Source organism: Macrotis lagotis, chromosome 1 (assembly GCF_037893015.1).
Source record: "Macrotis lagotis isolate mMagLag1 chromosome 1, bilby.v1.9.chrom.fasta, whole genome shotgun sequence".
Lineage (NCBI taxonomy): Eukaryota > Metazoa > Chordata > Mammalia > Peramelemorphia > Peramelidae > Macrotis > Macrotis lagotis.
The window spans coordinates 391,184,992-391,329,170 of NC_133658.1; the positions used below are offsets into that span (position 1 = coordinate 391,184,992).

Below are 144,179 nucleotides of genomic sequence, written 5' to 3' on the forward strand. Positions count from 1 at the left end.
AGAAATAAATTTCTATGCCTATATCCGGGTAGAAAAGATTGTGTCATTAGTCTTTTAAGGGTTTTTGAATACATTGTGGGGGATTAACAAATTGGCTCAAAGACAATTTTGGACTTATTTTTATTCTGGGGGAATCTGTGTCGTATTTGAGGTTTTCTTAGAAGAGGTATTGTAGTGCTTCTTTTACAGATGAACAAACTGTGACAAACAGGATTAAATGACTTTTCCAGGACCACATAGCTAGAAAGTGTCCAAGGCAGGATTTGAACTCATGAGGATGAGCCTTCTGGATTACAAACCTGTGATCTATCTACTGTACCACCTAGCTCTCCACACTTTTTTCATTATTTCCTTTATAGAACTTCTCCTGCATAATTCCTTTACTACCTTAATGTGTCTGAATCCTCAGTTTTAATCTGAAAAGGGTATATTTTTGATTCTGAATGATCTACTTTATCTTCCTCAACCCTTTTGAGAAGGAAGAGAAGAAAAAATGAAGAGGAAGAATAAGACTTTAGATTACCACTCAGGCATCAGATTAAACTTTTTTAAATTTACAAATGAAAATAAAGGAAAGTAAATACTTAAAATAATTCTTTTTAAAATAGAATCTGTGACATTCCTTTGATGAACTAATAATTGTTTATTCTTCTTCAAAACTTATCATTTGGTTATTTTCTTGTTGATTCAGGTCTTCATCCAATTAGAAGAGCTAGTCCACTTCTTTATTTCTGATTGGGCAGCAGAACCTTCATTGAAGTTACATTTCAATCCAATAAGAGACAAGCAATTCTAAAGTGAAGATGCCCATGGAACCTAGACTAGGAAAAAATATAGCTTTTTCTCATCAAACAAGTCATCTCAATAGTAAAATGTTCTATTTATTTATTTTTTATTTTTAGGGGCTTTTTTTGCAAGGCAACAGGGTTAAGTGGCTTGCCCAAGGCCACATAGCTAGGTAATTATTAAGTGTATGAGGCCAGATTTGAACTCAGGTATTCCTGACTCCAAGGTCAGTGCTCTATCCACTGTGCCACCTAGCCACCCCTAAAATGTTCTATTTAATACAATGTTCCCACAGATATGAACCACTCAGATATTATATCTCCACATAGCAGTGCCCTTCTTTACATTATTCTGCAATAACACCATTAATATAAGAAAGACCAAATCCCACCATACCAACATGAAAATCTGGCAATACATAGGATGTAATGCCCATCACCTGAAACAAGTCAATCACAGGATCATTCACTTGGAACTTGAAGGGATCTTAGCAATTATCTAGAGTAAACCAACCTCCTTATTTTAGAGGAAAATGAGACCCAAGGTGACAAAGTATCTTGTTCAAGTTCACACAGATAGTGAATAATGGAGCCAGGATTTATTCTGACTGAAAATCAGCTGGTCATTAGTTTTCCAAGCCAGTTCTTGGGCACTAAGGACATTAATTTCCCAAAACATCTACTGCCTTCCCTTTGCCACAATGCTTGCCTCGTGTACATGAGCACTTCTATAGAATTAACAATCTGATGTAATATTGAATCATTTCACATCATTTTTTTTTTCAAAATCAACTAATGATGTGGTATCTTTGTTCTTTCTTTTTACATGGTCAGGTGTTACATTTTTGAGAGAAGGGAAAAGTTCTCTATGTTCTCTATGGAGTTTCATGGAAATTTTGTGGTACAGGGGAGGCAAGAATTCTACCCATGAGCATTTATTATATATTTACTATGGTCCAAGAACTGTGGTAAGTGATGATGATTATCCTTCATTATCAAAGAGGACCAGGATATCAGGGAGGTGATACTATAACAAGCACATGAATTGGATTTCAGTGAGGTGGTGCTGTGCTAAGTCACCAACCTCACTTTCTTCTCCAGAGTTATCTGGATCCAGTGACCAAATATGAATCAGGATGACTGGAGATGGTTATGAATGCAAGGCAGTCTGGGTTAAGGGACTTACCCAAATTCACACAGCTAATAATTATCATCCTCCTGACTCCAAGACCTCTATCCACTGTGCCACCTAGCTGGCCTACTATGCCAAGTGCTGGAGATATTAAAACAAAAATGAAATAGTCATTTTCATAAACCTTATATTCTATCAGACAGATAACCTGAATTTGAATTCTAGCTTACTACTTATGCAGTCTTGAACTGGTCGATTCATATAAGTCTCAGTTTCCTTATCTGTAGACTGAGAGGTTTAGCATAGATGATCTCCAAGCTTCCTTCCAAGTCCATCCTAGGATGCAGGCTTTCATTTCATTGGTAGCAGAATAGATTTAGTTGGTAATGGAGCAAAGGTTGGCAATATGGCATGTGTCCTAAGACAAGATAGTCATTACTGCCATCACCCTCTATTTGCACATCTTTTGAGAACTGGTGCTCTTAAACACTCTTGCCCACTTCCCAATATTTGAAGAATAGGAGTCAGGACAATGGCATTTTTGATATAGAGGATTTATGAATGCTTTCTAATGGCTTTGGTAGAATGCCCTGGTAGTAGCCTGGTGTTATGCCCAGAAATAGGTACTCATTCTGCTGAGAAGGTGCTGTGTTTTTTATCAGAATGAATTTCCTTTCTTTTAATCTATTGCTCTGCTTAATTGAGAGCAGTACCTAAAGATTTTTAGTGAGGGCAAAGAGTACCTTCTGTGCTCTCTCTCTCCTTGTTTCCAAGAAGCCCCAGTGGACTCAACCAAGATGTTTATGGTAAGTTGGGCAGGTTCCAGAAGACTCTCTCTGCTCCCTCCTTGGAGAATACTAATCAAACTAAACCAACAGGAAAAAATTGCTGTAAACACACAAAGAAAGAGTTGGAGGGGCAGTATCACTGTAGCCTTGATATACACCAAGGGGAGAAGGGGTTCATGACAAAGCAGAGGAGCTCCCAGTTCAGGTCACAGATTGCTGTCACACTGAGCTTTATCATTTGTTCAAATAACAGAGAACCAGTCATGTGGTTTATAGCATCTGACTATAGAAAGATATTTGGGGGTAGCCAGGGACATGTGGTACTTTCTGGGTATGTGACTTAACTTCAGAATTGAGAACAAGGGAGTAAAGCAATGGCAACTGCTACATTTTAGAAAATGTACAAAGACCTGGAAAGAGGAAACTAGAAAGTCAGAGGAGAGACAGTCTTTACTTTTGTCTTTGAATCACTAGGCATGGTAAGCACCTGAATTTCTAAATATTGGTAAAGTAGGAAGACTAGAGGGCCCCTAGTAAAACTCTTATCTTTCTCCATCATCTCCTGAGATTTAGTAACATCGTTGAACTAACTTTCTCAAAGTCAATAGTCAGAAGGGGAGCTAATATTCAATCCAATTTGGGAGGAGAAATAATTTTTGCAAGGTTTCTAATTAGCTATTTTTCATTGCAATGAGCACCATAGAGTCAAATACTAAGTGGAATTTACTCTCTGGTGGCTTCTCACCTTCTAATACAGAATCCTTCCTTGCTACCAGTCTACTTCTACTGCTGCCACCATAGAAATCACATGCAACAGTCTTTTTGGTGGGAATTACCTACAGTATTGTGATTTTTTTGAGTTGTCACAAGGTACTAAAGGAGGAAACACAAAAAAGAAAAAAGATCCATTAATATCTAGAACTCATGTTGGATCATGGTAACTGGCATTATGAATCTGTTCATTGCCAATACAATGTACCGCTATTTCACACAGTTCATATGTATATCACAATGCTCGCATTCATGACATGTTAAATAATAATGTAAATGAAGAAAAATAAAAGGAAGAGACAATATTCCAAGCAGAGGCTCACCTAGGCAGGACAGCTTGGGGGAAAAGAGAAGTTGAGGCACTCCACATACATAATCCTCCAGATAACTATCCTTATACTTTGAAGCCACAAAGATGAACTGATGAGAAGTGGGTGGCCCATTAGTTTATTCACGGAGTTCAGCAAGCTATTAGGGAACCTAAGTCATCATTTATTATCATGACCACAGGGGCATAAATATACATATGTATATATATATATATATATATGAATATATGGATATAATACATGACATAGTTGTTAGAAAGCTGCTCTTAAAGGAGTTGGGAACTGCTGATAGTGAGTCCTGTTTCTGACTATGTGACCCAGGTTAAGTCACTTAAGTGGCTTAAGTAAAAATCTCAGACTATAAGTTATAGAAAAGGTGCTGACTTGCATTTGTAGAAGGATTTTCTTCATTTAAGGTTTTCTTGAATCAATGAAATCACAAATCTACTTCCAGTTCCTATACTTATCTTCATAGTATATAACATATTTGCTTCTATTTTAGCTATATTTTCTATGTTACTTATATATTCTGCAACTATAATTAAGAAAAGAGGCATGGCATAATGGATGCAACACAAAGTGAGAGGATCCATGATTAAATTCTAGTATTGCTATTTGTTGCAAACATGATCTTGGGCTCCTTTTGCTGATCTGTAAAATGATGAGGGTTGTATTTTAATTACTTTTAAAGTCTTTTCCTATTCTAAATCTGTGATGTTATATTCTTTGTCTAGTAAATTGTAAGTTTCTTGAGGGCAGGAATCAGTTTATGTCATCTATTTGTATTTTCCAGAAACCATTACAATACATGTTGTTTATTAGATACTTCATGTTGTTGCTTGAATGGATAGATGTTGTATGGATAAGTAAATGAGAATATGAACCTAAGATAAAAGAAAACCAGATGACTAAGCTTTGAGGGAATGTTTATGAAATATATCACTGAAAAATGATAGAAATAGAGCAAAATAAAAAGTTGAGGATACCAAAGTTTCACTGCTTCATAATATTGCCTAGAAATAGCCTTAAACCATTGCAAACACTTAATTCAACAAAGTCCTATCCATAAGGGTCTAGGAGAGGTGTATGCAAACTTTAAGACAGGAATTCTTCATTCTATTTTGATTTTGTTTTTTATAATGAACTCTCTTAGTATTTTGATGAATTTTTTCTCAGAATATTTTTTTACATATTAAAAATAAAATATATAGGATTACAGAGGAAACCAAAGATACTAAAATAGCATCAAAATACTAAACAAAAATAAAAACTCAAGTTTATAAATCCCCAATTAAGGACTCCTAAACTAAGAGATTCTCCATGATATTCCAGGGAAAGAGAGATATATATATAGTAAGGAGAAGGGAGGGATTATCTCCAAGAACAGGCTTTTTCTCTCTCCACTGCCCAGATCTTTTGGACTTTTCTTTGGTGTCTTTTCTTTGTAACCATTCAGTTATCATGGCAAAAAGCAGCAGACAATTATTTGGTATGCAAATCAGTACTTTCCTACAGAATTCATACTTTCTAATCATAGTCCCTTTTATATTAATAATATTATCCTGTGAAATTCAAGAATTTTTAAAATTTGAGGATAAGAGGAGGGAGAGGGGAATGGAATTCCCTCCAAAATCTAGTCTTTTGTCGTGCTTAAAAAGCAGGACCTCTCTAGTTTCCTCTGAGAACTCTCAACTTCATGATTCATCTGGCTCAGACTCCCCAGTAATCAGAAGTGATCTTCATATATAAAGGAAGTCTGTGGACCATTCTCCTCAAACAATAGGTTTTCCCTACCACCATTCTCTATCAGATTCCATAAAGAAAAAGGAAGGATGGAAGGAAGGAAGGAAGGAAGGAAGGAAGGAAGGAAGGAAGGAAGGAAGGAAGGAAGGAAGGAAGGAAGGAAGGAAGGAAGGAAGGAAGGAGGGAGGGAGGGAGGGAGGGAGGGAAGGAAGGAAGGAAGGAAGAAGAAAGGAAGGAAGGAAGGAAGGAAGGAAGGAAGGAAGGAAGGAAGGAAGGAGGGAGGGAGGGAGGGAGGGAGGGAGGAAGGAAGAAAGAAAAGAGCACATATATTCTCATTCACATAACAGGACTAACCACTTGTCATTATTCTGGAGTATAGTTTTTCTCTGGGTTGCCTAGGCTATATTTTTGTTTATAAAATCCAGGAAAGTAAAAGGTGATGAGCCCAAGGGGAGCCTCTTCTCAGAAGGATTGAAAACAAAATGAAGAGAGCTTCAAAGAGAGAGAAAGATGCTATCAGCTGGGGTGAAGAAAGCCAGTTAGTCACACAGGTTCCAGAAGCTCCTGGACCATGAGATTTGTTTTTTGTATGGTAACCCTGGCCTGTTGAGACCCATGAATCTCACTCTGATTAAATATTGTTTGCTCTCTCTGGGTTTCTGGAGCCGCTTTGATATCTATGATCGATGCAGCTGCTGCTCTTGGACCTTTTTCAAGTCCCCACTCATTGTTGCAGTATCTCAGTGCCAGCAAAGAAAGGTTTGAGGGAATTGAGGAGAGAGTTTCACACTGTTTCCTCAATGGGTTTCAAGGAGAGTAGCTCTAGCCAAGGCATAAAAAGTGGGAAGTGAGGGCCAGGTATTCCATGATTCATTCAGCCTTTTCTTTCTATAATGTCTATACCAATTAATATTAGGGAGGAATAGAACTTCTGGAAAGATGGAAAGAAAACTGCAGAAATAAGGAGCAAAATATTTTGAAAAAATAATAATAATTTTAGAGAGCCCATGTGATGAAGCAGGACAAACCTGAGAGTTGAAGTTCAAGAATGGGTTCAAGGAGTGCTCTGCCTCTGGGGGAATATAGATGAGTTGCTTCAGCATTCATTTTCAAAGTCATGGATGTTCCCATTCTGGGAGGCAGTGTGATGTTATAGATAAAGGGGGGGGGGGGGCCTTAACATCAGGAAGATCTGGATTCAAGTCCTGCTTTTGAGTCAGTTCTTCAATACTCTAAGTTTTAGAACAAGTAGAATCAGTTCTGCAATAATTCTTGTTTTGAAACCAATAATTTATTCCAAATTAAATATTATAGTAGGGAACAGTTTAAGCATAACATGAATCTCCAGTTTCCTTAAGCACAATTTCTTTTGTTTGCTGTTTGTTTGTTTACAAGGCAATGTGGCTTTACAAGTTAAGTGACTTGCCCAAGGTCACATAACTAAGTAATTATATGAGAGTGGATTTGAACTCAGGTCTTTCGGATTCTAGGGCTGGTGCTCTGTCTACTGTACCACCTAGCTGCTCCATATGATTTCTTTCCTATTAAACAGCAAGAATGAAGAAAACTGCACACTTCACAAAAACTCACAACCTACAACCCTTCCAGGGCCTACTTTCACAAGCAAACAAGGTTTGTTTGTTTTTTTCAAGATAAGAACCATAATAATTGTATATCTTCTGGTGTAGTAAGAGCAGTGGAGAAGGAAGGACTGATCCAAACTCCTTCCTTCCCCCTTGCCCTTAACACTCCCAAGGCAAATGGCAGTAGTCTGCCCAATTTGTGGGAGACTTTGTAATCAGGTCTGGTGAAAACCAGGGTCAGTCCAAGGTCTCAGATGTTGATACTCTTTAGTGTAGTATTTATGTATTTATTAACCATTTAGATTGTTTGAAACTATCACTATTTTTATTATGTTCCTTTCTCTTTTTTAATGTAATACTGATGAAATCTTTGAACATTTTACCCCAATTCCATTTTTCCCCATGAGCCTTGTGGTTTTTATTATATGATTTTGCCTATCATGGTATTTTGTAGAAACCCATGTCAAATTATAGCAGAACTGTCTATACTAATCTGCACAGGTAGAATTTCATCATCATGAGCTCCCTCTATCAAAGAAGTAATATATTTGCTCCTTCCCCGCATTCCCCCTAAACTCCCAATACAAAACAAAGCTGCTATTTAAGTCATTGTGCTAGTATTGGGGCATTATCCCTAACTTCTTAAAGTCACCATTTTTTTCTATAAAATGGAGAGAATATCATTTGCCCTCTTGACAGTAGAGCTATCTCAGAGTTAGGAAGACCTGGATTCAAGTATCACCCCTCATACTTTCTGTATGATTCTGATCAAGTTTGATCACAAGTGCCATCAAAGACTAAATTACAAAGAATTCCCTAATCTGTATCTGTGAAAAGAATTCCTGTCACCAGGGAAGACACTACTCTACAGGTCAATAGATAATATGTGCAAAGCCTCCATAACCAGGGTTGTGGTGAGAATCAAATACAGCAATGTGTGCAACTGCTTTTGTATCAAAAAGATAGAATATAAAAAATAAATTAATAAATAAATTAAAAATTAAAAAAAAAGATATAATATACATATGAGATAATGTTATAGGAAGAAGTAGACAGAGAGTTGGACCTGGAGTAAGGAAATCTGACCTCAGAGACTTACAAACTAGGAGACTCTGGACAAGTTACTTAGTCTGTTTACCTTAATTTACTCATCTGTAAAACAAATTGGGGAAAGAAATGGCAAAACACTCCAGTGTTTTTGCCAAGAAAATCCCAAATAAGATCACAGAGTAGACATAACTGAAATAATGAGCAACAAATGCCACTGTTATTCTAGGTTGACTTGACTTTCCTCTCCTTCCTATCTATCAAATTGGTTGGGTAAAATAATAATTATGATGATCAAAGAACATGATGGATATTAAAATGCTTTGAAAAATGTAAGGCACCTAAACAAGAGTAAGGTAATTTTGTTGTCATGGTTATAATTGTTATTTGATCACAACTAATTCAGATTCTTCCTTATTGCTGTTTCTTATCAATACAAAATTTTTGGTGGAGAGGCAGGGTGAAAGGGAAGGGAAATAAATTTAAAAGACTCAGTAAGAGATCAATAAATTCATGGGAGACTCTAGGTGGGCCTATTTGACTCATGAGCTACTAATTCTTGAATCCACTTGAAAAATTCACAGGAAAAGTGAATACTTTGTTTAGAACTAAGTTGAAACCAAGTATTAAGCACCTTAATGAATTTTAGACACAGTAATAAAATTTGATTCCAATTCAACAAACATTTATAAAGCATCTACTCTGAGTCAAACACTCTGTTAGACTCAGAGAATACAAAGATGAAGACAAAGTAACCCTTGACCTCAAGGATCTTACAATTTAGCTGGAAGAGATAGCACATTCATATGCCCTTATGTGCAAAAGAAATACAAGGAGACTTCCAACAAATTTTATCTATATCTCCTTATGGACCTCACAACAGAGCTACTATGTCCTCAAAGAGTACAGGCTTAGGTGAGGTCTCTCCTTTCAGTCTAATTCAACATTAATTAAGCACCCAAGTATAGAGTGCTGTAGTAGGTACAGAGGGATATTAAAAATTTAGATAACATACAGTTTCTACCTCCAAAGGGGAGGTTTAATGGAGAAATAGCCCTCTTTCAAAAGAACACAACAAACAACTACAAAAGATTGTACAAGAGAAATATTAGTCTTTCACCCACCAGAAGCAGGCTGTCCGCCCCTCTAGTGGTGCCAAACTTCAGCCTGTGTCCATCAAAAACTCAAGGCTATGAGGCTCTCTGGAATCCCTGACTGCACTGTTTAGTTTCTTAATTCAATTAGATTGCTCCCCACTCCTCTATGGATTCTCTTTTTTCTTCATTTGCTTCCAATAAAGAGGCATAATTTGCTTGGGAGCTTTCCAGGGGAACAGGAATCCATCTTTTGGAAACTATTCCCTGCATCTGGAAAATTTAATGATGGCTGGTGTTTGTTTAGCAGGAGAGTTGGCCTGTGGAAACTGCATTGTTATTTTATTGTCTTTAATTCTTTTAAACCATATTAAGCAAATTTAATTTCCAAAGGCGTCTTTTGTCACCCTGGATCATCTCACCCTCACCCCTCTCTCTTTTCTTTTCTCTTTTCAGTGTTCAAGTCAGTGTGTTCTTTCACACACTGGATGGACACCTTCATCCATTCAGACCTTTGACCACTCCGTTGAATTAGTCACACAGTCCCTCTGTACTACTCTGCCCTTCCTGGGCAAAACAGGTGCTATCTCTAACACGATTACAGAGCTTCCCTTTATCCCAAAGCTCCTTAGCATACAATTAAACCAGCAAAGCAGCTTCCCCCTCAAAGGAAGAAAGAGACCCTATTTCTCCATCCATGCAGAGAGATGTTCTCCTTGCCTAAAGGAAAGAGTCTCCCATAGCCCCCAAAGACAGGAACCTGAGATGTTTTTGATCCAAGTTTGCCTCTCCTAGCAGTGCCTTTTATTCTGTGCATCAGTGAAGGTTCTGACTAGACGTGCTTAGTGTTCCTGGGTGGAGCATCTTTCATAAGATGGATAGTGTGCTGTTTCCTCATTCCCAGGTAAGATTCCAAATCTCAGGAAGGCTTGGAGCAGCTGGCTTCTTGTTATTCTACTGTTCTCTGTCCCTGAATAAAAGGAATGAAAACCCACAGGAAATACACTATTTTAAAAAGGAAGAAGAGAGAGGGGGGAAGAGAGATACAGATAGAAGCAGAAACAGAGACAGAGACGCTGTAGTTAGACACATAAAAAAATTAAAAATTAAGAAGAGAGAGATGTATTTATCTTTAGCTTCCCTGTATTTGCCAAGAGTATTCCCAGTGGTAAAAGAATATTAATGATAAACTTTCAAGGTATAGTAACAGTGTATATACCTGGTACCAGATACTTTGCTTGTAATATTAGTTCACCTTTATATAGTGATTTCTGAATGATTATTAAGCCTCCTGAGAGGGGATAAGGGAGATGCTAAGACATCTCATACATGGGCCCTGCCCTCAAGGATCCTCAGAGGTAAGTTATTTACCTAAAAAAAAAAAAGAAACACCAATGAAAAATAACTTGAGTTGTGACAAGGAAGATCAAGACAAATATATGGATACTAAGTGATGAAAATGAAGCTTCAGGAATATTGATTCAGTAGTCAGGCATAGTCTGAGTTAGGGACTGTGGCAGTTATAATTTAATGGAAGCCTGGACTTGAATGAAGGCTATTATGAATAGACTAATCAGTCCCTTGCATGCAGGATGCCATAATAAATGTTTCTTGAATTTAATAAATTTCATTTTCCAACATCACATGTAGATTGTGCACAAATAGGGAATATTTCAAACATTTACATATTGTAATCATTTATGACAAATAATAAATATCATGTATGTAATATCATATGTATTGTATGTTTCCATTTATTTTTCCTCCTACTCATAACCACCAAGGAGTCAAAGATCTAACATTCTTTGAAAGAGTGCTGAACATAAAGTCCACAGGTCTGAGTTAGAATTCTGCTTCTTTCACTTACTGTTTTTCTGATCTTGGGCAGACAAATGAACTCCTCTGAGACTCAGTTTCTTCATAAGAAAAAATTAGCATTCTGGGCTAGAGGACCTAGTCATTTCAAGCTCTAGATCCAAAATCTGTATTCTTGGAATTAAGCAGTAGTAATTGGATCTACTTAAACCCACCTTTCTTAGATATTGAGGGTAATTTCCAAAAAGATGCCTGTAGTATGGTGTATGAGCAGAAACAAAACTAAAGCAAGATAATTAGGGCTTTGACTCAGGGAACCAAAATTTAAAAGTGCTTATATCACTGACAATCTTTCAGCTACATAGAAACAACTGAGCTTAGCATTAGTGAAAATAATTAGCTAATACGAAAATTGCCACATTAGCCACATCTCAGGTAGACTACCTCCTAAGCCTCTGAATTTTCAGCAGTGGCTTAAAAATGTTCTGTGCTTTTACTCTTAACCCCAACTTAATTGAACTGCCCCTGTAGCAAAATTGCTAGTTACCATCCTATATGTTTCTCTGCCTAATAAAGTTGTGTTGAAATCCTTCCTATGAAACCCAAGTTTCTTTAAAAATCATGAATTTTCTAACCTAGAAATTAAATCTGAGCTCTTTAAAGAAGCATGAAACTAGTTGGCCCAGCCCTGACAGCTATTTAAAATAGCTCTTACAGCAGTAGCTATCCATAAGGCTTCTTGCTTTACCTTGATCCATTCCTGTTGGAGTAGGGAAGGAACCATGCTCACAGGACAGGCCAAAAGGCATCTCTCAGCACTCTTCCAAGCATCATTAACGAGAGGACTGGGCTCAACGCACCACAACCTGTAATCAGATCCTTTCCAATAAAGTCACCTCCATAAAAATGTTCTCAAGCCCCACAACAGAGCTTTTAAGAAGACCATAGGGCCCCAGTGGCAGCTTTGGTGAGGGGGCCTGGGTCTGGGTGCTGAGTCTGAGGGGTAGCAGGAGACATATATTAAAGTACCAGAAAAGCTTAACAAGAAAACTGAGGGATAAAGCTGCATTTTTCATGCAGGCTTAGAGAGACTTGTTTGCAAGGCTTCAGATCCCTGGTGAGCAGTTTTCTGTGGCTTCAGTTACAACACAATTTCAAAGTATTATTGCAATCAGACTTCCATGTAACTACATTATAGAAAGTAAAAAAATTAACTTTGTGGTTTCTCTGAAAGACATCCATAACTGCTAATAATAAATTTATCTCAATAAGGGAGTTATTGTCAATAAGTATCCCTTAAATCATATGCCATGTTATAGGTAGAGAAAATAGGAGGAATGAAAGCATCTGATTTCATGCTCTTTCTAGTTGAGACAATAGAAGCTCCCACTCAAATGGACTTTTCTTTTATGATTTAATATATGAAGAGACTTAAACTTCCCTGCATCTTTGTGAATATGATCTCTACATACTGTTATTCTTTGTTGTAAAGCAGCAAAACAAACAAGTCTGAATAACCAAGATGTAATATAACCCAAGTTATGTTAACTACTCAAAGCATATAAAACAGATTACACACACACACACACACAGAGTTTCTTATATGGACTTCCTTGATCTCCATTATAATATAGAGAAGGTATATCCACAGTATTCATTTAATTCATTTCTTTCTCCAGAGGTAGAACTAGAGGAGAAAGGTCAACATGACAGGGAAAGATAAGGGAAAGAGAGGAGAGCAATCACCTTGAGTTCCAGGGTATGTATGTATATATATATCAAGTATCCTGCTACATATCATGATCTTAGAAATCAACTGTTTTATTATAGAGCTATAGAACAATGAGGAAAAAATAACAGTGAATAGAATGATAGATTTGAACAAATCACCCCAATTTCTCTCAGCTACAATTTCCTTAATCTGTAAAATGAGGATAATACCTTCCTCAGAGGATTATTGTAAGGATTTGATAATCTACATAAAGTGTGATAAGTAATACACTTTGTAAACGCTAAAACATCATGTACATACAAGCTATCAGCCACAGAATTTCAGAGCTTTGCTACTATAAAGATAGCTTTCTTCAAAAGTATCATTTTACATTGAAGAAATAGTATCAGAAAGTGAAAATGACTTACCCAAGGTCACATAGCAATAAAGCATGGACTAGAGCCTAGATGCCTGTCTCCCAGTCTGATGTATTTTAATACAGCATGGTCATTCAGAATCTTGTCTTTTTATGCAGTTCATGAGAATGAACTTCCAAAACTGAAATAGTTTTAGAAAAAAATTTATTAGGTCATTTGGTAGAGAGAGAGAAAGAGCCAGAAAAACAATTTCTAGCCACATAAAGCTAGGTTCAACAATATTGATAAATGATAAATAATAATATACACATACCCTTGTACTAAGTTCTTCTGGGTTCGAAAATTTTTCTTTTTGTTTATTATTCCTGTTGTTCAATCCGCCTCCCCAAATGATACCAAAGAAGCATCTTTCCATACATCATTCTCCAGTGTCAGATTTCTACTTTATCACCTAAAATATTTCAGTTCATAAAAATTTCCACAATGTACTAAATTCTAAGGAATACAAAGATGAGTAAGACATTTTTACCACTGTGGACCTTACAGCTATGAAATTTCATATTATGATTTTGTATGAAAATCATAATATGAAATTTTGTGATGAACAGAGATATGAAGAGGGGTGGGAGTGAAGTTTGAGGATGGAAAGTCCACTTCCAACTGAGTCAATCGTAGAAAGCTCCAAGGAGAAAATAGCATTTGATCTATGTCTTAAAGGATTTTAAAAATTTCAATAGGGAGAAACAAAAGGAGATGGCATTTAAGTTATAGAGAATTACATGATCCAAGGTACAGAGGTGGGAATGTACAGGACATGAAATGGAAATGGGAAATATTATTTTATTTTTAGTTAGAGTTTGAATGAGAATAAAAGGGTAATTATATGAACTGAGACTGGAAAAGATGGAATAATAATAATTGCTGACATTTATACAGAGTTTTATGGCTTGCAATATGTTTTACATACTGTATATCATTTCATTCCTATAAAAATCCTGATCATTAAGTTCTATTAGTACCCACATTTAGAGATTTAAAAAAATTACATGTTGAAAAAAGTATATATTGAAATTATATATTAAAATATATATTATACATATAATTGAAAATTATATATTGAATTATATATATATATATTAAGGGACTTGACCAGGATCAATGACTAGTAGGTAACTGAATCAAAATTTGAACCCAAATTATCCTGTCTCTAAATCCAGCTCTCTATGACACACTGCTTCAGTAAACTAATAGAATAATAGCTTTATGATCCATAGTCATATGAAAAACTGCTTTAAATCATTACTGATTAGAGAAATGCAAATTAAGGCATATCTGAGGTACCACCTCACACCTCTCAGACTGGTCAATGTTGGAAGGGATGTGGAAAATCTGGAATACTAATATACTGTTAGGGGAGCTGTGAACTCATCCAACTTTTCTGGAGAGCAATTTGGAATTATGCCCAAAGGGCAATAAAAATCTGCATAACCTTTGATCCAGCAATACCACTACTGAGTCTGTACCCTGAAGAGATCATGAAAAAGGGTAAAAACATCACTTGTACAAAAATATTCATAGAAACCCTGTTTGTGGTGGCAAAGAATTAGAAATTGAATGAATGTCCATCAATTGGGGAATGGCTGAACAAATTGTGGTATATCTATGTTATGGAACACTATTGTTCTATTAGAAATTAGAAGGCATGGAAAGTCAGAGAATCCTGGAAAGATTTGCATGAACTGATGCTGAGTGAGATGAGTAGAACCAAAAGAACATTGTACAGCCTAACATCTACATGGGAGTGATAATCAACCTTAGTGGACTTGCTCATTTCATCAGTGCAACAATCAGGGACGATTTTAGGGTATCCATGATGGAGAATACCATCTATATCCAAAGAAAGAATTGTGGAGTTTAAATGAAGACCAAAGACTATTACCTTTAATTTAACTTTTTTAAAAAAAAAGGTATCAAGTAATTTAGCTATCTATTATATATATTTTTTCCTCAAGGATATGTTGTTTCTCTCAACACATTCAATTTTGATGAATATATAGCATGGAAACAATGCAAAGACTTTCAGACTGCCTTCTGTGGGGGGTGGGGGGGCAAGGGAGTGATATTGGGGGGAAAATATAAAATTCAAAAAACAATAAAAAATAAAAATAAAAATTTTTTAAAAAGTTAAAAAAAAAGAACAACAGTTTTAGAGTTGAAAGAGACATTAGAAATAACCTAATCCAAACTGATGTTTTAAAGATGAAGAACTGAAACCCAAGGTGGTTTAATGACTTGTCCAAGATCACACAAAATAAATGTCAAAACCAGTATTGCAATCCAGGTCCTTTGACTTAGAGCCAATAAGCTAGGTTGTAGAAGGTTGGGAATGCCAGGTCATAGAATGACTTCATCGTTCTATTCCATGATTTTAGGTCAAGTCCCCCTTTGACATTGTTACCTCAATATAAAATGATATTTTTGGACTAAATGATCTTTAAAGTACCTTAGAACCCTGAAATTCTGTGGCTAATATTAATATAAATCAATTAAAGAATCAAAGAGCAACTTTGAATGAATAAGTCATTTTGACTTATAGCCAAATTAACTCCAAAGGACATATGAAAACACTATCTTCATCCAGAGAAAGAACTGATAAATAGAAGTTAAGTAAAGAATGATTTTACATATTATATATATGTGTGTGTGTGTGTGTGTGTGTATGTGTGTGTGTGTGTGTGTATTTGTGTCTAATGGTAGGCAGGAGAAGAAAATAGAAAATAAAATAAAAATTTAGTGAAGAAGAAATTGCTGTAAGGTTCTAAGCAGGAGAGTGACATAATCCTATCTGCCACTGTAGACATGTTCCTATCCAAACCTTACATCTTTAAAGATAGCCATCTTCTTACTGTTGATGACCAGAAAGGCTCAGGTCTTTCTTTCCCTGTCACACTGAACCAAAGTTGTGCAGAATTACTAGGATCTGAGTTTATGATCACCTTCAAATTGCTGATTCACTACCTTAAAAATATGTAAATCACTCTGGCTATAGAGCAACAAGAGAATAGAAGGCAGTTCTGACCATGCTTGAGTTATTTTCCTGGGCAGGGGTGGGTACCAAGCTTTACTGTTTGCCAAAGTATTTCTCTTTTCCTTTGTTGATAGGTGTAATTTGATTTTAGAAGCCAAGGCTGGCCAGCCCCCCTGCTTTTCCCTTTTACTAGAACACCCTGGAGTAGCATAACTAAGTGAAGGTGAATTATGGGCATGGAAACCAGCCTTAATGACTAGAAAACTCATGGAATTCATTTGATGTTGGCACATTAACACGCTTTTGGTCAAATCCTCCAGGTTCCAGTCTTTTCCCACTACAAGAGTGGAAAAAATGTGCTCAACTTCAACCAGAAGCAATTTGATAATAAAAGAAAATACAATATGTTCAAGATTTGTCATATGACATCAATCTAGCCCAAGTCTAAACTTCAGATGACAGGGCAGGGGGTAGGGAGAGGAAATAATAGCTGTTGGAGCCCATCTTTTAAAAATGGATATTCTCTCATGGTCTCTAATTCCATTTTTAATCTTTCTTAAAATGTTTTAGGAAATTGTGTCCTTTAAAAATAAGACATACCCTCTCCCCACTTCCAACCCAAAACTTGACTGTCAGTGAGCATTTATTAAGCCCAGCACCATGCCAAATACTAAGGCTACAAAGAAAGGCAAAAAACCAATTGTTTCAGTCATCAAGGAACTTAATCTAATGGGAAAGATAAATTGCAAATAACTATGATATATTTATAATATATCCTATTGATCATCAATTAATCAATCAATGTGATGAATTGGAGATAATTTTAGAGGGAAGGCAATGAGATTAAGGAGAACTGGAAAAGCTTTCTTACAGACTCTAAAATTTCAAGACTCCCTAGTTATGCAAAGGAAGAGAAAAATTAGAGTAAAGGCAAGTATAAGGAGCTCATCCTTTATTCATTAGGCAACTATAACTCTTGAGAGGTGAAATTAAGATCACAAATTTATAGGAAGAAGGAAGGAACCTTGGAAGAACATTGAACCCCTTGCCACCTCCAATCATCATCATATAATGAGTAAACTGAGCCCCAGAGAGATTAAATAAATTGTCACTCAGATCACATAGATAAGGAATAGCAGAACTTAAAAAAGATCATAGATTTAGAACTTAAAGGGTTTTTAATAGGTCACCTTGTCCAATTTCCTCACTTTGCAGATAACAAAACTGAAATGTGAAAAGGTTAACTAATTTGAATCTAGATCCTCTGGCTTCAAATACAGTGTGTTTTTCATTGCCCCTCTTTCCCCCTTCCCTAACCCCTTCAAAAAAAGAGAGAGAGAAATCAAGAGTAATAAATATACAATTTTCAAGGCCCACTGTTCTGACTTTGGTAGTGAAAAGACCCCCTGTGATGTACTATATAGCCTCAAAAGATATTTTCACTACATCCTTAGGGTACACTTAAACCAGAATTCCCTTGGTTTCATGCTGATGAATAGAACCCATTTGCCTATTGAATAGAGATGATTAGGACTAAGGACCAAAAAGGAGCTCAGTGTGCATGTGCTTTAAAAGAAAGGAGGATGAATTATCCATATGTGAAAGAGATTTACTGTAAGAGCCCATGGGCATTTCCTAGAAAAATTCCAGTAGTATCATGCTGTTAAAACATGGCATTTGTGAAGCTTCTGCAGGGGAAAACCTTATTGCTCTATTCACTAATATCAACCTGTCATCTTGTTACTATTGATCAGCCCTAGATGTCTGATAGCACATTGGCAGAAAGCTGGTTCCTTTAAGGGTAGCCTTGATCCAAAAATATGACTTCTACATGCCAGGCAGTTTTTGATGGTCCCATCAAATCCTCTAGCCAATGATTTCTACCCTCATTTTCTCCATTGCTTTAGTTTCAGAGGACTGAGGACATGTGGATATATTGGGAAGAGTTATTTTAAACACTGCTGGGAACTGACTTATGACAGGATGCTGATACTCAATAAATGCATTCATTGTGCAGTGCTGGAAAGATGGCAGGGCAGGGGGTAGGGAGAGGAAACAATAGCTGTTGGAGCCCAAAGTCTTGCTTGGAGTCTCTTACCACCATGGCAATGTGCCAAACACAAGATTTCCAACCCCCACCCCTCTCATCTCAATCCTCCAACACACCCCTGTCTCCCTTCATAATAAGCAACCTAGAGTGCTGTCATTTAATACACACAAACACACACACACACACACACACACACACACACACACACACACACAGATACTACTCCCTAGAGCTTGGTAACTCTCTTACAACTGTCTCCTTGATAGGCATCTAGGAAACAAATGAGGAGAAAGGATGTCTAAAGGCTCCATTAACATTGTTAGGTTAGAAATGTTGACAATAAGTCGATTCTTTTTGACATGACTGTCCTGGTAATGAAGGGACATTTCTACATGACTCTTCTTAATGTAAGATAAGATATGGACGGTCTCTGCTTTTTTGACACATGTCCAGTAAATCAAAGAGGTGGGGGGTGTATGAGGGCGTAAGAAAATAAGTTGCTTCAATGACATATTATGAAAAGGACGAGTTGGAAGATTAACGGTGATGCTACCCATGGCTGGATGTTTTGGCAGATCACCTAAGTAGGAAATAGTTGGAATTCTCTGAAAATAAGAAAGCTGGACACTATATGGACAAGGCTCATACTAAAGGTTCCCCTAATTTGCCCAGAAATCCAGAAAATCAGAGGAATGAGAACAATCCAAGCACTTGAATATTACATTTCATCAGCTACTATATAGTTTTGGAGAGTCAGGGAAGGAGACTTTTTTAGCACTGAATGATCAAAAAAACAACCTAAAAAAAAAAAGTTCATACAGGTCAACAAAGTGTTAGTTTCTGAATCTTCTGTGGTGGGAGGAACAATTGGAAAAGGCAATATGGAAGGAGTTACTCCTTAATTTCTAAAAAGAAAGTCAATACTTCAACTGATCATGATTGGCATTTAAGATTCAGTTTTAGGGAAGAAGCTCAGAGCAGTGTGAATGCAGGTGAGTATTAAAATATTAGGGACTGAGTATAAAGGATGAAAGAAAGTCCAGGGCTGGTGTCTAAGTTCAGAATATGGAAGTGAATCTAGTATTGTAGGTAAAATGGGAGTAGGTTCAAGGAGAGAATGAAGTCCCTGCTTATGTAGCTGGTTGAAGAAATTATGTATCTCCATATCTTACTGCTGATTCCCCTGCAGAGCAAAAGTAATTTTTGAAATCTCTCATGATGGATTCCTGTTGACTACTAAAATGCTAAACCCCTAAGTCTCAGAGGCCACTGAGAGAGAGAGCTATCTCAACACAGGAAAAAAAAAGGGCACCTTGGGAGAAGCCAAAAAACTCAGGGTGTGGATCTGAGCGTAGTCTTTTGTCAGCAATGAAGTACTTGGGAGTGTGTGAAAAGAGGTATGCATCTTGTTAGGCTATGCATGAGAAATTACTGGCAGGGATGCCTTCTTAATGATGAAAGGAAAGATTTGTTGGATTTAATAGTAAAAACTTCCTTGTGTTACTAGAAAGTGGCTAGAGCTGGGCACCAGAGATCTAGGTTCAAGCTCCAACCCTTTTACAGACTAAACTAATCTCCTCAAGTGTGAATGCTGGCAATGACACCTTCCCTACCTACTTCAAGGAGACCTTATAAAGATCAAATCAGGTGGCAGGAAAAGAACTGTTAACAGCCAAGACCTTTCTTAACAAAAAAACAAAAGACCTAATAAGGAAGGATCAGAATAAACAAAGAGTGGTGAAAGTTCTTTGAAAAGTTTAAAGTTAAGAACACCATGTAAGTGTAAGGGCTTTATTTTATTGGAGGTAGTCTGGTGGTATAGAAACTGAATGAAGGCTTGGAATCCAGAAACCTAAGCTTAAATCCTAGCATTTACAATTTAATAGCCATGTGACAATGGGAAAATTCCTCCAACTAGTTGATGTTTAACCTTATTCATCTATAAAATTGGGTAAAGATTTCTCTAAAATACTTTCTAGTTCTACCTTTCTTATATAAACATTTCTCTTATTTCTTTATATCTTTTGGTTTTTTTATATTATCTTCATTTCTGAGTGTATCATTTTCTCATTCCATATCCAGTGAGTTATCCCTTACAAAGTTTTTTTTTTCTTTCACAAAGGGAGGGGAGAAAGGAGAAGCAGTTCAGCAAAAATGACCAATCCATCACCCATGTCTGATAACATATATATGATATTCCATATTCTGCAAAGAACAGCGAGAAGTACAACTCAACTTTTTAAATTTGCATCTAGTCTGAGAATGCTTGATTTAATGTGACTCTTCATTTTCTATGATCAGAATCCTATTTTGTTATTTTTATTATTCATTTATATTTATTATCCATGGGGGAGGAGGGGAGAAATAGCATGATGTAGTAGGGAAAACCCCATATTTTTAAAGACAAAAGACCATGGCTCAGATACTTAATATTTTAAGAAAATAGGTAAATTTTTTTGTAAAAAAATTTATTTTTTTTCATTCATGTGCACATATTTTTAAGTTACAAAATTTCCTTCCACCTTCCCTTCCCACCCCCATCCCTCAGTGGCCAACAATCAGGTTAGCATTGTACATACATATTTTTGATAAACATTTACAGACTGGTCATTTTTATATGAGGAATTAGGATTAAGAGAAAGAGATGCATGAGATAATTTCTATAAAGTGTTCGTAGAATTCTGAAGGGCTGTTGTTTTTTCATTTTGTTTGTTTTTCTTCCCCTGGATGGGGCTAACATTGTTCATAGACAGTCTAATATGGTTGTCCTAGCTCTCTGAACTGCAGAGATGAGATGCTTCCATCACAATGTTGTTAAAGTGTATATTGTTCTCTTGATTCTTCTCCCTCCACTCAGCATCAGATGCTGTACATCATCCATGCTCCTCTAGAGTCTAATCATTTATGGTTTCTTATAGAATAATAATATTCCATAGTATTCATGTACCAGGTAAACTTTAAACCCTAGGCAACATACTTTATCTTTTTCATACCTGTTTCCTCATCTGGAAGAAGCGTTCCCCAGTCCTTCTTAATGCTAAAATCTTCCCTCTGAAAATTATTTCTGATTTATGTAGTATTTGCCTTATTTTTATCAAAGTTTGTATATTGTCTTTCCCATCCAATTGTCAGCTCCTTGAGAACAGGGACTGTTTTTTCTTTTTTTTGGGGGGGGGTGTATCAGTGCCTGGCAAGTGTAGGAATTTTTAATGTTTTATCTTGATTTAACTTGTTTGAAAAATAAAGGACTTAGGAATATGGACAATGGTTCCTTTCCAACTCTAAATCTCCCATCATAGAATCACAGAATTTGAAAATTGCAAGGGACCTTGACAGCTACTCATAATCTTTAAAATTCTCCACTCTAAAATACCTAAGGAGTTATCCTGACTCTGCCTGATGTCAGGGGTGCTTTGCTTCCAACTAAATTTGGGGAGAGCATCAAAGCCCCTCCCAGTTCTAAGATTCTATTTTTCAAGGTCCCTTCAAGTCCTAATATTACATGTTCTAAGTGCTAAGGTCCTTTCAATCAGTTAATCAATAAGCATTTATCGCGATATATACTAAACCTTTTGTTAGGCACTGAAAATATAAAAACTAAAGGAAAAAGTTCTTATTCTCAGGGACTTTCTATTCTCAGAGGAACTAACATGTCCACATATAAATATATTCAAAATCAATGCAGTGTAATTGTGGGACTCTTCCCACTTGATCATTTCATGCTCTTTGTCCTTAGTCCATTCTGTCTCTGATATCCTCTTCTAAGATCTCTTCAAAGCATTACATTTTATATTCTATATCACCAAGTCACTTCCAGTCTTAAAATTCTATGACTAAATACCACTGAAGAAAATGTATGAGTATTTATTTGACTTTTTTGAGGGACAGATACCCTATAACCCCATTTTTCTTAGGGAAATGTATACAACGAAACCCCTAGAAGCATATCATTTCCAAAGGACTGTATTATCACTTCTCCTCAAATATGGTGCATTCTGAGGAACCTGTGCCAATCTGTTACATGAGAGTTCAGCAAATTGTGCCTCTGTCACTAATAAGAAGCAGCCACATGATCTCATAGTCATCTGACCAGTATCACCAAAGAGCCTCAGGAAAAAAAAAACAATTAATTAATCAATTTGTTTATTGAAGCAACTTAGCAATAGGGAGTCTAGGCAGAGGATTGGGTGAGTCTGCTAATAAGAGAATGAGATTGACTACTTACCTGCATCAACTAATTTCAACATTTAGCCTGTTGATTTTCATTAGGAAGATTCATTTCAAAAGCCTCACCTCCTGCAGAAGTCCTTTTCCCCTTTTATGACTGAATGGGAACATCTTGTGATTCAAAATTATCTAAGTTGTCTCCAAAAGCACTTTTCAACCAACATGTGGATATTTATGACCTGCTATCCAGCAGATCTATGTTATTCTGGATAAATAACTCACTTTGACATAGCCCTTTACAAGTATCTGAGGTGGCATCCTCACAATTGCATTTATGATATGGATGTCAATATTTAAATCATTGACCCCATTTTACAAAGAAGGAAACTGAGGTTCAAAAGATTGAGTTACATATATGAGGGGAAGGGATGGGAGAGGGGATATTTATTTATTAGGCACTCATTATAAATGTTTATCATTTAATCTTCACAAATTTATAAGGTATATCTTGGTTATCATCCCAATTTTGCAGATGAGAAAACTGAGATAAACAGAAGTTAAGTGACTTGCTCAGTATCACTTGACTATTAAGTGTCTGAGGCTAGACTGGAACTCATATTCTCCTAATTCTAGGCATAGTACTCTATTCCTTGCCCCACCTAGCTTGGTAAAGACAGAGTTGAGTCTTCTGACTCCCAATCCAATGGTCTTTCTACTCCAAAATATTGCCTCTCAAGCAGTGCAAAAAGGCTTCCAATCCCTAACTATCTTCACCCTACTATGGACATACCTAGACTGAGGGTCAAAGGATATCCCCTACATAAATAGTATTATATAGAGTTTAGATTTACCAACTGGAGAAGATAGAGCCAAGATAAAAGAGAACACACCTGAACTTTGCCAAATTCCCTACAACCTTAAAATAATGCCTCAAAATGAATTCTGGAGTAGCAGAACCAACAAAAGGATGGGGTGAGACAATTTTTCAGTCCAAGACTTAGAAGATCAGCAGGAAAAATCTATCTCACCAGGGTGAGAGTAGAGTTCAGTCCAGTCACATTCAAACCCCACCAAGCCAGCAGTAGGTTTTTGGGCACCTGAATCAGCAATGGTAACTTCCAGAGCTCTCAGCCTACAAATGGTAAGGGATCAGTCAACTTCAGAAGGATATTACAGAGGACTCTTTGAAAACACCAAATGCAGGACTTTGTTGCATTGCATATATGTGGTTCCCAGTCTTAGTCCCAGAGTGAGGAGGAACACTAGCAGGAATAGAGAGCCTGGTCACAATTCCAGGGCAGAATATAGTATTTAAGACCACTCACAAATCAGAGCACAGTCAAGGAGAGCAGCTATCATGTCTCTCTTTAGATCATACCATCTTGGAAGAACTGAAAACTTACAAAGCCCCAGAATATCCTTAGAATTAGTTGTGAAAACAGCAGCACAAAATATGTGAAGACTATGATGATGTTCCTTCCATCCTGGAAGTAAACCCAACTTTAATAGCAAATTAAAAGTCAAGAAATAGACCAGAAAAATAAGCAAACAACAACAGAAATCTGAACATAGTAACTTACAGTCATTATAGGGAATATGAAATTTAAGCAAGTTTCTCTGATAAAGTTCTCACTTCTCAAATAGAGAGAATTGAGTCAATTTTATAAGAATTTCCCAATTGATAAATTGTCAAAGGATATGAATAGGCAATTTTCAAATGAAGAAACCAAAGCTATCTTTAATCATATGAAAAAATTCTCTAAAACACTACTGATTAGAGAATGCAAATTAAAACAACTCTGAGGTACCATTAGATTGGCTAATATGACAGAAAAGGAAAATGACAAATGCTGGAGGTTTGTGGGAAAATAGGGATATGGATGTACTGTTGTTGGAACTGTAAACTGATCTACCACTCTGGAGAGCCATTTAGAACATTGCCCAAAGGGTTATAAAACTGTGCATATCCTTTGAGCCAGCCTTACTACTGCTTTCACTACTGCTGCTACTACTACTACTACTACTACTACTACTACTACTACTACTACTACTACTTTTATTATTATTACTGCTACTACTACTACTACTAAGTGCTACTACTATGTCTGTATCCCAAAGAGATTTTTTTTAAAAAAGGAAACTTTTATTTACAAAAATATTTATAACTATTCTTTTGGGGGAGGCAAAGAATTGGAAATTGAAAATAAGTCCATCTGTTAGGAAATGGCTAAACAAATTATGGTATTTTGATGGAATACCATTGTGCAGGATGTTCTCAGATAAACCTGTAGTTTATAAGCTCTGAAAACCACCCCACAAAATGTGTGAAGCTTGAGATAATGTTCCCTCCACCCTGGAAGTAGAACCCAATTTTAATTTCAAATTAAAAGTCAAGAAATAAGTCAGAAAAATGAGCAAGCAACAATAAAAACTTGACTATAGAAAGTTACTATGATGAGTCTTTTATATAAACCGACGTAGAAGCAGGAAAACACTATACATAGCAATAGCAATATTGTCTGACGATCAGCTATAAATGACTTAGTTGTTCTCAGCAAGAAAGTGATCCAAGATAACTCTGAAGGACTTAAGATGAAAAATACTATCTACCTCCTGAAAAAGAACTCATAAGGTCTGAATGCAGGTCAGAGCATACTTTTAAAATTTTTCTTTATTTTTCTTATTTTTGCCTGTTTTCTTTCACAATATGACTAATATGGAAATACATTTTGAATGATTGAACATATATTACCTATATCAAATTGATTGCCTTCTCAATGAAAGTGGGAAAAAGGAAGGAAATTTGGAACTCAAAAATTTTTTAAAAATAAATGTTAAAAATGTTTTTACCTGTAATTGGAATTTAAAAAAAACAAACAATTAAAAAGTAAACTCAGACTGTAGTTGCAATATCAGAGAATTCCCTATATTACTTATTTGTTGACAAGATAATGCCACTTTAGAATATGCCTCCATTTCAAGTGTAAATATAGTTACATCTAGCTCCCATATTTTGCCTTCTTTTACTCAGTCTTCTACAAGATAAATTAAAAAAAAATAAACAGGACCAACATGTTTTGTATTCATGAGGTTAGTTATAGACTAACAGATTAGAAAATCTTTTTTCCCATCTCTCGGAACAAATATAATTTTACTCCAAGGCAATAGATTACCGGTTGTGAAAAGAATATGACTGCAGCGCTCTGTATACTTGAAGTCCTTAAAGGAAATGGTTCATATTCAAAAACCTACTTACTCTATAGAGACACCTTCCTCTATGTGCGTACTGATACTTCTCCCTGACAAATATATAAATATTTAAAACAATACTTTTACTGGCTGTATCCTAAGTTGTAATAAAGTAAGGGATTTAAGCATTACAAGAGACCACCTCTTCATTTAACAGATGAAGAACTGAGGACCAGAGAAGCAAAATCCTATTCAGGGTCACATAGTAACTCATCTAAAAATCCAAGAAAAAAATTATCCGGACTTCTCATCTATTTTCGTTTGTATACATCACACTTTGAATCACATTCTAACACAGAGTGACACAGGTCTCCTGACCATTCCATAAGCATTTTCTCTGGCTATTCCTGAGTCTGGTAACTTTCTCCTGTATCAGTTCCAATTACTAATCTCCTTAGCTCCCTTTAAGTCCAAACTAAAATCTCACTTTCTATGGAAGCTTTCCCTAACTCCTATTAATTCCAGTGCTTTCCCTTTTTAAATTATTTTCTATTTATCCTGTACATAGTTTGCTTTCATTATTTTTGTTTATATGTTGTCTCTCTCATTAGATTGTAAATTTCTTGAAGACAAGGACTGTCTTTTGTTTTTTTTAATATCCCCAGAATTCAGCACAGTACCTAGATGGGGTTTTTTTTTGGGGGGGGGGTAGGTTTTTGCAAGGCAAACAGGGTTAAGTGTCTTGCCCAAGGCCACACAGCTAGGTAATTATTAAGTGTCTGAGATCAGATTTGAACCCAGGTACTCCTGACTCCAGGGCTGGTGCTTTATCCACTATGCCACCTAGCCACCCCAGTACCTAGATGTTTAATAAATGTTTTTATTGAATTGATACCATCCTTTTCCTCAAATTCTAAGATTATAATGAATATAGAACAGTATTAGAACTTTTTTCATTCTGCTACAGTCCATGTTTGTGAACATCTAAAATACACATGGTCACACATGTGACTTTTATATAAAAATGGTTGGCACTTACTTTGTTAAGAGAGGTGACTGTGGTTTGTTGAACAGAGAACCTACCTCAGACATATATGCACATTATATTAGACATGCTACTGGATCTCTCAGTGTGCTCAGACAATCCTCTAAAATTTTACTTAATAGAAAAGGTACTAAACTAGCTTCATAGAAGGAATTTTCTCAACTGGGAAGACCCTCTTCCCAAGCAATTAGAATCCTTGACCCTATCTTTATTCTGTTAAATGGAAAGAATGCCTGCTTCTTTTTTGATCCCTCTTTTATTTTCCAACAGAAAGGTAAACTCCAGAACAATGAACTGGGAGCCAGAAGATCTGGGTTCTAGCTTTCATTCTACCTTGTTAACTGAATAATCTTTACAAACCATTTTATTTCTTTAAAGTTCACTGTCACCTATTTTCAAACAAATGGAAATGAAGGTGTTTTCACTACCTATTGACTGATGTGAATAGCTCATCTTAGCATAGAGGTGACTGGGACATTCAAAGCCAACACCACAAGGTGACAGTATCATAAGATTTGAGAGTTGAAAGAAGCCATCATCTAGTTCAACCCACATCCCAAAGAAATTCCAACTTTAATATGTCTGACAAGACTTTTTTTTTATGTAATCAGGATTAAGTGACTTGCTCAGTCACTTAGTATATATCTAAGGCTAGATTTAAACTCAGGTCCTACTAATGTCAGGGCAGGTGTTTTATGCCCCTATGCCTATTAAGTCTTCATTCAATCTCTGCTTTTAGTCCTTATAGTGGAAAGAGTACTTGGTTTCAAATCCTTCCTCTGCCATTTATTACCTGTCTAATCTTGGGCGAGCACTTAACTTCCTTCAGCCTCAATTTCTTCATCTGTAAAATGAGATGATTGAATTATATTTCTTCTGAGGATCCTTCCTGCTTTAGAGTTATAATGATCTCCAAGAAGGGGAAAAGATAGTTGATGTCATATAGGGATGTCTCTAATTAAGTAGCAATTTTTTCCTCATATCAAACTTGTTTGCCTCTGCAATTTCTACTCATTGTTCCTGATTCTACTTTCCAGGAGAAAAATAAAACAAATCCACTCCCATATAAAAACCTTTTCAAAAGAATTCAAAGATTTTCAGCAGATCCTTTGTGGGTCTTCTTGTCTCCCAGCTAAACAAATATCCCCTGTTCCTGCAGCCAATCCTTCTATTATTTGCATTCAAGGCCTGTTACTGACAGGCAATATGTATGTATATATGTATTCCCTCCTCTGTACATACTCTAGCTTATTAGTGGCAGTCAGAACTACATACAATGCTCCATATGGAACCTGAAGCAGAGGATATGAGGGCCCAATAGTCACTTATTCTTGGAAACTATGAAAATTATGTCATTTTAAATGTAACTCAATTTGGCTATTTTTGTTTGTGATATCACACTGTTGATTCATCCTGAGCCTACTGTCCATTAAAACCCCCACCCACATCCTCTATAGACAAAATTATATTCAATCATGTTTCCAATATCCTGTACATATGAAGTTGACTTTGCAGACCCAATAGTAAGGCTACATTTCTCTCTTTAAATTTTATCTTATCATATTCAGTCTTATTTTCTAACCTGCCAATATCATCTTGGATCCCAACTTTCTCATCCAAGGACAACATTCAGTCTTCTTTAAAAATTTGATGAGATTCCAGCTAGATTTGTATCCAACTCATTGATAGAATTGCTAAGTAGCATAGAGTCACTAATAGATTCCTGTGGCATTCTAACAGAGATTTTTATTTTGGCTCAACTGTAATTGGAATTCTCTTATTCAACCAATTATGTCAGGTTCTATTAATAATGATATTGTTAGGTCAAAGAGTATGAGCAGCTTTGTTGCTCTTTGGGCATAGTTCCTTATTCCTCTTCAGGATGGTTAAATTACTTCACAACTCCATCAAAATTGCATCAATGTCCCAATCTTCCTATATCCTCTCCAGTGTTGATCATTTTCCCTTTTTATCATCTTTGAAAATCTGATAGGAGTAGGGTGGTACGTCATACTGATTTTAATTTTTATTTCTCTAATCAATAATGATTTGAATTATTTCTCTAGGATTATATATTACTTTAATTTCTTCATTTGAAAACTGCCTGCTCATATCCTTTGACCATTTATCAATTGGGGAATGACTTGTAACTTTATAAATTTGATTCAATTCTCTATATATTTTAGAAATGAGACTTTTATCCTAGCTGTGAAACCCCTAGCTGTGAAAAATTATTTCCCTGCTTTCTGTTTTCCTCCTAATCTTGACTGCATTGGTTTTATTAGTGTAAAATTAATTTAAATTTAATTTAAATAATCAGAATCACCCATTTTGCCACTTATAATCTACTTTATTTCTTGTTTGGTCTTAAATTTCTCACCTTTCCATAGATGTGACAGAGTATTTCTTGATCTGTTAATTAGTCTATGGAATTGCCCTTTACGTCTAAATCTTTTACCCATTTTGACTTTTGGTATAGGTTGTGAGATGTGGGTCTATGCCTAACTTTTTCCATATTGTTTTCCAGTTTTCTCAACAGTTTTTGTCGAATAGTGAGTTCTTGTCCCAGAAGTTAATATCTTTGGATTTGTCAAACAATAGATCACCATGGTAATTTGCTACTGCTTCTTTTATGCCTATGCTAAGCCACTGATCCATACTCTATCTCTTAACCAGTGCCTGGCAGATTTATACTATAAAGTCTGCTTTAGAGTGGTTTAGATCTGATACAGCTAGGCCACTTTCCTTTACACTTATTTTTATCTATTTCCCTTATATTCTTGATCTTTTACTTCTCCAGATGAATTTTGTTACTCATTTTTTCTAGCTCTGTAAAACAGGTTATTTTTGACAATTAATAAGTAATAAGTAATTTAATTTTGGCATAATTGTCATTATTGTTATATTAAACTTGACCTAACTATGAGCAATTGATGTTTTCCCAATTGCTTAGATCTGACTTTATGTGGTGTGAAAATTATTTCGTAATTGTGTTCATACAGTTTCCGGGTTTGTTTTGGGAGGAAGATTCCCAAGTATGTTGTCTACAGTTACTTTTTTTTTTTAGGTTTTTGTAAGGCAAATGGGGCTAAGTGGCTTGCCCAAGGCCACACAGCTAGGTAATTATTAAGTGTCTGAGACCGGATTTGAACCCAGGTACTCCTGACTCCAGGGCCGGTGCTTTATCCACTGCACCACCCAGCCGCGCTCTCTATAGTTACTTTTAATGGAATTTCTCTTTCTATCTCTCACCCTTGGACTTTGTTGTTCATATATAGAAATGTCAATGATTAAAGTTGGTTTATTTTATATCCTACTACTTTGCGGAAGTTGTTAATTGTTTCAAGTAGTTTTTTAATTGATTTTCTAGGGTTCTCTAAGTATCATCTGGAAAGAGTGAAAGTTTTACTGCCTTATTGCTAATTCTAATTCCTTCCAATTTCTTTTCCTTCTCTTATTTCTAAAGCTAACATTTCCAATTGATTCTTGTTCTTTGTTATTGAAAAGGACCAAAATGGCATCACTATGATTGAGACAAATTACAGTATATTCAATTGTAGTTGATAAGATCAATATGAGCTCAGAATGTTCTTCCACAGGAGGGGTACAAATAGTCTGTGTGAATCTCTGGGGTACTTATTCTAAACTTCCATATGCCACATTTTTTTTTGTTTCAATTCTACCTCCCTTAGAGAGCACAACACCCCTCTCTGGGTGGTCCTGTGCCAGTATCTCCCATGCTTACAATCAATTCCAAAGTTCTTAAGAGACCTTCAGGATGTCCTGGTATCACTTCTTCTGACCCCCTTGTGAGTGCTTGTTCTGTGTGACTTCTCCATAAAATAGTCTTTTTAGCAAGCATACTTTTCTGGCATTCTAACATCATGCCCAGACCAGCACAACAGCAACATTGTGTGATGATCAACTATGATGAATTTTGCACTTCTCAGCAGTTCAATAATAATGGATAATTTTTTTAAAAATTTTATTTATTTAAGGCAATAGGGTTAAGTGACTTGACCAATGTCACACAGCTAGGCAATTATTAAGTGACTAAGGACAGATTTGAATTCAGGTCCTCCTGACTCCAGAGCCAGTGCTCTATCCACTGTGTCACCTAGCTGCCCCTAATAATGGATAATTCTAAAATACTTGTGATAGAAAATACCATACATATCTAGAGAAAAATATGGAATTGTTATGCAGTACAAAGCATGCTATTTTCATTTTTAAAGCTTATGCTAGGGTATTTTTTCTTTTTTCCTATGTTTTTTCCTTTAGTTCTGATTCTTCTTTCACAATATGGCTAATATGGAAATATATTAATATGTTATATGTGTAACCTATATCAGATTATTCATTGTTAGGGGGAGGAGAGAGGGAAGGGATGGAGGTAGATAAATGTGTAACTCAAAAGTTTACAAAAGGATGAATTTTGAAAATTACCTTAGCATGTAACTGAAAAAGTAAAATAAAATAGCATTTTAAGACTCCTTAGTTCTTTGCGTTTCATTCCTGTTTCTGCAGAAGGATCAGAAAACATGTCAAAAGGTACTAAAAAAATCACAGCTTCCAGACCATTTAAAAACATTAATTTAACTCTCAGCTTTCTGAATGTGATTGGAGAAAAATAACTCAGAATGAAAATAGAGGGATGGATTGCTCTGTGGGTACCTAAGGTTGAAGATTTTAGGGTCATTAACATAGAGAAATATTTCTGCTTCACAGAGTTGTTGTGAGCATGTAATGAGATAATAGATAGGAAGCCCTTGGTCACCAGGAAGCACTCTTTCAATGTACATGAGAGATCTCACCCAGGAAATGTACAAATAGAAAAGGAAGTAAGCTGGTCATGTAGGAAAAGGAAGGATGGCAGGAGGCAGCAGGTGCTACTAATCACAATAACTGTTCTTTACAAAGCACTTTGCCTGTCTAACAGTGACTTCTCTGCCCCTGATAGCCAGAACTAGGTGAATTATATTTCCGCTCTTCCCTAAGGGTTCTTTGGTACCCTTCTAGAGTTGAAGAGTGTCTAGCCTCTGCCATTGACTCAAACTCCTACTAATTGTGTCCTCCAATTTTAGGGTCCCTGATACTCCAAGATCCTTAACAATTTAATGGACTGGCTGTTAAAAGGAATATTTACTTCAAAGGTATAACAAAAACAAGCATACCCACATCCCTCTACAATTCCCCCCAACTCTGCAGAGGAGAGGACAATTAGATTTACAGTTTAGCTTACTTCCTATTTAGTGTCAGTCCCACTATATCATATGTAAACCAAAGATTCACTGGGTTTGTGCACAATCATCCTGACTTCTCGGGATCTCCCTATTGGTCACATACAGCCTGAGATCCTTGCTCACTATGGCTCACATCCTAGGTCTGGAAACTCTACTCCGTGTGCCTAAAACTGAAATGGACAAATAAAACAAGATCAAAACTCTAAACATGTTTCTCAGGTGAAGGGAGACTTTCACCCCTGGACATTACCAAGAAAAGTATGCAGGTGCCTAAGATAGGTAGCTTTAGAGAGTTAGGCAGTTCTAGCCACCCAGTCAATGGAAAGAAGCTGCTCCCACAATTCATTTCTTAGGGGATTATGAAATGTCTTCTCCTGGAAGCATTTCCCTGGCATCTCCCACATAGGTGATTCCATCTTAGCTGATCTGGGCATAGCCCCAGGAATTTCAGTATCTGAACAAATGTATAGCCAAAGTCCTGCTATGCTCATCTTATTTCATTTGCTCTTCATTACAGTCTTATTGGTAGTTAGGAAAGGGGAAGGGAATAAATATTCATACAGCACCTTCTCTGTGCCAGGTTATTTGCAAATATTAACTCATTTGATTCTCATAACAGCTCTGCAAAATAGTCACTGTGATGTCCCTTATTTTACAATTGAGTAAACTAAGGCAGACAGAAGTTAAGTGTTTTGCCCAGGATCATACAGCTAAAAAGTGTTTGAAGTCAGATTTGAACCTAAGTCTCCCTGTTCTATTCATTGCACCATGTATAGGGATTATTATCCCATTAACTTAGAGATGAAAATAATAATAATAATAATAATAATAATAATAATGTTTGTCCTTCATTTTCAAAGAACACCACAACATCAGAAAGGTGATGCCATGACAAGCACATGAATCAGATTTGAGTAAGAGGGTGCTGTGCTAAGTCACCAGTCTCACTTTCTCCTCCAGAGCCAACTGGGTCCAGTGGCCAGATATAAATAGGATGACTGGAGACAGCCCTGGATGCAAAGCAGTCAGGGCTAAGTAACTTGTCTAAGATCACACAGCTAGCTAGTGGCAAGTGTCTGAGACTGGATTCAAACTCCCGTCCTTCCAAATCCAAGGCCAGTGTTCTGTCCACTGGACCACCTAGCTGCCCTACACATGAAAATACTAAGAATGAGAAAAGTCACCTGTCTTGCCCAATGTCACATAACTTGCAAGGATGTGATTTAACTTCATATCTCTCTTGAGTCTAGTTCCATGACACCATATTGTTTTTCATATTTAAAAAAGGTCCACAAGAAAAGCCTCCACCATTGAGTAGAACCTCTATGAAAGATTTATGGGACAATATGGACACAAGTCAGGCAGGCAGGTGGCACAATGGATAGAGTACTAGATAGAATTAGATTCATCTTCCTGACTTCAAATCTGGCCTCAGATACTTCCTAGTTGTATGATCCTGGGCAAGTCACATAACCTTGTATGCCTCAGTTCCCTCATCTGTAAAATGAGCCAGAAATGGAAATGGCACATCACTCCAGTATCTTTGAAGAAAACCTCAAATGGGGTCATAAAGAGTCAGACATGACTGAATAACAACAAAAAATGGATAAGCCATGAAGAATAAGAAGGTATAAATGGGTCACATTCTGTACTAATGGAAGGAATACCCACATTACATATTGAAATATGGTGATATTTTTCATTGAGTATAGTAGGTTTGTATTTTGCATATACATTGTACCTAGTATACAATAAATATTTTGTGAGTGAATGAATGGGTGTTGAATGAGAATGAGTAGGATAAGAGATTTAGAGCTAGAAGAGGGATCTTAGAGACATATAGTTCAACCTGCTGACTTTGAAAGGCAAAGGATCTGAGATATAGAGAAAAAAGAGAGGCCTACCTAAGGTCACATAAGTAACCTTTGTGTTCAGGACCTTCAAGATAGCATAAGATGAATTCTCTGGCAAGGAATCAAGCAAGGAACAGAGACCAGAGGCAGAGATCCAGGTTAAAAAGGCAAAAGCATCACTTCTAAACACTTTGTCTAGGTTGATCTCACATAGCTGCTTCAATTCTCCATTTTACTCAGCCAGGGGAGAAATGGTATATGTGAATATCGCCTGCTGCCTGGAAGTTTTTAGAAGAAGATGACTTCAGAAGTGTGATATTCAAGAAAGGGAGGAAGAATCAAGTCAGGATGAATGCTGCAGTCTCTATTTATTCATCTCCGTATGCCAGGCTCAGAGGTTTCTCAGCTGATTCTCATTAGTCTTTCTCCTGTGGAATATTACAGATTTACAGTGCCATCTGTTGAGGGGTGCAGACCCAGGACTTCATGATTCTATATGTGGCCCTTCTGGTTCTAGCAGCACTTTTTGCAAAGATGCGGAGATTGTGAACAAACCTTTGCTGCAAATGTTATGACTCTCTGGCCACTCAGGGCTTCATTTGCCTTACATCATTGAAAATGATCCCAAGGTCTACTGGGCCATAGATTTAGAATTGGAAGGGATCATAGAGGTCATTTAGTCCAGCTTTATCATTTTACAGGTGAGGAAACTGAAGTCCAGAGATAAATGATTGACTCAAGTTCACTACAAGAAATACACAGAGGAATAGCATTGAAATCTAGAGAGTTGATCTTCTAACTCCTATCTAGTTCTCCTTGGACTACTTCATGATCTTCAGACTTCTGTAATTTTTTCTCTAGACCTTTGTAGCAAAATGGACAGAGAGAAGGTCTTAGAGTAAGGGAGACCTGGGTTCAAATCCTTCCTTCGACCCATGCTGGTTTTATTACGCTGGGCAAATCATATGATTTATCAATGCTCTGGGCCATTCTCAAAAAACTATAAGACTGGGGTGGCTAGGAGGCACAGTGGATAAAGCACCAGCCCTGGAGTCAGGAGTACCTGGGTTCAAATCCGATATCAGACACTTAATAACTACCTAGCTGTGTGGCCTTGGGCAAGCTACTTTACCCCATTTGCCTTGCAAAAACCTAAAAAAGTAAATACTAAAAGACCATTAGCAGTTATATATTATGTTATTACATACAAATGCATAAGTAGAGGGAAGTCCCTCTTAAGCAGTTCCCTAAAACAAAGAGTGTACAGGTCAAATCATAATCAAACAATGATCGCAACTATTATTCTATATCACCCTTTCATTCATTCCCTTCCTGGAATATTTTTATCATTGATTATGTCAATGCTGAAGGATGATTATTAACTAAGAAACTTACAATAAAAAGTAATAGACCACTTTGATGTATGCAAAGTACTTTAAATCAATAATTGCATTTAAATCTCAAACAAAACAAAACCTTTGAGGGAGGTACTACAGGCATTTTTAAGCCTATTTTACAGACAGAGTATCAGGCTAAGGAGTTAAATGATTTAATCATAGCTAATCAGAGGCAGGATTTGAACCTAAGTATCACTCTGATATCAACATTCTATCCATGAAGTTAGGTCAATCCTGGAATAGCTAAGGTATCACTTGAATAATAAAGGAGTTGCTGTGTAGAGTACTTGGAAGTGACTGAAAAAGTATTTGTTGTTTTTATTTTCTACATCTATTGCTATTTGGGACACTAAGATGACTCTTGAGCCCCTACCCAGAGTAAGTCAAAAAAAAACTTTCTGAGGCAAAACCATCTATCTATCTACTTGTATCTGATCTTAATGCACCAGAACACCTGCCGTCATGGAAGTCATTGATACTCCTTTATATATCTGGAATAGAAACAAAGATAAGCTTCCTTAGCACATATGTAAAGCATGAGAGTTAAAAGAACAACTGGGGGGGGGCGGCTAGGTGGCACTGGGGGCGGCTAGGTGGTGCAGTGGATAGAGCACCAGCCTTGGAGTCAGGAGTACCTGGGTTCAAATCTGACCTCAGACACTTAATAATTACCTAGCTGTGTGGCCTTGGGCAAGCCACTTAACCCCATTGCCTTGAAAAATCTTAAAAAAAAAAAAAACAACTGACCTGGAGCTGAGCTTAAAATTGATAAACCTTTCCCCATTAGCTCAATTCAAAACTGACAAATTTACTACCTCAGTAACTACAGATACTTTTAATGCAGTATCGAATAGTTTGCTAAAACTTTTTCCTTAAAACAATTATGTAAATTAGGAAGTTTGAATATTATATTCTTGTACAACTAGATGGTGAAGTAGAGTGCTGGGATGGAGTAAGGAAGATTCATCTTCTTGAGTTCAAGTCTCCTCAGACATTGACTATCTATGTGACCTCGGGCAAATCACTTAATCCTGTTTGCCTCAGTTTTCTCATTGGTAAAATGAGCTGGAGAAGGAAATGACAAAACACTTTACCATCCATCTTTGCCAAAAAGAAAACCCTAAATGGGATCATGAAGAGTTGGACCTGATTGAATTTGACTGAACAAAAACTGAGATAGAAAATTCAATGTTTTATCCAAAAAAAATGCATAGGAAAGCTATAACTGATACCCAAATTTTCTAAATCTTCAGTCTAGTGATTGTGCTTAGTTTCCCACTGTACCATGGTGTTCTCTTTACTGTCAGGGGATGTTTGTAGAGACCACTGGAAAAGACTAAAGACCCAATTATGGAACTCATTTCAGAATTTCATAGGCCCTCTACCTTTTATATCTTTCTTTGGGTAAGCAGACAGAATAAAGATAACTACACCTATAGATAAGAAAGAAATAAGAGGGAGTCAAGTAGATATTTGTCACTTAGTACTGTTTTATGTGTGTGTGTGTGTATAGTTGATTATTAAAATTCTTAAATATCATTATTCATGTACTTTCTCCTTTAGGAAATTATGCAGTGTTTTTAATAACTCCCCATTCAATAAACTCCATTGGTTCCCTATTGCCTTCAGGAACAAATACAAGATATTCTGTTTGGCATTCAAAGCCTTTCCTGGGATGGCTAGATGGTGCAATGGATAGTGCACCGGCCCTGGAGTCAGGTCTTCAAATCTGCCTCAGACACTTAATAATTACCTAGCTGTGTGGCCTTGGGCAAGCCACTTAACCCCATTGCCTTGCAAAAACCTAAAGAAAAACAAAAGGCTTTTCCTAATCTAGTTCCTTTCTATCTTCCCAGTCTTCTTACAGCTTACTCCCCAACATGAACTCTTTAATCCAATGACATAAGCCTCCTAGCTTTTCCCACAAACAAGATAGGCCATCTTTGGATATGGGCATTTTCTCTATCTCCTACATCTGGAATGTTCTTCCTCTTCCATTCTACCTAATGGGCCTCTTTAGCCTCCTTTAAGATTCAATTATAATCCCCCTTTTTGCCTAGAAATCTTCCCCAATTCCTCATAATTCTAGTACCTTTTCTATTATTTCCTATTTATTGTTCACATTGTATATTGTATTTAATTGCATGTTGCTTTCCTCATTATATTGAAAGTTCTTTGAGGCAAGGATTATCTTTTACTTCTTTTTATAATCCTTAGCACATAGCACAGTGTCTGGAACAATATATTAATATGTTTAATAAATGTTTATTATTTGATTGTCACAGAAACAAAATCTTATATTTTTATCATCAATTTTCTTTCTTTCTTAAAATATTTTTGTCTTAGGTGTCAACCCACACTCATTTTCCAAGAATTTACTCCCCTCACTTCACATATCTTTACATTAGAGAATTCATGAATAAGTTATGTTATATGAATATGAGAAAATAGCACTGTGCTGTAAAAATGATGAAAGAGATGACTTCAAAAACAAACTGGAAGATTTGTATGAACTAATGCAAAATCAAATGGGCAGAACCAAGAGAATAATCTCAACAGTAACAGAAATAGTGATGCTGATCAATACAATGATCTACCACAATTCCAAAGGAATCATAATGCTACCCACCTCCTTTTTTTTAATTTTTCTTGATATTTTAGGAACATGGCTAATGTAGAAATATGCTATACATGAATGCATGTGTGTATATATATGCATATATGTGCATATATATGCATATATATATATATATATATATAATGAGTCTCAACTATCTAGTTTTATGAAAAAAAGTAGGGAAGGATTGTGGGAGGGAAGAATATGGAAATGAAAACAAAAATAAAATTAAGGATAAAAGAACAAACCCTACATTATCTCATCTTGTAAAACAAAGAAAAACAATAAAACAAAACCAATCAACCAAGTAACTGTGTCTGACATTAAATAAATTATCATGGTTCCATAGTCTCCTAGCATTCTACCAAGGTGTGGGAAATGAGTTTCATCATCTATTCTGGGAGACAAAGACTGGTGACTGCAATTGAGTCAAGGGAAGTTACCGTTTGATGTTTCTTTTGTTTACACTACTGCAGTGGATGTACATATTATTCTTTTGTTTCTGTTTTCTTCACCTAGTATCAATTCATGTATGTCTTCTGTATTTCTCTGAATGTATTGTATCTGTTATTTCTTGCAGTATAATTATATTATACTATGTTTATACACTATAATGTGCTCAGTCATTCCCCACTGCTTTGTTTCTAACATTTTTGCAAACATACACACACACACACACACACACACACACACACACACACAAATCTGCAAATATTTTTGAATATACCGGGTCTCTCTGTCTTTGACCTTCCCAGGGTTATATGCTCAGTCATGGGATTGTTGGGTGAAGGGCTTATAAACAGTTTAGTGACTTTTAACATCAACATTTCTTAATGATGCTCTATAGCTATGAGTCATGGAACACCATGGTCTCTGAGGAATTAAAGTCACTGAAAGGGCAGGGAAAAGGCATATGGTGAGTGTGAGCAGGCTACAATATATTAGCAATGAAGAATTGTGCAGGAAAAGTAGCCTAAAGAATATCATTAGAGAGATTCATGAAGAGAAAATGAGAAGGTGGGATGGTGATGTAGTGAAAACTAAGTATAAATGATGGAAAGCCAGTTTCAAGTAGTCAGTCAATGAATAATCATTTAATAAGTGTCTACTATATATCAACACTGAGCTAATCACTGGAGGTATAAAGCCAGGGAAAAAAAGATTCTCTCTTCTCAAAGAGCTAGTAGACCAATAGAGGAGATGACAATCAAACATCTATGTATAAACAAGCTTTATACAGGACTAGATGGAATTAACAGAGAGAAGGCATTCGAATTAGTACATAATTGTATTAAGAGAGAAATTGACAAACTTTATGTAGAAGGTAGAATTTTAGCTGGGACTTGAAGGAAGTCAAAGAACCCAGAAGATATTTATTGTAGTCATGTAACACAGAGAAATTTAGAGAGAGGTCCCTGGCACCCTGTGGAGATACTAGAGGAAGACATGGACCAGAGTCACATAGGATGGGAAGATTTGGATGGGTTTCATTTTGCATCGCTTGTGGGTGAGTGATGTGGGTACATCACTGAGATCAAACAGTCATCAAAGTACCAAAAAAAGCTTTTGGAATAGGGGTCATTCAATATTAATTGGACACAATGGGAAATTTTCAAATTCTGAAATAGGGCCATCTTCCTCTGAATGGCTGGGGCGGGGGGGTGGCAGGGGAAACCCAAGGACAGAGTTCTCAGAAACCTTGAAAATCTGAACTCTAAAAGTAGCAAAAAGCTCCGAGGTTTGTGGTTAAAAACATTGGGCAGGCCCAACTTCCTATTTGTAAAGGAAATTTAAAAGGCTTATGGAATCCCTTTCAAAAAAAACCTCATTTTGATAGGATAAGTGTAGATGGTCCAGCAATCTGTGAATTTAATTACCTTTAACATATACCTGGAATTTGAAATTCAAGAGGAAGAACTTCAAAATAAAGAGGGGAAGAAGAAGGAAAAGGTGAGGCTGGGGAAGAAAAAGAGAAAGAAAGAGAGAAAGTTTTGAATTTCCTAGTCCCCAAATCAAGAGAGGAAATATTTTGAGACATTTAAATGGCAAAAAAATGTAGTCAAAAACCTTATAGATCCTGTCTTGCCTAAACCTGAATGTTAAGTAGAGAGATTTAGGGAGGAGAAGAGAGAAAAAGTAAAGTTATAAGAAATCCTAAAAACCTACCATGAGTCTGGAAAGTCAGTGGCCCCCCCTTTCCTTAGTAATCAGTATGGTCTCCTGCTTCAAACTTAAGACCAGCACATTGTTTCCAATGACCAGCATTAGCAAGTCATGTGTACAAGGAGACATTGAAACTTTCCCCAAGTTAAATCTCTATTAGTTCAGTCATAAGGAACAATAATCATTTCCAAAGCTTGATTAATTTTCATGGTGTGGTTTCCTGCTTCACATCTGTTTAGTTCAGATGTAACTTTTACATTTTGTGTGTTTTCAGAAAAGTCCCCTATGAAATCAGTAAGATTCATTGTATGGATAGCTATATATGAGATCCTGCAGACATTTTCAAGATCTTCCTTTATGATCTAAAACTTAAAATGTTTTCCAAATCAGAAAAAAAAGGGAATGGAGATGGAGAGGAGGCATTGTTGAATATTGGATGTTTCAAGAAAATATGGCAAAAATGGAGAGATTTTTCTTCTTTTTAAAAAAAAGTCATAAAAGTTCTGGACAGAGTCCCTTTACAGATCATTATAGCACATAAAGTATTATCTTTCTCTTTACAGAGCCTGGCTCATTTTTATTCTCTCCCATAGATAGTTTGGCTTTTATGTTCCAGAAGTCAAGTCCAGTTTCACAGCTTCCTTGGCCTGGCAGGGCGGTTGGGCTATAATTCTTTGTTGCTTTCCCTATAGGCAGACCTGGGAGTGCTTTCTGCTTTCTCCAACAGATGGGAAGTTTGCCCCCCTCCAGATATGTAGCCCTGAATCTCTTAGGCATTGCCATTTCCACTAACTGCTATGTTCAGGCTGTCCTAGCCATCAGATGACACTCATCCCACTCTTTACTGGGGCCTGGCCTGGTGTGGTGGGAATTCCAGGTCAGAGGGAAAAGTGAATGTTTCTTGAGACAAGATGGAAAAGGAGGGGGTAATGGAGTGGGGGGGGGGAGTTCATCTCAGTCCTGTCTGATTTAGAGTCCAGGGGTAAATGGCACTATAATGAGGCTCCAACCAACAAGAGGATGACATAAGCTCTTCCATTTCTAACCCAGTTACCCACCACAACCCAAAGCATTCTGAAGCTCATGATATATAAATTTAATTTCTCTTTTATGGCTGGAACTGTGTTTTCCATGATTTATAAATCATTTGGTCGGTGATTTCTTTGAAATCTTTGCCTCATTTATGCTCTTGACCTCTTGACCCTCAGATACTTTTATTTATACCAGAGATCTTTCCCGTGGTGGTACAGTTTAATGTCATGAGCCTGAGACTGGGCTGGGTGACTGAGAGGCAAAGAAACAAAGGCAAATGTGAGAGAAGGATTTGATGCAAAAATATGTGTTTGAAAAGAAGAATAAACAAAGGAAAATGTGAACACTTAAAACATATTACTCTAGCAGTATTGATTTATTGCAGGAACTCTTTATTTATTGAATCCTTTATGAGTATCTGAATATATAGCACTTGATGAGGCAACTGGAGGATACTGATCCTCACAGCAAAAATATTTGCTGTAAATGTCATGACATGCCTTGTCCATAATATGATTCTTTCCAGATGGTTATTTTTTCCAACTTTCAGCATAGAAAAATATGCCTTAGAACAAGTACTCATAAAAATGATGCCTTTTCCCCATTTCCTCCCTCCAGTTTGTTAATACCTCTACTGTTTACTATGGAGTAATATGCCGAAAAGGAAGGAAAAAGCCAGCCATAATGACATCTGATTAATTGGGCAGGGCACTTCCAACATAGATCTTCACAGATAATCCAGCTGTCCAGCAACAATTTCATTGTAAAAAATGCAGAGGCAGGCAACAGCCACAAAACCATCGGAAAGTAGGGTCTGTTCTAACAGATTGGTGCAATTTGTAACTCCCATGAGGAGACCCTAAAGGGTGCCACCAGGGAGGGACAAAGGACAGCTTAGCCAGAGAACTTTGTAGTACTCTTTGTCACTCATATTACTCAAATGTTCCCCATGCATTCTTCCTTGCTCCCTGACCACTAACTGAATAATTGAGTAAGATAGCATCCTCCTGTCTTAATATGTGCCTTTCAAGACATTTAAATATAATTCCTACATGTTTTCTCAAAATAATCTGGGAGATAGGTAGGATGAGTATTTAAACTCAACCATTTACACTTACTAGCTATGTGACCTTGTACAAGTCATCACACCTCTCTAGCCTATTCCTCATCTGCAAAATGGAGGTGGAGGTGAGAGTGGATGAAAGAATGGGCAGGCAGATAAACTGATCCCTTCCAATTCTAAATCTATGATTTGATTACCCTATAATTCTATGACCTCCCATGTTCATGCAAGCTATTGCCCCAAATCTGAAACATTGGCTCTTTATTTCTCCCCCTTCAGAATTTTTCTCATTTCACATGGCTTAATTCAGATGTGAGCTCCTCCATGAAGCTTTCTGTGATCTTCTCAGTAGTCTGTCCCTCTTCAAATTACCTCAGATTTGCTGATCTGTTTACATGTAATAACCTCCTTCCATGAGTAGATCTTCCTTCCTTAAAAGAATGTAAGTTCTTTGAGGACAGAAACTAAGTTGGATTATTTTTTTATTACAAGTCTCTATTACATTATGTTGTACTATATAGATAATGCATGCTTGTTGAATTTAATTTAATTAACAGAATTAAAGCAGAGCTAAATAGTCATTTGATTTGTTGGACCACTTGCTTGGGTTTTAGTGCTCTGTGACACTATAGAAGAGACAGATAGTGGAAGAAGCGTCAAGGCTGCTGACACCACTGCAACTGTCATAGAAGGGCAGGCAGAGAAGGAAGCACAATCAGAGCAAGTCTGTCTTTGCCCCTTAAATTTCTCACTTTAGAGTAAACCCTAGTTGCTCAAACCCAATTATGACTCAAATGATTTGCCCAAAGTCATGTAACTCATTTAATAGAAGAGTTAAATCACCCTGGTGTGATTCTCCTTACATGATGTAAAATGGGATGCTAGATAAGCATTGCTCTAAAAATCAAAAATGGTCTTTCCCCAAAACACATGCATGCAAATACAAATATAAAACATATGAACACATCATAGTCATACACATACATGCACACATACATATTCACATGCAAATATCCACACACACAAGATACAATTACTATTACCAGAAGGCCTCCAAGCCTTCCTACTTCCATGAGGGATACACCAACCTAACAATTAATGCTTACTTATAAGTTCTAGTTGATAGAGACATCCTCTCAAATCAAATATGAAGGAAAAAAATCTGGGCTGACAAATATGCTATCAGTTTTGCATTGTAATTTAAATTATAGGTTAGATATCATGTTCTGTGTTTAACTATAGTTTAATAGAAGGTTAATTTAATGGTTATCAGGGAAGAGGCTTTGTCTCTTCCTTTTGAATAGTTAGATTGGGGTTAATTGCAGTCTGGGTTACAGTTAGAAATCTAGATTAGGCAGATTTAATTTGAAATACTAAACATGGATAGCTAGGTAGAACAGGTCAGATTAAGAACATAAAGGTGTAGATCAAGGTCTTAAAAATAAAGCAAGAGTTCAAATAGGAATCATGGACCAGTGATCTGGTTATTCTTGGCAAAGTCTTATAATTTTGGGATCACATATGTGTTACTGAGCCTTCCTGTATCACCATTATGGGCATTGGGAAGTCAGTGGATCAATCAGCAAATAAAAAATGCATTAGGCTGCTACTCTGGGTCAGGCATTGTGTGCTAAGTACTGGGGATCAAAAAGAGACAAAACAGTCCCTGCCCTCAAGGAGCTCTCTAATAGGGGAGAGACCAGCAAACATATATTTATTAAACAAGTGATAAATAGGAAATAATTAAGAGAGGGAAGGTACTAGAATTAAGAGGGACTGTGGAAGTCTTTCTTAAGAGGAATCTGGAGAAGCTATTATTTGGAAATCAGAAGAAAGAGCATTGCAGGCATGGGTGGTAGTCAGAGAAAATTCCCAGAGCTAAGAGATGTTCCCTGAACATCATGAGGTCACTGGCAGCAGATCAGAGAGGATACAAGGGTGGGGGAATAAGCTATAAGATTGCAAAGGTAAGCAGAACGGTGGGTTATGAAGGACTTCAAAAAGTAAATAGAGCATTTTGTATTTTATTATGCTGGGGAAAGATAGGGAGGCAGTGGAGTCTGTTGAGTAGGAAGATGACATGGTTGAAGCTGTGCTTTAGGAAAAACACTTTGGTGGCCAAGTGGAGAATGGAGAATGGAGTGGAATGAGGAGAGACTTGAGTCAGGCAAAGCCACTGACAAGCTACTCCAATAATCCAGTTGTGAGGTGATGAGAGGACTTAGCTCAGAGTGGTGACAGTGCCAGAGAAGAAAATTGCAAAGATTGGAGAGATATTGCAGCAAAGGTAAAGACCTGGCAACAGCTTGGATATAGGGATGAGAGATAATGAAAAAAATGAGGATGATACCTAGGTTTCTGAGTCTGAGGGATTGGCGGGGATAGCATTGCCCTCTATGGTCAATCATAAGTGGTCAGTCTTGTGGACCATTCAAGCTACCTATGCTAGTTAGTTGAATTGATTAGAAGAACTAATTTGTCCTACTTATATAGACAAGCAAATCCCCTGGAAGGAACCTGATTCCCTTCCAGCACATTGACAAGAAAACCATCCCATGCAGTGGTAACCTAAGGCTCTGGACTCAGAGCAGAAGGAGAGAAGCAGCAGCTAGATGCACAGTAGAAAGGGTACTGGACTTGGAATCAGGAAGACCTGAGTTCAGATCTAAACTAAAACACTTACTGTATGTCCCTAGACATGTCACAATCTCTGTTTGCCTCAATTTCCTCATCTACAAAATGGGAATAACAATGATACCTACCTTTCAAGGTTGAGGTGAGGCTCAAATGAGAGAATATCTGTAAAGTGCTTAGCACAGTGACCTGGTTCATAGTAGGTGCTTCATAAATGTTGGTTTCCTTCCTTTCTTTGAACTTATTACTAAGGTAGATAACACTCTAGAAGGAAATTTAGATGCCTGTGAAGTAAACTGGAAGATCAGTGTCATTGTTACTAAATCACTGGAGAAAGTGAGATTAACAATTCACATTGCCTCTGCTGTGGGAAAAGTGGGGGAAAAAATACAGGTATAACATGAAAATATTGCAGGTACAGTTCCAGACTACTGCAATAAAGTAAATAAAGTCAGTCACATGAAATTTTTTATTTTCCAGTTATGTTTTACTATATTGTAGTTTATTAAATGTACAATAGTATTATGTTTAGAAAAGCAAATTATATATATATATATATATATATATATATACTTTAATTAAAAATATTTTATAGTTTAAAAGATGCTAACAACCATTTGAACCTTCAGTCAGTCATGATGATTTTTTTGCTGGTGGAGGGTCTTGCCCTGATGTTTATAGCTACTGACTGATCAAGGAGGTGGCTACTGAAGGTTTGCAATTTCTTAGAATAAGATAATGAAGCTCGCATCATAGATAGAGATCTTTTCTCTTGAGTACTTACATACTTACAGACCATTGAAGGGTTAGTAGTTAGCCTAATTTCAATATTATTGTGACTCAGAGAATTGGGAGGTCCAAGGAAAGGAAGAGAAACAGGAACAGTTAGAACTTATAATATTTCTCAACTAATTTCACCATTTTATATGGAAGCAGTTCATGGCACTCTGAAACAATTACAATAGTAATATAAAAGATCATAATAACAAATATGAAAATATGAAAATAGTCCAAAATATTATAAGCTTAGAAAAATGGTGCCAATAGATTTGCTGACGGATGCAAGATTGTCACAAATCTTCAATTTGTAAAAAAAAAAATCAATAGCTGAGAAGTACAATAAAGCAAAGCAGCAATAAAATGAAGTATTGCCTATATGGGATTTCCAGCCAGGCATACTCTAATAAGTGCAGTTATTTCTGTAACATTATCAGCTGGGGGAGAAGAAACCTGGGTTTAAACTGGTCAACAGAGAAGACAAGAGAAATTAGGAGAGCAATAAATACTCAACAATCCTTGGCAGTACCTCCCATTACTCTGACCCTCATTCACCTAGATGAAGTTCTCTCTGGGAGAGCCCCTTTAACCTTTGTCTATAAAAATATAAGAATTACCATTCTCACTGATATAAAGTGAGAACAATTTACCTGGTCAAGGCAAATTACAAAATATCAAAGTTAGAAGGGACCTTGGAGACCATCTGGTCCAAGTTACACCAATAAAGTATAAGGAATCCCTTCTTCAACATACCTGACTTGTGGTCAAGGAGCTAGAGAAAACTACTAGCAGGGAGGAACTCATGATTTCCCTTTGGGCCAGTTGCTCCCTTGGAGTTTCCAGGTTTCCAACAGTCTCATTTTTCACACTGCCTCTTGTTTATTTGCTTATTTCTAAACATTCCTTCCCTTCTCTACTACACTATAAGTTGCCTATAATCATGGACCATTCCATATTTAGCATCTTATCTCCTCCTAGAACAATATTGTGTAAATAGTAGGCACTTATTCACAGAATCTCAGAATTGCAAGAGATCTCAAAGGTCATCTAATAGCCCTTTTTAAGATTAATGAGTTGCTAATCTGTCCTGGTTAACTGGCTACTTCTAGTTGTAGTTGGAATATGTCAATTCACCCCATTCAACCCTCAATTCTTTTATTTCTTTTTTTTCTCTTTCCTTTTCCCCATATGCTATATTCTGTAGTAGAAAGAAGGCTGGGTTTGCAGTCAAAGAAACTGAATTTAAATCAAATCTTGGCTCTACTACTTCTTTCTATGACATTGGCATTGTAAAACATGAGGGATAGACTATTAGATGACCTCTAAACATACTTCCAGATTTAAAGCTATGGTCCTGTTTGCTATGGTGATTGTTGTTAATTGACTTTCCAAACTGATGACTATATGTAATTTAAGTTGCAGGTATTCTGTCTGCAAAAACAATTTCAGAACAGAAATATGAGTTTAAGAGGCTTTGGAAGTTGATTCTGTGCCTTTGAAATACTTGAAAACCATATTTCACAAAAGAAGCTCACCTTTTGTCACAGTATTCAATGTCCAAGTGTGTGAGGAGAAAACTTCTATTTAAAGAAAAAGAGAAGAGCACATATTTGTAGTTAAGCTTACACTGGAAAGAGGGAAGATTTTTTTAATGTACAATATTTTATTTTTTCCCCAATTACATGTTAAAACAGTTGGGTTTTTAAAGTTTTGAGTTCCAAAGACTATCCCTTCCTTCCCTTTCTCCTCCCTGAGATAGTAAGCAATCAGATATAACAGACATGTGCAATCATATATAGCATTTCCCTGTTAGTTATTTTATACAAGAAGACATGAATTTTAAAAAATGAGTGAAAGAAATAAAAAATAGCAAGCTTCAAACTGTATTCAGACAGTATCAGTTCCTTCTCTGGAGGCTGATTGTATGCTTCATCATGATACTTTGGAATTTTCTTGAATCATATTGCTGAGAATAGCCAAATCATTTAAATTCTTCATCATATAATATTATTGCTACTGCATACAATGTTCTCTTGTTCTGCTCACTTCACTTTGCATCAATTCATTGAAATCATCCTAGTTGTCATTTCTTATAGAAGATATTTCATCACAATCATATATATCACAGCTTGTTTAGTCATTCCTCAATTGATGGTCATCCTTTCAATTTTCAATTCTTAGCCATCACAAAAAGAACTTCTATGAACATTTTTGTACAAATAGGTCCTTTTCCCATATACTGTATATGTACAAATATTATATATATGCATGTATGTGTACATGTTTACATATATACTCTGTGTATGCATGCATGTATATATGTAAATCTTTGGTATAAAAACCTAACAGTGGTCTTCTGGATCAAAAGGTATGGCCAGTTTTATAACCCTCTGGATGTGATTCCCAATTGCTCTCCAGAATGGTTGGATCAGTTTACAATTCCACTTTAGTTTTCCAGTTTTCCCACATACCCTAACAACATCTGTCATTTTCCTTTTTTTATATTAGTCAATCTGATATGTATGAGATGGCACTTAGAGTTGTTTTAATTTGCATTTAAAAGGGAAGATTTTTGAGTGTGATGAAATGACCCTGTTTGGTTATGGGGTGATTGGAGAGTAGAAAGGAAGAAAAGATTATATTTGTAATTTTGTACATCACTGAAATGGGGAGGGGGCTATTATAATTATTGTAGTACTATCTGGTGCTCAGGGTGAGAATGAAAGCAAGTAATATTGACTATGATCCAATCCCTATCTGAGAATAAGATAAATAAAGGTACCCAGTTATGTTTCCAGACTTAGAAGCCCTAGATACATAGCATCCATTGTGTCGTTGGTTTGTCAGTCACCTTAATTTGACTAATCGTGGGGAAGGAACTGAAGTTTGAGAATAACAAATTGGATGAAGGAGAACATGTTCAGAGGAAGAATGTAGAGGTCTGTGCTGCAACATGCCATAGATGAAAAAAATACCAAGATCTTTTAGATGAAATACCTGGCTTATGTCATTTGTTTCCGGGGACCAATCAAAATAACAGTAAGAGGGCAAGAAAAGGAACAGATTCTAATGGAATATAAAAACCTCTTAGAAGGATGTAAGAAGTTTAATCAAGTTAACAAGCATTAAAATCTTGTTATGTGCCAGTGTTAAGGAACCAAATACAAGTAAAAAGAAGGATAACCCTGCCTTCTAGGAGCCTGCATTCTAATGGTGGAAGATAATACAACAAAGAAGTTGAAAATGATGGGGAGGACATAGTTGGTCTGGGTTCTCCCCCAAAATGGAGATTCTGGTCGAAACTCAGTAAGGGGAGAACAGGGTTATAAGAATAAGGTAGAAAAATACTGGAACTTGAAGTAAGTAAATTTAGTGCTCTCTTGAAAAGTGTTGGATTTTGTTAGTTTTCACAGGTGCTGTAGAATTTTTCCAGGAGTTGAATAAAGAATCCAAGATAACATATCTAGGTGATCAAGATGACTTTTTTCTTTAAGGAAAATCTTTACCTAATCCTAAACAACCAGAAGCTGAAGAAACAGATTCTAGATGGTTGCTTAAGCAATCCTAGCTAGTCATTTCCACAGAAACTATGGAAAATCAAGACCAATATTAGCAAAAAAAAAAAATGTTAGGAAGGAGGGAATAAAGAATTGTCTTATACTAAGAGTGAAGGACCAGAATTAACTTTTGACAAATGTGAAACATTTTCTTCTGTTACATAAAGATAACACTCTTCCTTTATCTGAAAAGTCTATGTACAGTGAAGAGAGTATCAAAGTCAGGAATTCTTATCTTCCTGAATTCAAACCTGGCCTCAAATCCTTACTAGCTGCATAATCCTGGACAAGTGACTTGACTTGTCAAATTCAGTTCCCCAACAGTAAAATGGGTATTCAGTGGAGAAGGAAAAGGCAAATCACTTTAGTGTCTTTGCCAAGAAGGACTCACTAAGAGTCCCAAACAACAATAGCAGTAGTAGTAGTAGTAGTAGTAGTAGTAGTAGTAGTAGTAGTAGTAGTAGTAGTAGTAGTAGTAGTAGTGGTAGTATGTAGTCTATCTGCAATTTAATGTTTAAAATATATTCAGTTTCTTAAGCCTATAGATGGTTCAGTGGATTGAGTGCTGGGTCTGGAGTCAGGAAGTTCAACTCTGACCTCAGACACATAGACACTTTCTAGGTGTGTGACCCTGGGAAAGTCACTTAAATTCTTTTTGTTTCAGGTCTTCATCTGTAAAATGAACTGTAGAAGGAAATGGAAAACCACTCCAGCATCATTGCTAAAAAGAAAAAACAAAACAAAACAAAACAAAAAACAAATGAGAGTCAGACATGACCAAAACAACTCAACAACAACAAAAAACACACTTTCATAATTTTCATATAGAATTATGGAAATCTATATAGAAGAAGTCTCTCTCCTGAACTTATTCATGAAAAAGAGGATCCTGAAGAGAGTCAATTAAATGTTGATTAACTTAATTCTTTAAGATAAATAAAAGGTTTTATATTCATTCTTCCTCATAACAACCCTATATAAGTCAATTGGGACAATCTTTTTTTTCATTAAGAGGTGAGTAACTGGATAACAAAGAAGTCAAGAACTTTTTTCAAGGTCACTCAGCTCCTTTATGTCAGTGATAAGATTCAAGTCTAGCTCTTAACTTCAAGTTGTTCCATCATACCACTATGCCTGAGGGAGGAAGTACATGTCAGGCACCCAAAATGGAGTGGGAGTGGTGGGAGGGGGGGGGAGTTTTCTAGATATATAGTCCAAAAGCTGCAGTTCTAGATGGAGAAAGGGACAAAGCAATAGGACAAATGACAAGATTCGGAAGTGGCTGTATATGAAATATGGTCTGGGGAAGTTTAGGTGATTTTATATTTAATTACTCATAAATAAGCATAAATAGTAATGGCAAAGATATGGCTTGGTTTTTTATATATTTATTAAATATGTAAAACTAACATTTTGACATCATTGATAAAATTCAATGGATAGTGCTAGCTAGCTGGCACAGTAGATAGAGCATTGACCCTGGAGTCAGGAGGACCTGAGTTCAAATCCAACCTCAGACACTTAATAATTACCTAGTTGTGTGACCTTGGGCAAGTCACTTAATCCTACTGCCTTTCAAAAAAAATCAATGGATAAAATTTATAGGTAGGTTAGATAAAGGTTAATATTTCAATATTCAATATTCAATAATTATTGAAGTTTCTTAGATTGATGTTTTCAATATGTAACCAGGAGGTATGTGGAATGTTTATTCCTCCCATAACTGTTAGCACTTTACCCCATTCACAAGATAAGATTGTATAGATAATCTACTTACTTTTTGTACTGGATCATTCTCTCTGGCCTACCCTCATACAGGTGGCTCCAAAGAAAGATAACTATAAGGTTAATTAAATTCTCTGAGTTCTAGAGGTAATCCTATTGTAGAAGACTGCAAGGCTACTCACTACCTTAAATATTGAGTACCTACTAACAGATTTTCATTTATACAAGCCAACCACTTTCATTAATATTTTTAGATATTAAACATAGCCATTTAATTATAAACAAGGCAAAAGAAATAATATCACAGGAAATCAAGCAAGTACATGAATAATAAAATATATCACAATCCACATGTAAACCTGGGTCACACTCTTTCACCAAAGTAATCACTCATTCAGTGTTGATGGGGGAGAATGGGCATATAAACAAAAACCTGACAAGGAAGCACCTGAGCAAGAAAAATTCTTATGGTCAGGATAATTCACAATTTTGTACTGATGATTCTGATGGTATATTGCATCCAGGAACATCTACACCATAGGAAGCCATTGCTCTGCTAAAGATTTGTCAGCTGGTCCTCACCACTTACAAATTTTCATGCATTCAGTAAACATTTATTAAGCATCTATTATATGCCGACACTGTACTAAGTACTGGGGGATAAAAAAGTAAAAAACAGTTTCCTACCCTTAAGGAGCTTATAATAAGAACCTGATTAGTTAGCCAGAATCCCCTTCTATTCTTGAAATAGCATAACATGGAGAAGCTCTTTTAATTTATAATTACCTTTAAAAGAGAATCTACAAGTTGTTAGTTTTTAATTTGTATAGTAATTCCCTTTAAGCCAGAAAAGTGCAAAGCTCAACAAGCTGGCTGTTCCTGGATACTACAGCACAGTGAGCCTGGTATTTACTTACCAGGACTCTAAATCATCCAATCAGAGCAGGGCTCACAGTAAAATCTCAGATAGATTGACCCTGCAAGGCAAAACAAACTAGCCTGGTCTTTATTCTCCAGAATTATGTTGCAGTTAAATTTCAGCATCTCTTCCCAAACTGCAGCTGCAAAACCTGTCTTTCCCCTTTCTGCTTTTTCCTCTTAGAGAGGGCAGAAAAAGGCACTTCTCTTCAGCTCTACAGGGAATTAAAGAATAATATCCAGCTCTGAAACTCTTTTCTAATGATGTTAAGCCTCTCTCTAACTAGTGAGGAATCACACAGCTAGACCCTTCTGTTAGCAGGATGTTCCTGCTGATGGTTTCTTCACACATATAACTGCCACAGAGCTACTTTTCCAACCCCCTGCTGTTTTTTTTCCTCATCTGTCAAGTTCTTTAATCTCTTTACCACAGCAGCCTCAGTCTTTGCTTCCTCAAGGACTTAAATCAGAACTTCCTGGCACTCAAACTCACTTTTTATTTAAAGGTAACAACTCATCAAATTTCTCCAATGAAATTAACAGATTTTTAAGAAATCTTCCCTTAGTATCTAAATATATGGTTTCTCTTTTTTTAAAGTTTTACCCTCTTCAATCTTAAAGCAGTTGTATGCCAGTTGAGGTTTGGTAATGTTTTGAAAGTCTAAGTTTTCAACAGACTTCACTATCTAATCTGGTGTCCTTGACTGTTTCTTTATTTTCACAATTTTTTAACTTTTAATAAATAAAAGTTACTTTTCTGTTCTCTTGAACCATTAAATTTTTCATGTACAAATAAGGCATTATTCTACATCTCCTCCAAAGTGTCTTAAGCTTTAAATTTATTCTATAGTTCATCCTTTTGTCCCAAACTGCTGAAATCTCATAGGAAAACTCTTTATGTAAATATTTTAGCCATTTTTATTAAAGCAAAATTCTCTTCTCATTCCTTTTTGGCATCAAAATGTTACTATATGACAAAAGTAATATCTTACATCGTTCACCAAGAAATATAACTCCTTTTCTTTATGCAAAAATATTTTCTCTACTTTTTTTGGCAATAACTGCTCCATACGAAAAGGGCAGAATCTTAAAGGAACAATAGCTTAAACAAATATATCAAATGATTAGTATGATGTTTTGGTTAGACTCCTTTTTAATGTGGAAGTCACGTTTAGGAGAGATGATAATGGATTTAAAGCTACATATAAACATGATGGGCTTAAAATGTTTCCCTGAAAAATGCAACATTTCATATCAATTATTCTTGACATAATTGTGTTAGTGCCATATTTTAAACAGAGAACAGTTTTTCCATGTGGATATCATATACCCTAGTGTTCAATCAATCAACAAAGATTTATTAAGCACTACACTACTATGTATACTATGTATCAAATACTATATGATAGCAGCTGGGAACACAAACATAAAGAATGAAACGGTCCTTGCTTGGAAAAAATCATGCATTCTAGTGGGGGAGAGGAGCGGAATATGAAAACATATTAGGTATACTATAAAGTGATTAAATACACATCTATACAAAGTAGCTAAAAGACAAAATGACTTTGAAGGAAAAGTAGTAACAACTGGGGATCAGAAAGTTTCAAGCAGAATATAGTGCATGAATTCCATCTTAAAGGTAGGAAAGGACTCCATAAACAAAGATATGGAAGGACTGCATTCCAGATCTGCATAATGGACAATGCAAAGGTAAGGAGATAGGAAGGAAATGGAGTGCCAGAGGACAGAGATCCAGATTAACTGGACTGTAAAATGGGAAATAGGGAATAATGGCCACTAAGGCCAATCTAAGATAGATAGGTTGAGAGCAAAAGTGTTTAGGGTAAGAAATACTCTTAACCTGATGTTATATATAATTATGTATATATGTTATATATAATTATGTTAAGAATAATTTATGTGAAATGCTAGATTTTTCAGGGAAATATTTTAAGCCATCATTTTTATCAAATCCATTATCATCTCTTCTAAATGTGACTCCATATATTTATGTGTATATATGTGTTTTATGTGTGGGGATGTGCACATACGTATGTATGTATATATACATATATATATATGTACACACACATGCATGTATACACATATACAATAGGTTTTGTTTGTGGGTCCCATGATTGAATTGTATGAACATGTGTGTCATGTGCCTGTGAACAGCACATATATGTACACACTGATTGTGCATGTGTAAGTTGTGTAGCTGGTATGCACACATGTGTGTTCGTGATGTGTATGAATTCATAGGCATGTGTGTATATTCTGATAACTATATATCAGTATAATTCATTTTCTTTGTGCCCCAATGTATTTTATTAATTTAAAAACATTTTTTCTAGAAGTTCATAGATTATATACACATGTATATACATATATATTCATGTGCTTATGTATACATCTATATGTATATTCTAATAACTGTATTTCAATATAATTGGTTTTTTAATTCAATGTATTTGATTTTATGCATTAAAGTTTTTCTTTTCTGAATTACCAGCTGACCAATAGGATCCAGAAGACAAATTTATCATTAAGCTTCTTTTGAATAGGGCTTTAAAACTAAGAAGAGGAGTTTATATTTAATTCTATAGAAAACAGAAAATCAAGGGAGTTGGTCAAATAGGGGAGTCATGTGATCAAATCTATATTAAAGGAAAATTATTTTGTCCTGCCCCCAAAGTCAGGAGCACCTGAGTTCAATCCAGATACTTACTATCGGGGTGACCTTGGACAAGTCACTGAACCTGGATTTGCCCAGCATCCAAAGACAAATCCAGTCATACTGATTCATATCTGGCCACTGTATTCAGATGGAGAAAGTGAGGCTGGTGACTTAGCACAGCAACCCCTCACTCAAAACTAATTCATGTGCTTGTCATTGATCACCTCCCTGATGTCATGTTCTTCAAAAAACATCACATCCAGAATAGAATTGGAATGAAAAGAGATTTGAAATAAGGAGACCAATTAGGAGGTTATGTCCATTATAGGAAATATACAGTATAATATTGTAAGAGGGGATGAGGACCTATTTTAAGTAAGTTGGCTTCTGTGTGAATCAAAAGAAGGGGTGAGATGCAACACTTGCTAGTGTTCTCTCTATATTCAAATATTTTCATATTTACAGTCCATGAACAAGTATAAAGTTAGTCGAAGGCTGTAAGTCAAGAAAGGCAGTGCAAGTATTGCAACATTTTAAACATCTTATTTTGTAATTATCCAATCATTAATGTTATTGTTAATACCCTTGGGCCTTTCAAGCACACACTTTTTGTGACTCAATCTATTGCTCTCTTGAAAAACAAAGTGTTTATGTATTATGTGTACAAACACACACATTTATATGTTTTTGTGATACAAGCTGTGAGTGTTGGGTAAAAATACATAAATATGCAAATGGCATGTTAAAAGAAGTTGGTAGTGTTCTCATCTTTTGATAATAAATGTGTAATGCTTTCTGTTAAGTAAGAAGGGAACAGGTTTACATTTGAAAGAAAGTTGGTTAAATGCTTTGCTAGTAATTCATATGCCACTGTGAAAATTTGATTTGATTGAAATTATGTATTGTATACAGCTCTGCTACCTTTCAGGTCTTCAGAAAAGCAAGAATTTTAGTTGTCTCCTTTGACATAGATGTTCTATGACATTATAGTAACACCATACAATTTCTGTCTCTTCATTAAGTCAACTTGCATTTTTATTGTGCTGAACTTCTTACAACCAATGAGATGCTCCAAAAATTTCCATATCCTCTTTCTCCAAAGTTTCTCTTTAATTTCTTTACTTCTCAAATGTCTTTTGATTCATGTTGAATTATTTTTTGTTCTTTGGCCTGCTTTGACTCCTAATATTGCCTTAGCCTTTTAACATTCACTTTCTAATTAGAGGATTCTAATTAAGGAAAAAGAGACTTACAGAGAGTCTGCTTTTCCAGATTCCCTTCTTTAAGCTTTTCCCCTATGGTTTTTTATTAGACAATGGGATATTCAAATTCTCCTCCTAAATGTACCAGAAAAATGCTATTGATATCCCCTTTCAATGCCTTTCTGCAGGCCTTCAATACCACTCTTAAGTAAATTCTGTCATATTATTTGACACCTGTCCCTAGGAATATTCCAAGCTACTTTTATCTTTCTTCCTATGACTTTTACCATGACAGTTGCTTCCACATATATCATTGCATACAAGTCCTACAATATTTTTACATTTTCTGTCAAATATTGGGGGAGATTGTATCCATTCATTATGATTGCAGCAAATTGCAACTTTTTTGAATATTGGTATTATTTAGTGGTTTTCAAACTGTGGTGTGAGGGCCCCTTGTGTCATGACATTTTGGGATTCATCAGGTCAAAACTATTTTTATAATCATACAAAGATATTATTTGTCTATTAAAATATCCCTTCCTTTTCCAACTATTTATCTGTATGAAGCTGGATTTTTTCAAATACTTCAAATAAAACAATACATCCCACCAGACTGAATGCAGAAATAGATATGAGAATCTAGCTGTTCTCTCTTAAGTAAAACATTAAAAAGATGTGGAAAAAAATGTAAAACAATGCCAACCTTACTAATTTAAAAAATATAACATATTTTCCCATGTAAAAGATACACCTTAATTTTGGGATCCAAAATTTGAAAATAAAAATATTACATAAAGTTAGCAAACTCAAGTTTTATTCATCATGAAATTCAATGACTTTCTGCCCATAGTTTTCAGGCATCTTTTAGGCAAATCTGGTGCATGAATGCATGCTCAGTCCATTCTCTTTCATGAACCTGAAGCACATTTGTGCCCTCCTTGGAAATCAGTCACTTCTTTTTCAACAGCAATTCTTCTGGCCTGTTGAACCATCTTTGTGGACACAGAATTCCAATGGCCCTCTGCTCTTCAGTCCATCTCTTCAATTCCCTCTCTAAATCATTTGAGTGACTTGCCTCTCATGGCCTTCTTCTACTATGGTGTTTTCAGTAGGGTTTCTTCTTCCTGTAGCCAGTTTTGGATTGTTTTCTCATGGAGCAGGACCATACTGACGTTCAGTAGCATGATTTCCATTCACTTTCACAAACTGGATCACTGAACTTGAATTCAGCACTATATGAAAATCTTTTCAGAGCTGTTTCTAGGCAGAACATGGCAAAACATAATCTAATATACTGGTAACAGATGTAAAACAATGACCACAAAGATAACAAGTGCAAAAAAAAGCAGGAAATGCAAGTAAAAATATCTAAACCAGGGCAGCTAGGTGGTGCAGTGGATAGAGCACCAGCCCTGGAGTCAGGAGTACCTGAGTTCAAATCCAGCCTCAGACACTTAATACTTACCTAGCTATGTGGCCTTGGGCAAGCCACTTAACCCCATTGCCTTGCAAAAATGAACTAAATAAATAAATCTAAACCATTATATAAAATGCTCCCAGTTTTTAGAGCCCAAATTTTTTGAAAAAGGGTACATCTTATACAAGGGGAAATATGGTAGTTACTATTCATAAAAAAATGTTATTTATGTTGACATGCAATAGGCTTATTACTGATATTTGGAAATTAATAAAATTTTAATTGTATCATTGTTCATTTAAAATAATATATTGGTAGTTAGAATTTATATAAGCAAAAGTTCTTTGCAATTCTCAGTAATTTTTAAATTGTACAAGGTTCAGTCCTAATATTAAAAAGTCAGGCAACAACTGGTACAATTATCTGATTATTGGATTCATGTCTTTGAATTATTTTAAAACTTGCAAAAAATTCCAATATGCCCATATTCTTTCCAAAATCATGAGATGCTAGTTTGAATCTGTCATCCATTTCATTTTTACATATTATTTCTGGAGTTTACATTAAATGAAGATATTAAAGCATCTCTGATTGTTCAATGTCTCTGTCTTCAAATTTTAGCAACTCTTCCATCCCTCATCTCATCTAGACTTAGGGATGAAGTAACAACTGCACTAGCTGGCAGTATGTCATTTTGACTTGGAACTAAGGGTGTGTTTGGTAAAAAAAAAGTAGTATAAAGTCCTTGCCTATAACTAATTAATATCTGTTTCCAGTTGTGTTCTGGTGAAAATATTCATTTCTTCAGTTCATTCCATACATACTCATGGTTTGCCTGATTTAATGATCATCTAAACTGAAGCATTTCAAACATATAAGCTACTGGTATTTCCTGAAAAGAAGTCCATAACCATGTCTTGTCAGTTTTCTCTCTTGTCACATTCCTCTGTTCCTGGGCTTTTATTAAAGCAACATTTGGACTTTATGTCTCAAACTATGTGACTTCATTTGCAGCAACCATGAAGACTATGGATTGATGTTGCTTATGCCAAACTAGGGTCTAACTTTCTAACTTCCATCATTTCTTGAGTCAAACCTTAAGCAAAGTCTAAACCTTGCAATTTTTCCTTCTTTTGATCTTGTCCTATTTTTTCTTCAACCCCCATTTGGGGTTTTGGGGAGGGATATAAATAGAAGATAAGTATAAAGTTCTGGTTTCTGATTCTGAAAGTTAACAACTCTCCTTAAACCCTTGCATATTTCCTGAGAGGCAGGTGAAAGACATCTGGGCCTAAGAGGTTAGGTCGGGAACCACGTGCCTCTGGGTTAGAGATTTTGAATGTTCTGTTTCTTACAAGAGATAATATTTAAACATTTCCAGACAATGCTCCATTTAGTTTCCAGTATTCTAAGGTCAGTCCTAAATGAACCATGTAACAAGCATTCTGAATATGAAATTACAAGAAACTTTGCCTGCTTTGAGGAATGCAATCCTCTGCTTTCAGTAACATCAGTAACAGAATTTTTAATCCAAATTGGTCAAGAAATTCTGCTCTATCTCCCTCTTTATCCTTTGCACAGATCCTAGAAGACTACATGGCCATCAACTGAAAGGCAATGAATAATCCTCAGAGCCTGCTGGGAAGCAGGAAGGTAGACTAGTAATAGCAAAGGGGAAAGAAGAGTGTTTGCAGATCTGACTCTTTCAATTACAGAAACACTCGGCTGATGGTTACATGGGGCCTGCAGCACCAACTTCCCAAATTAAGCAGGGTTCACTACACTTTCCATCTGATAGGCCCCGAGGTCCTGCCAAAGGGTGTGTGTTTATTATAAAAGAAAATATGTGTCAGGGTACCAGGAGGTCAGCTTTCTACTTAGTATCTCTAGGGAATGGGGGAAAAATACTGAAACCTAACCTTTCAAACCACCTATACCACAGCTTAGGGCTGACCTCACTGAAGAGTAAAGCTCTATGCAAATCATAATTCCCTCCCCACTGCCCAGGTTCTACACATATATCTCTGAACATGGTGGTAGGGGTAAAGGGAGTTTTGATTATCATCTGTGTTTTGTAAAGAAAGTGAGAAGGTACTCTTCTGATGAGAAGGTTATTACAGAAAGACTGGGTAAAGAAATGCTATTCTATGCTGGGATGAATCAGGGAAATTAAACTCTGAGGTTCACTGGATTCATCTGGAAAATTCATTGCTGAGGCCAGTGTGTTATGGTGGAAAGAGCATCCCACTGGAGCATTCTAAGACCTTCATTCTTGTTAGTTTTGCTGCTAACTACCTATGTGACATTGACCGATTCACCTTACATCTCTGCTTTTGCTTCCTCATCTGTTGGATGAAGTTGTTGCACTCCATGGGATCTACAATCCCTCCCAGGTCTGATATTCTCTATTCTACCTTCAAGAGAGGAAATAGCAAAATGGAATGGAAGACTTAGGGCCAAAAATATCAACTTCAAGTGCTGGATCTGGTACTTCCTAACCTCTATGAACTTGTCTCCTCATCTACAAAATGGGAGAAATAATATCTGTATTGCCTACCTCATGGAGTTGTGGGTTAGGGACTTAAGAGTATAACAGAAATGAGAATTGGTGTTTACAATATTAATGATGACCCTTCCATATTTAACATTCTAGGATTCCAAAATAAGGGGTAAGGCCAACAGCAAAATTTTAGAATAATAAAACTGAGAACATAATATAGATATTCTTTGTGACACTATTCATTTTCATAGGACACTCCAAATCACAAGAAAGCAGCTTTCCTTTGAAAAACCAGACACAGCCAAGTGGAAAAGCTATACTGTAATCAAGACACATTACATCTGTCTTTGACTTCATAACTCAGGTAACCATCTTTAGTTCCATTATTATTAAAAAAAAAAAATACCAACTCCCACCCAGTCACACCCATCTTGCTAATACTTTGAACTATATTTCATCAGTTTTGGCTGACTTCTTTCTGTTTCCTACATGAATTGGGGTTATTAAATTCCTGTCAGTTATATCACTGTCAGTTATATCACTGGTTGTTAATCTGAATTCATTGTCTCTTTGGTTCCTTATATTTTTTTTCAAATAGCAAGTTTTTTTAAAAAATCAATCTGTCTCTCTTGCCTTATCCCTTTTCCCATTGAGAGCAAATTAAGAGAAAAAATAATAAAATCCTCTATAAATATCTATGTAATATAACAAAGCAATACCATATTACTCCAGTCCAAAAATGTGTCTTTTTTTGTGAATCTTAAATTCTTTACCTCTATGGCAGGAGATATGTCATATTCCTTTGCACCCCATTGTTTATCATTGCTCTAAGCATTGTCACTCAGTTCTAAAGTTTTCAAAGGTATTTTTCTCTATAATATTTTCATTGCTTAAATCTCATTCTGTTCATTTCACTTTGTATCAATTCAAAAGAGTATTTCCAGTTTTCTTTGGAAATTGTCCATTTTATTATTCCTATTATATCCATTTACCATGTTTTGTTTAGCAATTCCCTAGGTAGGGCACCTTTTTAGTTTCTAATTTTGGCTATTATGAAAAAAAGCTGATATAATTTTTGGACATAGAATTTTTCTCTTTTATTTTTTAAGAAATAAGCCTAGTGGTGGTGGGGATTGCATTGAAGGATGTATTCACTTTGGGAACTTTCTGGGCATAGTTCCAAATTGCTTTCCAAAATATCTGGACCAATTCACCAATCATGCACTACCTGTTTTCCCACAGTTTCTCCAACATCTGTCATTCTCTTCTTTTCTCTAAATACTTTCAAAACATCCCAGTTATTCACTCCCGTTTGGCAAAACTGCAAAGGAATTATATGGAATTAGAAGGACCAGATTCTTTTCAGTCCCATCATGTCCTTCAAAGGTCCAAGTCAAGCTGGCAACCTTAATCCTACCTTCATAATGCATTCTTGCATCAAATAAATCATAGCTCTTCTTATTTAATAAAGGGCCAGCCTCAGGGCCAGGAGATTCTATGGGGCCAGTAGCAGCTGATAATGGTCTGTATCAGGATGGGAACACATCTGAGCTTCATTTGTACCAGCATCTCTGCTGTAGAGGAAAGAGGTAAGTGTAACCTCAAGCTCGGAAATTTAGACAAGAGTAATCATGTCTGATGTCAATGTCTCATAACACTGGCTGCAATATAATGCTGTTTGGCAGAATTGGTGGTTTGTTGAATGAGTCAGACCCATATAAGACTCTAGGGCTCACGGAAAGCAGTGGGGGATGGGGGACTCAGCTGGACATTCTAGGAATACATCTCTAGTCATCTATATAATAAGCACCTACTATGTTCCAAGCACCATGAAAGAAACTCAGAGCATAAAACAAGTTCTACTTTCAATGAATTTAATGAGTACTTATAAAGCATCTAAATAGTTAATACAAATATATAATGTAGTTAAATACAAGGTCATTTTAAAGGGAGGGCATTAATTACTTGGGGGGAATCAAGAAAGGGTTCATTCAATGTTAAAAATTGTTTTTACATGTGACTGGGGGAAAATGAAATGCTAAATTATAAATTTAAAAACAAATAAGAAGAAATCATAAGCTGGCAGACTTCAGAAAAGCCTGGAAAGATTTCCATAAATTGGGACTGGGTGAAGTAAGCAGAACCAGGAGAACACTGTATATATTAACAACATTGTGTGATGATTAACTATGATGGACTTAGCTAATTCTAAAAGACTTGTGATGAAAAGTGTCATCCACATCCAGAGGAAAAGCTATAGAGCATAAATGCAAACCAAAGAATTTTCACTTTTTAGAACTTGTTTTCACTATTTTCATTTTTTAAAGTTTATTTTATTTTTTTCCTTCTCATGGTCCCCCCCCACTTTAGTTCTGATTCTTCTTTCACAATATGAATAATATGGAAATATGTTAAATATGATTGAGCATGTATAATCAGATTACTCACTGTCATGGAAAGGAGGGAGAGAAGGGAGGGAGCTAAAAAAAGATGAATGTTGAAAATTATCCTTGCATTTAATTAGAAAAAATAAAATCAAATAACATTTAAAGTTGTTTGGGGGAAAAAGAAAGTTTATTCAAATGTGATTGAGCTATATTTTAAAGGATGAGAGACTGAGGTAGAGCTAAGGAGGGAATATAGAATGGCAAGGGCAAAAGTACATGAAAGATAGAGTATCTGTATGAAAGAAGAGATAGCCATTTTGACTGGTTAACAGAATGTAGGACTGATGTAGAATTAAGGTTGTGGTCAGTTTGTATAGGGCATTTAAAGCTAAATGGTAGAACTTATATTTTATTCTAGAAATAATGAGAAGAAACTGGGGATCATTCACCAGAGGAGTCCCACGCTCAGATCTTCATTTAAGGAAAATCACTTTGGAAGCAGTTTGTGGGATGGACTGAAGTGGGGAGATAGAAGGCAGGAAAACCAATCAGGAAGCTGTTGCAATAATCTCCTGATGGGGTGCAGTGGATAAAGCACCCGCCCTGGAGTCAGGAGTACCTGGGTTCAAATCCGGTCTCAGACACTTAATAATTACCTAGCTGTGTGGCCTTGGGCAAACCACTTAACCCCATTTGCCTTGCAAAAAAAACCTAAAAAAAAAATAATCTCCTGATGGGAGATGATGAGGGTCTAACTATAGAGGTAATTGTAGTAGTTTGGCTCAACTCTCCCAGTACCATGACCCTTGGGAAAACAACCAGATGAATAATAAATAATATTGTGTCACTGTTTTCCTATTCCTTCCAGTATGCCTCTCCAGAGTGCCACTTCTCACTCTCCAAACTCTTTCTCCCATGCCCCTACCTGGGGTCCTTTCAGCTTCCTTTTATATTTTGTCTTCCCCCCATTAAAATGAAAGCTCCCTAAGGGCATAGATTGCTTTTTTTCTGCTTGTATAGGATTCCCAGCACAGTGATTGACACAAAAAGTATGTAATACATACTTACTGGCTTGATTTGAGTACTGTACTTGGTAAGTCAACAGTGGTTGGGAATCAGTTTCCTAATATGGGTGAACATGCAATAATAAATACTGATTAACTTGACTTGAAATAATAAATATTAATTCTTATTAACTTGACTTGGCTACTGTACTTGGTTTATCACCCAGAGGTTGAAAGTCAGTTGCCCAAAAAAGGTAAACTTATAATAATAAATAATAAATACTTATTAATTTAACTTAGGTGCTATAGCTTGTGCTACTCAATTGATGGGAGTCAGTTTCTCAATATGAGTGAACTTGTAATAATAAATCCATGCTAAGACAGCCTAAGTTGTACTTTGGGCAAAGGAAATTGTTTGAGGCTCTGCCCTACAAGACCTTGCACATATTTGAATTTCCCAGATGTTACACTGAAGGTTAGAGATGTGTCATGGCTTGACAAGTTCACTCAAGTTGATAAATGGCAGTCAAGATTTGAACCTGGGACTTCAGACTCTTTTCTCTATGACATGGTCCTTCCTGTATGCTTTCTAAATAATTAATACAAGACAGTAAAAAATTCTAAATGCAATATTTAACTTATAAAAAATTTAGCATGGAAGGAATGCATTTTCAAAAAACTATAGAGAATACCATACAGAAATTTAAATACAGTGTTGGTAGCCATCTCATTAAGTAGTTTTTTATCTAGTGACATCTGGAAAAAATCATCCCTCTAAAGAGAAAAACATGTCATATACATAATAAGGAGGGTTGGGGAACTACATAAAATTATTTTGGTTCTCCAATGACCACATAGATCCCAACTTGTTAAAAAGAATTTTTCTAAGTCTTTCCTCTCAAAAAGAAATAGCGTATATAAACATCATCTCAAAATTTAAGACAATTACTTGAGACAAGCTTATAAATTATTTCCTTGACTGTGTGCACTTTCAAGCAAGATATTTTTTGTCTTATTTTGTTTTCGGGGAGGCAGTTGGGGTTAAGTGATTTACCCAGGATCCTACAACTAGTAAATGTCTGGGATCTGATTTGAACTCAGTTCTTCTTAACTCCAGGGCCAGTACTCTACATTAACCAAGTTATTTTAAAACTCAAGCCAGCATGTTCTGAGGACCATGAGCCAACTGTAGAAAGCGGAATCTAATTCACTGAGCTATAGTTTGTACTTCTGTAATGTGAATACCCAATCAATTGTTTATGACACATTTCATGATTGATTTACTGACAACCAGCCAGTATTGGGAGATATTATTTAGTGGATAAAATAGACAAACTAGTTTTATTAGACCAGTGGCTAAATGGATAGAGTACTGCACCTGGAAAGTTCAGTCAAAAAGACCTGAATTCAAATCCTGACTCTAACACTTATTAATTATGAAACCCTGGACAAGTCACTTGAACTAAGGATATGCAAACTTCTGTTGGAGGTAATCAGCCTGTTTTTTTCCAAGTCCCACCAGCTAAGAATGGATTCTACATTTCAAAATAAAGTATTATTTTTAAATCTATCTACAAAAACAGGCAACTGGATGATTTATCCTTTGGGTAGTAGTTTGTTGACCCCTGACACAGTTTACTTATCTGTAAAATGGGAATGGTAATAGCACTTAGCTCACACATTATTGTGAAGGGTTGGTGGGATGTTATATGTATTTTGCAAACCTTAAAGTACTAGTTATCATCATCATCATTATTATCAATTTGTTGTACTGTGATTCAGGTATTACTATTGATTTGAAAAGAAACAGAGAGGGGAAAAGTGACCAGAGTTCAATTTACATATTAGCTTCTTTAATAAAGTATGTTTATCTTCCAGTTATCTATATCACTCTCTACCTTTTTTTTTGGAAGCTAAAAAAAGTCTTGGAACATCAGGATCTACATCCCAAAAAGGCACAAAGTATCTCCACTCACCTTCCTACCATATTATAGATACGATCCCAAAATATGGTGAGGGATAAAATAGTGACACTCTTTTTTTTAAGGTTTTTGCAAGGCAAATGGGGTTAAGTGGCTTGCCCAAGGCCACACAGCTAGGTAATTATCAAGTGTCTGAGACCAGATTTGAACCCAGGTACTCCTGACTCCAGGGCCAGTGCTTTATCCACTGTGCCACCTAGCTGCCCCCAAATGGTCATATTCTAATAAAAATATGCTATCATTTTTAAAACTTCCTGTGGTGGACCTGTGATTTTACTGATATGAGTCCTTCCTTCCCCTCCAGCAGTGCAAATATTCTCTCATACTGATCATGATCTCTTGTAACTTCTCTGCAGGGGGTCCACACAGGAGGTCCACACAACCAGTCAGTTTCTTCTTGTAGATCTCCTGACAGTGTGAACATATGAATTACTATCAATTATTCCTTGTTCTTCCACATAGCAACCCAAATTCTCAGGTCATATATCTCACCAGTGACATCAACACTGTCCTTGTAAAATTATTTCTTGATAATTATATTGCAGCTTAATTAGACTCTCTATGGGTCTCTTACTGGTTTGGGGTTTGTTTGGTTTTTGCATAGTAATCATGGCTAAGTGACTTGTCCAGAACACACAAATAGTAAGTGTCAAGTATCTAAGGCAAAATTTGAACTCAGGTCCTCCTGACTCCAGAGTCAGTGCTCTCTCCACTGTGCCACCTACCTGCCCTTCTATTGAATCCTGAGTGACCCTCGAGTTTGATTCTTTGGAGACTGTGGCATTTCCTGACTCTCATACATCCAGTATCACTAGAAGACAATAATCGCTAAAATATATATATATATGGGCCTTTGTTGCAGTGAGAAATTTAGGATCATTAAAAGTGCTGAGCAGTTTCCCAAAGGCAAATCAACTATGTCTTCTCCTCTTATTCAATGTCAGTACAGTTTCACTATTTCTCTGCAGTGTTTGTCTAAGATATGCTTGATGATGGATCAGTTCTAAAGGAATCATTCCAGTTACATAGCATAATATGACCAAATCATTCTTCGTTCACCTGTTTTTTCTTGTATTTATGATTAAACCAAATTCTTCTGAATGATTATGGATCTCATTTATCATACTCTGTAATTTTTGATGACATGACACATTCAGCCCAATATTACCTGCAAACTGGAACATATAGAGGACTTTGCCATCTATTAAGGAATCTTCCATATTTTTACTGAAACTCCTTTATACAGAAATAGAAAAAGACAAAGAGAGACACACAGGCACACATACACATAAACAGAGAGAGAGAGAGAGAGAGAGAGAGAGAGAGAGAGAGAGAGAGAGAGAATTACCAGTTTGTTGATTAAGCATGTAATGTGACTTACTTTTCCAAAAGATGTGGTTAAAAAATTGTGGTAATTCATGCATATTCCTTCTCTATGTCCCTCTTGTAAAGCATCTGGTAATCCAAAATCAGGAAACTCTGAGTTCAAATACTATCTCAGACACTTCCTAGACCTATCTGGGCAATGTACTTCAATTCTACTTGCCTCAGTTTCCTCATCAGTAAAATGGAGATAATACTAGAACCTTCCTCACAGGATTATTATAAGAATTAAATGAAATATTTGTAAGGTGCTTAACACAATGCCTGAAAGTTAGAAGGCACTATACAAATATCAGTTATTATTGTTTTTGTTGTTGTTTGAAGTTACCACAATAGTTTAAGCATAATAAATACATGATAATAAAAAGAACAAACTAAAACTGTGGAAAGCAAAAAGCTAGCTGGCCCTCATAAAAAACAAACCAAAAAAAAAAAAAACCCGTGTGAACTGTATATTAAAGAGAGCACTAGTCTGATAGCCAGGTGACCTAAGATTTACTTTGATATTAGTTGATTGAGTGACCCTAGGCAAAGGGCTTTTCCTAAGCCCTCAGTTTTCTCACCTTTAAAATGAAGAAATTATGTTAAGTAATCTCTAAGATCTCTTTTAGTTCTAATATTCTGTGATTTTAAATTGTTTGCCATGACAAAGTTAGCTTTATGTTTTACAATATGAATTAATTAGTCACAAATCTTTCTAGCATTTAAGGATTAATTTGAAAAGGACCTTGGAGTTCATCTTGTTCAACACAGCTGATCAGTATTATCTCTATACCTAAATGTCCAGGCTCTGTTGAATAACTTGAGGATATGAGGATTCTGTTGTCTCTCATTGTTACTTGTGGATAGGTGTAAGATGAAGTTCTCATTACACAAAGCCACACTCTTTCTCTCTACAACTTCTACCTGTAATTCCTAGATCTGCCCTGGGAGAACAAGTCAAAGAAATCTCATCCCTCTCCCTCATGGTAGCACTTTAGATATTGAATCCAATGATTATACCACCCTAAACCCTCTTCCTCATCTAAGCAAATTCCTTCAACTGATGGTTAAATGCCAAGTCTTCTACTTTCTTAACCTCCTCTGGACTAGTTCCAACTTGTCAATGTTCATCATAAAATATGTGCTCAAGAACTGAATACAATATGCCAGGTGTGTTGTAGACATAAGATATCAGAATCATTGGACCAAACCCAAGTTCTGTTTGGGGGCAACTAGGTGGTGCAGTAGAAAGCGCACTGGGCTTGGAAACAGGAAGACTTATCTTCATGAGTTCGAATAGGACCTCAGACTCTTCCTAGCTGTATGACCCTGGACAAGGCACTTAAGCCTGTTTGCCTCAGTTCCTCATGTATAAAATAATCTGGAAAAAAAATGTCAAGCAAGAAAACCCCAAAAGGGGTGCAGAGAGTCAGATACAAATGATTCAACAGCAGTAACAAAGCTCTGTCCTTCACTAGGACCCTGAATTGTGGAGGTTATCACATACATAGAATTAAAGTAATACTTTCCATTTTTCTACAAATCAACAACTTACATTGGAATAAGTAAAGCGCAAAGAGAGAATTAGTAAGATGGAGCAGTATAATAAAAGCCAAACAGCACTGTATAGCAACAAAATTAATAGCTCCTCAAATTTGAATAAAGAACATCTTAAGTGCCAGTCCTATATTTAAGTAGAACCGAATTGTATTTGGATTAATGGAGAAGGAAAAACCACAGATGACAAAAATCCAGTGGTTTCCCCAAATTTTTTGTCATTCAAACAAACAAAAAATGTGTTCTAAATATCCAAGATAGTTTAATATGTAACACAATATTCTTTTAGAGTCCTTCATCAAATTTTCATGATTGCCATGGGGGAAATTACTTCTACCTCCCCAAATTTGAAATGAAAAAATGATTATTTTATAATTATAAAACATAAAATTTTATTCTTCCATAACTGTAAAATTATAAAACTTTAAATATAAATTATTAGAAATATTTTATGTAGGATATTCTATAAGAATTTTAACAAGTAATTCCAACAAGAGCTCCTATTTTTATCATTAATTATTTTTACATAATTATTATATATTTAATACTTGATAATATTACATTTGTTTTTTATTAATTTTTTAATATAAATAACATTTAAATAACTTATAGTTATATGTTTAACATTAATAATCACATATAAGCAAGATTAGGGGGAAAATTGTAAAGCTCAAAATAAAATCTTAAAATCACATATAAACTTAATTTCAGCAATGAACTTTTTATTTGAACAACAATTTGAACAAAGATTTATAACATTTGGTCCAATACTAGACAAAGTTTGACCTTAAATTGATTCTACATTAAGTTTATTGTCATATTTCAATTTAGAACAAAAATAAAATGCACAAGTGTTCTCAAAAAAAGTGATAGAAAATGGTAGGAAAATTTTATAAGCTCTTTCAATTGCACATGAAAATTCATTTTTTATTTTTAACCACTTAATTGACAAAAATAAGTAATTAGTTTACTGTATAAAATATTTGCTTTTCTACTGTGTAATGACAGGTGTTATTTTAAATGATAAATGTATTTAAAGTTAAACTGCATATTTTACTTAATTTTTAACAACATTTATACATATATACATATATATGTATATATATATATACATATATATATATATATAAATTAACCTTTGTATGGAAAGTTTCATTAGTTATTCTGGCTATATTCCCATAAATATTTTAGAGAATGACTGACAAGTGTCACTAAACTATTGATTTGAAAATTCCAGAATAATGGAAGATAAGTGTAAATCAGAAAACAATCTTAAGACTGCAATGACAGGCAATATAACGGTCATTGATGTAGAACAACTGGGATGGCCTTTAAGGGTTTCCAGATGGCTTATAATGCACATACTTGATGATCATAATTTTCAATAACATTTGTGCTATAAAAATACAAACTTTCATAACATCATAATCATGTTATTTCATAAATGATGAGATACAATTACAGGATAACAGAAATGAAGGAAATACTTTGCTATAGTATATAGAAAACAATTGAGAGGATGTTCATGATTGAGAATCAATTTGAATTCAAACATGTAAGCCTTGTTGGTAGTTTGGAAACAATTTGATGACACATTGAAAAACTTAAAGAACATTTTATACTTAAAAGCAGTCAAGAGTTTGAGTTAATCACTGCATGAACACAAAAATCATTTTAAACAAAATCATGACAGTTGTCAATTGCTACAGAAACAAATCTGTACTGTTTTTGAAACTGCCTTGATTGTTACTAATTGCTTATTTGGGTAATTATTTAGTGATTAAGGTTTCATTAATTTTTTTTAAATGCAAACTCCTTGGACCATCATCACAGCTCTCTTGTTCTCTCTGTCTCTATCTCTCTCTCTATCTCTCTCTCTCTCTCTCTCTCTCTCTCTCTCTCTCACACACACACACACACACACACACACACACACACACACACACACCGCACACACAGCAAGGGATTTGTGAATCACCAAATGAGAATTACTGATGTAGTTGAACCTATTTGTTACTTTACAGAGAACAAAACTAAGGACCTACTAGGGGAAGGAAACAAGAACTTAATAAGTGCTTATCATGTGCCAGGCACTATGCTAAATGCCTTGCAAATATTATCTCATTTGGTCTTCACCACAACTTTGTAATATAGATGCTTATATCCATATTTTACAGTAGAAGAAACTTGAGACAGGAAAAGGTTGTCACCCAAGTTCATATAACTGTTGTGTCCATGGTTCAATTTGAATTCAGATCTTCTGACTCCACATCAATGCCCTGTCTACTGTGTCACCGATAACCAGATCTTTACTTGATTTAAGGCATTGAAAGGTACTTCTAATTCAATATAGCTCTAATACTGACCTCTCTTGATGCCTTAAATTCTCACCACAAGAATTATTTATTAAGTATTGAAAGGATCCACTAAAATGCAAGTATTTTATCTAGTATTCATTATTCAGTTAGTTCCTTTCAGGCTGCTGATGCCCCTTCCAACTCTAAGTTTGTGATTCTGTGATCATTTACTTTATTATTTACTTATAATTTACTTTATTAGCTAGAAATGAGAAATAGAAGATAGGTCCTTAAATTATATCACATGAACAGCTTCCTGTTTCTCTTACTTGCTCTTTCTAGGTCTAAGATGACTTGAAACTTTAAGTGACATTAAAGTTCCTTTTCAGCTCTAAAATGTGGGGGTTCTATGCTCTTAAATTATGATAGAAGGAACCAAGAGGAGCAATCCTAAAAACATAGGAGGTTCATATGAAGAACTATACTGGGAGGCTTAAAGAAGATGAGAAACTCAAATACAAGAGATCCTAGGGATGGGAAGGAATCACTATAGGAGAGAAGGGTTCCAAAGAAATTTAACTTACTATACAGATTCCCAAGGACAAGCCCTGGCCTCCATTTGTCAAATGCCAAACAGACAGCTCTCTAACAGAGAAAGACTTTTTACTTTTGTTGTCAGTATGGAACTTTCTGCTACTCTATCTGGGGACAGAGCCCTAGGTGGTCCCATAGTCACTACACCAGAATAGGAAAAGCAAGCAAAGAAAAACTAGAAGATTGTAAAGAAAGAGGAATGTGGGTTATTAGCTTCCCTCCCAGGGAAGCTTTGCCAAAGCACAGAATTTCACATTGCATATTCCAAGGCAGTTTCTGTGCAAACCTCTGCAGCATATGCAGGACGTGACCCAATGTCCCACTGTACCACATGGTGCTGCAGTTGCTATAGTAAGGCTCAGCTTTATTGAGCAGCCTCACATACAGTCATGTAAAACTTAAGCTTGCAGCTGAGCACACCAAGGGGCAATGGGTAGGCAGTCTTGTCTTTGAACTCTTTCCTTCTGCCCTGAAGTTTTTCCTTATGCGGTTTTCTCTTTGCCTTCCCAAATAGATACAAGTTACCAGTGAGAACACATAATGCATCTTTTCAGGGACTTGCTATTTTTCCTCTAATTTGGGACTGCCTGTTGCAACTTGGAAGAAATAGCAGGTGAAAATTATTTGATGACTCCCCTTCTTCACTAGCATAGGGCTCTCCATTAGTCAACATTTTCTCTCCCCTCCCCTGCCCAAGGGACTTTGTGCTAGCCTTTTATTTCTCCTGCTTTCTCTCAGTTAAAATTACTCTCCCTTTCTGCTTCTTATTTTTAATGTGCATCAATAATCCAGATATGGAATTAAATAATTATAAGGGATCCTAGAGATATTATTATGCAAGTATTTTTAACTTGGAGTCCATAGATATTGCTCACCCCCCCCAACCAAGAAACAGTGAAGAGATATCAAGGGGTCCATGAATTTGAATAGGGGAAAAAACACCTTAATTTTTGCTAACCTCTAACTTAAATTTAGTACCTCTTTTATTTAAAACATTATTCTGAGAAGTAATCAATAAGTTTCATCATCCTGCCAAAGGGGCCCATCACACACACACACCCCAACCTAGTAAGAACCCCTGATCTAGAACAACCCTCTTCTTTTATAGATAGGAAAACTGCATTCCAAAAGAAAGAAACTACTAGACTAAGGTTATCTAGTTATTTAGCAGAAGAGTTGAGAATAGAATGAGTGGCCCCTGAATTTCTAGTGTTCTTTTCAAAACAGCCACAGTAGCAAATATTTATGAAGCACCTACTATGCACAGTCATCTGGACTCCGTATTAAGGAAGGAATGGTACCTGTACTCATGGAAAGTTTAGTTTAGAAGAGGGACATGACATCAAAACAAATAGCTATAATACACAATATTACACTTTAAATGCATCAGCAATTTTAGCAACATAAAGTTCTATATGAGATCTAAAAGAGAAGGTCCTTATCAACTTTGATAATCAGGGAAAACTTTATGGAGAAGGGAACATTTTGTTGTAATTTAAGGGTTTAGTGTAATCACACTGAATACAGTAAATAAAAGTAGGGTGACTATAAGCAACAGTAGTATTACTGGGAAGTTGATATATGTAAACTTGTTTATGGTATATGGAGATAAAAAGGAGGCAGATATAACTATAGATTTTTGTGGTCATTATGAGTATTTCAGAAGACAACTCATATTTAAATGACCTCCAAAGTTTGGAATCAGTGTTGTCATATTGTCAGCACTTGAGAGACTTCTCCAAAGCATATCACTGTAACTCCACCCCAGAACACTGATTCCTAGGAAGGAATTTTGTTTGAGTTTCTCCTCTCCCAAGTAAACTGTGTTCATGTTTCCCTTCTTCAGGGGAATTGATTGTATGTTATGATTATACTTATTACCACTTCTGCCAGCAAGTAACTTTAAGATGACAAGATATGCCTGGAACAGGACTACATCTCTGAGGTTCTTCCCCATCAATTTTGAGAGCAGTTTGAAATCCTTAAATTAAGACAATAGATGTTCCATGGACTTGGGAACAGTTGCTAAAGTATTAGGGACCAGCTAATTGGGAAAAATCACAATGGAAATATGACTGCTCTCCACCATCTAATCCCAAGACTACATGTAGCTGCTGCCCTACCAGCCTGAGACTGCTAACATGTCACATTGACCATATTCAGAAGACAAAGGAAGGTAGACACTGGCATTTTTGAATCAATATGAATTAATTTTAAGCCTTACACCTTCCCAACAGAATAGGCATAGGTGCTCTTTATGATAGCAAAATTGAGAGAAACCATTCTCAGTTGGGCAGTTACTATGATAGAGGACAAAAACCCTTTTTGAATGATCACAAGCACTCTTAAGGGAATGTTCTTAGTGGTATCTGAGTATTCTCATGGGAAACGTGATAGAGCACCTTTAATATTAGGATTACAAGACATCTTGGTCAGTAGTTATTAGAATCTTCGCAGGGTTTTTTGTGATGAATCTACTAAAGAGACAGTATGATGTGTGAAGATACCTTGAAAAAAGATAAAGAATTAAGAGTGAAAAGACCAATTAATGAATCATTTGACTCCTGTAGATTTGATAAGAATAAGAAATCTTACTATTCAATCCAGTTGGACATGGCTGGACAAAGATCATAGACCAATAGAACTAGGAGTTAGAAGGAACTTTAGAAACCACTTAGTCCAAACTCCTTATTTTATAGATGGAGAAACTAAGGTTCTCTTGTGTAAATCTTGGATCCTTCCTGAAAGAACAGTTGCCAAACTGCATAAATTCATGAGTTGCTTCCTAGGGTAATGACTGGGGGAACCAAGCTGGAAGCATTCCCATTCTTAAGGCTCTTGGGTTAAAAGACTTGGGAATTGGGTAACTAGGTAGGGCAGTGGATAGAGCACTGACCCTGGAGTACCTGAGTTCAAATCCAGCCTCAGACATTTTTTTTTGCAAGGCTAATAGGATTAAGTGGCTTGCCCAAGGCCACACAGCTAGGTAATTATTAAGTGTTTGAAGTTGGATTTGAACTCAGGAACTCCTGACTCCAGGGTGGGTGCTCTATCCACTGCACCACCTAGCCATCCCAGGCCTCAGACACTTAATAATTACCTGGCTGTATAGCCTTGGGCAAGCCACTTAACCCCATTGCCTTGCAAAAAAAAAAAAAACTTAAAAAAAAAGACCTGGGAATTCTCCATTAGTATCCAAAGGGAGATTATGGTCAAGGTGATAGTTTGACCTGGCTGGGCATGCTGACTCCTGTCTCCCCAATAGGGTGCCCAATTGTTTTAGTTAAGCTGATTTGCCTACAGTGTGAGTAGCGGTCAGTTGGCAACTGGTGAGGATAACAGGCCCCTTCAACAGGAATTACTTCCCAGGATGATAGCCAAAAAAGATGGACTGGAAACAAGTTCTGTTATCTAGGCTAGGAGATCTAACAGGCATCAATCCATCAGTCCACTTGTGCTTATTATTTTTGATGATAGTCTTTTTTTTAAGGTTTTTTGCAAGGCAAATGGGGTTAAGTGGCTTGTCCAAGGCCACACAGCTAGGTAATTATTAAGTGTCTAAGATCGGATTTGAACCCAGGTACTCCTGACTCCAGGGCCGGTGTTTTGTCCACTGCGCCATCTAGCGGCCCCACTGGTGATAGTCTTTTGCCAGAAGTGAATCAACCAACTGGCTCTGCATTGTGAATATCTTTGCCCCATAAATCTCCTATCAGGGATGCCTACTCTGTATGGAAAAATGTGTCAGTTAAATGAATGAGAAACTCAATTTTATGCAAATAAATATTGGTGATTTCAAAATAGATTTATTTGTTCTTCATAATGACCAGCAGCAACATTTTTGGTTTTCTTCCCCAAAAGGGAATAAAAATTGAACTCTTATATTTATTGTCTATCAAGGTCTGAATTTTATTCATCATTTATAACCAGTACTCTTTTCTGTTGATGTCAGATATTTTTGTTGTTTTTTTGTTTTTGCAAGGCAATGGGATAAGTGACTTGCCCAAGGTCACACAGCTAGATAATTATTATCTGAGGCTGGATTTGAATTCAGGTCCTCCTAACTCCAGGGTTCTCTATTCATTGTGACATCTAGCTGCCCCAAATCAGACATTTGGAATAGGATTCAGGGAATAGATATCTATTTCTTAGATCTAGGATAAAGGAATAGGTAGAAAATAGGTTGCTTGGTTTTTTATTGTAATTGATTTATTTTTAATTAATTTCTATTTTTAACTAGTTGCTAAATTATCACTCAAGATTAATTTTAATTTTTTGTTGTTATTGTTCAGCATAGGCTAGCAGCAATGATAGTGGCTGGGTTTAGATGACATTTTTAAAAGTGCCAAGACAAGCAAGAGCCTAAAAAGTTGTGATAGGTAATGGCATCTGTTCCATTGATTAGGATAGTTTTCCTTTAAGGAGGTAAGCAGACCTTCAGGATTTGACTAGCTTGGAGAACCAAATCACAGTCCTCCTTCCCAATCCCACCCCAGCCTACCACTGAGTTACTGTTCCTTGGATTTGAGGGATTCCCAAGCCCTGCTGCAAAACTTTCTTACCTAGCATTGCTGCCCTGATGAGTGTAGAAGGAAGGAAGAAGGGAGGGGTTTCTATTTTTAGTCAGTTATATCATTTCGCTATATTGTGAATAAATATATTTTATTGATTTTCATTGTCCACAAAAATTTTACTACATTCTAAACTAGGACCTAAATCACTAGACTAGCCTGAGCTACATACAGTTGGCCTAGAACAATTGGGGATAGCTAATCTAATGGAATGAATTTGTGGTTCTGGTGATTGAAGTGGGGGGAAGTAATTTGGAAAAAAAGGAGCTTTGAGTGAATATATGGTCAGATACATAATTCTAATGGTCTTTGTATGCAGTTCTATTATATATATTCTATCCCTCTCAATAAGACAAGGAAAGTTCCACTTAATGTAGAACTAATTCAATGGGTGGTTTAAGGATCTTGACAGAAAAAGCAAAAGTATTGTGCTAATATTTCCTGGTTCTAATTGTTTTAAGAAAAATCGAATCCCAGCATAAACAAATGAAAATAAATTGTCTATGCAAATTCAGCAAGTGGTGAAAACTATTATATGTGTTTTAGATTTTTAAGGCTCATACCTTGAAGACAGAGGGACAACTTTTGAACTTGGTAAAGCACAGGTGAGAAAGGCAATGCTGATGGAGGCAGCTCTGAGTTGGAGAATATATAGAATCCTGCTGAGATCCATGCTATAAGGAAAGAGAATGGGAGTGGGAGTGAAGATGAGACCTTGGAGCTGCTGGTAGGAAAGCCCTGGAATTGTCACATATTATTTTTCCTCTAGGGGGACTTCCTCTAGGTGGATCAGAGAATGAGCAAGCTTTCATCATCAAAGAACTTGGGACATTACATCCCATAACAATGCAGAGCTTTAGTTCCAGGTTATAGGTTATATATTTAGAGGGTATTGTGTGGACCTTATGAGTGCCTAGATATTCCCTTTGGAATAGTTAGCATAACTGTAGCTTTATAACATTTAACTAATGAAGCAGCATTAGTGAGCCCTCTCTATTAACATATTATAGTATATTCAGACTGCATTTTAATTTTTTTCTAGGGTATACTAAAATACCACCTTTAAGTTCATGAAGTATTTATCCAACTTTTCTGTCATAGTTGAAATAATAAAACTTTAAAATGTTGTTTCTACCAAATCTCAATAATCTCCCTCAAATTTGTGCTGAGGTTAGCTACAAAAGGATACTACATGCATATAAACCTTGAAAGTTTGTGTTCTGATAATTCTTAAGGTTCTAGAGAATTTCTTATGGATAGTGGTCTTTTATTGGAAGATGTTCAGTTAATGGTACCTTTCACTCATTTTCTGAGAAAGGGAATGTCATAGAGGTAATATTATAGCTACTATTAATATAACAAAACTTCTAAATACATTCATTTGTGGGAATTTTGTACTACTGGAATCCAGAAAAGGCACAACAAAATGGAGGACTACTAAATTTTCTGTAGTCCCCACTAACTCTAAAAAATTCCTTATAACAGGTTGATGACACAAGTGATAGAACACCAGAGCTGGGAGGACCTGAGTTCAAATTCAACCTCATATATTTACTAGCTACATGACCCTGGGCAAGTCACTTAAATCTGATTGCCTCCAAAAAAAATAAGTGAATGAATGAATAAGCAAACAAACAAATAAAATGAAAAAATTCCCTAAAGAGGAATTATGGATGAGAGTTAGAACATCTGGATTTGCAGGACAATGAAGCAAGACATTCAACAAGGTAACAACAGTTTTATCAGCTAGCATAAGGAACATAATAATTGTTAAGGCATCCATCTATTCAGCACCCTCCTCCTCAACAACATTGAAGAATCTGTTATTGCAGAGATTTTGTTGGTATGACCCACTCTAAATTTCTCTTATCATGCTATTGCAACAGAGAACTTTGTACTGTCAAAGGAAAAGGAGGAGGCAAGATTTAGAGGGGACCATGCTTCACTGCAAATAGGGTAACTTCTAAATTATTGTACCCTAAGGCAGCGAAAACCCACTTTACCATCTTCCAAATTAGCAAATAGGGAAAGATATTAATTTAGACCAGCTAGAGAATTAAAGCACAGAGAAAACTTTAGCAGGGGACTATGGTTGACTACACCAGGCCTAAATGAAAGGGAAATATAATTCATCAAGAAAGAGTCAAATGTTTCAAGTAGGAACTAAAGTGAAAAATAAATTCCCAACATGGGTGGAGACTGACACCTGTGGTCCAACCTAATGGAATTACCTTTTATCAGAATGCTGTTGTACTATTAGAAACAACAAGCAGAATGCTTTCAGAAAACCCTAGAAAGACTTGTATGAACTGATGCAAAGTGAAATGAGCAGAATCAAGAGAAGATTGCGTATAGTAGCAACAATATTATATGTTGATCAATCATTGTCAGCAATATAATGATCCAAGCCATTCTGAAAGATTTATGATGAAAAATACTACCCATCTCCAAAGAAAGAAGTGATGGAGTCTAAAATGCAGAAAGAATCGTATTTTTTCTTTATTTTTCTTGGTAAGTTTTTATGTGTTTTCTTTTACATGACTAACATGGAAATATTTTTGCACAAATTTACATGTAAAATCTATAATAAATCTCTTGCCTTTTCAATTAGGAGAGGAGAGACAGGAGAAAGAATTTGGAACTCACAATTTCTTTAAATTAATGTTAAAAAATGATTTTATATGTAATCTGGGGAAATAAAATATTTCAGTTTTATGAAAATAAATACTGGTGATTTAGAATATAAGAAAAATAAATATTCCAAATCAAAGGGGTAAGAAATTAGAAAGTAAGTGCCAACATAATATGAGGGAAAGGGGTTGAAACCACCTAAGACTTACAGAAGAAGAAAATCCAATCAAAAACCTAGAGCACAAGCTGAAAAATCAATAGAAAAGATAGCAAAATTATGTTCTAATCATTCAAAAAAGGAGTATTTTGTCTCCATGGGCAACATCATAATAAAAGAGATGAAAAAGTGGAGTTCCTGAGGCTTTAATAACGTATGTTTTTATAAACATTCAAATAAAAATATGTATAATTACAAATGAAGAATTAAGTGCTAAACAAAAGCAGTGCAACTAAAATGAGAAGGAAAGCAGAAAGCTGAAAAACATTCTTTACAGCAAGTGACTCTAATAAAGATCTATTTTCTCAATTATATAGCAAATTGATTCAAATTTATAAGAATAGGGTGGCTAGGTGGCATAGTGGATAAAGCACCGGCCTTGGAGTCAGGACTACCTGGGTTCAAATCCGGTCTCAGACACTTAATAATTACCTAGCTGTGTGGCCTTGGGCAAGCCACTTAACCCCATTTACCTTAAAAAAAAAAAAAAACCTTAAAAAAATTAAAAAGAAAAGAAATTTATAAGAATACCCATCATTCCCTAATTGATAAATGGTCAAAGGATTTGGCCAGGCAGTTTTCAGATGAAGAAATTAAAACTGTTTATAGTCATGAAAAAAACTCTAAATCATTATTGATTAAAGAAATAAAAATTAAACTCTCATCTCACCCTATCAGATTGGCTAATATAACAAAAAAGGAAAATTATAAATGTTGAAGATGTGGGAAAATTGGAACATTGATATATTGCTGATGGTGTGAACTCATCCACTGTTCTGGAGAGCACTTTGTAACGCAATGGGCAACTAAATTGTGCAAAGTGTTGATCCAACACTAGATCTGTACCCCCAAAGAGATCCAAAAAAGGGGAAAGGAACTATTTGTACAAAAATATTTATAGCAATTCATTTAGTAGTGATTAAAAACTAGAAATTGAGGGTATGGCCATCAGTTGGAGATGGAATGTAATACAAAACTACTCTGCTATAAGAAATAATGAGAAGCCTGGTTTTAGAAAAACATGGAAAGACTTACACAAACTGATACAAAGTAAAATAAGCAAAACAAGAACATTGTAACATCAATACTGTATAATGATCAACTATAAATGACTTACCTATTCTTAGCAATACAATGATCCAAAACAATTCCAAAAAATTCATGAAGAAAAATGCTATCCAAAGGAAAAAACTGAATGCAATTTCAAGCATACCATTTTTCACTTTATTTTACTCATGGTCCCCCTCTCCTTTTGGGTTTGTATCTTCTTTTACAATGTAACTAATATGGTAATATGTTTTGCATGATTGAACATGTAGACCTAATATCAAGGGGGAGCATGGTAGGAGAAAATTTGGAACTCAAATCTTATTAAATCAATGTTAAAAACTGTCTTTACATGTAGTCGAGGGAAAAATAAAATATTATTTTAAAAATAATTAAGTGGTGTTGATTCCACCTCTTCAACTTCTCTCATACATCTTTCTTCTTCTCCTCTCCATTCCCACTATCACTAAGCTAGTAGAATTCTTCATTACAACCAGGATGAATTGCTAGAATTTGGGGGACTTTAAAATTTTTCTTTGAGAAGGGGTCCATAGTCTTCACTAGACTGCCTTTCTATATATTATTAACAAACCTAGAAGGAAAAAAATTGAAAAAGAAATTCCATTCAAAACCACGTATATACTATCTGTGAGTCCCACCACCCAAAGCACTATTGTGTATAAAGGAAGCTCTAATGATTGAAGGTCTAATGATTGAATTTTTTTGTGGTTGGGTTTTGCCAATATAATAGAAATGTTGACATTACCTAAGTTAATTTACAAATATAGTGTATCTTTCATTATTTTAGGTACGAGAAGAATTTTTATCTAAACAAGGAATAGAGGTGATAATAAAATGTAAAAAGATACATACAAAGCATACAAAACTGAAAAGGTTTTGCTTACTTAAAATATATGCAACTAGAATTAGATGAGAAATCATTAACTGGTAAAGATCACAGAAAATTCCTCACAGGTCTCACAAATAAAGAATTCATACAAATTTATACAAAGAAAAGTCATCGGTCAACTAGAAAAGTTAGCAAATAATACAAGCAGATTCCTCTGAAATGATGAATTACAAATTATCAATGACTATAAGAAAACTTCCCTAAACCAATAATGAGGTACACATTTAAATAAAATCTGAGGTTCTATCACACTTAGTTTTGCAGAGATAACAAAAGAGGAAGATAAAAATGTGTGGATGTATTTTAGAATGATAGTAGAACATTAGGGAAGACTCATCCTCTTAAATTCAAATTCTGCCTCAGATATGTGATAGTTGTGTGACCCAGGGCATCACTTAGTCTTGTTTGTCTCAGTTCCTCATCTGGAAAATGAACTGGAGAAGGAAATAGCAATTCTATAATATTTTCACCTAGAAAATACCAAATAGAGTCTTCATGAAGAGTCAGATATGTGTTAAATGATTCAACAAAAATACAGGGGACAACCATAATTTTATCCATTGAAAGTATGATGGATTGACTCAACTATTCTGGAAAACAATTTGGACAGTGCACTCCTAAATCACTAAACTGTACAGACACTTTAGCCAAGCAATAATATTTTTTTTATCTTACTAGTATTTTATTTTTTCCAATTACATATATGGACAGTTTTCAACATTCATTTTTGTAAAATTTTAAGTTAAATTTTTTTCTATCTCCTTCCCATTCCCCCTTCCAAGACAGTAATTAAATTGATATAGGTTATTCATCAGTCATGTTGAACAAATTTCCATTAGTCATCATGTAAAAAGAAGAATCAGATACCTAAACCAGAAAGAGTTAAAACAGAGAAAGAAAATTATAGACCTATCTCCCTGATGAATATAGATGCAAAAAAATCTTAAATCGAATCTTAGCAAAATGATTACAACAAGTTATCAATAGGATAATACATTATGATCAAGTAGGATTTATCCCAAGAATGCAAGTTTGGGTCAATATTAGGAAAACTGTTAGTATACTCAATTATATCAACAACATACCCATCAGAAATCATATGATCATATCAATAGATGCTGAAAAAGCTTTTGACAAAATCCAGCACCTATTCCTACTAAAAACACTAGAGAGTGTAGGAATAAATGGATTGTTCCTTATAATAATAACCAATAGATATCTGAAACCATGAACAAGCATAATATGCAATGGGGATAGGCTAGAGGCATTCCCAATAAGATCAGGGGTGAAAAAGGGATGCCCATTCACTACTACTATTCATTATTGTATTAGAAATGTTAGCTTCAGCAATAAGAGAAGAAAAAGAACTTGAAGGAATTAGAATTGGGAAGAGGCAAAACTCTCACTCTTTGCAGATGACATGTCCTTAATCTCTTTGCTGATTTCCATTGCTTAGGAACTCACATGAACTGATGCTGAACAAAGTAAGTGGAAGCAGGAAAACATTGTACGCAAGTAATAGCAACACTGTGTGATGATCAACTATGAAAGATAGCTTTTCTCATCAATACAATGACCAAAGAAAATTATAAAAGACTTGATGGATACCTAGAGAATCCCCCAAAATAATCTAAAAACCTACTAAAAATAATTATAAACTTTAGCAAACTTGCAGAATATAAAATAAACCCTCATAAATCTTCAACTTTTCTACAAATGACTAGCAAGATATAGTAGAAAGAGCTAGAAAATGAGATCCCATTCAAAGTAACCTCAGACAATACAAAATACCTGGGAGTCTACTTGCCAAGGTAGACTCAAAAACTTTTTGAAAACAATTATAAAACACTTCTCACACAAATAAAATCAGATTTAAATAACTTGACAAACATCAACTACTCATGGATAGGTTGAGCTAATATAATAAAAATGACAATTCTACCAAAACTAAACTACCTGTTTAGTTCCCTACCAATCAAAATTCCAAAAAATTACTTTAATGAGTTAGAATAAGTTGTAAGTAAATTCATATGGAGAAATAAAAAGTCAAGAATTTCAAGGGATTCAATAAAAAAAGTACAAAAGAAAGTAGCTTAGCCCTACCAGATCTAAAATTATATTATAAAGCATCAGTCATCAAAACTCTCTGGTATTGGCTAAGAAATAGAATGGTAGATCAGTGGAATAGACTAGGTGCAGTAAAAAGAAATGATTATAATAATCTGTTGTTTGATAAACCCAAAGAGTCCAGCTATTGGGATAAAAACTCTCTATTCAATAAAAACTGTTAGGAAAATTGGAAGTAAGTACGGGAAAAAACTTGGATAAGACCAACATCTTACACCCAATACCAAGATAAGATCCAAATGGATACAGGATTTAGACATAAAAAACAATATTATAAGCAAACTTGAAGATCAAGGAGTAGTTTACCTGTCAGATCTATGAAAAGGGAAGCAATTTATGAACAAAGAAGAGATGGAAAACATCATTAAAAACAAACTAGATACTTTTGATTACATTAAATTAAAAAGCTTTTGTACAGATAAAACCCACTGTAACCAAGATCAAAAGAAATGTAGTAAATTGGGAAACAATTTTTATAACTAGTATTTCTGACAAAGGGCTCATTTTTAAAATATACAGAGAACTGAGTCAAATTTTCAAAAAAAAAGCCATTCCCTAATTGACAAATGGTCAAAGGATATGCAAAGGCAATTTGCAGATAAGAAAATCAAAGTAATCCACAGTCATATGAAAAATTGCTCTAAATCATTATTTATTAGAGAAATGCAAATTAAACCTCTATGAGGTACTACCTCACACCTCTCAGACTGGCCAATATGACCAGAAGGGACAATGAGCAATGATGGAAGGGATGTGGGAAATCTCAGACACTAATACCTTGTTGGTGGAGCTGTGAACTCATCCAACCTTTCTGGAGAGAAATATGGAATCATTCCCAAAGGGAAATAAAAATGTGCATAGCCTTTGATCCAGCAATACCACTATTGGGTCTATACCCTGAATAGATGATGAAAAAGGGTAAAAAATATCACTTGCACAAAAATATTCATAGCAGCCCTGTTTGTGGTGACAAAGAATTGGAAACTAAGTAAATGTCCTTCAATTGAAGAATGGCTTAACAAACTGTGGTATATGTATGTCATGGACCACTATTGTTCTATTAGAAACCAGGAGGGATGGGAATTTAGAGAAGCCTGGAGGGATTTGCATGAACTGATGCTGAGCGAGATGAGCAGAACCAGAAAAAACATTGTATACCCTAACAGCAACATGGGGGTGATGATCAACCTTGATGGACCTTCTCATTCCATCAGTTCAACAATCAGGGACAATTTTGGGCTATCTGTGATGGAGAATACCATCTGTATCCAGAGAAAGAATCATGGGTTTGAACAAAAACCTTTAATTTAGAAAAAACAAAACCTGTGACCTTACTATGTAATCTGCTGTCTCTTATACTTTATTTTCTTCCTTAAGGATATAATATCTCTCTCATCACATTCAACTTAGATCAATGTATACCATGGAAACATTGTAAAGAGTAACAGATGGGGGCGGGAAGGAAGGAAGATTAGGGGAAAACTTGTAAAACTCAAAATAAAATCTTAAAGAAAAAAAGTAACTGTGAGAAAAAATTTTCAAAGATCTCATTTCTCAAAAATAGAGAACTAAATCTTATTTATGAAAAAAATAAGAGCAATTTCCCAATTGATAAGTGATCAAAAGATGTGAAAAGCATTCAGATGAGTATATCAATGCTATCAATGGCCATGTTTAAAAAAAATGTTCTAACTATTGATTGAAGAAATGCAAATTAGAAGAAAAATGATGAGGTACTACATTTATACCTATTGGATTGGTTAATAGGAAAGAAAGGGAAAATGACAAATGTTAGAGGGAATGTAGGAAAAATGAGCCATTAATGCACTGTTGGATAAGTTATGTTGTGATTCAACCATTTTGTAGAGAAATTTGGAGCTATGTCTAACAGGCTATAAAACCATGCATACCCTTTGATCTACCAATGTTACTATTAGTTCTACATTTTAGAAAAGATGAAAAAAATGGAAAAGATGATTTATGTATATTTATGGCAACTATTTTCTTGTGGCAAGGAATTGGAAACTGAGGTAATGTCCATAAGTTGGGAGATGGCTGAACAAAATTCAGTATGTTATTATGATGCAATAATATTTTGCTATAAGAAATGATGAGCAAGATACCCTCAGTAAAATCTGAAAAGTCTTGCATGAGCAAATACAATTACAAAGTAAAAGTATTATTTTTAAGATGAGCAGCTGACAGTGAATTAGCTTTTTCCAGCAGTGCTGTAACCCAAGACAATCCTAAAGGGCTTATCATAAAGAATACTATCCATCCTCAGAGAAAGAGAGTTAATGGTTTCTGAATACAAATTAAAACATTCTTTATAGAATGAAAAAAATAGTTAATTAATGAATTAAAAAGCTTTTACACAGACAAAACCACTGTAACCAAGATCAAAAGAAATTTAGTAAATTGGGGAACAATTTTTAAAACTAGTATTTCTTTTTTTCCTTTTAAAGACTTTATTTATTTTGAGTTTTACAATTTTCCCCCTAATCTTACTTCCCTCCTCCCCCCCACACACACAGAAGGCAATTTGTCAGTCTTTACATTGTTTCCATGGTATACATTGATTCAAATTGAATGTGATGAGAGAGAAATCAAAACCTTAAGGAATAAAAATAAAGTATAAGAGATAGCAAGATTAGATAATAAGATATCAGTTTGTTTATTTTCCCCTAAAGGTAATAGTCCTTGGTCTTTGTTCAAACTCCACAATTCTTCCTCTGTATCCACAGATAGTATTTTCCATCACAGATAGCCCAAAATTGTCCCTGATAGTTGAACTGATGGAATGAGCAAGTCCATCAAGTTGCAGTTAGACTATACAGTGTTTTTCTGATCCTGATTATCTTGCTCAGCATCAATTCATGCAAATCCCTCCAGGCTTCTCTGAATTCCCATCCCTCCTGGTTTCTAATAGAACAATAGTGTTCCATGACATACATATACCACAGTTTGTTAAACCATTCCTCAATTGAAGGACATTCACTTAATTTCCAATTCTTTGCCACTGCAAACAGGACTACTATGAATATTTTTGTACAAGTGATGTTTTTACCCTTTTTAATCACCTCTTCCAGGTATAGACCCAGTAGTAGTATTGCTAGATCAAAGGGTATGCACATTTTTATTGCCCTGTGGGCATAGTTCCCAACTACCATCCAGAAAGCTAGGATATATCAGTGTCCCAGATTTCCCACATCCCTTCCAATATTGATCCTTGTCCTTTATGGTCATATTGTCCAGTCTGAGAGGTATGAGGTAGTACCTCAGAGATGCTTTAATTTGAATTTCTCTAATAAGTAATGATTTAGAGCAATTTTTCATATGACTATGATCCCTTTGATTTCCTCATCTGTAAATTTCCTTTGTATATCCTTTGACCATTTGTCAATTAGGGAATGGCTTATTTTTTTACAAAAAAAAAGTTGTCTCTGTATATTTTAGAAATGAGTCCTTTGTCAAAAATACTAGTTGAAAAGATTGATTCCCAGTTTACTACATTTCTTTTGATCTTGGTTACAGTGGTTTTGTCTGTACAAAAGCTTTTTAATTTAATGTGATAAGAATTATCTAGTTTCTTTATAACAATATTCTCCATATCTTCCTTGGTCATAAACTGCTTCTCTTTCCATAGATCTGACAGGTAAACTACTCCTTGATCTTCAAGTTTGCTTATAATATTGTTTTTTTATGTATAAATCCTGTATCTATTTGGATCTTATCTTGGTATAGGATGTGAGATGTTGGTCTAATCCAAGTTTCTTCCATACTAACTTCCAATTTTCCCAGCAGTTTTTATCAAAGAGGGAGTTTTTATCCCAATAGCTGGACTCTTTGGGTTTATCAAACAATAGTTTACTATAATCATTTCCTGCTATTGCACATAGCCTATTCCACTGATCTACCACTTTATTTCTTAGCCAATACCAGAGAGTTTTGATGACTGATGCTTTATAATATAATTTTAGATCTGTTAGGGCTAAGCTACCTTCTTTTGCACTTTTTATCATTGAATCCTTTGAAATTCTTGACATTTTATTTCTCCATATGAATTTACTTACAACTTTTTCTAACTCATTAAAGTATTTTTTTGGAATTTTGATTGGTAGGGCACTAGATAGGTAATTTAGTTTTGATGGAATTGTCATTTTTATTATATTAGCTTGACCTATCCATGAGCAGTTGCTGTATGCCCAGTTATTAAAATCCAATTTTATTTGTGTGGCAAATGTTTTGTAATTGTTTTCAAAAAGTTTCTGAGTCTACCTTGGCAAGTAGACTCCCAGGTATTTTGTATTGTCTGAGGTTACTTTGAATAGGATTTCTCTTTCTAGCTTTTCCTGCTGTATCTTGCTAATCATATATAGAAAAATTGAGGATTTATAAGGGTTTATTTTATATCCTCAACTTTGCTAAAGTTGCTAATTATTTCTAGTAGTTTTTTTAGATGATTTTTTGGGATTCTCTAGGTATCCATCAAGTCTTTTAGAATTTTCTTTGATCATTGTATTGATGAGAAAAGCTGTCTTTCATAGTTAATCATCACAATGTTGCTATTACCTGTCTACATTGTTTTCCTGCTTCCACTCACTTCGTTCAGCATCAGTTCATGTAAGTTCCGAAGCAATGGAAATAAGCAAAGAACTGAAGGACAGAGAGAAGACATCTATATGTTTTATGTAAATATATATATATATATATATATATATATATATATATATACATGTATGTGTATATATATTTATATACACACACACACACACACATACAGAGAGAGAGAGAGAGAGAGAGAGAGAGAGAGACATAGATCAGGACCAGAAAATCAATACATGCAGTGACCTCAATAGTAAAGTGACCTCAAAACTGTCACTATTTTTTAGATTTGTCTTTTTCTTTTTCGATATTTCATTTTTTTAAATAACATTTCAAGTCAATTTTTAGTATTCATTTTTACAAGATTTTGAGCTCCAAATGTTTCTCCCTCTCTCCTCTTCTCTCTTCCAAAGATGGGAGACAATTTGATATAGGTAATACATCTGCTATAATATAGAAGATATTTCATATTAACCACAGTTATGAAAGTAGAACCAGATCAAAAGAGAAAAAATGTGAAAAAAAATAAAGGGAAAAAAGTATGCTTCAATCCGCATCCAAAGTTTATCCATTCTTTTTAAAATTTTTATTTATTTAAGCCAGTGGGATTAAGTCACTTGTCCAACATCACACAGCTAGGCGATTATTAAGTGTCTGAGGCTGGATTTAAACTCAGGTCCACCTGACTCCAGGGCTGGTGCTCTATCTAGCTAGATATCTACTTAGCTGCCCCAGCTTAGCAGTTCTTTAATTGGATATGCAAAGAATTCTCCCTTGTACATCTTTTGTACTGGTCATTAATCATCACACAATGTTGCTGATACAGTGTTTTTCTGGTTCTGCCCATTTTACTTTGGATCGATTTATACAAGTCTTTCCAGGTTTTCTGAATCTATTCATCATTTCTTATTGCCCAATAACATTCCATTATATTCATATGCCATAGTTTGTTCATCCAGTTCCTCAATTTCCAATATTTTACCACCACTAGAAGGGCTGCTATAAATATTTTTTCACATGTGAGTCCTTTTCCTTTTTTCAATTGTTTCTTTGGAATACAAGCCTAGTCTTGGTATTACTGGATCAGCGGGTATGCACAGTTTGGTTGCCCTTTGGGCATAATCCTAAATTGCTCTCTAGAATGACTGGATCAGGTCACAACTCCACCAACAGTGCTTTAGTGTCCCAGTTTTCCCATATCCTCTAAAAAGATTTCTCATTTTCCTTCTTTTTTTCATATTAGTCAATCTGTGAAGTATGAGGTAGTACCTCAGAGTTGTTTTAATTTGCATTTCCTGTAATCGAAATTGATTTAGAGCACTTCTTCATATGCCTATAGATAGCTTTGATTTCTTCATCTGAAAACTGCCCGATCATATACTTTGACCATTTATCAATGATGTGAATTCTTATAAGTTCAGTTAGCTATATATTTGAAGTTTTAAAACTGTCATAAATTAATGATCAATCATTAATTCAAAAGATTAATGATGAAACATGTTTCCCACCTCTTAGCAAAGAGATGATGAATGAGAGGTATAGAATCCAGCATGCATTCTCATACCTGGTCAGTGTGTTGATTTATTTTACTTTATCATTCATAATTGTTACAAACTAGGGCTTATCAAAGGGTATGCTGAATTCAGGAGTAATAATAGAAGAAAAAAACAAAATTCACAAAACATTTTAAAATGTGCAGAATAAAACACAAAATATATAAAAAATAATTTTGTTACTACTTTTTAATATTTCTAGCTTTGAAAGACTTTTAGAGACAACTACATAGCAAAGATCAATATTTCTTATTCCATCTCATTTCTTGTTCTTTTTTTATTGAAATGTTTGTTGTACTTGATGATTGTTAGACTCACAAAAGAACAATTAAATTTTTCAACTTAAAAAATTATCTGAAACTCTCCAGTAGCCCTCTTGTTCGTTTTAGATCCCTAGATGGTGCAATGGATAATGCACTGGGTCTGGAGTTAGGAAGACCTGAGTTCAAATCTAACTTCAACTATTTATTAGTGGTGTGACTCTAGGCAAGCCACTTAAGCTCTGACTGTCTCAGATTCTTTAACTGTCAAGTGGGAAAAATAATACCAATCTCCCAGAGTTGTTGTGGGATCAAATGAGATAATATTAGTAAAGCACAATTCCTGGCTTTCTGAAGGAAAAGACTCTGGGTAGGCATAAGAGGAGCTGGCAGTCTCCAACATGTCTTCCCACAGTCTTTTCCTTCAACAATCTGAAGTGCAGCTGGCTCTTCTGTCTTTCCTTTCTTATCCCCTGTATCCTGCAGTTGTTGCCTACATAGGCCCCTCTTGAAGATAATCATTTCTTTTGGCATCCCAGACCAAGTGGAACTGCAAAGGCAGGTTGAAGAAGAGCCCAAGGCTATAGACCATTTAACATATATAAAACTATACTACCATTTTTATTAGGCTCTTACCTTTCTCTTACATTTTCCTAAGTAAGTCTTCGGCTCAAAGAGCTCTACAGAAGGTATTTGCAGTCATGATATTAAAAGATACTGGCTCCTTGGAAAGAAAGCTATGGAAAATCTGGGCAGCATGCTAAGAGGTTAAAGTATCACTTTCCTGACAAAAGTTCTTGAGTCAAAGCTATGATTTTTCTTGTAATAATATATAGTTTTGAGACCTAGACTATAAGGAAAGCTGAGCACTGCAGAATTTCTCATTGTGATGCTGGAGAAGACTTTTGAGATGCCTATGGACAGAAAGATCAAATCAGTCAATATTTAAAGAATCAGCTAAGATTATTCGCTGGAATTTCAAATACTGAAATTGAAGCTTAAATACTTTGGATGCATAATGAGAAAACAAAACTCATTCAAAAAGATAGTGATATTGGGAAAGATTAAAGGCAAAAGGAAAAGCAGGCAGTAAAGGATGAGATGGAGAGATGGTGTCATGAAAACAATGAATATGAACTTAAAAAGGGTCTATAGCATGCTATGTGGTCCACAGACTCAAAAAGAGTTGGACATGACTGAACAAATGAACAAAAGTTTTTGAGTGCTTTGCTCCTAATCTCATTTTCCCTATAAGTCTTATGGAGAGATTTTGCATAGAAATTTTAGGAATTGATATGACAGGTTATTTGATAGAATTATACTAGCCCAGTGAAATTAACTGTATTCAGAAAATTTGTACTATATATGGAATTGTCCTAGGTCAGTGGATTTAACTGTATTCATAAAATATATACTATATATCTGTGTGTGTGTGTGTGTGTGTGTGTGTGTTTGTAAATTGCCATTAGACAGCACAGTGGATAAAGAACTGGACATTGAATCTGGAAGATCTGAGTACTAATCTAACCTCAGACACATATTAGCTTTGTGACCCTGGGAAAGTCACTTAAACTTCATCTGTCTCAATTTCTTCATTTTATAAAAATAAAAGTAATGTCTCAGATTTGTTTTAAGGCTAGCACAAACATAATATTTTCATCCCCAGGGGAGGAATCAGTGGGTAGGTAATGAGCAACAGTTTAATGTAGGATCCTATGATTTGAAATAAGCTTTGAGGATTCTAAGATACAGAGATGAGGAAGTATTCCAGGCATGGGATGTGAAACGGAGAGAGGAAATGTCATGTGAGAGGAACAGTGAAAAGCACATTTTGATTGGGTTATAAAGTGCATGAAGGGGAGAATGTATAGCATGCACACTAGCAAGAATGCAAAGCTATCTTGGAATTGGTTGTGGAGGATTTTAAAAGTCAAACAAAGGATATTATATCTTATCCTAGATAAAGGAGTGAACCAATGGAATTCATTGAGCAGGGGAGTGATTTGGTCACCTGATTTGGTCAGGTTTAAGCTTTTGGAATATCATTTTGGAAGCTGTGTAGAAGTTTGATTGGGGAAGGGAAAGACTTGAAGCTTAGAGATGGCAATAGGATAGATTAGAGGTACTAAGGGCTTGAAGTAAGGTGGAGAGGAGACCAATGTAAGCAAAATTGGAGAAGTAGAATTCACATGGCAGCTAATTAGATATGAAAAAGAGGTTAAGGAGAGACAATAAAGAAGGAAAGCAGGAAGATAACTTCAAAGCTGTGACTCTAAAGATTTTGAGACATGGTGACTCTAAAGATGTTGAGACTTTCAACAGAAATAAAAATATTTCTAAACTATGAAGCATATAAAACTGGGTATGGAAATTGGGCCAGGATCTATGATTTCACTGATATAGAGCAAAATAAAGATACCCTTTATCAACCCAAGTCAGCACCTTCTCTACAACTTTTATTCTTACAGATTTTCTTAGAGACTGAAATTTAAAGTGATTTATCAACAGACGATATGTGCCAGGGGTGAGACCTGCACCTCAGTCTTCCTTATGCTATTGCTAGCCCTTTATCCATCATACAAGGGAGATAACTTATCTAATCTTTGTATATCCCCCATTCCCTAACATAGAACTAATAAATAAAAGGCAATTAAGAAACATTTGTTGATTGTTGAATGCTGACGACAAGCAGCTTATAGAGTATGTGCCATTATAGAAGAAATAAAAAACAAACTGCATTTTTAAAAATAATTTTGCCCATGTCCAACTCTATCCATCAACCTAGATCCAACAAGCCTCAAACTTCCAGGCTATGATGTTCCTAGAGGAAAGTCATGAAACCAATATATCAGCCTACCCCCCCCCCCCAGCAATAATAACCAAGAGGGTTAGGATTACTGAAGCTACCAAGAATGTTTCTCCCTTTCTCTTAGTGCTGGGCATGTCATATTGGCAGAGGCCACTTAAAGTACTATGGGCAATTTGAACTCACTGCTGCCAATAAAATGTTCACAGGAGAGATAACTGTCTTCCCAGAGCTGTCAATCTTCTAACATTCATGCTCAATAAATTCACTTTTAGATGAGATTTTTAAGTCACTTAAAAAAAAAAGAAAAGAGGAAAGTGATAATTGCACTTTATAGCTCTAGACAGATTTCAGCCCAGGATCTCAAAGAACTTAATTAGCTCCCATCTTATTCAACCTCATATCACCCCTTATGAACATATAAGCAATGTGAGTAAATGAATTCATTTCATTTGTTGGGAAACTGAGGAATAGGCAAGAAAGGGACTGACAGTAAAGTCAAGTCATTTCCTTATTGTTACAAGAGAGGTCAGAAAAAGAACGAATAGCTGAAATTCACAGATAATTTATATGACTCATGGAAGCAATGAATTTTCATTTCTTCCTTTTCTTTTCATTTTTACCTCAAAGGATAACAAGTAGAAGATTTAGCTGATGTGTTCCATTTCCTGGCCAGCCCTTCATGGTTTAGTGTTAATATCATAAGATGTTGAAAGTAAAATTTACCAAATTATTTTTCAGTTGAGAAAATTAAGGTCCAATGTAGCAAAGTAGTTTTACCTAAACATACCAACTGCTGTTTATCCTTTTGTGAACCTCACAAAGAGATCCACAACATCAGGAAGGGTGATATCGTAACTTATATTGGATTTAAGTGAAGCAGGACAGTACAAAATCATCAGCTTCCCCTTCTGGGTCCAATAAGCAGATACGCATCAGGATGCCTTGGAATGACCCTGGATGCAGTAGGAGACCTTGGTCTTTTTAAGTAAAGGTCATTCCCAGGTCTCATTTTGACTGAGGCAATGCACATTCAGTGATTAAGACATGTTAGAAATGAGGCAAAGAATCACTTCCTTTATCAAACTGCAATCTTTTATCAAAAAAATTGCTATTTATATTCACTCTAAGCAAAGTCCAAACAATGACTAAGTAGGACTTGGATTGAGTGTAATTATTCACTGTCGAAGGACTATAACCCAGGATCACAGGATTTTAAAATGAATATTAGACCAACCATAGCCACTTGAAAATAAGCCAAATAAATAGCTACCAGGGCAGCTAGTTGGCATGGTGGATAGAGCACTGGCCCTGGTGGACTAGAGGAGGATCCGAGCTCAAATCCATCCTCAGAAATATAATAATTACCTACTTGTGTGACCTTGGGCAAGTCACCTAACCCCATTGCTTTGCAAATAAAAATAAAAATAAAAATAAATAAATGATTCCCCATCCTCTGCCTAAAGTCCATCAAAGACAAGAAGTCCATACCACCCATGGCAAACCATTCTCCTCTTGTCTAGCTCTAATTTTTTTTTTCTGAAACCTACTTTTCCCACCCCTTAACTACTATCCTTTTTCTATCCTCTGGGACCAAATAGAACAAGACTAATCTCTCTTCCATTCCAAAGCCCTTCAAACACTTGAAGACTATTATTATATTCTACCTTAGTCTTAGTCTTTTCTAGGCTAAATTACCTTACTTCTTTTAGCAGATGCTTACATGACATGGACTCATGGAGTTTTGTCATTCTGGTTACCTTGCTCTGGATAATTTCCAGCTTATCAATGAATTTCTTAAACAGTGGTACCAGAAGTGAACACAACATATTAAATGTGATTTGAATAGGGCTAAGGTAGAGAGGGACCTACTATAGAGCAAGGCCAAAGCAGTTTTTAAATTGCTTTTTTTTAAAAACACTGACTCATGTTGAGTTTGTGGTGCCCTAAGATCCCTATATTTTCTTCTTTTCCCAGCTTCTATTTTACTATGACTTTGAGAAGTCACTTCATCTCTCTGGACTTTGGTTTATCTATAAAATGAGGGCATTGGACTAGTTGGTCTCGGAGGTCTCTTCCAGCTCTAAATCTAAAATCTTATGGCCTCAGGAGGCCATTGGATACAACCCCCTCATATGAAACATTCTTCTGCTCTAAATATTCCATGTCATGATTATTATATAGTTGCCCTTATTGGTGTGCTTCAGTGTTCAGTGGAAGATCAGGTAAATGACCCCCCAAAATTGAAATGAGCAGAAAGAAGAAGCAAAATACCCACATAAACCCCTCATCAGATCAATCCAGTTCTGCCTGACTTGAGAGGTAGAAACTGCTAGAACAAATGAATGAATGACTAATGGCCAGAAATGAAACCAAAACACCAAACTCTTAAATCCTAAGCAAGTTGACTGAAGTTGAGGAATCAAGACCAAAATTCATTTAGGTCTGGCTGGTCTAGCTTCCCTACTTTTACTACACAACCCATCCCTTGAGAGGTGGAAGCTGAATGCAGTTGCCTTGGTTCCTGGGCCCTCCCTTCAGGGGCGGCACACCTGTCAGTCCCAGCCATTGTCTCATAATTGTTCTTGATGCATTGTGTGCTAATTACCATTGCTGAAAATAATCCCCCAAGATGTTGGCAGGGATCATAAATAACAAGCTGGCTCTTCCACAAGCCGACACTAGCATTATGACAGGGCTTCAATCGCTCTTATCTCTTACTAGAGAGGAGCTTATGCATTAGTGTTACTAATGAATCTTTTTCATTTGTACAAGTGATGTTTCCATTTGACAATGACATGAACATAAAGTGGAGGTTAATTTACTCCATTCTGAGAGGTTCATTATTTAACCTGACGTTGAGGACAAAACAATGTAGCCTAATAGATGGCAAATAGAAATTAGATGTGATGAATTTTGCCATTTAGGAGGGGAGGATTCCTGACTGTTTGGTGTAAACATGGCAAGAGGCTGGGCCTTTCTCCCCTCTGCATTCTCAGGACATCTGCCAGAACCAACAGCTTCACACCTAGAACTCTGAAAAAGGCAAACTATCTGTACTAATATAAGAGACCTGGAGACTAATAGTGAAGCATTGTCACCCTGTCAATTTTTATCAGATTAGCCACCCTTAACACTGGATTTTCAATTGACTTACAAGCCAAGAAACAAGGAATGGAATTGGTTTCAGGTACCAATTAGCATCACTAATTCAAACACTTGATTTTCAGTATTAGATCATGGCTGGACTTTGTGGGTCATTTTCTTGATTTCTAGCCATTCTTTATGCAGGCAACATGTAGGTGAAAGTAGCTGATTTAGCTTCTCTCATTCCAAATGCTCTGTGTTCCTTCAAGATTGGAAGGTAGAAAACTGATTGGTAAAAGAGCAACAGGGGGAAAAAAAGTGCTTTTCCCTCCATAAAGCTGAATACCTTTCCTTTCATCCTGTCTCTTCTCTTTCCATCACCTGCCCCTCCTAACAAAATATTCTGATTTCATTTACCCCCTAAAAAGAGGGAATGGATTCAGGAAAGATAATTGGAATTGGAGCTTCTGAAGGCTACAGTTCTCTGGTTAACAATATAAATATAAGATGATCTCCCAACTATCCAAAATTATTTACTTGTCCACATGCACTACTCTTCAAGAGAAAGAAGCACATTGCTGTACCATCATTCCCTAACCCCCCCCCAAAAAAAACCTAGCTGATAAGAAAGGTAACTTGGTATGACTAGTTTAGGAGCCAAGCTGTATTAGATTCAAATCGTGACTCAGACATTTATTACTTTTGTGACCTTGTACATCCCAGGACTCAGTTTCCTCATCTGTAAATGAGACATTTAGTTTATAGGTCCTCTGAGATCCCTTCCAACTCTAAATCTGTATCTATGATCAACAATTAATTTAGAAAAAAATTTCTGGGTTTACTATACTTTTATAATAATCTTCCATACTATAAGAGTTAAGAAAGGAATAAAGTGGAAATAAACCATTATTTAATGAGTTTGTGTCTCAGTTTGTCCCAGGTCATAATGTTAGTCAGAGTAATCCTTTAATAAAGAATGTTTCAAAATAAAGGATGGAGGAGGGCTGTTATGGAAAATACCAGATTAGGAAATCTCTTTGATCAATGTAATAGGAATCTTCTCTGCAATTTATAATCAGTTTCCTTAAGCACAAAGAGGTAAAATGACTTGCTCAGAATCACATACCTAGAAACAAAGGTGAGCCTTGAAGCCAGATTTTACTGGCTCCAAGATGAACTAAGCATTCAAAAAACCACACTGTCTCTTATCCCAGAATAAGGACACACACATGCACACACTCATACATACATATGCATATATAAGTAGGTATATATGTATATATATATATGTATATATATACATATGAAACTTGCTTGCTAATTGAAAGTATGTAATGTTGTACAAAGACCACAAAACTGCAAATGACTTAGGCTAGGTCCCTTAAAAGTCTCAAAAGAGAGAAAGTACTTAAGAGATTCAATTTCATCTGTAAAATGAGAGAGTTAGACTAGATGTCCTGAAAGGTCTCTTCCCAGCTTTAACTGATCTATGAGTCAAGGCAGAACAAATGAGAAAATGAAATAATAAAAAGGACTTTGAAAATTGTGATGCAAATGTAAAGCGGGATTATTTATAATGGATTTAAAACAATGAATAAGTAAATTATATAGGGTATACAGAGACATACTAATTTTGAACACATTTTGTTTATATTTCAAATTCATGCCATTTTCTAAGAAACTAAGTCCCAAAAATGTTCTCATGTGGAGGAAATTGCCCCCAGGGACTCTTAGCTGAGATGCTCATAAATGTCATGAGTAATTAAATATGAGGAGCAAGAATGATACATGTAAATAGGAAGCAGCATGCTGTAGTGAAAAGAGCATTGGACTGAGAATAAGAAGGCTTAAATTCCTGTTCTTTGTCTCACAAGTAGTCACTTGACCACTTCCCTTCTACTGGACTTGGCTTCCTCTTCTGAATGATGGAGAGACTATACCGCTAAGATCCCTTCCAGCTGTTAAATTCTTTATCCCTGTGTTCCTCCCTGAGAGATTCTTCTATGTTCTCTTATGGAATATTTTGGGATGATGTGGATAAGAATCAAGAAGGATAAGAAAAGGATAGTTTACTCTCTGAAACAAAGGAAACCACAGATCTTTCAAGGTATTCATGGATCCAACAGAAGACAAACAGGAGTTGCTTCTGAAATTCATATGCAAATAGTATTACAAATTCAGAAAGGTGGTACTATAAAGGGATAATGGAAACAAAGTCAGATGCCAGTTGAGGCAGAGTTGAACATTTCACATCTCATAGAAACTATAAAGAAAATGGACTCAGTAAAGAGGCTGGGAGATGGGATGGGGTGGGTAGAATGCCCATAGGAAAAAGAAATTTTAGGAACAAAGGTGTGATCCATAGCAGTGAAAAAAAAACCAGAGCAAATCCAAAGGCAGAAGCTGGGATTAGATCCTGTTGGAATAATTAGAGGAGGGGGAAAAAAAAGGAGGTATGGTCCCAACATTTCTACCCCAAATCTATTAAAGGCCAAGAACCTAGGAAGTTTTCCATCCGTGGACAACAGGACACTTGAAACCTTTTTAAATAGACAAGCAAATTTGTTTAAACGAGAGATCTAAAGGTCACTAAGAAGCTCATGGATTTTCAGGGAAATTTTTAACTGAATATAAACACACTAATCCATTAAAATGACTACTTCAAGTTGAGTACATAATACTTAACAACAATCCTAAATATATGAGACATACAAGGTGTGAGACATCTTCAAAAGAGAATGGAAATGGATTAACCATCAAGATATATCTAGAGAGGGCCTATCATGCAATCCCCAGAGAACATCAAAAGAGCTAAAAAAGACATGAAAAAGGAAGCAAAAGGCATCTCACAAGTCCTGTGCCTTAAAGCTTCATTTATTACTTCTAATTTAGTCAAATAATATAATTAGAGGTAATATCATACTTCCTGCCTTCTAAACTCTGAAGGCTTGTTCTGGGGTTCCATGGAGATGCCCTTTTTTAAAGGAAAAGTAAGTTTTAAATCAAAGTGATCCTGCCCTACAAAACACAGAAAGCTACCTCTCCCTAGATGCAGTCCCTTAACTTTTAGGGCCAAACCTCCTGAGGACTATTGTTTTGGCTGGATACATAAGGGAGAGGCAAGTAATTATCTACCCATTCCAAACACTTAAAGGATAACTGGTTTTTGGTTGAGAATTATGATATTACCAAAGGGGTTAAGTAGGAAAGCACCTAACAGAAATGTTTAATTGAAACGATGGGGTGATTTATATATATCAGATCAATTTTGGTCTTTGGCTCTAGATTTAAAATTTATAGAAGCCAAAGAGATTGAACTCTTTTCTGCTTCTTTAAACAGATGTTTAAAGACTAATGCTTAAAGACCAATTTTCTAGATCTGGCTCTGGTATGAAACAGTTTTACAGCCTTGGGCAAGTCTTTTTACCACTCAGAAGACTCAGTTTGTTCATCTCTAAATTAGAGATAGTAATCCCCAACCTACCTATGTCACAGGGTTCATGTGGGGACCAAATGAGCTATTTATATATAAAAGCAATTAGTTTATTGCTAAAATACTCTATAAAGACAAAGTATTATTGTAATTAAAAATCTGAAGAGTGAGAAGAATAAGGCTTAATAGGGTAGGCAAGAAAAATTGCATTATTATGTTATAATTTCTGGTTTTTGAACAGTTCTCAATACATTCTTTATCTTTAAGGGGAAAAAAAAGCACTTTAGTTTATCAAAAAATCCATGATAGGGGTAAGGGGGTTAAAGAGTAATACTCACTATATTTACATTCATTATAACCCCCCATACACTTATTTTTTTTTTCATGAATTACTGTGGTCTCCCTTATTTGACATTTAAAACTATTCATCATATGATTCCAATCTCTCAAGGGGCGGCTAGGTGGCGCAGTGGATAAAGCACCAGCCCTGGAGTCAGGAGTACCTGGGTTCAAATCCAGTCTCAGACACTTAATAATTACCTAGCTGTGTGGCCTTGGGCAAGCCACTTAACCCCATTGCCTAGCAAAAAAAAAAAAAAAAAAAAAAAAAAAAAAAAAACCTTAAAAAAAATGATTCCAATCTCTCTTTCTGGACTGATTTCACTGTGCTTTTTGCCTTATATATTCCACATCCTAGACGAATTGAACTACTTGCTATTCTCCATGTGTTTCATATCCAACTTCCATACTTTTACCTAAGCTGTAACCCATGCCTGGAATGCCTTTCCTTTTCATCTCTACCTCTAGGAATCCATTTACCCCTTTCAAAACTCAGCTTATTTGCCATTTCCTACTTGAGTCTCTTCCTAATCATTGTATTTGTTAAGGTATACACATCTCTCCCCTCAAACACTTTGAATTTATTTGATATAGCTATTTAGAATTATTTGTCTCTCCATAATGTAGATGTTTCTAGTAGAATATAAACTCCCTGAGCAAAGCATTTTTTTAATTTTGTTTTTCTTAGCACCGTGCCATAATAGAAGTTCATAAAAAGTTGTTGATTGAACTTGATTGAATTTTATCATTAGAAGAAATATTCACAGGCTCACAGAATCAGAGGATTGAAGGAAACTGGAGCTGGCTAACTCTATCCCCTGCCGTCAGGTGAGACAGCAACTAGAGCATCCCAGCAAATGGAGTTCATCCTCTAAGCTCCAACAACAAAGAAATAATAGCTGGCTTTGTTGACAGATTTAGAGATGTTTTGCCAAACACTGCCTTAAAACACTGTGATTAGATGTAATTTTGCAAAAATGACTCTTTAATGGAGGTGATTCACTTGCAAGTATCAGCTCAGGAGCATGTTCTATTTACAGTTTATTTAATTTACATTTGATTAATTTACATTGAGTGCAAGCAGTTACTATATAATTATCTTCTTCGCTATGCATCAGGATACACTGTAACCTTCTGTCTGAGAAATTGGGAAGTCAGAGATGTTAAAACAGAAAACATCAGCTAAGTGATCTCTTCCACCCACTTGCCAACATGCTTCTTTATGACTTAAGATTCACAAGTCCCTTTTCAGAGCTTATTTACCTAACACCCTACAGACAGCTTTATTTACCTTCCATTTTCACCATTTAATATCAAAGTTGTTACAAATCACAACCTCATTTTCCCCCCATCCTACATTATTGGTTGTTAAGCAAAGCATTTTTCTTATATTGCCTTTTAGTTAACTCATGTGGCAATGGAGAGATACTTGAAATAAGGGACTCAGTGGAAAATGCACATCTATGTGCAATGGTTATGGTGCCTTTTTGGAGATGCTCTCAAAAAAAAAATTTAGAAGGTAGTCCAGATTTTTAAAATGTCCCATTGGATATGAATTCAGAAATTTTATATAAAACCATAGCTTAATATGTGTTCCTGTTTTATCTTTCTGGGGTTGAAATGAGCCATTTAAATGCTATAATCTTATATCTGAGAGGGGATGACAAAAATTGAGAATAGAAAGGGCCTAGTTGGGTCTGACAAAAATTGAGACTACAAAAGGCCTAGTTGTTCAGTTGTTTTTAGTCATGTCTGAGTCTTCATCACCCCATTTGGCATTTTCTTGGCACTGTGGTGGTTGGCCATTTCCTCCTCTAGCTTATTTTATGGATGAGGAAACTGAGGTAAATATGGTTAAGTGACTTACCTACAGTCACACAGCTAGTAAGTGTCTGAGGATAAATGAACTCAGAGACCTCGTGACTCCAGACCCAGAACTTTGTGCATTATAGTACCACCTAGCTGCTCAAAGAGACCTTGACTTGGTGTCAAAAGACATGGGCTCAAATCCCAACTGCCGCTCACTAACTTTCAATCTGTGGGCAAATCACCTCATTTCTTGGAGCCTCAGTCTCCAAAGTCATAAAATGGGGGCTAAAATCCTGCTTCGCAGGATCATTGAGAATAGCATACTTTATAATCTGTAAAATGGAGTTGGTATTGTTGCTGTTGTTTTTAATATTTCACATTTATTCTCTTTGACTGCCAGTTTTCATGAACTCTTAATAACCAATTACAATACAATTATGTTTCTTTCCTCTCACTTTCTGTACCAATTGTTACCAGTAATACCTTGAGGGCCTATGATTTCAGTAAATTGGGGCACAGATTACAATCAATCTATAATTTAGAAGATAAATCAAAGAGATTTGCCAGAGGCACTCTATAGTTAATCAGCTTGCCTGGGGGGGAAACAACTAATAAGTATCTAATAAGTATCAGGGGAAGGAGGCAGAATTTGAACTCTGGTCTTTCTGACTCTTAAATCAGACTTGCTATTTTACCATAGCATTCTGATTCCCAGAAACCACAAGGTTTATCACTTTATTGATGAACCAAGTCACAAAACAAGGATTTAAGTTGAGAGGGAGTACTAGATAATTCAAAAACTCAGAGAGGGAGAAAAGTCAAAAAAAGAAAAAAAAATCCAGAAAAATGAATGTGAGAGTAGAGTTCCCAATTACTGGAACACCAAGAAAGATCACAAGACAGTACACCCTGAGACTGAAAAAGAACCATTGATGGAAAAGGGAACAGTATAAAGGAGGAAGCTGATAGGGCATATGATGGAATCAAGACAGAAGAGTTTAGGAATATCAGATAAATGATTCTGAATACAGCTTTGAAAGAGAACAACTGGATAGCATGTAGGACTTCTAAGATTGGATCTACAGGAACCACAGTAGAATCAGGCCAACCAAAAGAAACAACAGGTTTGGTCCACTTTGAAAAATCTCCCCAATCCTATAGAGTATATAGTCTTCACAAGCCACAAGAATTCAACTAAGTGAATCATTTGGTCAGGTCAGTTCTGCATGTCAATCTAGCCAGAGTCAAAGAGAGGCACAGTGGTGAGAATTTCAATGCATGAATGCTTTGGGCAACAACCTTCACATATCTTATTTTTACTATGTATTATTATAGCATTACATTCATAGTTAAGGGTCAGCTGCCATTTCCTGAGGTTTATAACGTGCCTGTTTTAATTAACATCAAGCTGAATTTTGGCATACAGGTGGTCGGCACAGATGTGAATGTTATTTTAAAAAGTGCCTTATGGCTGTTAAATCCTTTCTTTAAAAAAAAAAGCACAAAATATATATGTGTGTGAATGGGTGCATGTGGATGTGAGAGAAGGGGGGGTAGCTATGATAAAATGTGTAGTAATTAATTAAGTACTTTTCTTGACAAACTCAAACTTTAACAATTTCTTCTGAAATTTATTAGAATATACTTACAAAAGCAACAAATTCATACATTGATTAAATATCAAAATAATAAACATGAGAAAAATTTCCAAATATGGAGGACTGGAAAAGAACTGATTGGTGATTTAAAAGTAAACTATAAGGCTTATTAAATGTGGAATATTTAGATAGAGGCAGGACCCTAACCTCACTGTATTGCCATAAAACCCCACAGTTATAACCTCAGAATGGTCTGTGGGGGATAGAATTCAACAGAGCCATACTGAGTATGTGGAGCAGATTCTCTTGACCAGGTCCTAAGCTGAAAAATAAAAGAGAGAAATTTGTCAGCAATGGAATTCCAAAGTCTCAGTATCATTTCTTCTGACCCCTTTGTGAGCACTTGCCCTATATGAGTTCTCCATAAAAATAGGGTTTTTTTTGGCAAGTATACATCTGGTATTCTAACAATGTGTCCAGCCCATTGTAGTAGTACTCTATTGTACTCAGTGTCTGGGATCTTCTCCTGCCAGGTGATCTTCAGAATCTTCCTAAGACAACTTAAATGGAAGTGATTTAGTTTCCTGACATAATGCTTGTAGACTGTACTGTCCAGGTTTCACAGGCATATAGCAATGAAGTCAACAAAACGGCTTGCATATCTGCAATCTAGTAGTCAATCTTAGATCTCTTCTCTCCCACATACTTCTTCGGTCTCCCACATACTGAGCTAGCTCTAGAAATGCAAGTGTCAGCCTCATTGACAATGTGCACCTCCTTTCAAAGAACACTGCCAAGATAAGTGATCTTGTCCACAATACTCAAAACTTCTCCATTTACTGTAATTGATGGTTTCACATAAGGATGGTATAGTGCAGAATGATGGAGCACCTATGTTTTCTTGGTGTTAATTGTTAGATCAAAATTAGCAACAGCATTAAAGATTCTAACCATACTCTGTTGCATCTCAGCTTCAGAGTGCATTGAGTGAACAAATCATCTGCAAACAGATCATGCACCAACAATCCCTTCACTTTGGTCTTGGCTTGTAGCCTTTTCAGGTTGAAGAAGTTGCCATCAATGCAGTAGTTGACTTTTGAGGCCATGTTCATCCTCAGTGAAGGTATTTGATAATATGACTGAAAACATCATGCTAAAATGTATGGGAGCAAGGACATATCCTTGTTTCACTACATTGGTGACTGGGAAATCTCAAAAGCATCATCCACTATACAGAACCTAGGCATGCATGTTGTCATGAAATGGATGTACAATACTGATGAACTTCTCCAGACAACCAAATTTTGACATAATTTTCCATAATCCCTCATGACTGGTGGCATCAAAGGCCTTAGACAGATCTTCAAATGTTGAATACAGATCTCTGTTCTGTTCCTGACATTTTTCCTGGAGTTGTGGAGCAGCAAACACCATATCCACTATTCCTCTATACTTTCTGAAGCTACACTAGCTCTCAGGGAGATGACCATCTTCCAGGTCATCAGCCTATTGAGAAGAACTCTGGCAAGAATCTTACCAGGAATGACTAAAAGATTGTCACAGGACAGTCTATTCCCTTTACCTTTATAGAGATGGACGATGGAGACATACTTGAATTTGGGGGGGATAATATCTTCATGCCATATAACGTGGAAAATATCAGTCAGTTTTTGGATGAACAATGGACCCCCACCTTGTAGATTCAGCCAGAATAGAATCAGCACCATGTGCTTTGTCACTTGAAAGTAGGTATATCAGGTGTTCTAAATAATTAAAGTATATATACAAACTAACAAAGCAATGACAACTGGGTAGATTAGGAAAGATTTCTTTTCAGAGATGGCACCAGAGCTTGGAATAAACTTGGGGTGCAAGGAGGCATAAGGGTGGGAAAAAAATTGTTATCAGAAGTGAAGGCTCACAGATGTAAAGGGGGGAAATAGTTTGTGGGGTCATGACTAGCAGGCCAGTTTGAATGGAAGGGTAGGTGTATGAAGAAGAGTAGTATGAAATAAGATTTTAAAAAAGTAGATTGACTGTAAAAAGTCTTAAATGCCAAAATAAGGATTTTTCAATTTATTCTAGAGGCAAAAGACTGACTGGCTAGTTAATCAAAAAACTTTAAGCACTGTGCTTAGCTGTGGGGATGCAAAGAAGGGCAAAAGACTATCCAGCAAGGTCATGGTCTAATAGGAGAGACAACTTGAAAATAATTATGTATAAAAAAGGAAAAAATTGGAAATGGTGAACAATAGGAAAGGACTAGAATTAAGGGGGATTGGACCAGGCTTCTTGTAAAAGGTGAGATTTTAGCTGGGACCTGAAGAAGTCAGAAAAGCAGCAATGACAAGGGAGAGAATTCTTGGAGCTGGAAGGCAGAGAGTCTTGTTTGAGAAAAGCAAAGTGTACCAGATCATTTGAAAAGTTGGAGAGAGGAAAGATCTACAGGAATGAGAAGACCAAAAACTTAATAATGAAGGAAGAAGGGTATAGAGGATAAGGCTAGGTTTCATTAAGGAGAAGGCCTAGCTCAAAGATATATTTTAAGTCAAAGACATTTTAAGAGAGCCCTTCCCAACTACTTCCATGGGGAATTGGGGTGGGGAGCAGAGAGAGGGAGGGTGGTGATGTATCATGAAACCCTAGGATAGACTCAAGAGTGTGCTGGAGTCAGCTACTCTAAAGAATGAATTGTCAAATTTTCATTGTGAGCATTTTGGCTTCAGAAATCAGCAAACTACTAATCAGAGATTATTTCATTGTCTAGATTTAAGAAAATGAAAGAGAAAATGTTAATAATGAAGATTAAATTGAAAGGGCTGTCCTCCTTGGAGAGTCAATTGTTAAACATTTAAAAGTACACCCTTGGACAATCTGAATACAAAAAGGTAATGATTTTTTAGATACCTTATAATATATGACTTTAAACTATATAAGGGTGTATATATTGTGGACTTCATGCTCCTATTCATTGTCAACACTTTACTTTGGGAAACCTACTGTGAACTGAAAAGATGTGGCAATACCTTCAATACAGACCAGACTGGATATTCATTTTGCAGCTATATGGATGAGGGATTGAACAGAATGAAAGCAAAGGAATTAAGAGGCTTTTGTGATTGTTCAAATGAGAAATGATCAGGATCTGAATTGGGGTAAAAGCTGTAGGAGCCTGAGCTAATAAATGTGAACGATATTGTGAAATTGGAGAAATAGACTTGACAATTGATTGGATGTGGGGGGGGGGGGAGGAAAGAGTCAAGTATAACTTCATGGTTACAAACTTTGATGACTGGAAGACTGTTGGCATTGCTAACAAAAAAGGTAATTTCAGAGATAATATGTGCGGGGTGGGTACCCCCCCCCCATTGAATTAGTTCCATTTTTGGACATGATGAATTTTAAATACCCACTTATTGGAGGAAGTTTGGTACAGTGAAAGGATCACTGGTTCTGAAGGCAGAACATCTGGTTCAAATTCTTTTTCTGCGATTTACTAACTCTTAGGTCTTAGAATGGTCACAACCTCCTGGGCTATATAGTTTCGTTGCTATTGTTCAATTGTTTCAGTCATGATTGACTCTTCATCACCCTATTTGGGCTTTCTTAACAAAGCTACTAGAGTTTTGGCCATTTACTTCTCCAACTCATTTTACAGATGAGGAAATTGAGGCAGACATGGTTTCTTGACTTATCCAGTGTCACACAACTACTAGGTGTCTAAGGTCAAATTTTAACTCAGATTTTCCTGACTCCAAGTCCACTATTCTAAACACTATGCTATCCAGCTGCCTTTATAAATTCACCTAAAATTGTTGGAGATTAAGTAGAGGGAGAGGATTAGAAGAAGAGGAGGCGTGTGATATAAACCCCTGGGGTCTGGCCAGTCCTGGCAGTAATCTGAGGGACAAGCCAAAATCAAGTATGTGGAAAGCTTAATTTATATGCCACAATAGTGGTGATAAGTAGGAGGGGCATGACACTTATTGGGAAATGTGACTCAAGAGGAAAAAGTCTTGAATTTCCCTTTCACTACCACCCTCAGATTAAAAAGTCGGACCCTTCACAAAACTTAAAATGCTTAGCTGGCTGACTTTTCTCTTACTGTTTTGTGCTAGAGATATATTTTTCTATTAGAGGTATATTTTCTGGAAGATCCCCCAAATGCCTTTTTAATCAGCAGAGAAAGGTTAACATCTGTTTAATTTAGTTTTAGTGTGAAGTATATTTTGCTATATTCTACTTTTTTTCACAAGTTGGAATCTATATGTGGTGAATATAGACTCCATTACCAGAGGAGCATGTGACTCACTACTCTCCAAACATTGCAGGTAGCAGTGTATGTAGTATTCAGGGAGGACTAATACCTCTGGTGTGTGACTAATACCTCATCTCTGCTTTGGTGTCCATCTTCACCCAACACTCATCTATGAGGTCCAAAAAGTTATAACATGTCTAGGTAGAAGGGCTAAACCAAGTTGAGAGAACCTCAAATCAGAAGAGAAACTGAGAAAGAAAACAATGAGTAAAAATAAGGAGGGAAATTCACAAATAGTAATTATAACTTTGAATGTGAATGGATTGTTTATAGCAGCTCTCTTTGTGTTAGCAAAGAAGTGGAGATTACAGGGATTTCCATCAGTTGGGGAATAATTTAACAAATTATAGTAAATGGTTATGATGGAATACTTCTGTGCTATAAGAAATAATGAGCTCCAATGATCTTAGAAAGGCATGAAAAGACATGAAATGATGAAGAAAAAAACCAGAAGTATCTACCACAAGTATGGTAAGACTTCTTGAGGTAGAATGGGCTAGTGGGCCATTTATCTCTAAGGCCACAAAGACAGAAGTAGTACTGAGGAGATAGTCAGACATGGAAAATGCCCAGGTCATTCATTATGTGCTGGGCTATCTCTGGTCATTTTGTCTTCTGTCCAGGCACTGGATTTTGATGACTCTAAAAAAGAGAGTAAGATTGATGACTTTGTGCAACAACTGCATCATTTAAATCCAGTTCATGGGCACATCAAGACACCATGTCATTGGTGTTCTCTGAAATGAAGGAGAAATGACAAGAAGAATCATTCCAGATGATTAAACATTTATTAAATACTAAATGGCTTATCCCAAAATCTTGTCCTCCCACTTCCAATACCATGTCTTACAACTGTTCTCCCTCAATAGCATAAGAAATGTATAGTTAAAGATGATAAAATCACAACAGTGTAAATGAAGATCTTCTGCAACAACAAAAAAAAAGCATAAGAATATGCGATGTTGAGAACTGAATTTGTAGTCAGCCTTGGTTTAAAAAACAGTTCTATGTACTTTTAATCAGTCAACAAAGTCTTATTATGCAAATACTATGAGGACAACTAAATAGCAAAGTAGATAAAATAGCAGACCTAAAGCTCTTCCTATTACCCACTCCATACACACACACACACACACACACACACACACACACACACACACACACACACACTTTCTCTCCAACAATTTTAGGTGAACTTCTAAAGGGACCATGGACCATGTAATAGCTGGATAGTTAAGTGTTTAGAGCATTGGGCCTAGAGCCAGGAAGATCTGAGTTCAAATTTGACCTCAGACACCTAGCAGTTTATGTAACCCTGGATGAGTCACTTAACCATGCTTGCCTCAGTTTCCTTATCTGTAAAATGAATTGGGAAAGAAAAAAGGGACATCCTTTCCTGATGATGATTCCTCTTTAGAATTTCAGATCCACCATATTGAAAATGTGAATTCCTCTCTTTTCAGCAGGGGTGAAAGGACCTGCTAACTCCAAAGTCTTGAATTCTGATTGCCTAAATGACAAGCAAGAATAGTCCAATCTTGAATAGATTATTGTTGCAGACCAGTTGTATTATCAACCACCATGGTTCCTTATACATAAAACCAAAATATCAAATAGATGTGATCAGATTTATGTAATTAAATGTATTTTTGTAGTAGGCATTCCTAAGGATTCATTAGAGACTACTAGCTGGTATGTTGTGAATCACAATTTTATGTGATTATCAAGAAATATTATATATCCAAAAACTTCAATTCATGATATCCTGAATTTCCCTAGAAAGAAAAATACTTCCATAGATTTTTATTTAATAAGTACACATTAATCCTAAAGCTATATTGTCATGCAAGGAAACTGAGGTATGGGGCTTCAAAACCAAATCCTATCATCATACCTTTAGAAACAAAAGAGAATAAGACCAGTTAATCTGCCTTCAGAAAAATGGTTCATCAGAGCATCCATTGGAAATAGCAAATTATTAGTGAAAACTGTACCCTAGCTTAATCTTATATTTCTGGGTTTTCCTTATCACTTAGACTTGTTTTGAAACTTCATTTTTCCTTTTTTTTTGTGGGGGGGGAGAGATTATTTATAACTTTTATTTTCTACATCATCTATATTTGCCACTGTATGGCTCTTCCCAGAAAGTCATCCTTTAAAAGAGAAAGGAAAAAAAAAGATTACACAAAACTAAATGTAAGAGAAAGTACCTCAGTAGTGAAACTTCCAAAAAAGCAAAAGGTCTTGAAAGTTCTGAAAATCAAAAATATTGAAATGTAAAGAGAAAGCCTTCAGATGCAAAAATAGGCATTCTCTGCTAGAGAAAGGGTTTTATGCTTGAGTAGTTCAGTTGTATATGAAGAGGCCCACAAGACAATGAACTTACCTCCAGGGTACAAATTTCATTCATTCCTTTTTCCCTAGCCACTCATTTACATAAGATTCCCAAAGGGATTTGGATAGTGAAGCTGAATGATTTGAAACCGATCACCCTAAGGCAACATGGAAGAAGAATTAATTGTTAATAGAAGCAGCTAGACTTCCATATCCAGCCTGGAAGTGACACAAGCTCAGATTCACAACCTCAGAACCAATCTTTGATGGAATCAAAGTGAAAAAGCTTCTGCCTATTCTAGGCTAAAGGGCATTGCCCTCTGTGAAAGAGCTCTGCAGTTTTCTACCTGAAAAGACCACAGTACTTATCACGAAACCCCGAAAGTAGCTGAAGGTAAAAAAGATTGTAGATGCCAGTTGAGAAATAAGACCAAAGAGGCCAGTAAACCAACTCATCCAACAGAGAGGCCATATCATGAAAGAAACTAATTCTTCCTTGTGAGAAGGCTTAGCCTTGTGAGAAACCAACCTAGTAAACAAGTGACCCACTTGACCCATACCAACAGAAATATCATACCCTTTTAGAACAAGCTCAACTGAACTACTCATCCTATGAAGATGCCATTTCCTATGAAAAGCAACCCAACTGAACATTAGAATTATTTGTTCACTATTGACACCATATCCCACAGCATCTCAAGGGCCCTCTAGAAAGAAAAAAAATTAAAGCCCCTAGTCTAAGGGCATGAGGTATCTTTGTAATATGTGTTTCTTACAGTTATACATACATATATATATATATATATATATATATATATATATATATATACACCTATATATATACTTTAGGTTCATGCTTACTCTTTTGGTCCTTCCCAGGTCATCTAAGGCCATATCCAATCATTCTGGTCAATGTCTTGCCAGGCTGGAACCAGGCTATGGTCTCACACTACATCTGAGGTCTAGGAAAACTACATGGAGAATGATTTCAATAAAGACAAAGAAAAAGAAGTGAAGCAAAGCAACTCTGGGCAGAGATATTATAATCTTTCCCTCATTTTTTCTGTATTGAAACAAATGTTATAATCCTTTAAGTGCTTTTTTTTTATATTTTGAAATATTTTCCTTTCTGTATTGGCCTTGTACTTACTGACAAAACCTCTATTATCTAACACGTCAAACCCTATTCTAAATAGGTACTTTGATAAAAACAGTTCATCTTTAAGAACTACTAAAGCTTTCTTAGGCTGTTGTGTAATCGGATCTAAACTAATGTCCCCAAGTTATATCACCAGACTAAGCATCATATAAATTCTGTGAAGCTAAAATATTTTGTATTAAAAAGACCCTAACTTAGCTGATACCTATACTTAAGGTTAATCTAAAACTCTGAACCTCTCCAGATATGAACAGGAACACAACTCTGATTCCTAACTCCAACCATTTTTGTCTATAATTCCACCTGATCCCTCTGACCTCCAAGAGTTCTTTGAAAAAGGCTCTTTCCCTCTTTGAACTGCTGATCAGCTGATCTCTACTGACAATCGAGCCACTAATTGTAGTTATTCTCTTCTTAGTACCTCCTACCTCCCTTCCGCTATTCATGGCTACAGTTCCTGTTCCTTCTTTAACTTCACTGCATCTATTGAACTCACTTTCTTTATCACACTGCCTCCTTAAAGAATTCTGTGAATTAATTTGTAATTTTTTGTAGTAACTTGGTTATTAAAATGTATAGATTTTTTTCTTATACATTTGAAACAGAGAGCCCTGTTCTTTCTTCACTGTTAAATGAACTCCCATCAATCCTTGCAAGCCCCCTCCCTGGAGCAATTCTCCAGTCTTCATAATTGGCACCCAACATGGGACCCTTGGGGCTTTACCTAGGTATTGTGCATCCGAAGAAAAACACAAAACAATAGAGATGGAAGGCTGAAAAATTATAATGGCCACACTTGCTCCCAAAGAAGCCTTCTCTCTTGACTTTTTCTATTGCTTTGCCATTCCCCAGCTAATAAGAATCTACTTGGTTTTTCTTTCTTTCTTAACAATTAAAAGTGCTGCCATCAATGGGACAGTTAGGTGGTATGGTGTATGGAGTACCAGTCCTGGATTCAGGAGGACCTGAGTTCAAATCCAGACTCAGACACTTAATAATTGCCTGGCTGTGTGATCTTGGGTAAGTCACTTAACTGCATTAATAAATAAAATAAATAAAACTTTTTTTTAAAAGTGCTGGATATTGGACCCCCCTTTCTATTTTTGGCCTCTGTGGTCTTATAAGAGCATTACATTTCCATCTCATTCCCCATTTCCTGTCCCATCTCAGGTCTCTGATTTATATATATATATATATTTTATATATATATATATATATATATATATTATATATATTATATACATATATATTTTATATATAATATATATAATCAATTTATAGCTTAGCTTGTACATTTGCTCTTTCAATTGACATAGCAATTTCTCACATTCCCTCTTGAGTTCTGCCACTAATTAATTGTATAACTAAAATTCTTAATACCTTAATTTCTTCTTCTTCTTCAAAACAGAGAGGGTTGGGCTAGGTGAGGTTTTCCTAACCTGGAGTCCATGAATTCAATTCTCACCCTTCTAGACTTTAGGGGAGATTCATGAACTTGTAAAGGAACAAAAAAAATGACATCTTTATGTTCACTGATGTCTAACCGGAATTTAGCATTTCCTTTGATTATTTATAAGCATTTTTCTGAGAAGAGGTTCATTGGTTTTCCCAGACAACTGCCAAAGGAGTTTGTGATACACAAAAGGTTAAGTGCTGTTGTAATAGATGATCTATAAGGTCATTTCCAGTTCCAACAAATGAATCTCATGATTGTGGGATTCCAATCAATGTTTAGGTTCTCTCTATTTCTGATTTCTTCATTCTTTCTTATTTACTCTTCCTTACCCTCCCTAACCTTACAGTTACTTGTTATCTGCCCTTAGAGACTGGACCTTAATTTAGAATGGTCATCATTAGTCAGCTTGAGTTTTGCCTTGCCTCAATTAAATTCAATTCACTCACAAGTCAAGTGATGTCATCAGTCCTTTTCCTACCCAAAGAACAACAATAAGCCTCATCCAACTAATTTACAGGGATGTGAAAGGAAGAATAAACAAAAAGCTAACAGTTCCAGTGAAGTACTTATTTCAATATAAGCAAAACTAATTAAATCTAAGTACTTGGGATACAAAACTAGAAAAACAAATTGCTAACTTCCTTCATGAAAATTACATTCTTAAAGCCTAATTAGGGTGGAGTAGTGAAAGGAGATGACTTCCAACAGTAAAGATAATTCAAGGCTCTGTAATAATGGCAAAGGAAGTATCAAGACAAAATTTTAAAAGAAAAATTGAGGAAGGAAAGAACCTTTTCAGTTGTGGGGGTGAGGCAGGACAGACTCCATGGAAGAAGCACCTCCCTTTTTAGCAAAAATCATATTTCCTAATCTAATTTTCTGCTGCTCCAGAGTCCACATTGCATATAGCCTTGTCCCCATGACTGCAATGACTTAGGAAACTTGACAGATTGATATATTTGCATTTTTATCCTTATTCTGCTAAAACCCCTTTGACAATTTATGGATTTGTTCAGTTCTCTTTCCAGAGTGCTTAAAAATCTTTTTGAAAGAAAAGGTTTCCATAGAATATTACCAGTCCTTAGTATAGAATCACTCAATTTATCATTCATTGTGGCTTTGGAAAGGAATGGAGTTGAGAACAGTAAACGTGAATACATCTGGAATACAATAAATTGTGCATTACTTTTGATCTGCATTCAATCTGCATGTTATTTTATCTGATGTAAAAAAAATTAGGTTTCAAATTGCTAGCAAAGAAACATCTTCAGATAATTATAGTCTGAGTCAGAAATGAAAAAGGTTCTTTTTCCAAAGGAAAAAGTCACTGAAATGGGTTGTTAGAAAGAGCCCATTAGCTATACCAGAGTCCTTTGGATACAGCTACTAATATCTGTAAAGTGGTTCTCTTGGAGACAGGAAGATTCAGGTTCAAATCTTGTCTCTGACACCTGCTACTGTGTGATCATGGCCAAGTTTCTACATATCTCTCATCTGTCAAATGAGGAAGTTGAACTCAATCTCTGAGTCATTTTGGATCTAAATCTATGATACTATGTTGATAAGCATTTATATAGAACTTTTTTTTTGCAAGGCAAATGGGGTTAAGTGGCTTGCCCAAAGCCATACAGCTGGGTAATTATTAAGTGTCTGATGTCGGGTTTGAACTCAGGTACTCCTGACTCCAGGGCTGGTGCTCTATCCACTGTTCCACCTAGCTGCCCCTATATAGAACTTTTAAGGTTTGCACAGTGATTTACAAATATTATCTCATCTGATCCTCACAATAACCTTATTATCTTCATTTTATAGCTGAGACAGACAGGGAAAATGACTTACCCATGGTCTCACAGCTAGTGAGTGTCTGATTTGATACCTGGACTACCTGACTCCAGTTCCAGGACTCTCTGCTATGCCACCTAGATGTCTCTGAATCCATGTCCCTATGATTCAAAGATATAAAACTTAGTGAGGGGGAGAAGGGGGACCTGATAAGTATGGAAAAGGTGTAAAATATCATATAAGAATATATTAGTATAATGACTGGAAAAGAAAGAGGCAAACAAATTGCTCTTCAAAAATTTAAGGAGAAAAGGATACCTTTTTGGTGAAAGAGTTGGAGAAGTATTAAAAAAAAGGATTCTTGGAGGAAGCTGTACTTGATGTGGGCCTTAGAGGAAGAGATTTTCAATAAATGACAAGGAAGAAGGAATTTGCAATTTGGAATTACACCCAATGGGCAATAAAAACTGTGTATACCTTTTGATCCAGTAACATCACTACTAGGTCTCTATCCCAAAGAGATCACAAGAAAGGGTAAAAAACTCACACGAACAAAAAAATTTAAAGCAGTTCTCTTTATAGTGACAAAGAATTGGAAATTGAGAGGCTTTACATCATTTGAGGAATGACTGAACAAATTATGGTATATGAATGTGCGGGAGTACTATGGTTCTGCAATAAATCATGAATGGGTGAACTTCAGAAAAACCTGGAAAGATTTACATGAACCGATGCTGAGTGAAATGAGCAGAACCAGGAGAACATTGTACACATTAACAGCAACATTATGTCATGATCAAATATGATGAACTTAGCTCTCCTTAGTAGTATAATAATCAAAGACAATTCTAGAGGACTTGTGATTGAAAATATCATCCACATCAAGAGAAAGAACTTTGGAATGTGAATATAGGCCAAAACATACTATTTTTCATTTTAGAAATTTGTTTTATGCTTTATGTTTTTTTAACCTTCTTATAGTTCTTTGTTCCCTTTTGTTCTGATTCATCTTTTACAACATGATTAATATGGAAATATGTTCAACACAGTTATACATATATAATCTTTATCAGATTGCTCACTGAAAGGGGAGAGAGGGAAAGGAGGGAAAGAGAAAAATGTGGAACTCAAAATCTTATAAAAAGGTGAATATTGAAAATTATCTTTGCATATAGTTGGAATAATAAATAAATTTAAATTAATAAAAGAAAAGAAAGAGCAGCTCTGTTCTACTCTGGACTAGAAATTGGAACCAGAATACTTAGTCTCAATCCGAGCTCTGCCACTTTCTAATCATCTTGCCTTAGGCTCATCTCTTTACCTCAGTTTCCTTTTATGCCAAATGAAGTTAATAAAACCAGCTCTGCTTACCTCATATTGTGAAGTCCAATTGAGATACTGATTATAAATGCAATTTCAAATGAACATTGCACTACAAAAATGGAAAAAAATTCTAAACTATTATATTGCAACAAGTCTACCATATGAACAACTTATGTTGAATAAACTGTAATCTAAAACTAGCAATTCTTGATTTTATTTAGCTGAAGAGAAATTCTAATTCAATGCCACTGATCATGGTCAAGCATAATATAATTATATGATAATCCAGTTAATCTTAAATGTCTCAGAACGTTTTCCTGCATAGAAGAGGAAAGAAGGGAAAAAAGGAAGGGAGGGAGAAGGTAAAGAAACGAAGGGAAGGTGGAGGGAAGGAAGAAAAGGGAGAGAAAGAGGAAAAATAGAAAGGGAGGAACAGGAGAAGAAGGAAGAAGGGAGAGAGGGAAAGAGGGAAGATAGTGAAGCATAAGAAGAGAAAGGGAAGAGAGGAAAGGAAGAAAAGGAGGGGGAAAGAGAAGAGAAAGGAAAGTTAGGAAAGAGGGAAAGAATTGAAAGAAAGGAAGAAGGGGAAAAGGAGGGAAATAGAAAGGGAAAAGGAGAGAGGGGAAGATAAGGAGGGAAGGAGAAGGGAAGGAGAAGGGAAGGGAGGAAAGAAAAATTTATTTTTTTTTTAGGTTTGTTTGTTTTTTTGGCAAGGCAAATGGGGTTAAGTGGCTTGCCCAAGGCCACACAGCTAGGTAATTATTAAGTGTCTGAGACCAGATTTGAACCCAGGTACTCCTGACTCCAAGGCCGGTGCTTTATCCACTACACCACCTAGCCACCCCAAGAAAAATTTATTAAGCATCTACTGTGTGTCAGATACTATGCTAATTTCATTTGATACTCACAAAAATTCTGGGGTGTAAGACATAATTTCAGGGGACGTCTTGGGTTTTCTCCATCAAGGTGACAATTCCAAAATGATAGGATTTTTGTCCTCCTGGGAAGAAAATGGAGGCCAAACAAACAAGGTTACATTGAGTGCAGGATCTTAGATTTAAATTTAGAGGTCATCTAGGACCTTACCCTCCAGAGGCCCACCAAGGTTAAACGAAGTTCCCAAATTGAAATAGGTAGCGAAGAATAAGGATTTGAACTTAAGTCCCCTGACTCCAGATCCCCTGTTCATTCCATTACACCCCACTGGATATTACTCCTAAATAGTGACTTCCAAAGAAATGATCTAAAAAATATCCATGGTGAGATTACTGGAGCTTTGGCTAGAGTCCCTTGTGACTAAATAAAAATAGCTCATAGACTACCCAAAGGAGACATTTGTCATCACAGCAACATATAAAGCAGCCTTCTACCAGAAGGCCTGCTATTCAGACATACTCAAAGGCCCCAGTCTCTGGCTACTGAAGATGAGATAGACAAGTAGGAACCATATGCCCCAAATCCCTCTAGCAAGATCTCTTGTTGGCAGATCCATCTTCCCAGCTCTCATGATGGACGACAGTCTGGAAAGCAGTCCTCTGAGCTTTCCAAGTGAAGCAGGCATTGGCAGGACGGTTGCTAAAGGGAAGCAAGTGGCCGTCTGCCCCAGAATGGGGGAGGGTGTAGGGTTGGCAGAGGGGAGGGATTCCTGAATGCAGCTCTCAGTGAAACAAAGAGAAAAAGGAAGAAAGTGTCCAGACTTGGGCTGGTATCTAAAATTTGGAGCCATGCTGGGTTTGGGGAAGATGAAATCTGCTCCAGAACCTTAAGCACTGATGTCTGGGATGCAATCTGTCCAATTTCCTGATTTCTCTTCTCTGGATAATAAATTTGAGTTTTCAATGTGCTCTATGGACTGGGTAGTCAGTAGTAGATAATTGAAAGTAAAGGAGGGTAGCCTGCAAAAATAGAATGAGAAGAAGGGAGTAGAAGGGCGCCTTACTTATCTGGTCTGCTTCTCCAAGTTGATCACATTCAACCTTTGGCTGCATAGTCTCAAAAGTCACACTATTACAAACCACTCTGACCTTTAATACTAACAACAACAACAATTACTGGTAGTTGCATAGCACTTGATGTTTTCCAAAGTATTACATGTTATTTCATTCTATTCTTTCTCAAGCCTGATTTTGAGGATTATATTTGGAATTAGGTTTTCAGTGTCTACATGCTCCTGCTATTACAGTCATAAGTTAAAACTGATGGGACGGCTAAGTCCAGAGTAATATGATCTACCCCTTTTTCACAACAATCCTATGGCCTCTGCCCTGGACAAGTTTACAGACTGTCCTATTTCTTCATTTATCCTTGAGTAAGGAAGCAGGGTCAAGAAAGAGCTGATCCTAAAGTTGTAACTCAGATATAACCATAGCTACCATTCCCAAAGTCAGTCATGAAGCAGGTTGGCTGCTAGAAAATCTCCTAGGATGCTTTCCTATAAGTGAACTAAAGTTTATCAAAAGATAGAGACCTCTTAGTGTAGTGGGAAAAGTTCTAGAGGAGGAATAAAGAAGCTTGGATACAGTTTTACACTCTATCATTAATTCATAAAATAAAAAGCACCTTTCTAAACTTTAGTTTCCTTATCTGTCAAAGGGGGAATAAAGATACTTGCCTTATCTAATAGGTTTGTTGTAGTGGAAATACTAAAATAATATATGCTCTGGTCAAGAAATTCTGGTTAGAGGTTTTTTATTTAACTAGACAGGCTTTATTTGATTTTAAACTCATTTTATTATGTATAAGATGATGGAACAAATGAATGAATAGGAGAACCCAAAAAAGAATTTCTGGCATCTCAAATACCCTAAGTAGGCTTTTTTAATGGATGATCACATGTGTCAGTGAAGTGGTTGACAATCTATTTAGTTCATAAGTTGCCCAAGATAGGTCAGTAAGATTAAATGTGGTTATGAAAGTTTGGCATAAAAACCCAAAGGGAAGAGGGTAGTCAGTGGTCTGTAAACAGGTGTTAAACCATTTGAGCACTCCCACAAATCGCCCAGGAGATTTTCCCAGCATCCACCACGCTCCATGAGTCACTTTGGGAATAGCAATGGGGTTTAGAGTTGAGTTATAACCATTTAGAGAAGCATTTCCCTCCAGACCCTACAAAGGAAAGGAGCCATATTAGTAAATTTATTGAGTATTTCATTAGATCAATATGGAATATGATTTAAAAGGCTCTGCCTAGGCTCTTTAAATCTATTTAATCAAACCAATTAATAAAAAAAATGTAGAAAGTTGAAGCATATCCTGTAAGGTGCATCATAAATATTGCCCCTTATGTAGACTTTTGATCTCCCCCAGGTAATTAACGGCTTGAGTTAAGTTCAGTCATTCCTTCACGCCTGGCTCTGGTCATAAAAACCCCTGGGCTATGTGTAGCTCTTGGATTTATTATGTTTTTCTTACTGCAAAAGCTTCTCCCTCACTCCATTTCCTTCCCGCCCCCGCCCCCACCTCAAAGTTTATGCAGCCATTGCTTTTGCAGTTGTCAACATCACACGGCTCCTATGGCTGACATGCCTTATACAGGAGGCGAGACAGGCTCCACTGGGCTGCTGGAATCCAATTCAGTAGCTTCTTCCCTGTTCAGACAATCATGCCCAGTATCTGCCTTCTCTCCCCTCTTAGTCCAGGTAGGGAGATGAGAGGCTGGACCTCTGTACGCACGCCTCTCTCAGTTCTCTCGGCTGCTTTTCATGAATGGGAAGATTTCTCCCTGGCTTCTATTATAGAATACAAAAGCATTGGGAATTGGGGGGGGGGGGGACTCACTAGAAACACTAGAACAGAAACCTTGTTACCATCTGCCCACACGCAGATACACCCAGCCAGAAAAGACTCCACAGGCTCCAGGCTCCCCAGCTGATATCCTTCCAGGTTCTCCTTGGGAGTTGCCATCCCATCTCTGGAAGCTAGAAGAAAAACTAAGTGGCCATCATGAATAGAATCTACCATATGCCATACAAGTCAAGTGTCAGCTCTTAAGATCAGAAAGAGTAGTTTTGTTTTGCTTTGCAGGCAAAGGAATCAGTTCAGGAGCTGGTAGAATATCTTAGGTTATATAAGTATTGGAATGTTCAGCATCAACCCAGGAGCTATCAGCTGTTAGGATAATGCTGTGCCCACTAGTCAAAGGATTGAGACAACTGGTGAAGCTCATTCCATTCAGCCCAGGGCAGGGTCTGTGAAGATGCAGTTTTGTCTGTAAAATGGAAATGACAGCATATCCACAGCAGATCCTAAACACAGCAGTGTCATCCTTGTAAAAAGCTGGAAACATTAGAACACCTTTTTGCAGATGGAGGCTGGTAAATTGCCTAATAAACTTTCCTGCAAATGAACCCAAATTTATTGGAAGATAAAGAGGGAATGTGTCACAGTGGAAAGAGCAATGGATTAAGAATCAAGAGGCCTAAGATTGATACTTCTTCAAGATGAGGCTTTCTCTTCTTCTCCTTCAGTCATCTTAAAAAAGAAAGAAAGAAAGAAAGAAAGAAAGAAAGAAAGAAAGAAAGAAAGAAAGAGAAAGAAAGAAAGAAAGAAAGAAAGAAAGAAAGAAAGAAAGAAAGAAAGAAAGAAAGAAAGAAAGAAAGGATGATTTTGAACTTTAGAGGACACACAAAAGTTCCACTCTTAGGTCAAGTAAATACCTAGATAATTATAGAATTATTTATGGTTCACTCTATTCTTCTCTCCTTATTCATTCAATTAAATCTGAATTTGCTATTCACCCAATACATGTTAAACACTCTTGTTCACATTCCTTTTACCTCTCCCATTCCTTTTCTTTTTTCTATTATCTCTCCCCACCCACTCCTGTAATATTTTCAGAGTTCACCAGTCCCTCTTCATATCATAGCAAGAAATGTTATTGTGGACAGTCTTTCTCTGTGATCACATGGAAAATTGAGAGGCCTGCAGAAAGTCAGAAACACAAATTATTTGGGAGTCAGTTTATTGTAGAAAGGAGGCTAACCCACAGACGCTGTTTATCCTTCATTTTCAAAGAGAAACTATAACATCTTGGGGTGATATATTGACTTGCCCATGAATTGGATTTAAATGAGATAGAGTTGTGCAAAATCATGAGCCTCACTCTCTCTTCCAGAGTCACTGAAGTCCAGAGGCAGGGCAAAAGTCAAGATGATTGGTGATGATTTGGGATGCAGTGGATGACCTTGGCACATCTGAACAAGCTCTAAGTACTCCACAGGGTCTCCTTTAGTCTCCTTCATGGTCATTGCAACACATTGTTCTTATCCACCCATTCTACAGGGGAAGTTATCACATGCGTGGGGTAAATATCCCCTACCTCACCAACTAATTTGAGGTCTGTTGGTTATACTCAACCTAATTTAGTTCACCTGCAAAGATAGTTTGTGTGGCTGGTGTGCATTTTAGAGCTCACTGGAATCAGAAGTAGAAGTTCATAGATGGATCCATCGGAAGATGGTCCAATTTATGTACTAGATTTCATAGGACCACAAATGACTACAATTGGGACAAGTGCTAAAAATTGGCAGAATAAGCCAATCACTAATTTGTTTGGATAAAGATGGGCAAAGCAACCAAGAAATCATCAGTTTTAATGTATGAGCTGTGTTCTCCTGATAAAGATTGAAAAAGTATTGGGTATAAAGTTTAAAGTCCTGAGTTCAAATTATAATTCTGACTACCTCTGAAAGCATTTATTGGGATACAGTAGAAAAATCCCTACCTCCAAAATCAGAAGTCCTGGGTTCAAATCCTGTTTCTGTTACATACCATGTGTGACCTTAGGAAAGCCATTTATGCTCCATGGGCCTCAGTTTCGTCATCTGTAAAATAAGAGGTTGGCTTAAATTGCCTCTGAGTCCCCTTCTATGTGATATCTATGAACCTAAAGTATTTAAAATCTCTAAGGCATCAGTTTTCTCATCTACAAAATAAAGACGGTAAATGAGGCAAATACTAATCTCTCTTCCAGTTCTAAATCTGTGGTTCTACAATTAAAAACAAAAAATTCCTACCTCTAGATCTTTTCACCATTTTCACGAACACCCTACTAACATAGGTGAAAACATGTTCTATTCTCATTTATTTCTATTTAATGAAAAGATATTGAGAACCTGCTTTGCAAGACAAGATGGCAGAAGTATAGGTGATATAAAATGTATAACATATGATCCTTTGTTTTCAGAAAGCTTACAGCTTAGTAAAGGAGAGAAAGAATGTAAGTTCACTCACCTTAAGAAAGAAGGAAGGTATTTACACTACATTAAACTAACTGCTTACAATTCAAATAACCAGGTCATTTAAATAATGGTTACACTGTCAATCATGCCAGTTCAATTATATAGTACTTCATTAATTTGCAGTAGCCAGAGTTATTCAACTTAATGAAAAGTCTACATTAGAGAATATTTTTAAACAAATGCATTTTCCTCATTTTCAAGCATATAAGGTAATTTAACAAATGGCTAATAGAGTTTTGTCAAGTTGAGGTCCTACTTTGATGAAAAGCAAGGAGCACCTCATAATTAGCATGCCAGTTGTTTGTATATTTTTAATGGGTCCATCTAGTAGCTGAGGGGACTTGAAAATAGTTATAAGCCATTTGACCATTCCCAAGTGAAATCCTGTTTACACCATTAATTTGATTAGCAAACCTTTTTACATAAAAATGACACTAATTTATTTTTAAAAAATAACACTATTTTGTTCTTTGTTGTTGTCCAGTCATTTTCAGTCCTATCTGACTCTTCATGACCCCATTTGAAATTTTCCTGGCAAAGATATTGGAGTGGTTTGCCATTTCCTTCTCCTGCTCATTTTACAGATGAGGAAATTCAGACAAAGACTTATCCAGAGTCATTCAACTAGTAAGCGCCTAAGACCAGATTTGCATTCAGGAAGATGAGTCTTTCTAACTCCAGATTTGGTTCTTGCTTTATCACTAGTGTAAACTTCAGTGGGATCAAAATTAATGTTGTTTTTTACTACATATATTAAACCTTGATCTATAATAGAACAACTCAGATATGTAAGTGAATAATAGTAGCTTGCATTGAATTTGCAAGTTCCATGAAAACACTATCATTTCTCCTATAACTTCTCTTCAAATTTCCTGATTTTGAGAAGAGCCTTTTCTGCTGATGTCTCTGAGTCTTTTTATCTGCTTTTACAGCTAACTGCACAAGGAGCAAAAATCTCCTCTAAAAAGACAGCCATTAAATGTATACTCCTTTTACTTCAAGTGCTTATCTATGTGAGGCATCTTGGGGACACCTGGTGAAGAGGGAGCCTGAAAAATGGAATACAATTCCCATCACTAAAATGAAAAAAAAAATTTATCAATTAATAGGATGAGAAGAGGTGGGGAAGGAAGGCCCTTAGCTCAGCTGTGTTCCACTGTGGTGCCAGATAAGACAAGAAACTTGCCCTGGGTGAGATGGGTAGAAGGAAGGAGGGAGGGGAACTCAAGATGGTAATAAATGTTTGATTCCCTCGGTTTCATAAGAGGCAGAGCAAACCAGCTCCCTGGTGCTGGAGAACTGAATCTCTCAAATTTCTCCAGAGCTCTTGCTTTTCAAGGCCTTGAAGGAATCCACCACAGTCCCCATTTAGAAAGTCTTTTACTCATTCATAGGCATGTTCAGAATGTTTAAATACTAGAAGACAGTATTTTCCAGGCCCTTTAAGCCCATGGAATACATGTTAATGATTAATAAGAAATAATTACTACTTAACAACCTTAAAATCATACAGTACTTTATATTTTTCAATATAATGTCATATTTACACTTGAATTGTTTAAAAAAATTTGGTTAAACTCAATGGATAATCATTAAGTAACTGCAATGTCCAGGGCCTCTAGGTAACAGGAATACAAAGCTGAAAAAAATGAAAGTTTCCATCCTTACTAAAGAAAACAAGATACATACATACATATATATATATACACATATATATGTATGTATATATGTGTATGTATGTATATATATACATATATATTCACATAAAGAAACATGCTGCATGGCAGCAATATTCTTAGATCATGGATCTAGAATTGAAAGTGACCTCAGAGATTACTTAATACAATCCTCTCATTTTACAACTGGGGGAACTGAGCTGAGGGAGACTAAGTGACTTCTGCAAGGTCATACAGGCCGTAAGCATCAGAAACAGGATTTGAATCCAAGTCTTCTCCCTCCAGAATCCAGAGTCAGTGGTGCTTTTCCCCCATACTAACTCTCCTCCATTGATGTTTTCATAAAACCCTCTATTTCTTCAATTTATCAAATACTTTGAAAATACATGATCTGGGGGCCACTGGGTGGCACAGTAGATAGAGCACCAGCCCTGGAGTCAGGAGTACCTGAGTTCAAATCTAGCCTCAGACACTTAACCTGGCTGTGTGGCCTTGGGCAAGCCACTTAACCCCATTGCCTTGCAAAAAAAAAAACCAAAAAACCCCAAAAAAACAAACCTAAAAAATATACATATATATATATATATATATATATATATATATATATATATATATATATACATATATGATATGTTCAAGACACTATTCTAGTAATGGAAAATACAAAGACATGCAAAATGAGGCAGGTACTGCCCTCAAGAAACTTACCTTCTACTAAAGAAATACAGCTTGTACACAAACAAGTATGATAAAAAGAAAATTGAAGAGAGTGAAGAAAGGAGGGAGAGACAGACAGAAAGACCAAAAAAAAAAAAAAAACCCTTAACAGCTAGGGTGAGGGGGCAAGAGGTGGACCAGAGGAAAGCTTTGAGTAGAAAGTATCATCTGAACTAAAACTTGAAGAAAATACTTTATGAGAGGAGGCAAGAAAAGAATACTTTCTTTACATGTAATTAGGAAAGATAAAATAATATTTAAAACAAAAAATAAAAGAAATGATTGTGGTCTACAAAGGAAAGAAAACTTATATAAATGGATAGAATAGAGTGAAGGTTGAATTCAAGCAAGTACTTGAATTGGAATGTGGCTCATAAATAGGAGCAGAAGATCATAGTAGTAGAACTAGAAGGGACATTCCAGTAACCCAGTCCAATCCCTTCCCTTTAAAACTGAAGTGAAATTCAGGGAATTGAAATGTCTTACTCCAGATAATAAATATAGGAAGAGGGGCAATCAGTGGTGCAGTGGACAGAGCATTGTCCTTGGAGTGAGGAGGAGAGGGGCCAAATCTGGTCTCAGACACTTGATATTTACTTACTAACTGTGTAACCTTGGGCAAGTCACTTAACCCCGATTGCCTCCCATCCAAGACCATCTCCTGATTCATCCTGAGTCATCCTGATTCATATGTGGCCACTGGACCTAGACAGCTATGGAGGAGAAAGTGAGGCTAGTGACTTAGCACAGCACCCCTCACTAAAATCCAGTTCATGTGCTTCTCATGGTATCACCTCCCCTGATGTCATGGTCTTCTTTGAGAACAGAGGACAAACATCATCATCAAAAATAGGAAGTAGCAGAGCCAGAATGTGAACCCAGCATGTCTAACACCAAAGTCAGTATTCTTTCAAGTACAGTATACTAGAATAAAGTTAGAAAGAGAGAGAGATTGTAAAGAGTTCTAAATGACAGGCTAAGGAATCTCTATGCCATCCTTTGGGCAATGAAAAACCACTAAGCATTAGAATGTAACTGTTCACATTTGTATCAATTACCTGGAAGCAAAGATGGAATGCTTATCAAATTTGCTGTTGATGCACCTGTGAGAGAACTAGCAAACTGGATAACAGAGTCAGGATTCAAAATGACATTGAAAGACTATAACATTGGACTAAATTGAATAAGAAGATATTTAATAGAGATAAATGGGTTTGAACATTTGGGTTAAAAAATCAAGTTATTAAGTATGAGATAGGGGCGATACAGCTAGACAGCAGTTTGCCTGAAAAAAGAACTTGGGGTTTGAGTGGGTTTCAAGCTCACTTTGAAACAACAGCTTCATATATCAGCCAAAAACATTAACACAATCAGAAGCTTTGAAAAGCAGAGCACTCAAGAGTAAGGCTACTCTTAGTATAATTTGCCCTAGCCAGATCACATATGGATGTGTATTCTGTTCTTGGTTCCACATTCTTGGAAGTATATTGGTAGGTCAAAGTGCAGAAAAGTAGGCAATCAGGTCTTGAGAGGTCTTAAGCTTGTAAAAGAGAAGACTTATGAAGGCAAAGACACCTATCTTCCATTATTGACAAGTCTATCACCTGAAAGAATAATTTGTTTATTGCACTTGGCCTGAAAGAGCAGAGGTGGATGAAATTATGAAAAAACGCAAAACAAGCAAATCTTTTTTTTGTTTTTCCTTTTTTGACCAATCAAATTTCAATTAAAATTAGAGTTGATCAAAAATCCCTCTTATAGGGGCAGCTAGGTGGTGTAGTGGATAAAGCACCGGCCTTGGAGTCAGGAGTACCTGGGTTCAAATCCGGTCTCAGACACTTAATAATTAATTACCTAGCTCTGTGGCCTTGGGCAAGCCACTTAACCCATTTGCCTTGCAAAAATCCTAAAAAAAAAAATCCCTCTTAGAAAGAATTGAGTGTTCCCTCTTTAGAGTTCTTCAAACAAAGACTTGGTAATAACTTTTCAAGTATGTTGTGAAGGGAAGTCTTTCTCAGTGATGATTTGCACTAAATAGACATTGGAGTCCTTTCTAACTCTGAAATTCTGTGGTTTTACAATACTGCAAAGGTTTGTGAGCAGGAAAATGACTTGGCCAAAGCAAACTTTAAAAAATTATTTTGGCAGCCCTGTGAAAGATAAATTAGAAAAGGTATTGATTGGAAAAGGGAAAAGTAATTAGGAGGATCTTCCCATATACCTCATGTGAAGTGCTGAGGAGCTAAACTAAAATGGTAGTTACATGAATAGAAAGGAGATTAATGAAAAAGAATCAGGGCAGGTAGGAAAACTAATGGAAATGGTGAGTGAGAGAGGAGGAAGATTCAAGGATGACCTAGAAATTAAGGGTCTAAGTAGGCATCAAGGAAAGAGGTATCTTCCAGACAGGGAAGTACAGAGAAAGAATAGGCTGATTGGGATGATGAGAGATAATAGCAAGTTCCATTTTGGACATGCTAAATTGGAGATACCATACCTATGAAACATCTAATTATCCATTAGACAGGTAATGGTAAATTCCTGAAGTAAAACTAGAAGGATTAGGACCAGAAATGTAAGTATAAGAATCATCTATGTGAAATGATATTCAAGCCCATATAATAAACTCTCTAAGAAAGCATATACAAAAAGGATAGAAACAAGAACAGGGTTCTGAATGAAAAGTACAACTATGAAAACTTGTATGAACTGATGCAAAGTCATGTACAGAGAGCCAGGAAAGCAATATGAATTGAGGAAATAAACCAACAAAGTCCTAAATTTGAATGTTCTATAATTATATTGAGCAATTTTAACCAGAAAAATATACTTCCCTCTCTTCTTTACAGAAAAGCAAGACTATAGGTATAGAACATTGCATGTATCACCAGACTTGCTTTATGAAGTAGTTTTACTGAACTGTTTCTTAAAATGTTTTTATTCTTTTTATAAAAAGAGGAAAGAAAAGATATATGGAAATGAAGGTAACACAAAAATGAAAGTTAAAAAAAAAGGAATTTTAAAATAAAGCTATGCTTATAAAAAAAAAAGTACAAAGAAATAACCAGAAAAATTTCAGGAGGGAAAGAACTGAATAAGAAATGAATCCAAAGTGTGTGATACATAAGAAACAGGCTTATTAATCTCTAATGTCCCTATGAATTATGTCATTTGATCTTCATGACAAGTTTGATAAGCAGGTATTGTTATCCTCAATTGGCATATGTGGAAATGGAGGCACAAAATATAATTATCTAATCACAGTTGCATAGGCTGAGACAGTCCAGGAACTAGAATCTAGTTCTAGGTTCTAATCTAACAGGTTAGATAGCTGCTAGTTGAGAGTACACTGTCCTCAAAGGGGTCTCTACATATCCTACTATAAATGCCATTTCTTCCAACTTTGTGATTTTTGGAGAAATCACTTGGTTTTTGTAGCACTGTTCCCACATTTGTAAAATGAGAGAATTGAATTTGATCTCTAAGTACCTTCTTGCTCTAAATCTATGACCTTGTGTTTAATTAAGAATTCTGTGGTTTTTTGATCCAACTGCGCCGCGCTCTTACCCTTTTGTATGCTAGGCAAGAAATCTGTCTTATGCACTATTTGATATGTAGGATATATGTAAAATAGCATTGCAAAGTGGGTGGTTCTTAGAACAAACCATTCATCACACATATTGATTATGGATGTAGAATAGTATGAATCAGAGAGCAGCAATCATTAAATCAAAGATTTATACTAGTAAAAGAGCAACAAAGTCATTCATCTTTTCATATCATGCTTGGTAATTAATTGAATTCCAATCTGACAGCTTAGAAGCCAGTTTGCGATTAAAGCTATTAAAATGAGGAGGGATTTCCTTATGTGTATGTGTGTATGTGTGTGTGTGTGTGTGTGTGTGTGTGTGAGAGAGAGAGAGAGAGAGAGAGAGAGAGAGAGAGAGAAGAAAGAAAAGAAACAAAGAAAGAAAAAGAGAAGAAGGAAAAAAAGGTGACTGTGACTATGTGACTATGTGAGGGGACCATGTATCCACATCCAAGCTGTATAGACCAAATATGGTACCCCCAAAATTTCCCACTGGTTTTCCAACCAGATCTTATCTCCTGAAAACAGATCCTTTGAGCCTTTTGCTGATGTTTTTTGTTTGAGATGGAGCATTTGAGGAAATAACCATCCAAATATGTTCTCTCAGAGTTGTAAAACATAGGTGCAAAACATAGTTGCCACTCTATATTCTCAGTGACTGAAGGTACAACTTATAGGAATTGATTCCCTAGACTTCTTGTTAGTCTTATCAACATCCCAGCTCCTTTATTCAAATGCAACTCTTGGAGCTGTTTTTGTTTGGTCCGGCCAATGATATCTATGACTTTTCCCTGAGTTCTGGACTGTTCTATTTGATGGAAGTTTATTAAGTTTAGGAAAGGATTCATTGTGAGTTTCCCAAGAACACCTAAAAGAGATTTTCATATGCCTCAAACTTACTTCCATTTAACTTTGCAGAAACTCCTTCACTATAGAAAGCAAGGCACACCTGCCAGTGAAATGGCATCTCTCTTCCCAAGAAAGAAAACTCAAGCTTAATCATCTTGTAGCCTTAATATTTCATAAATCCACATGATGACAAAGAGAGCAATGGTTTCCTTTGAGTTAATGGATTCAAGCTTATAGTCTTTTCTGATGCCACATTTTATAAAAACCTGAACATGAAATTGAAAACTCTCCTAAGCTTAAGACATCTCTAGCATCTCTTCTCTAACTCAGGTCCAGATAAGGATTTTCTACTGTAGTGATATAATTTAAAGTTAGACCTGAGCAGGTTACCTCAGAATTATCTGGTCCTGAGAAAATACCCTGCCAACTGCATCAGAATACTGTCTCCTCAATTTGTCTTTGAATATTTTCTCTACTTCTCCCTTCAGCAGTGAGATATCTCTAAAACCAAGTAAACTATTTTCATCCCAGGACTTAGAATAATTGTTTAACCTATTAAAAAAGAACTCTTTTCTACATTTGTTCTCTTTCTCCCTTACTCTTATCCTTCTTCTTCTTTGCTTCTCTCCTGACTTTCCTTTCTCTCTTCTATTTTTTTCTCAACCTGCTATATTTCTATGATGAGTAAGGGACTGTTCATTAAACAACTAGTTCAGACTGTTGTTTTTTCAGTTATTGCCTAATTGAGTTCCATGGTGTGTGTGTGTGTGTGTGTGTGTGTGTGTGTGTGTGTGTGTGTGTGTGTATTGTCTCTATTCTCTCTGATTCTCCCTCCAAACCCAATTTTCCTTTCCCCCTGCCTTTCTCTCTCCCTGGTCCTAGAAATGGGTTTTGTGAAGGCAAATGCTTTCTTCATTTCCACTGCCAGCTTTCTTGGCTCTGAGCCAGCTCTCCCCTCACTGCCTCAGAAAGGCCAAGACTACAGAGTGCCTTGGGGATCCAACTTCATTGACTCACAAAATCAAAATATACAAATTTCCCTCTTAAACTATGATATATAACTGGGAGAATATTACCTCTCTACTGCATTAGGCACCATCCTATTACCTTATGGAATTACCCACAGTGGCAGAAATCCATTCACCTGATGCACTGACACCCTAGGGGGAGCTCAGATATCATAAAGCCAATTGATACATGTATATTTGATATATATTTTATGCCTGGAATTCACATCTCCTGCATGTTTCATTTGCCATTCTGACTCACTGTTGTGCCCCCAATGAAAGCCAGGAAAATTTCTAGAGCTTCTGAACAAGGTAACAGTGTGAAAGGAGCAGTGTGGAAATAGAAATCATAATTCTTCTCTCTAATCTAGCACTTTTTATTCAAGCATTCTGAAGTTCTTTGTAAGAAGGATATCACCATTCTTACTACCTCCTGAGGGAGGTGATGTATATGGTAGGAATGGGTGATGTGAGCACTGGACCTAAAGCAGGAAGACCTGAGTTCAAATCCTTTATCGGTGATTGTTAAACAGCTGTGTGACCCTTATCAAGTCAATTAACTTCTCTTACATCAAAAGGGAAGACAAAAATAGCAGCTACTCCTCTGCGTTGTTTGTTTTGTTGTTGTTGTTTTTGTTTTTAGGTTTTTGCAAGGCAAATGGGGTTAAGTGGCTTGCCCAAGGCCACACAGCTAGGTAATTATTAAGTGTCTGGATTTGAACCAAGGTATTCCTGACTCCAGTGCCAGTGCTTTATCCACTGAGACACCTAGCTGCCCTATCCCTCTGGGTTGTTTTAAGGATCAAATAAGACAACATGTGTGAAGTACTCAGTAAACCCTAAAGCACTAAGTTATTATCATTAATTATTGTTGGAAATTTGGAGCTATCCCAACATCCATTTTCTCACCTAATGAGTGACCTATAGAATCCCAGCAGGTAGCAACTTTCCAAAAGTAACACAGGAAGTCATGTTGAATGGCACTTACAGAATAAGAATTCCTTAAAATTAAAAACAGGTAAAATTAATTCTGGAACTTTCCCCTAGTAGCAACCTTCTCCTTCCCATAGGCATATCCCATAAATGCTTTGAGGGCAAATTTTTCTTTTGTTCTTTTTACCCCCCAGCAACTAAAACAGTGCTTGATAAATAGTAGGCACTTAATAAATGCTTGATTTGAATTGGAACACTGACACATACCTCTCCATTAGCCTATGTAAATTTCTTACATTTGCCCTCACCTAGATGACATATCATTTGTGCTAGTGGGAAAAAGCTAGGACTTTAATAATTAAAGAATTATTTGATAAATGCTAAGTTGTGCTGTTGTCCAAGGATATCTGCATTTAAGCCTTGCCTTCCAAAGAAAAGCTCCCACACCTTCTCGAGAAGAAGAGAACAATCAAATAATTGGCACACCATCTCTAAAAGTTTGCCAACCCATGTTGTTAGCAGGGTACACTGACTTATCCAGACTGCATATTTCCAGTCTGGAAACTGGTTTTTTGGCATATTGACAGGCCTTAAAAGTCAGACTCAGCAGAGGGGGGAGTCATATCTGGGTCCCTAGTGGCAGAGTTTGGCATAGACATTGAATCAATTTCTATTGGCTGAATGGGCATCATGAATAAACCTACAACATCTGGGCAGAACGAAAAGGAGATAAGCTAGTGCAGCCTTCCACTAAAACAATAGTTTCATGTTGTCATTTCATTCAAAATAGTAGAAAAAACTAGAGCTGATTAAGTGAGCATCTCCTTGGTTTGGCTTTCATTCAAAGGATAAGCTTTCTTAAACACAGTGAAGTTCACACTTAATAATTTTGGTCATAAATGGCCACCTAAATATGTCAAGAGTAATTTAGTATCTGTTACCCTGGGGACTGAAAATATAGATGAATACAAATAGCTGCTTCCATCTTCTACTCTCCCCTCCCCCCTCCAAAACAAGAATTGGCTGTTTTTCTTGTCTGCCCTCTTGAACATACGGCATCAGATTGCACTGTTGACATCTGGTTGGTTGCTCAGTCCATGTGTCATATTCTTAACACAAATAGGTAGAGACACAAAACCTGCTGAGAGAAGTAACCAGCCAAACCCAAAATCTAAAGCCCAAGCCACAAGCTTTGGCCAGAAAGTGCTTTTAGCAGCTAGCTACATGAATAGAAATATGGAGTTGCCCTCATCAATCAATCAATCAATGAACATGTATAATGCACCTACTATATGCTAGGCAGTATGCTAAGCAATAGGAACTTTTGTTCTGGGTAACCCATTTTCTCTGGGAGCTCTTTAATAAATAATCTTTGTTGATGAACAGACAAATATGACTAGCCCAGATCTTTTTTATCAGTGAGAAATTAAATAAGGTTAGACTCCATTTGGGTACTTTTTTGCTTCAGTCAAAGTACTTACATTTTAAATAAATCCAAGCAAATACATTCATCTCATATAAAAGTACATTTGCCATTGTCTTCCTACAATCCCCCAATTTCTAATTTTGGCATATGCTGAAAGGAGGAAATTAAAATTATAATCTAGTATCCATTACAAAGGAACCAAGTTTGAGTTGAGGATTGTACCACTTCCTTTTTGGGGTCCCTTTCTCCCATCCTATGATCTCAAGAGGGATGTATTGCTATCCTCTGAGACACAGCAGTGGAAACACAAAGCTTTGCTCTCAGTTCCTGCCAGGACAGGAGATATTTCTATTCCCACCTCACATTAAAATCCCAAGAGAGTCTCCCTGCCAACATTTGTGACATCTCATTTTCTGAGAGGGAGGGAGAGGAAAGAGTCTAGGAATTGGCCTGATTGATATTCAACTCTTGGAATCTTATGAAAATAAGGTTTCTAAAGTTCTCAGGATCCCAAAATGCTGGTATAAAGTTTATTGCCTTATAATAAGATCTCATCTTTGTAGATTACTCTAAATTTCTTACAGATTTTTATATTATTGTTTCTCACAATAATCCTGCTTCCCCAGTCCTAACTCTTCACCTATTGGCTATTCCAAACTAAGATGAACCTAGTAGATATATGGTTTATTTTTGTTTATTGTTCATTCATTTTCAATTGTTTCCAACTCTTTGTGATCCATTTGGGTTTTTCTTGAAAAGATACCAGAATGGTTCACCATTTCCTTCTCCAGCTCATTTTACAAGTGAAGAAATTTAGGCAAAGTTGCCTAAGTTCACACACCTAGGAAGGTCTGAGATCTCTTTGGAATGCAAGTCTTCCTGATTCCAGGCTTAGTGATCTATGTACTGCCCTACCTAGCTGCCCAAGACCTGGTACACATCTTAAATTCAACATGTACAAAACTGAACTCATTATTTTTCCTAAAAAATCCTCTCTTCCGACATTCATATGTTAAGAGAACCATCATAAACCCAGTTACCCAATCTTCCAACAGGAATACATTCACTCACTCTAATTTCCCATATCCAATCAGCCTAGTCCTGTCAATTCTACCTTTAAACATTGCCATCAACCTCACACAGGCCCTCATCACCCCAGGCAGAATGATTACAATAACCTGTTGATCGATCTCCCAGATTCAAGTTCCTTTCTACCCCAGTCTATCCTCCACTCAGCTGTCAAACTGATCTTCCAAAAATGGAGGTCAAACCATTTCACCACCATTCTCTTTTCTATAACTCAATTACTTCCAGGTTTAAATTTAAAAAACTGTTGGTCTTTTAATGTCCTTCATAACTTGGGCCCTTCCTACCTTTCCATTCTTTTTGCATATGGCCTCATTTCTGTGCCTTGCCTCAAAATGCTTCATGTCCTGACATTGGGCATTTTCACTGATGATACTTCCTTGGCTCCCTTCAGGTGTCAAATAAAATCCCATCTTCTGTAAGAAATTATTCCCTATCCCCCTAATGCTATTGTCATTCTTCTGAAATTATCTCCATTTTATCCTACCTATATTTTATTGTACCTAGTAATTTGTATATTATTTTCCATATTATATAATTAGTTCCTTGAAAGCAAGAACTTTTCTGTCTTTCTTTTTAATTTTAGAACATAGAATAGATACAGGGACATAGTAGAAGCTTAATAAATAGTTGTTAACTTAAAAGTATCATAAGATTTTCAAAACACTTTACATGCTAATTTGTATCTGCATTTTAGACCTATAACTTATACAGCCAGGGCCACATAGCTATTGTCAGAGGAAGGATTGGAACTGACATCTGCCTGATGCCAAATCCAGATGGACTATATACTCTATCATCCTGCCTTTCGCATGTTACTTAAGTGTCAATTGTTCAAGATCAAACTGAATAAATAAATGCTGAGAAGAGGTCTAATAGAGGAATCAATCAAACCCAGTCTATCACAAAAGGTGTGTATCACTGATGTAATAATAAAATTCATGAATCAGTTCTAGACTTCAGTCAACCCAGCCAACCCAGACCCTCACTAATTACTTTTTCAGCTGCTTCTTCAATAGTTGAGGTCCATGGAACTGCACATCAAATCAAATATGCCAAGCTCTAAGGTTGACTTCTTCATCTGAGATATTTATAAAAAGGAGACCCCAGTTTACCAGACCATGCTAAACCTTTCAGGTAAATCATGACAAGCATGAAGAGATGTTGTTCAGACTCCATGGCAGTTGTTTAGGGGGCAATGGGGAGAATTTTTCTATTCCTTTTCACTGATTGCCCCCTGTGTTGTTGCCTGTGATGTTCTCTCTTCTTGACATCTCTTCCTGGCTTCCTTTCTTAATTCAAATTTTACCTTCTGCAAGAGACTTTTCCTGGCTCCTTCAATATTAACGGCTTCACTCTGAAATTATTTATTTTCTACATAGAGAGGCATATACATAAACAGATATATATTTTATATGTAAAACATACCCCATTTACTTTAGAGACAGTAAATATACTGGTATCCACTATTTAGATATATATTTTTAAATATATAAAATATGGTATATGATACACATAATATAAAATTTCCCATTTATATGTTATTTCCCATTTACTATATGTTATGGATATGTATTTATATATAATATATATGTTCTATATATTATAAATATGGTATATTTACAAAGTTATTTGCATGTAGTTTCTCCCATTCCTGTGCTTAATATAGTGTCAGGTTCATACTAGGTGCTCAATATATGCTTGTTGACTTGATGATTTTAAGGAACAGAAGAAGTATCAGGATTTCCTCTCATATCCCTAATGTCCATGCTATTTGGGTGAGCAATACTGCTGAGGAGTCATCAATATGGGAGATGATGGGTATTGGTGACAAGGTTGGGGGTGGGGAGAGATAATGGCACCAGAGTAATAGCAAATGCATCTCATGTGACTCCAGGGTGGGGAGTCCAAAACCACAAGAAGTAAGACAGCTACTGTGTGATTGATGGTTATATCTGCTGGCCAAAGAACTGCAAAAGAAAGTAATTTGCTCAGGCAGGTGGCCTCCCTCCCCTCCATGGCTCCAATCCAAAAATGAACAGTAGGGTGGCTGGATGGCTTCTATTCATGCTGCCCAGGCCTCACTCATCAAGCCTTATTCTAGCCTTGGCTCTCACAGACCTAGTTCTGCCCCTGGAGGCCAACCTGGGTATTCTCCCTGATATTCCCACCAAATGAGCACCATCCATCTCACTCTTCTCAGAGCTGGCTTTCCACTCCCCAGGAGGGAAAGTAAGAGCCAGTTCTTTTCCTTGCCAAAAAAGACTTTTTTAATCTTGGAGCTCATTCAGGATTCTCTGCTTTAAGGGATCCCCCTCCCTCATTTTTCCCCCCTTACCAAATCTTCAACCTTGGCTTTCAGAAATCTAATCTTGTACCAAAATACCAAGGCAGGTACTCATCAGTTAAAAGCAGGCTTTAAGAGAAAAATGATGTTGCATATCATACCAAAATTTAATATGGTTTTATGTACAATACTAATGTGCCTGGTAATGCAAAGATTCTCCTAAAGTAGGTTAATAACAATCCAATATTCTTTTCCTTAAAAAAAAATGAAAATGTATGTCAAAAAAAAGATCTAATGTAACTGCATCTTGTATCCATTGATGGAGTTGATTTACATAGATAGCATTTAACATACCATCATCATTATCCTATCAGTCTTCTGTCTAATGTGGAAGCCTGGAGACATTCAATGTTCTCAGTGGTTAAAAAAAATAACATATGCCCACAAGCCAAAATGTGGTAAATGTAATAATAATAATAATAAAATAATGATAATAATAATAATAATAAGTAGGATAGGATGGAGGAGAGAAAAGAACAGGTGAACATCAACTTGAAATGAGTTGTTGTATTTCCACCCTTCCCCCACACCAAGGTAGGAATGTAAAAGGTTGAAGAAAGAAAGGAAGAAAACCAAATATTGAAGATTTAAATGGGGTTGTCGAATAAGGAGAACAAAAAAAAGCCAAATTATGTTAATAGTTGAGTCTGTCTCAGCTCATAGAGACAGTTTCTAGCCTACCTGCCTAGATGTAAATGAAACACAAATGTAAATGAAACACGACTGATGGTTTGGAATCAAAAGTATGAATATTTTCAGATTTTTTTTCTTTTAAGACACTAAGTGAGTTTAATTTTGATGAGAGTACCAGAGGGAGAGTCCTGAAGACTTGCCAGTCTCTGTCTATTCATAGTATGAGTACAGGGTGGGGGTGGGGGGGGGGAAGGCAGCAGTAGAAGGCAAATACTAATCTTATCACTATTTTCCTCACTGTGGACTTGACCATCTCAGAGAATACATCATCATCCCCTTAGAGTTACAGTCTAGGATCATAACTACCAGAAGTAGAAAGGATCACAGACCATTAAATGTCATAGCTGTAATTGAATGTCAGAATGAGAAGGGACCTTAGGACATAGAACAGAGTATGTTAGAGGTCACCACCTAGCCTAACATTCTCATTTTACAGATGACAAAAATGAGACCCAGGGAGTAACTTGTCTAAAACTAACTAGGTAGAAGTTAAGTCAGGATTAGAACCCTTATCTCCTGATTCCAAGTCCAATAGCAACACATTAGTATCTTCCACTCCATCCACCTTGCTTTGCTAATGAAACTGATAGCTACAAGTCTAGAAGCAAAATGGAAAACACTCAAAATTTGGAAGATCATTTATTCTCTCCCTCAGTAAATAGAAAGAAGTTCTTTTTTACTTACATTATCTTTAAAGAGATAGTTATCCAAAATGGATGGCAATTCACAGCAATCAGTGCAAGATAAGGCTGGATGCAGGGATGAGAAGAGGAGAGGAGTGATGAAAATGTCTGGTCTGGGAACAATGAAATGTAAGAGAAGATTATGAAGTAAAGAAGAAAAAGAAGGTTGGGGATGGAGTCAGAGAAGTTGGATTTGATTCTTTTAATATTAACTGGGAGATCTTGAGCAACTCAACCTTCCTAGACTCAGGTATCTTGTCTGGAAAAAGAGGAGATTGAACTAGATGACTTCTAAGGTACTTCCCAGCTCTAGATTTAATGATCCTGAGGCTGAAAAACAGGAAGAAAACACAAAGAAGGAATGGTGAATAGAGAGAGAGAGAGAAATGCAGAAAGGGGGAAACAACAAATGAAAAAGAGAAAGGAAAATAAGAGAAAATTAAAATCCTTGAACATCAGTTGAAATTAAGACATTTGATGATCCTCATTCTGAACACTTGTGACTTGGTACAGAGATTACTAATAGACCCTACCCTTAAGTAGATTCCAGGTATCCTTGAAGTCCTTATTCTCAATAGTATCCAACACCTATCCTTACTAAAACCCAGATAGCTAATTATTCCCCATTCATAACTGACTTTAGCTTCCCACTGCCATCCTGTAGATTCTCATTTCTTTCTGCCTGTGACAATTGTTCAAAATACAGGATTTCATTTCAAGGCAGAGAGGAAGACCATTACAATTATATTTAGATTCCAAGAGTAACCCATAGGAATTCTGGACTATTGAGATAACTAACATTTTACCCCATGTTTCTTTTTGTTCTGCCTTATATTTAAGCACAATGTGACATAACTCAAGTAGACAAACTAGCTCCGCTCAGCCAACAGTCTAGTCTCCCAAAGAACAAAGATATAAGAAATTGACAGCTTTTGAATATTAATAGGACCCATCACCTTGGGTGAAAGGCAAGTACATTAAAACTATCTCTAGGTTCTAAAATCAATTCCTAAAAGCCTAACTCATTGCTTCTCTCTCATATTTCAGGATTTCACTGGAAAACAAACCTTCATTCCAAAAATAAACTTTGAACATGTCAAAGGATGAAAGCTGAACTACCAGTGAGCCAATGCTGAAACAGTGCCAAAGAACTAGAGGCATTTTGAAATAAACTGCTGCAAAGTACATCAAAATATGGAGGCCCTAGAGAATAGATCTCTGCCCACCTTTCCCAATCCTTTCTTCAGTAACATAGAAATATGAGATAGAATTAGAAGCCATGGAGCTGAGACCATCACAGATTTCATTAGAGTAGGATTTTAGAAAATTATTCTCATCTCTATAGAAAACAAAAATATTTTCACTTATCCCTCTGAGTCATCCCTTCATTACAAGTCACATTACTACCATCCTAACTCAGGCTTTATCAACTCCCACATGTATGTCTGTCAGTCTTTCTTCATTCCAATTCATATCACATACCTACCTTTACACCCCTTTTATTCCCCTTTCTTCATTTTATGTCCAGCCAACTGGCCATAAACTGTCCTTCCTGTTCTGCATCTTTAATGTTACATGTTCTGTCTCTTTTCTCTATTCTATCATTTTCCAGCCTTTGCACTGGTGATTCCCTATACCTTCAAATGTTTTCTCTCTCCACTTCTACCTCATATAATCCCTTAGTTCTTTCAAGTTCCAACTCAAACACCATCATGAAGTCTTTTATTAAATTATCTTGGTGCCCTCACTCCTTAAACTATCTTGTCATTATTTTGCATTTATTTTGTATATACTTATGCATGTGGATGTTATTTCTCCAAGTAGACTGTATGTTCCTTATATTTGTCTTCATATCCATAGTAGCTAATACAGTGTCTAGCAAATAGTATGTGCTTAATAATTGATTGTTGCTTACTTGGTTGATATATCAATACTTCAAGTTTTTGTGATTTTCTCAGTGTAGGCCCTTATTCCATCAATGTAGGTCATAACCTTTTTTGGATCACCTTTGAGTACTGTGACTAAAAAAAAAAAAAACCAATTGGTGACCAATGTTCAAATGATAATCCTTTCCAAACTTAATTAGTCTGGTTCTCAGATGATTGGTAAACATTTCTAATGCCAGAATGTTGATCTAGATATGAACACATAAAGGAAAATAAAATCAAGGTTTTTTTTTTTAAATAAGGTCTGATTACTCTGCTATTTCAAGATAAAGAAGTGGAAAAGGCACCAGAGCAACCTCAAGAGTTCTAGTTTCTACTGCTAGCTGTATATCAGCACCCTGGTCAGGGCCAGTTGTGAAACTAAGAGCAGCATTTGACCTATAGTGGTTCAACAAGAAGCACAATGTTGACCTGCTTACAACTGAACTGCCAGCACTTCTATTTTAGACATTTAGGATGATATGTTGTAATGGTAGCAGAAATGAAAGTAGCCATGGACATACCATTATAATGAAGTTTTGCAGTAGTTTTGGATGCTTTTAGAGAATGGCAAGTCCAAGTAAGTCATCAGGATAGAAAAGGGACATCTTTACATTGCTGTTCCTGAGAGCCTTAACTGTGTGCATGTATTTTATCTCTTTGTCTCTTCCAACAATTGGAAAAAGGAGCTAGGAGATAGAAGATTGTTTTAGGTTCATGTTTTTAACACACACACACACACACACATACACACACACACACGATACCTAGTGTGAGATGGATACATCTAAAAGTCAGTCTTCTGCTATCAGGGGAATGTGTGATGAGAAACTGATATGTGTGTGTGTGTGTGTGTGTGTGTGTGTGTGTGTGTGTGTGTGTGTGTGTGTGTATTTGTCTCCTATTTGAAATCCCACATTATCAACTCAGGAAGTGGTGAATCTCATATCTAGCACTCTACTTCCATCCAGATGTACTTTTATTCATCCTGGGTCATCACCAGTTGACCTGTCCTTTGTCTTGACTGGACTTCAGTGACTGGAGGAGATTAAGGCTGATGATTTAATGCTGCTCTGCCTCCCTTATATCCAATTTTTGTGTAAGTCAAGACATTACCCTCATGATTTCATGAATTAAAGAATGGAAGAATGGATGAAATGAAGAATGAATGAATGAAAGAACAACAATAATTTGAACACCTTAGTAGTGTATAGCACTATGCTAGACCCTAAAAGGATATACCAAGAAACAAAAGACATGTCTCATGACTTCAAAAATTTGACAAGTCATTTTACTACTTTGTCTTTTAATCTCCTTATTTGTAAAATAATAACTGTAAAATGAGAGTTAAACCAGGTAATCTGTGAGATTCCCTTGAGTTCAAAATGATCGTGTACTTATGATTCCTGATCCAATATATGCCCTTTGAAGGCAAGGATTGGCTCTATATTCTCTAGACCCTAAAAATATGAATAGCACATAGTAGTTGCTTAATAAATGGTTATTGATTAAGTGATTGTGTCCAATACCTGTTCTGCCTACCTCACAGGGTGATTGTAAGGATAAAATTAGAAGTCATATATGGGAGTGCTTTGACAAATATACAATAAGACATAAAATGCAAGATATTATCATCATTATTATTTTACTAGCCACTAGCACAAAAGCAAAAATCCCCAGAGAGTAGGCATCTCCGCAGATTTCTTGATAGATCACCCCAGGGGACTTTTAAGTGTAAGGAAATTCTTTCTAAAATCCAACTGAAACATCTTTCCAACATTTATATCCATTTTTTTTCTTAAGAAGGATATTTTCATCTGGATCAAAACAGTTGAACAATCAGAAGAAAAGAGTGGCAATGGGCAGCAGCTGCCCAAAGAATAGTTCCACCTCTGGGAGGTGACAAAATTCTACTCTCCCTCTTAGAGTGACTGAGGGGGAAGAAAGGGATTAAGGAAGAGGCATCTTTGTTAGGTGACCCTGGCTGAGAAAGGATGCTCTCCAGGAGTAATTGTACTTAATGGTAGAATGACAGAGGATCATAAGGTAAGAGAATGGGGCAGTAGTTGTAGAGAAAGGAAACCCCATCTTCCAACTACTTGTTTAGTGCCCCATGCTGGTTATAACTCCTCTCTTCAGTCCTAATTCAGCACTTCTGTAATAGGTTTACTAGAAGTAAGTGGCCTCAAAATGATGTTCAAAAGAGGAGAATATGGCCATGATGGTAAGAGAACTGAATATCATGTCATAGAAATCATTAAAGAAACAGGGTGACTAGGCTGTAAAAGAATCTTAGAGAAAAATAATAGTCTTCAAGTATTTGTAGGGTTTTCATGTGGGAAATGTATCAGATTTGTTCCCTGGGATTCCTGAGGCTATGCCTAGGACAATGGGAGAAAGGTATAGAAAGGTACAAAGTATCCAGTTTAGTATTGATGTAAAGAAAAAGTTCAGTGAAGTTAGTGCTATCCAACATTATAATGTGTTATCACTAAAAGTTGGGCTCTCCCTGGATACCTTCAAACATAGGCTAGAAAATTATTTCTTAGCAGTGTTGTAGAGGGGATTAAATGAACTGCAAGTCCTCTCCCAACTCTGCTACTATGAGTTTGCTCCAGATATTTTCCTCTATTTTAATTTTCTTTGAAGCAAAAGTAATGAGAGATGTGTTCAGAAATGGATTGACTAAGGTTCTAGAGTAGAGATGTCCAAACAACAATTAGTTGTTTTTTAAACTCAACTGAAGTCATTTCTTGATTACCATGGAAGATGAGTAGGTGAGGGATTTGTGATGGGTATAATGAAGCTGAAATGTTCAGGGATAGTAATATTATCCAGCTTAACAAAGAGATTGAATTGATGGTTTTTTTAGTCTTGGACAAGTTTTCAGTTTCCTAAAGTTTGCCAAAATGTCTTCCTCCCCATTTTTGATTAGCTATTCAGACATTACTTTTAGGTAGATCTCATGACATAAACTTCTGGAAATTGTAGTTTCAATGGACATACTGAGTCAATTTTGAGGAAAAGCTCTGTAGCTGAGTGTAAAGTTGGGTTTAGGGTTGGAGGGATGAAAGTTGGCAGCAACAACACGATCATGGTCTTTAATCTACCATGTTGGGGAGATAGAGATACTACAGAGGAGACTTCAAATTGTGACAAAACTGACTTTTTTTTTTCATTCTTTCATTTCTCTCTGGATCACTCTCCTAATTTTGGACTTCTTATTCTATTATTCCCTGACATCCTTCACATGCTGGAAGCTTCCTTCATCACCATGCTCCAGTGGGTCTTCTCATCCTGAAAGATCCCTCTACCCCTCTAAACTTCTCATGTAAAAAGACCCCCATCCCTCAGATCTCTTCCTTTGATTGTCTGTTTTCTCCTAGAACCTCCTTTTTAAGGAAGGTCTCCCAGGCTAGCCATGATCATTCCTTCATTCATCTCTAGGCTTCATTCATGCCTGGAATTCTTTCTCCCCCATTTTTTACATGAGTACTTTCTCCACTCATCCCTCCCACTCTTCAGTTTCCTTATATGTATTTTCTTCCCCTCCCCCAACTAGAAAGTAAGCTATTGAGGGAGAGGCTGACTTTATTTTTTGTGTCTGTTTTCATACTCAGTGCTTAGTACAGGTTCTGTCATAAAGTAAATGCTAAATAAAAAGTACTTGATGACTTGACTTGACTCGGGGGTGTTGGTGTAGTTTGAATTTTCCATTGCTCTATTCCAACTATTGTACTACCTGAGAAGTTTGTGGTTTGAATAGAATGAAGCTGCTGACTGTCATCACATCTTGAGATCAGTGAAAAGATAATGATGGTTTAATTTCCCCTTTCCTCTTCTTATTCCTTCAGTCAATAGATATTTCTTATCCAATTCTTCTATTTCTTTACAGTATTTCTAATTTGTAATTTTGTTTCACATAAAACCATGACCAGTCAACTTTTTTTTTCCTTTTGTAATTATATATTAAGAACAAAGGAATTCCAAGAGAGGAAGAGAGTGAAGAGCTTGGAATACAAAGAACTAAACAGGACAGAGGTTAGTGTTTCATATTGTTGGGAGCTCTTAGTTAATAATCATTAGAGAATCTTATGATTTGTGTTTTTTAAAATTAAAAATAATCTCATAAAATTCTAGATATAAGGGAAGGTTGTACTTTAGGGGCATGCATCATAGGCTATGGAATTACAAATAAGCAAGATTCAGGTAGTGAATAGTTATAAGATTCAAAGACCTCAGTAAAACTTCTTGCCTTCAAAATGAAGAGTAGAGGTATAAGCCAAGAGAATGACACAGTCCCTGAGATACCTTATGGGAGAAGGTGCTGCTTAAGAGAAATCCCAAAGGTGAAAACTATTCCCTTACTAGTCCAGTTGATCTTACAAAATGTAAACATCTGCTGGTTATGTATCTTATTTCCTGTCTTTCTTAACTTTAGAGCTAGCTGTCTAAAAAGTTTCTAGGTAAGTAGGCTTTGTTTTTAGTAATTGTCCAACCCTTTTATTAGGCTCTTCTTCTAGTTCCTGGCATTCTTCTCTGTTATCAAAGCTGTGAAAATGCCACCTACATGATTCTCACTGACAAGTTAAAGCTCCTAAAAATAGTACTCCCACCTAGGCCTATCCTCCTCTAATATGTCTCATTTGCCAAAGTTACTTCTCCTTCTACTTCAGTATCTTTATCAGAACTACCATTTCTTCAATTCAGGGATCTCTGCTAAATCTTAGGAGTCAAGAAGTCTTTTTTTTTTTAGGTTTTTGTTTTTGTTTTGTTTTTTTTGCAAGGCAAATGGGGTTAAGTGGCTTGCCCAAGGCCACACAACTACATAATTATTTAGTGTCTGAGACTGGATTTGAACCCAGGTACTCCTGACTCCAAGGGCAGTGCTTTATCCACTATGCCACCTAGCCTCCCCAAGAAGTCTTATTAAACTAATTCACGGGGGGGGGGGGGGGGGGGGGGGGGGCGGAGCCAAGATGGCGACAAGAAGGGATCCAGTCTTAGGAACTCTCTGATAAAATTCATCAGCTAAGGACTCTAACTAAACTTTCGAGAGACAGAACCCACAAAGGGACCCAGTGAGGCGGTTCTCCCACTCAAGGTAACCTGGAAAAGAGCAGGATTGGAGAGGTGGCCCTGGAGAGGTGGCCCGCCAGAGGGGTGGCCCAACAGAGCCAAAGAACCTCAGCCTCCCGGAGGCAGCCCCAGGGTGCTGGGAGTCTCAGCTCACAGCAGCGGGGGAGTCTCCAGAGCTGCACCCCGAGGAGCACCGGGCACAAAGTGGGGGAACAGCAGGGGACCTCTGCCAGAGCGAGCACACGGAGCCCAGCTCTCAGGGCACACAGCAAGCCCCAGCCCTGATCCAGGAAACAGAAGCAGGCTGAGCTGGTAAGCAGGAGCCCCCAGGGCATGAGCCCATTGAGCTGAGGGAGGGGAGTGAAGAAAGACTGCCTAGCTCTGTCCTCTGCCCCTGAAACAGGACTCTGGGGCTCTGACCACATTCAGATCCTGACCACATTCTAGGCCCCCCCCATAGAGCAGCAGCCCCTCCCCCACCTCAGCCCCTTGGCAGAGGGGGGCGCTTATGGTAATTCACAGACCCGGAGGAAGGACAGAACCTCACACACTGAGACCCTTGTGGGAGTGTCCCAAAAGCTCAAGAAACACCCCAAACCAGGCCCAGGCTGGGAAAATGAGCAAGCAGAGAAACAAAAAGAAGACTATTGAGAAATATTTTGCAAATAAGCCCAAGAAGGACCAAAATACTCAGTCTGAAGATGAGGAAGCACAAGCTCCTGCATCTAAAGACTCCAAGAAAAACAGAAATTGGGCTCAGGCTATGATAGAGCTCAAAAAAGACTTTGAAAATCAAATGAGGGAGTTGGAAGAAAAACTGGGAAAAGAAAGGAGAGAGATGCAGGAAAAACATGAAAATGAAGTCAGCAGCTTAGTCAAGGAAATCCAAAAAAATGCTGAAGAAAATAGCATGCTAAAAAACAGCTTAGGTCAAATGGATAGAACAGTTCAAAAAGTTATTGAGGAGAAGAATGCTTTAAAAAGCAAAATTGGCCAGATGGAAAAAAGAGATAAGAAAACTCTCTGAGGAGAACAAATCCTTCAGACAAAGAATAGAATTCAGGGAGATTGATGAATTTACCAGAAATCAGGAATCAATACTTCAAAACCAAAAAAATGAAAAATTAGAAGAAAATGTGAAATATCTCATTGAAAAAACAACTGATATGGAAAACAGACTTAGGAAAGATAATTTGAAAATTATTGGAATAACTGAAAGTCATGATCAGGAAAAGAGCCTTGACATCATTTTCAAAGAATTACTACAGGAAAATTGCCCTGATATTCTAGAAGCAGAGGGCAAAATAGAAATGGAGAGAATCCAACGATCCCCCCGAGAAAGAGATCCCAAAAAACCAACCCCCAGGAATATTATAGCCAAGTTCCAGAACTCCCAAGTCAAAGAGAAAATATTACAAGCAGCCAGAAGGACACAGTTCAAATATCGTGGAGCTGCAGTCAGGATCACACAGGACTTAGCAGCAACTACATTGGAGGCTCGTAGGGCTTGGAATACAATATACCGGAAGGCAAAAGAGCTTAGAATGCAGCCAAGAATGAACTACCCAGCAAGGCTGAATGTCCTCTTCCAGGGAAAAAGATGGACTTTCAATGAACCAGGGGAATTTCAAAGGTTCCTTTTGGAATGGCCAGAGCTGAACAGAAGGTTCAATCTTCAGATATAGGACTCAGGTGAAGCATGGAGATTAGAGGAGAGGGGGGGAAATATGAGGGACTTAATGAGGATGAACTGCATGTATTACTGCATAGAAAAATGACACTGATAATATATGAACCTTCTCAGTTAATAGAGCAGGTAGAGAGAGCTTTTATAGTTGAAGCAGAGGAGAAAGCTGAATTCGAAGATAAAATATGGTGTAAAAATGGAGTCAATAGAAAAAAAAGGGAAATGGAATGGAAGAAAGAAAAAGGAGAGGGGGAATA

General features: G+C 36.2%; 1 long non-coding RNA gene across 3 annotated transcripts; it reads left to right on the forward strand.

Annotated features, from left to right (window-relative positions):
* The first annotated feature begins 24,902 nt into the window (after positions 1-24,902).
* LOC141518276 (uncharacterized) lies at positions 24,903-104,495 on the forward strand. 3 transcript variants are annotated; one of them, XR_012477144.1, is made up of 5 exons: positions 24,903-25,064; positions 49,655-50,004; positions 59,687-59,799; positions 60,907-61,024; positions 104,382-104,495. It is a non-coding gene; the product is annotated as an uncharacterized LOC141518276 (long non-coding RNA). The 3 variants fall into 3 exon arrangements; XR_012477143.1 differs by lacking the exon at positions 104,382-104,495 and adding an exon at positions 75,739-76,176; XR_012477142.1 differs by lacking the exon at positions 104,382-104,495 and adding an exon at positions 62,241-64,868.
* Positions 104,496-144,179: the final 39,684 nt, after the last annotated feature.